This window comes from Apodemus sylvaticus, chromosome 18 (assembly GCF_947179515.1).
Source record: "Apodemus sylvaticus chromosome 18, mApoSyl1.1, whole genome shotgun sequence".
NCBI lineage: Eukaryota > Metazoa > Chordata > Mammalia > Rodentia > Muridae > Apodemus > Apodemus sylvaticus.
The window spans coordinates 70,558,178-70,693,245 of record NC_067489.1 but is presented as its reverse complement, the minus strand read 5'-3'; the positions used below and the strand labels follow the sequence as shown (position 1 = coordinate 70,693,245).

The window sequence follows — 135,068 nt, the reverse complement described above, 5'->3', positions numbered from 1 at the left end:
CACTGAGCCACCTCTCCAGCCCCCGCCCCTCCTCCTGGTTTTGAGCCTATCTGTTGTAACCTCATGGAACCCTCTAAAGGCAAACGCGAGAGCAGCTCACTGGGTCAGGCCAGAGGATGTCGAGGAGTGGCTGACAGACAACCCTAGGCTTCATCCCACTTGCTGAGGGAAAGATAAACAAACAACCAGGAAGGGGAGGGAGCAGCCACGCGGGACACAGGATGGGCAGAGAAGAAAAGTCACTCAGAGAAGAGCGCAAGGGGGCGCAGCTGGGACCTCCTCCTACTTCTGCAGCCACACTCATGACACCTTTGTGGCCACCCTGGAGCTTTGCACGTCACCCAGGTGGCCCAGGTGGCCTGTCCCGGAGCAGCATCTCAGGTTTCAAGGCTCCTGCCTCCCCCCCACTCTGTGTACAGGGGCGTGGGCTAGCCCAGGTACCCATGAGGGCTAACGAACTTTGCTGGGATTCACCCAGTCCTGCTGTGGGGGTGCAAGTTGCCCATCATGGGGTGCTCCTTCCCTGGGTATCTCGGATCCTTACATCACAAATCCTTGGTCCCCATCTCAGAGCTGCATTCTGGGGTGACAGTTACTCTCTAATCTTAGACCTGAAGCCAGCAGGTCCATTGACACATTTCTTTTGTTTATTAGTGATAGCGTAGACAGACCCTGCTGTACCTCAACCATCCATGTGCTGGGGCAGGGCCTTGGGCACCGGCTCCTCCGGCAACACCACCTGCACCCCGCCCCAGGGCAGAGATGGTGCCCATCCTGCTCAGGGTCCCCTCTTCGTATTTACTGATTGTTATTTTGCTTTATTTTTAGCAGGGCAGGAGCTCAGAGTCTCTACCCCTCCCGCCGAGCCGCAGTCCTCGTGTGGGAGTCTCACTTCATCACTTAGAAGGGCCCTGGGCAGTGATGCCAAGGGAGTCTCCTGGGTCAGAGGATCCAACATTGTGTGTCGGGCCTTCAGCTTGGTGAAAACAGCTGTCCTGCTTGGGACAGCTCAGGGTGGAGCTCCAGTTCCACAGCCAGCAGCCAAAGAAAATAACAATAAATAGAAGGGCTAGGAGATGGATCCATGGGTAGAGTACTTCCTGGTGAGAAGGCCAGGCTGACTCCAGGCCAGGCTTCAAGCTCAAGTTCAGGAGACTAGGCCTAGATCTGTTTCCAAGAACTGGCCAATTCCAGGCAAGTCCAGGCCTCAGAAGCCGCCCCGCCACCTGGCCTGAGGCAAGGACAATGGGTCAGCAGCAGTGTCCAGACCTCCCCAGGACGTCTCCATCTCTCACACCCCAGGAATGGAATGGCCATAGAGATGGACCCAGCCGATTAACACAGAGGTCACCTACCCCGGAATTCCCTAAATGTGCTTTAAATCAGGCCTGCAAGTTAACTTGGGTGTCTGTTCTGCTAGTGGGAGACCCCAGCAAGCCGGACTTCTGCAGAATAAAACATTCTTTCTGTTTACATACTATTTGAGTCCTGGGTATCATTCTTTGGCAGATCATGGCGAATTATACTGGGCAAGTATGAGAATCTGAATTTGTATCTCAAGAAGACACATTAAACCATGCAACATGCTAGGCATGGTGGTGCACACCTGCAATCCCAGCATTTGGTAGGATCTCTGGAAGTTCGAGACCAGCCTGGTCTACAGAGAGTGTTGCAGGCCACCTAGGGCTGCACAGAGAAATACCATCCCACTCCCAAAATGATAACGATTTAAAAAAAAAAAAAGCAAGCAATGGGTTTGGTGGCCTACAGTGGCCATGCCAGCACTGGAGAAGCCTGGTCAGGGTCTAATGCGAGTGCAAGGTCAGCTAGCTTCACCTGCCACACGAGCCCGTCTCAAAAAAATTCCAGCGATTTGTTTTCCCCTCCTATCGCCGGGGAACGACAGACCTTCCGATCGCGTTCATTTGATTCTATTTGAGTAAAGACAAAGAGACCCATAAGGGCGAGAAGGAAAGGCTGGGAGCACAAAGTGGGCACTAGGCGAGTTTCCCCAGCCCCGCGCGATTCCCATGCATTAGCCAGCTTCGCCCACAGTGTGGCGCCCGACCAGATCCAGGAGCGCACCTCTACGCAGGCGCCCTTTCCCAACATACACCCGGAGTGGGCGTGGCTTGTGCTGCGGCCTTTTGCGTCGCTCAGGTACCGCACTTTACGACCGCCCCTCAATCCCACGGTGGGAATACGGCTCGGCCTGCCTTCTTGTTCCCTAGGTACCGCCCTAGCCCGTTCCGATTGGATGAGTGACCGTTGAGCCACTCGCTGATTGGTCATAGTTTCTGCCATTCTTTTTCAGGCTCGGGCGCGCGGTGTGCCGCCGGTGGGAGCGCGAGTGGCTGTGCAGCGGCGGAAGTTATCTCTGCAGGGAAGATGGTGAGGGCCGCGAGGCGTAGGGGCGCGCTCAGGGTCTTCGGGTTGCTGAGAGATGGGGGAAACTGAGGCCGGAGGTCACCGGTGTCTCTCCAGGGTCCCCGCCCGTCGCCGTTGGGGATTTATCTCTTGAATGGACGCGGGTTTTGCGGCCGGAAGAGGGACTATGATCGCTTCCGGGATTTGTTACCGTCATTGATAGGATGCTGCGTTTCCGGAAAGTGGGCGGGCCTAATGGCTCACGTGGGCGTCCTTGCCGCTCGATGCTTATCTCGAGGCCGACCTTAGCTGCCCACGCCTTTGGTTGAAAATCCAGCGCAGAGAGAGGGACGTTTCTCTCCCTGGGACGCACAGCACGTCCTGCTCGGGAGGAAGGGAAGGTTTTTTGTTGTTTTTTGCTTTTGTTTTGTTTTTCCGAGACAGGGTTTCTCTGTATAGCCCTGGCTGTCCTGGAACTCACTCTGCAGACCAGGCTGGCCTCGAACTTAAGAAATCCCCCTGCCTCTGCCTCCCAAGTGCTGGGATTACAGGCGTGCGCCACCACCGCCCGGCCCCATCCCCTCAGTTCTTGATGGCACGAGGTTTGTTTCAGGCTTTCTGGTCTGAACTGATGCAATCCAGGCCAGCGCCGGTCTCATGAGCCTCCTGCCTCAGTCACTGGAGTGTGGAAAGCACGCGTGATGGCCTCCACGTTTGTGTCAGCACGGCAGGCAGGGTCTCATGTAGCCCAGGCTGGCTCTTAACTCCCTTTGTATTCACGCATCACTGTGAACTCCTGAGTGATCCTGGGGTTTGTGGTGCTGGAACTCAGGGCCTAACACACACTGGGTAAGCACTCCTGCTGGGCTACCTGAGCCCCATCTGTTCCCACCCCACAGCACACGCCCAGCCCCTGAGCCTTCCTGAAGGGATGGCCAGGTGCGCCCAGGACTGGACGTCCACCCCGTGCAGGGACACACAGACACACCCGTATCTGCGGTCAGGCTGGCACAGGAGTGTCGCAGCTGAACATCCTGAGCTCTCTGAGCCCTAGCCTTGCGTCTCCTGCCGTCTCATCTACACTGGGTCCCGGAGTCCGGACGGTGGCTGAGAAGGAATTGCCTTTCCTGAAACTGCCTCCTCCGGGGGGAGGTGCTGGGACCGGAGGCCAGCACGGTGGCTATAACACCTGCAGGTGCTCTGGGAAAAGCCACGTCTACCCCGCCCTAAAGCCTGTGGCTCTCCAGCCCGGTTCACTCTGAGCTTTTTTCCCCTTCATTTCGGGAGGCCTTTCCAGCTGGGCGGATTCCGTCTTCATTCCTGTGTCCCACTGCATACACAGCCCTGGGGGTGGCAGCCTGTCCCTACACACTTACCTGTGGCACTGGACAGGATGCACCTGTGCTGGGTGTCCCCACCCCTGCGTGCTCAGCCAGTGTTTACTGCCCCTCCCTGCCACAGCAGAGCACACACCCACACTGACCTTCTGTCTAGCCGGGGAGACTGGTGCTAATCACCCCGTAATTAGAGAGCGGCCTTTGCTGCGGTGGGTGGGAACGGGCTGGCAGCCCAAGGTGTCCATTAGGGGCCTAGCCACGGGAGGCGACATGCTCAGCAGGATTGGGAAAAGAGTCTGGGGAAGGGCATCCTGGGTGGTGGCTGTGGCCCCGAGGAGGGACAAGGTTCCGCATAGGCTGGACCTCACCGCGGCTGCCTCACGGCTAGCTCCAGGCTGTGCGCGGCCAGAGCAGTTCCGGAAGAGCTGTGCGTGCATTGCCTGTGTTCTTGTTTAGTGCTGCCCCGAGCCCTAGCTGTGCCTTGTATTGGGGGTTTGACTGTCCTGTTTGTTCCTTTGTTGAGCCGGTCTCAGGTAGCCCAGGCTGGCCTCAGGCCATCAGCAAGGGTGACAACCATGGCTCCAGCTCCCTGGAGCTTAGCCACAGGCTGCCTTGCTGTGGCTTTTTTCGCTGTTTATTTGAGGATCAGGCTGCACACCGGTGTCACTGGTCACCAAGGCCACTGTTCCGCCCACCAGCCATCTCACAAAAGCCACCCTCTGCCTCCTACCCTTCCAGGAAGCCTCTGAAGGAAGTGGGCTCGAGCCTCACTTCCTGCTCCACTCCCCCACCCCCACCCCCACCCCCACCCCCAGCTGTTCTTGGGAAGGGCCTTGTGCCGCAGGCTCCACCAACCCTCTCATGACCCAAAGTCACCATGCTGGGCATGATGGTCCTAAGGATCTGGGGCCCTTGTTGTTGTTGTTTCTTCTGTTTTTAAAATGATTTCTTTTTATTTTAAGCTCATTGGTGTTTTGACTGCATGCATGTCTCTGTGAGTGGAGACCTGGGACTGCAGTTATCGACATGTGTAAGCCACCGTGTGGGTGCTGGGGATTGAACCCAGGTCCTCCAGAAGAGCAGTCGGTGTTCCCAGCTGCTGAGATGTGTCTCCAGCCCCTTGTGGTGGTGTTTGTTTGTTTCACTGTGTAACCCAGCTGGCCTAGAACTTACAGAAATCCACCTGCCTCTGCTTCTCAGTGCAGGGATTGAATGTGTGCACGTTGTGCCTGGCTGTATTTTGATTTTTGTGTGAATTTTGGAGACAGGTCTAATGTAGTCCAGGCTGACCTCAAACTGTAGCTGAAAATATCTAAAACTCCTATCCCCCTGCCTCAGCCTCCCTGGAACTGGGGTGACGGGTGTGCCACAGCACACCTGGCTTATGTTGGTCTTTATGGTGCTGGCACTGGGAGGCAGTGTCATCAGCCCTTCGCCTGGGGCCCAAGTCTGGGTTGCACCAGGACAGAGTATGAAGCAGGTCGTGTGCAGCCCTGGGCTTTCAGAAGGCTCCGGCCAGCCTAGGCTCACGACAGGGTTCTCCCTCAGAAAGGCTGCCAGGTTGCTACCTCCAACAGAGGACCTTGCCCCCTTCTGTGGTTCTAGGCGACAGGATTGTGGAGAAGTGACCCAAATGGTCCAGGAAGTTCGGGTGGCTGACACCTGTAGGGTGGGTGCTGCGAGGTCGCCGTGGCCTGAACACAGGCGTGTGCATTGGGGGTGGCCGTGCCCGTGTGGCTGTCCCTGAGTGGGGGACCACACCTCACAGTGACGTTTGCTTGCAGCTTCCCTTGTCGCTGCTGAAGACGGCGCAGAATCACCCCATGGTAAGCAGGCCGCTCCGGCCCCTCCCTTCACCCCCCACCCCCCAGTCCTGTGCAGTTCCTGACAGAAGGCCGGCAAGATGGCTCAGTGGGAAAGGTGCTTGCTGCCAAGCCGAAGGACCTAAGTTCAGTCCCCAGGACTGACCCACGTGATGACAGAGGGGTCTTGACTTCCCTGATGCGGTCACTGCCCTCTGTGCACACAGACAGAATGGCAGATACAATACAAAGTAAAACGCCCACAAAACAGTCTTTTAAAAGACGTGTCAGGAAGAGGCTGGCACAGTGCAGCTCATACTGCTGGTCCTGCCCGGAGAGTCCCCGCACAGACCCGGTCCCCTGGCATCCCAGCTACCTGGGAGGCCGCAACAGGAGGATTGCCACTGGTTGAACTGTTTTTTTGAAAAGGAGCAGCAGTGTGGCCGAGTAGCCAAATTGTGGTCCTGCATGCTACAGGCCTGGGTCCCCCCTGACATGCCAGGGAAGGAGCACTGCCCGTGTGACGTGTGGTGTGTCCATACACTCCACACAGCCAGAGCCCAGCTTCGGCCTCATTCCCTCGGCGTCCACCCCAGCCCTGGCCGCCTGCACAGTGCCCTCTGTCCTCTGTCCTCTGCATTTTGAGAGAGGGACACGTGGCTTGTCTGTGTCACTCAGTGGCTTTGAGAGTCATTCTTTTCCTGGCTGTGTAATATTCCTTCTGTAGGTGACCAGACTGGGCTTGCCCATTGTCTCCTCACTATCCCCCTGCCTCAGCCACCAGAGTCCTGGAACCACAGGTGTGTGCCACCATGCCCAGCTAGTGTTCCATACACTGGGTGGGGAACTGGGCCGTGCCGTGCCGCTCATCACAGCATCACTATGAATGATGGCTGGCCCTTAAGGGTCGAATCGCTGTGCAGAAAGCTGTAGTTTGGGGCGACAAGCCAGGTGTGCTTGAGCTCGGCTGGGGTCTTCCACAGCTGGTGGAGCTGAAGAACGGAGAGACGTACAACGGGCACCTGGTGAGCTGCGACAACTGGATGAACATCAACCTTCGAGAGGTGATCTGCACGTCACGGGTGAGTGAGTGCTCACGCAGGGAGGGTGCGCCGCTGGCCTGGCTGGCCTGTGCCCGCCTGTGACCCTTGTCCTCTCCACAGGATGGCGACAAGTTCTGGAGGATGCCCGAGTGCTACATCCGCGGCAGCACCATCAAGTACCTGCGCATCCCCGATGAGATCATCGACATGGTGCGGGAGGAGGCCGCCAAGGGCCGCGGACGGGGAGGCCCGCAGCAGCAGAAGCAGCAGAAAGGCCGAGGCATGGGCGGCGTTGGCCGAGGTGGGGTCCCCATGGTGATGAGGTGGGGGGGACACCCAGGCACGCGCCCTTCTGCACCCTGTGCAGTCTCCGTGTAGGACATGGTGGTGTGGACTCCTGGAGGTGTGGACCCTTTCCCCAGGCGGAGTCTAACCTGCAGTCTCCACAGGCCCCTTGCACAGGGCACAGGACAGACCTGCCCCTGCCCAGGAAGCCTGGTGTCTAGCTCTGCTTCTTCTGCCCTGTACAGGTGTGTTTGGCGGCCGGGGCCGGGGTGGCATCCCAGGCGCAGGCCGTGGCCAGCCCGAGAAGAAGCCAGGACGGCAGGCGGGCAAGCAGTGAGCCGGCCCAGCCCGGCCCAGGCCCGTGGGCGAGGCCTCCGGACTCCTTTGCGCTAAGCCGCACTTGGCATCTGGTCCGGTGAAGTCCCTGGCTGGCACTCACTTGGTTCTGGAAGGTTCCGAGTCTGCATTGCCTGTGGAGCCTTGGAAGCCCTCTGAAGGCTGCTTCAGGTTCGTGGAGCTTCACGGCGGAGCTGCAGGCTCAAGCGCAGGGCAGCTTGCCTGTCCTTTCCCAGCTGCACCCCTTACGTTTTCTGTTGAAAAATAAAGGCAAACACTATGGCAGGAGCCAGCCACCCTCTGCCACCGCCAACCAATGTGCCCTCCCTGAACCCTGGGCTTGGCCGTGTGCCCTGCCAGGAGAGGTGAGCAGGTCCCAGTTAGCAGGCAGACGGGCAGAGCCAGCGCTTTAGGCCAGCCGGGGCTACAGAGCGCTTCAAAACTGTGGAGACTGGGGCGGGAGGGGGGTCAGGGCCAAGGCTGGCAGACCGACCGCTTTAGCAGCAGAGCAGCTCTGGGCTATACAACTCCAGAGCGGCGTGCCGCCACAAGGAGAGAGACCCAGGGAAAGCACAGCACGGGGTGTGTGTGTGTGTGTGTGTGCATACCTGGTGCCCATGAGGACCAGAAGCTGATGTTGGAAATGAAGTCACAGCCGCTGTGATGCTTGGGGCGGAGCCCGGGGCTTCCCGCTGCGTGAAGGTCTTCCGAGTGGGCTCTCTTCGTGGTTTCCACACTGCTCAGGAGCCTGCGCACACAGTGTGGCTAACCGACATCTCAGCATAGGCATGGTGCACGGCAGCAGAGGCGGGGGCCAGCCAGGGCTACCCCAGACAGAGAAACCCTGTCTCCAAAGACAAAGTACAAGCCAATTGGTTGTGAGGGTCAGTGCTGTCCTGTGTCCCCTCAGCTGAGCCTGTGCCAAGCTGTAGGTGGCGCTGGCATTTTGGCCTGGTCTTGATGGCATCACCACAGGGCCCATATCTGGGTCCTGTGTGGCACCTGCCCCAACAATGTATAAAGGGGACACGTTACAGCAGGCTGGCCACCATGTTGAGGTCTACCCTGGGGTAATGGCTGCGACAGCTATAGGCACTCCAGCTCCAGTCCATGGGCCCCATGCTGTCCTCCCTGTGAGTCGGCCTGGTATGGCACCTGCTGAAAGGTTGCTATAAGCTATCCAGACTATCAGTTATAAGACCCGTCTCAAAACGCCAAACAAAGCAAATTCTAGGGTTTGGATTATTCTTGTTCCTTTTTTTCCTCCTGAGACAGGGTTTCTCTGTGTACCCCTGGCTGTCCTGGAACTCACTCTGTAGACCAGGCTAGCCTCGAACTCAGAGATCCTCCTGGCTCTGCCTCCCAAGTGCTGGGATTAAAGTGTGCTACCATTGCCTGGCTTGTTCCTTTTTTGAGACAGTGTCTCACTATGTAGCCTTAGCTGGCCTGGAATGCATTCACTCTGTAGACCAAGAACTCAGAGGTCCTCCTGCCTCTGCACCGGAAGTGCTCAGACGAAGGCCTGAGCCGCTATGCCGGGCTGCAATCTATGGTTTCAATGGCAGCAGCTCCCTGGTCCTATCCCTGAGAACCCTCCAGGTTCCCTGCGTCTGTTTCTTGTCCCTGGGGGTCAGTCTGTGCAACAGTCCTCCCTGTCCCAGTGCTCCACCCCGTGGTCCTCCAGCTTCCTGCCAGCTCAGCCCTGGTCCCCAGTGCTCCTTCCATGCCTGTCTCGCCACTCTCCGGCAGCACAGGACAAAGAGCAGCTCTGCTTCCTGGGTCATGCACCCTGGCTTAGGTGCATTGGCTTCTAGAAGCTTCTGAGCTCAGTGAGGTTCTGTGTTCTTCCCAGTGAGTTCCAGGAACCCAGCCTTAGCCCCTCACAGAAGAGAGGAAGCCAGAAGCCAGACCCAGTTCCTGAAGGCTGCGTTCCAGATCCTAAGCCAGGCCCTCAGGGCTGCGATCCACACCCATCACCTGATCTCTGCTGCTGTCCTGTGGGTGGTTCTGTGACTCACACAGGGCCAGGGACTGCAGAGGGGCCACCTTCCATCATGGGTGTCTTCCCACGGTATTTATATCCCAGTTACCCTCCTGACTCCTTGCACGCACTTGGTAACATACAGCACAAGGGGCATGGAGTGCCTGGCCACTCACCTTGTGGTCCCCAGAACATCTTACAGTGATTGTCCAAATGTGGGAGGACTGGCACCTAGCCAACAGCGGAGCCTGCGCCCTGCAGCCCTGCCTTCCCCTGGGGGGCCTGCCACAGAGAGCCCAAATACACCGCAGAAAGAAAGGGCCAGGGAGGCCGGGCCGTGGTGGCGCACGCCTGTAATCCCAGCACTCTAGGAGGCAGAAGCAGGCAGATTTCTGAGTTTGAGGCCAGCCTGGTCTACAAAGTGAGTTCCAGGACAGGCTACACAGAGAAACCCTGTCTCGAAAAAAAAAAAAGGGGGGGGGCCCGGGAGGAGGCCACCTGAAGAAGCAGCCATGGGAGAGGTCACATGACATTCAGGACACGCTGAGTCTGATCTCCAGAACCGTCTGGAGACGGGATTGCAAATTGTCCTCTGTCCCTCCGGTGCCAGGAAGTGTCCTAGAGCACTAGTGCACGGAGCCCTGGGTCTGACCCTGAGCACTCTGACTTGGGGTGTATTGCAGGGCCAGCCACCTAGTTCCAGGCAGTGTTCCAGGCAGATGCAAAGGCCCTGTGGCCAGCAGACGAGAACTGGAGGAGTGCACCCTGGGTAAACAGATGAGGTGATGGGGCTCAGGCAGGAGCAGGGGACTCCTTCCCATAGCAAGGACAGCCTCACTAGGGCCTGTTAGTGTGCCTGAGGATGGGAGCAGGGGCGGGGCGGGGCGGGGCTCATGGCTCAAACCTGCTGGGGGCTCCTCCTCGGCCACCTTTCCTCCATCAGGTACGGAGGCCTGAACCCAGGCTCCGTCCTGCCCACGCTCCAGGCTGGCTCACTTCCCCTCTGTACCTCAGGTGGAGAAAGGGGGGCTCCTGGGACCCGCCTGTCCCTAGTGCTCTGCCCAGGCTCCTGCCGCTCCCACAGGAGGCACCCTGCTCACTGCTTGCTGGATACTTCAATGCTGCATCTTGTTGTTGTTGTTGTTGTTATTGTTTTTTAAAAGATTTTCTGATTATATGTATATGAGGGCCCTGTCACTGTCTTCAGACACCAGAAGACGGCATCTGATCCCGTTACAGATGGTTGAGCTAACATGTGGGTGCTGGGATTTGAACTCAGAACCTCTGGAAGAGCAGTCGGTGCTGTTAACCGCTGAGCCATCGCTCCAGCCCCTAATGTCACATCTTGAGTGGCACATCCCTTTAATCCCAGCATGGGAAGCAGAGCCAAGCTAGAATCTACACAGTGAGATCCTGTCTCAAGACACAGCATGCATGCACAGTGGGCAACAGAACTTGGTGTGGCGGCAACCTCTGGCCTCAGCTTTAAGAGCCCACAGGAGCCAGGCCGTGGCCGGAGCCGGGCAGCGAGGCCCTGGGTCTCCGTCAGAGCCTTCCTTCTGCGGGCTCCTCGGCCTGTGCAGAGCTTGCTGGGCTTCTCAGTGATAAACTTGGGGGAAAAAAATCCTCCCCTGGGCAGGGGTGTGGCTCCCTCAGCCTGCATGGAGGGCTGGGGTTTCCTCCCTAGCATCACACAGCAAAACAAGGCACTTCAGCCGAGCAATGGGCCAGATGATCTTGGCAGCATTAATTAGGTAAGGCGCCTGGGCTACTTCAACTCACTGTGCCTCAGTTTCCTCTCAGTTCCAGCACTTCGGTACATGCTCAGCAAATGCTGGCCTGATCACCCAAAGGCCAGTGTGGTATGCAGTAAGTGATTAATACATGCACACTGGGCAGGCGGTGGTGGCGCACGCCTGTGATCCCAGCACTCTGGGAGGCAGAGGCAGGCGGATTTCTGAGTTGCAGGCCAGCCTGGTCTACAGAGTGAGTTCCAGGACAGCCGGGGCTACACAGGGAAACGATGGTCACTAGGTCAGCCTGCTCTGCAGCGGGTGCTAAGTGTGTGCCGTGAATGAGCCCTCAGTCAGCCTCGTGCACAGCATGGGCGGAGGAAGCGTGTGCCGCGGCCGGCATCGCGGTGGCCACTTTGGCATGGGAGGGCGGCGGGCGCCTAAGAGATGCGGGAGTGCACGGCAGGTGGTCGCCCCGGGCCAGCCGCGGGGAGTGAGCGAGGCGCTCAGGAGACGCGCACAGCCGGCTGAGGGTGGCGGCTCTGGAGCCTTCGTGCTGGCCACACCCACACGTCGCCTTTGCCGAGCCGTGGGAGTCGGTGACCCCGACTGGCTGAGCCTCCCTTGCAGGGGCAGCAGCAGCCTCCGCAAAGCTCCTCCCTCCCGCCTGGCCGCACAGCCACCCGGCGGTGACTCACGCCCTCCGCCGTCCCATCGCGCTCCTCCTGGATCCAGGCTCCGAAGCAGGCACCCAGCCGCCCTCGGGAGGGGCCGTGGACATACTTCAGAGCTTCGTTCAGCGCCTAAAAATACCCGCGTCCTGCATCCTCTCCACCGCGCCCTCCCGGCCCGCAGCAGCCCTCTGAGGCGAGCCGTTCCCGGTCGCTCCTGGTGGCACTCAGCCCCTCCATGTGCCCGTCCCCCGTCCCAATCCCCAGTGGCCCTGTCTGCCCCACAGGCTAAGCCACAGATCTTTCTGGAGGCCCAAGAAGCCCCAAGGGAAGGGACAGGATAGGGGTGGGAATAAGCTGGCGGGTGACAAGGACAGCAAGGAGGCCCAGAGGACTTGGCGCACGCGCTCAGGCCGGGCTCCTCTGGCAGCCAGAGCAGCACGTGCAAAGGCCCCGGGGCTGGCACAGACGCCTGGGCGCTGGCCTCAGCTGCCACTCAGCAGGTGTCCCGTTGGGTTATGCAGTGCGGGGCCCGCCCCACCTGCTTCCCCTGAGGGAGGGTGAGTCACACCAGACAGTGCAGTTTAGGGAACCGTCCTCCCTGACCCCAGCTTCTTAGCAAGCATAGGGTTTGTTTCATCTAGTTTTGAATTTATTGGGTGAGTTTTATTCTTTGATATGCCTTATTTCTGTGTAATTAATGTCTCTGTGTGCGCATGTGCATGCTGAAGTCACGGGGCAGTCTCTCGGTTATTCCTCAAGAGGCGTCCACTTTGGTCTTTCTTCTCTTGTTTTTTTGTTTTGTTTGTTTTTCAAGACAGGGTTTCCAAGACAATGTAGCCCTGGCTGTCCTGAAAGACCAGGACAACCTGTAGACCAGGCTGGCCTTGAATTCAGAGGGCCTTCTGCCTCTCTAATGCTGGGATTAAAGGCACCGCCACCTGGCCACTTTGGGGTTTCAAAAGTTATTTTAATTTCTTTGAATATACTGTGTGTGTGTGTGGGGGGGGGCAGAGTAGAAGTTGGAGTTCCTCCCTCCACCGTGTGGGGACCGAGGCCTAAGCTCAGGCTCTCTGCTCATTGCTCTCCTCTGCTCATTGCTCTGCTCTGCTCACTGCTCTGCTCACTGCTCTGCTCTGCTCACTGCTCTGCTCTGCTCTGCTTCTGCTCTGCTTCTGCTTCTGCTCACTGCTCTGCTCATTGCTCTGCTCTGCTCACTGCTCTGCTCTGCTCTGCTTCTGCTCTGCTCTGCTCACTGCTCTGCTCTGCTCTGCTCTACTCTGCTCTACTCTGCTCACTGCTCTGCTCTGCTTCTGCTCACTGCTCTGCTCATTGCTCTGCTCTGCTCACTGCTCTGCTCTGCTCTGCTTCTGCTCTGCTCTGCTCACTGCTCTGCTCTGCTCTGCTCTACTCTGCTCTGCTCTGCTCTACTCTGCTCTACTCTGCTCACTGCTCTGCTCTGCTCACTGCTCTGCTCTGCTCTGCTCTACTCTGCTCTACTCTGCTCACTGCTCTGCTCTGCTTCTGCTCACTGCTCTGCTCTGCTTCTGCTCACTGCTCTGCTCTACTCTGCTCACTGCTCTGCTCTGCTCACTGCTCTGCTCACTGCTCTGCTTCTGCTCTGCTCTACTCTGCTCACTGCTCTGCTCTGCTCTGCTCACTGCTCTGCTCTGCTCACTGCTCTGCTCTGCTCTGCTCACTGCTCTGCTCTGCTTCTGCTCACTGCTCTGCTCTGCTTCTGCTCACTGCTCTGCTCTGCTCACTGCTCTGCTGTGCTCATTGCTCTGCTCTACTCTGCTCACTGCTCTGCTCTGCTTCTGCTCTGCTCTGCTCACTGCTCTGCTCACTGCTCTGCTCACTGCTCTGCTCACTGCTCTGCTCTGCTCTGCTCTGCTCACTGCTCTGCTCTGCTTCTGCTCTGCTCTGCTCACTGCTCTGCTCACTGCTCTGCTCACTGCTCTGCTCTGCTCTGCTCTGCTCACTGCTCTGCTCTGCTTCTGCTCTGCTTCTGCTCACTGCTCTGCTCTCTCTGCTCTGCTCACTGCTCTGCTCTGCTCACTGCTCTGCTCCTGCTTCTGCTTCTGCTCTGCTTCTTCTGCTCTGCTCTGCTCACTGCTCTGCTCTGCTCACTGCTCTGCTTCTGCTCACTGCTCTGCTCTGTTCTGCTTCTGCTCTGCTCACTGCTCTGCTCCTGCTCACTGCTCTGCTCACTGCTCTGCTCTGCTCACTGCTCTGCTTCTGCTCACTGCTCTGCTCTCTCTGCTCTGCTCTGGCTGCAATCGCCTGTAGCTGCTGAGCTCTCTCACCTGCCCAGCTTTTCTTTGCTCTACAGTTTCCAGAAAGCTCCAGGATCTGTCTGTCTGTCTGCCCCTCCCAGCTCTGGGGTGACCCAGAACTTATGGATCAATTTTAGGACCTCATGTCCCGGGCTTCCAGGTTAAGACGGGGTTGCTCTGTAGACCAGACTGACCTAAAAGTCAGAGAGATAGCCCTGCCTCCACCACCCGAGGGCCGGGACTAACAGGTGCTCACCACCCATCTCCTTTCTGTGTGTATTGTCTGTCGTGTCTCGGGACAGTGTCACTGTGTACCCCAGGGTGCTTGGCATCAGCTTGCCAGCTGCCATCACCTACGACTGAAAAAGATAAAAACAAACAAACAAACAAACAAGAATTTGGAGGCCCAGAGGCCAGCTGAAGAAAAAAAAGGGTCCTTGCAGCAATTGGAAGTGCAAAGGCCCTGGGGCAGAAATCAGTAGATGGTGGAGAAGGGTGTTGGCGACAGCTGATATGGCTGGGGCAACTTGAAGTGTGGGAGTAGAGGGCGGCAGGGGACTAGGACAAGAAAATGAGGAACAGGTGGGGTCTTAGCCAGCGAAGGGATGAGTCTGAGTGGCCAGGAGGTCACCCAGCACAGCCCCTCACCATGACTGTGACTACGTTCGTGCACAGGACATAATTGCAAATGTGGAATGAAGGGTGTCTTAGTCAGGGTTTCTATTCCTGCACAAACATCATGACCAAGAAGCAAGTTGGGGAGGAAAGGGTTTATTGAGCTTACACTTCCACGTTGCAGTTCATCACTAAAGGAAGTCAGGACTGGAACTCAAGCAGGTCAGGAAGCAGGAGCTGATGCAGAGGCCATGGGGGATGTTTCTTACTGGCTTGCTTGCTGCTTTCTTGTACAAGCCAAGAATACCAGCCCAGGGATGGCCCCACCCACAAGGGGCCCTCCCCACTTGATCACTAATTGAGAAAATGCCCCACAGCTGGATCTCATGGAGGCACTTCCCCAGCTGAAGCTCCTTTCTCTGTGATAACTCCAGCCTGTGTCAGGTTGACACACAAAACCAGCCAGCACAAAGGGCTTGACATACAGGGCAGATGAGAGAACATGGCGGGTGGGTCAGGGGGCGGGTGGGTCGGGGCGGTCAGAGGTCAGGCAGATGGTTGTGTGTGTGCGTCCTATTGACTCCAGTCAAGGTCATTAGAAGCCAAACCACATCTGACACCTTCCTGCTATGACAGGTCAGTGACGCAGCCACAGTGGAGGATGCGGCCGTGTGCTCTCCCCACCCCCATGCTGCGAAGGATGCTGAGTGCTGGCTGTGCAGAGGCGGGCGGGCAGCCGGGACCAGATGCCACTACCTGCCTCTGCCTGTGAGTCAGCATCACCATGGCAACCGGCTCTGCCGGAAGCTTCCTGGGCTCAGCACCGTCACTGCAGCCCAGCCACCGTCATAGCTGCCTCCCTGACAGGGGGCACGGATATTTTTAGCAGATTTCAGGCATCACTGGAGACAGGAAGTCTAACATCTGAACAGTGCCCACCTCAGGTCCTCAGGCTCCTGGGACAGGCGGCATATCCCATGGGGTGGGCACGCCTGCAAACCAAGAGTTTGCACTCAAAGCCTAGGCCTTTCCTCATGGAGAAACTGAGGCAAGGAGAAACGTTTGGGATAATCAGTCGCATACCCTGCTGGTGAGGCTCTGAGGCCTGAAGGATTGCCCCTCCCCCATGCTCCCCACCCCTCCAGGTCCCTCATTGAAATCTGTCCCAGTCCTCAGATTCTGACCCAGGACCCGTGCTCAGGGAATATCTTCCTTTGAGCCTTCTGGCACTATCTATCCACCAATGTCATGGACTCTAGGAGGTAACCTTCCTGAGCTCTGAGCCCCTTTCTGCTCCGATTTTTATTGTTTGTTTTGTTTTGTTTCCTAGACAGGGTTTCTTTTTGTAGCCCAGGTTGGCCTTGAACTTACTCTGTAGACCAGGCTGAACTCAGAGCCGCCTGGCTCTGCCATCCAGGTGCTGTGATTTTTAGGCTATTGGTATTACTGCCCATCCCAAGGCTATCTCTGCTCCCAGGATGTGAGGCTACTAGTACTAGCTGATCCTCACCTGGTGTGTCCGACTTGCCTTTGTTCTCTGGAAGCTTCTGATCACTCAGCCAGGGGTGCCGAGGCCAGGAGAGGTAGAATGCTGGGGGCCCCGGCCCCCACCCCTCTCTGCTGGCCTGTCGATGACTATATCAACTGTGGGTTTATCTCCAGTTAGGCTGGCTGACCAGGCCCACCTCTCAAGGCCAGGATGCCCAGCGCTTCATCGACACTGCCCGTCTCACCTTGAGGGGAAGCAACTTGCAGAGTGCACTGGGAACCTTGGAGCGAGGGGTCTCTGGGTATGAGTCCTGTCTTGACAGGAATGAGGGGATTTCTGGCAGAAGGGGGCTCAGGGTCTCGTATTTTTCTGTATCCCTAAAATATCCTTCCAAGCTTCCTCGCCAGTGAGGGCCTGAGGCTCCTGCTTGAGACCTTGCTGGTGGCTGTCGTGAGACTTACACGTTAGTCCACCTGCCCCTTTCACTACGGCATCCAGACACCCCAACATGCCTCAAGGCCCCATCTCCAAAGAAGACAGCCCTGAACTCCAGGGGCTCATCTGACCACCACTGTTAGGGGGTACCAGAGGAGCATCCCGGGGAGCCCCAAACTCACAAAGCTCAGAACCAAGCAGTGAGTGGTCCTGTGGGAGCCGGTCTGGCTCTGGCTGCCGACATCAACACTGTGGTATGGACAGAAGCCACTTCGCTCTTACAGCCAGCAATGGGCAGTCTGTGAACTGCACTGGGGCGATGTCATGGCTACCAGGACGACGGCTCAGGACACCAGATTAGCATTAGATGTGATTCTAGCTGAAAAAGATGGAGTCTGTGTCACGCTGGAGACTGCACACACCACACACAGCACAGCACCAGACAGAACTGTTTCTGGGCGCCGGGGGCTCAGAGCACCCGTTGATGAGGTGGCACAGGTGCACAGCCTAACAAAGAATGACCTGCACGGCAAGGAGGAGCCCTCCCACCGCTTAGTCACAGCTTGAGCCCTGACTCGGTTTACCCACTAGTGACCCAGTCTAGAGCCTTCCAGAAGCAGCACGTACCATGCAGACTGTGAATGAGACAGGTGTGAGGACTCCAGTCTCCCCTCAGGGAGGACGGGCATGGTGTGTGTGCGTGTGTGTGTGTGTGTGTGTGTGTGCCTGTGCCTGGCTAGCCTGAACTTCCTCAAGTTCTTCCTCTGCAATCCTGACTCAGTAGCCACCGTCTCGTGGACCCTTTCCTTATCTTCCTTCTGTGCCCACGCTCAGCCTCTGGCTCACCAGCTCCTGGTCACTCTGAACACTTATGCGCAGAAGTCTAGCTCACCTCATCAAAACCTGACCCCATCTCAGCAGGGTGACCTGTGACCCTGACCTTCTTTGATTTAAATTATTTTAATGTGTGTGTGTGTGTGTCTGTGTGTGACTTGTCTGTGTGTACGTGTGCACTGTATGAGTGCCTGGTGCCCATGGAGGCGGAAAAGGGCGTCAGATTCCCCAGAACTGGATTACAAACCACTAAACCGCCATGTGGGAGCTGGAATGGAAAGGGAACCTTCTGTGGAAGTGAATGTCTGTGAGAAAGGTAGCCTGTGCTCAAAACCACTAAGGCGCCTCGAATGCCAGCACTTGGGAGGCAGAGGCAGAAGGATCTCTGAATTAGCCGCCAGCCTGGTCTACAGAGTGAGTTCCAGGACAGCCAGGGCTACACAGAGAAACCCTGCCTTGACAAAAACAAACAAAATGCTAAGCTGTCTCTCCAACACCACCCCCCATCTTGGTCAGATATGTGGATGGGTGTGTGGGAGTGTGCAGGGCCCACTTGCCCGAGATGCTCGGCCCGTGTGGTTTTCTGCTCTTGCAGGTTGTCTTTAAAGCTGGGCATGTCCTGCAGGAGCAGGAGGAGCTGCAAAGTTCAGGCCCACACAGGTCCATCCTGCTGTCAGTCAGTCATTACCGTCCCTTGTTAATCCCTGTCCCACAGTCAATCTGTCTGCCTGCATCACTGAAAGGCCAGTGGCAGCAAATGCCCACAGGCAAAGTGACCAGCCTGTGATGGCCAAGAGGCATGGACTAGATGGTGCCATGACCCTAACGTTTGGGTCAGGACCCCACTGTGACCCCAGGGCTACCCTCATGTCTGCATGGGAAGCAGGCTTGGATAGGCTGCAGGGCGGGCATCGCTGGCCTGGCGTCAGGTTGAAGGAATCAGCATCTCAGGCCCGCAGCCTGCTTTCCCTCTGGACCAAGTGGCCTCTGTCCTTGGGATAGGTAGAAACCAAGAAACTTGACCCTCCTGGCAGATGTGTCCCCTTCCGTTTACGGCCTGCAGTCAGCTTCCCATCGGCCTTGGCTTTAGGGCCCCTACTATTGGGTCCACCCCAGGGAGGCCAGGGGCAGGCACTGCCTTCAGTTCGAATCCTAGGCCCCTCCCGAGGACACTCCACAGCAGCCGCTCCCTGAGGCGCTAGAGTTTCACTCTTCTTGGACTGCAGTGAGTCTTGAATTTGACTCCCTAAAGCCGGTGGCTCATCCACAGGGGTCACAAGAGGTCATGAGAGCCACAGGGCAGAGAGGGATGCACAGTCTGTGTGGGAAGGACCTCACGGCCACCTAAAGGGCATCTTAGACATGGTACGAAAGGGACAAACCTACTTACCCAGGACTTGTCCCTGAGAGGGGACCCAGGTATTGACGCATCACAGAATTCTCTGCCCTGGCATAGACCATGATGCTTCCATCTGGCAGTGGCCCCGTGGGGCCTGCTGGACTCTGCTACACAGTCTCCCACAGTGGCCAAAGCACCATCACCCTCAGGGGCCTTGTAGGGTCCCAGTGCTGGACTCAGCAGGCTCACCCTGCTGTGTCTGCTGCTAACCTCTGACCTCAGTGGCCTCCCTGGCAGCAAGCATGAGGCCCCTCTGACCTCATCTCTGAGTTAAGTAGCCCTTCTGACAAGGTCCGTGTCCTGGCCCAGCCAGGCGCCTCCCTGGCAGCATCCTAGCCCTCCCCCGAGCCACAGCTGCAGGTCTCCGTAGTGTATTTCTCAGTCTCTGCCTCAGTTGGTTGCCTCCAGGCCTTGGTTGGCGAGTGGCGCGGATGAAGCCTTCTTTAGACACCGGTGTGAATGCTAGTGAAGCCTTCGGACGTGTGTGGCTTGGGACAGACGTCTCCCTGGGCCTGGCTGATGGAGCTGAGTTAACCATCATGCTTCCAGGGAGCGAAGGTTTGAGGCCTTCCATGGCCCTCCTGGAAACCGCCTGAGTCTGCGGGACCTTTCTCCAATCGTCCTCTCCGAGGCCAGGTATAGCCCCAGTACGCAGAAGACAGAGGCAGGTGGAGCCCTGTGGGTCAAAGCCAGGCCACACAGTGAGCAAAAACAAACAAAAATAAACAAAATAAAACAAAAAACCCCAAGCAGTCATCGCTAGGGTTCCAGCAAGGGTCCTCAGGGGAACAAGTTCTGGGCATCTGTTGCCCTGCCTGGCAGTGCCCCTCGGCCGTCACAACCAGCCTGAGTCATTCCTGACATCCTTCAGTGTCCTGCCACTAAGAGAGACTGGGACAGTCAGGCCATGCTGGCAGGCCAGGCACAGCCTGAGGTTCTCTGCACTGAGGTGTGACTGTGTGTAGGGGACCTGCATCTGGCCTCCATCCCCACAGCGGCACAGGGACCAGGCTTCCCACAGCGACCTGTGTAAGGCACCCAGGCTCGTGAAGGGAAGGCATCCGACGCCAAGGGAGGCCTGTGGGCAGCCCTGGCACAGTTCCTGCTGTGCAGGGAACACAGCGGGGAATCTCCTCCCCATCCCAGACAGAGGAGGCTCCATGGGTCTGTGTTTTGATGGGGGTGTCACCAGGGCCACCACGATCTCATAGACAGGATCGCATCTTGCCACTGGTGCATGTAGAGGCTCTGTCTTGGCTTCCCAGGACTCTAAAGACTCTTGTTTTGTTTTGCTTTGTTTTGTAGACGGGGTTTCTCTGTGTAGCCCCGGCTGTCCTGGAACTCACTCTGTAGGCTGGCCTCGAACTCAGAAATCTGCCTGCCTCTGCCTCCCAAGTGCTGGGATTAAAGGCGTGCACCATCATGCCTGGCTTCTTTTAATTTTATTACTTTTGATTATGTGTGTATGTGTGCCGGTGTGGATATGCACTTGCGTGAAGTGCCGGCAGAAGCCAGAGACCTTGAATCCCCTGGACCAGGAGTTAGAAGGTTGTGACCCACGGTGTGGGTGCTTTGTAGGGAACCTGGGTCCCCAGCCAGAGCAGCGGGTGCTTTCACGGCGAGCCGGCTCTGGAGCCCCCATGTTCTGTATTCTCCAGCAATAGGAAGGCAGGAAGTAGAACTCACCCTGCTGGTCCTGAAAGGCTGCAAGGAAAGCGATCAGAGGAGGTTCCTCTGGTCCTCCCCACACAGGGAGCACGGCCACATTTACCAGGCTGTGCACAGTGGACCTGATCGCTGCTGGGGTCCTCAGCAGGCCAGACAGAGAGGGGCGCCTCGAACCTTGAATTCTGGAAGGGCTGGGAAGGGGGGAGCTGGACCCTGAGGCAGGGGCTTCAGCTGCGCAAGGTCCCAGAAGCAGCCCCGCGGTTTACAAAGGATTGGCTGCTTTGAGGAAAGGCGGGAAAGGAGGACAAAGAACGGGTGCAGGGAGGAGGGGTAGGCGGGAGGGAGGAGGGTGGAAGAGGGAGAAAGGTCTGAAGCGGGGAGGAGGAGGGGCTGACTGCGCTGCGGGGTCAGGAGTTCAGAAGCGGGATCTGTAAGGATCTGGGCGGACCGGGGTCCCTGCACCCCTCGCCCGCCGCCGTTACAGCTCTTCTCCTCATACCCAGTTTCTCCGCCCCTCCCCCAGCGCTGGGTTCAATTAGTAGCAAAGGGGGGCGAAGTGGTTGCAGTGGAGGCAGGAGGCTGCCGCTTAGTGTAGCCTCGGCCCCTTCCCCCTTTCCAGCTGCGCTGTACACCCGCCCACTCCTAGGCAACTGTGCAGCAAGGGAAACTGAGGCACAGGCCACACAGCTGGGGTGGATCTGAGTTAGGACATATCGATGCTCTGAACACACCAAAAAAAAAAAAAATCCCCAAATAAACCTTAAGATGGTTCCTAGCAGCCATAGTCAGGGACTAGGAGCCTGGGGAGGGGACAGGATGGGGTCCTGTGCCTCGGTTCCCATGGACCACACCCCACCGCTGCTGGCACCCTCCCTCTGAAGGTGCCTAGTAGCCTCCGGGCCACCTGTTCTGCCTTGAGACTGCTACATTGGTTCATAAATCTCTGGGGTCCCCGTTTGCTCAGTCCCGAGTCTTCCTGTCTGTCTCTCCCTGTCGTTTTGTTTTCTGTGTTTTGAGACAGCGTTTCAGTGTGTGGTCTAGTGTGGCCTGTGGGCATCCTCCTCCCCTCAGCTCCCACAGCTCTGGGCTGTAAGGTGCGAGGTGTGCAGTGACTTGATCTCCAACCTTCCTCAGCCCTCCCGCCAACGCCAACGTACTCCCCAGCCAGAGCAGCTCGGGTCTGTCATGGTGGGGATCTTCTCTGAGGGACCCCAGAGCTGGGTTCTACAAATCCCTGCCTCCCAGGTCTTCAAAAACATGAGGTCTGTCTGCATGGCTACCTCAGTTTCCCCCACTTACTGCCCCCTCTGGAAAGCCTTTCAATGCTATTTATTCACAGAGCACAGGAAGTCTGTCAGCAGGGCTGTGGGTGGGGACAGTCCTGAGGCCTCCCGGGGAAGGCCGAACTTCCTTTTCTGCAGTGGGGTCCTTGGCTGCAAGCCCTGTGACCCCGAGGTGGGTTCCCGCTTCTACTGGGGCTTATGTCAGACGGAGGTACCCTTCCTTCCAGGGAGTCCAGCATCGCCCTGGAGACTGAGACTCAGTAAGTTTGTCCTGAGTGCTGGGTCCCACACCTGCCGGGACAAGGCCCAGCTATGTGTGCCTCGGGGTTTCACTGTCTTAAATCCCACCGCATGAGAGGTCTCAGCCCATGACAGAGCTCTGGAGGGAGCAGCCTATGTCTGGTTCATGGTGTTCTAGTTCCATTTATGTCGATAGAAGCTGCCTCCCAGCCTCTAACCCACAGGGTACTTTGAAGCAAAACCAGAAAAGGGTTGAGCTTTTAAAAGTGAGAGCCAGGGGGCCGGAGGGATGGCTGAGTGCTTAAGATCACTGACTACACCGGGCATGGTGGCGCACGACTTTAATCCCAGCACTCTGGGAGGCAGAGGCAGGCGGATTTCTGAGTTCGAGGCCAGCCTGGTCTACAGAGTGAGTTCCAGGATAGCCAGGGCTACACAGAGAAACCCTGTCTCGAAAAAACCAAATCCAAACAAACAAACAAACAAACAAACAAAAAAGACCACTGACTACCCTTCCAGAGGTCCTGAGTTCAATTCCCAGCAACCACATGGTGGCTCACAACCATCTGTAATGGGGTCTGATGCCCTCTTCTGGGGCGTCTGAAGACAGTGACAGTGTACTTACATATAATACATATATCTTTAAAAAAAATGAGAGCCAGGGATGGTGGCGCACGCCTTTAATCCCAGAACTCTGGGGACAGAGGCAGGGACATCTCTGAGTTCGAGGCCAGCCTGGTCTACAGAGAGAGTTCCAGGACAGCCAGGGCCACACAGAGAGACCTTGTCTTTAAAAAAAAAAAACCTTAGGACAGAAAATTAGCTTATGATAAAACACCTAATTTATTCATTCTTTTATTCTTGTTTGCTTTGTCTTTTGAGACAGGGGCTCATGTAGCTCAGGCTACCTTCAAACTATCTAGCCGAGGCTGCTCTCATGACCCCTGATGACAGGTGTGCCCCATACTTGGCTTAGGAAGTCCTTCAGAAAGTCCTTCAGGAAGACTGCTGCTCCCTTCTGGCTGGTGAGGTCTTTCTTGAGTTCAGTCCCCAGGACCCACATGACAGAAGGCAGAACCAACAGGCTGTCACAGGCTGCCCTCTGACCCCCAGGAGAGGGCTGTGGCTTGCACGTGCGCGTGTGTGCGTACACACACACACACACACACACACACACACACACCAAACAGAGGGATAAATGGCATGTTTAAGATCCTGTCTTTAAGATGGCTTAACACCCCCCCCCCAAGTATATGCTCAGTAAAGCCTGTGAGAGGGTAGGAGGGGTCAAGCAAAAAACATTAAAACAATCCACAATCACTTGGGCAGGGTTGGGCACACAGCAGGTGCATTTAATGCACGCTTGAGGTGGGTTGATTGGTATAGGAAGGTTTTCTCCCGTGGAGAGCCAGCCCTTCATGGTAACTCTTGACTGTCAACTAGACATCAACAAACATCCCGGAGACAGTGGGCCGGTGGGGAAGCTGAGGGTGCGCTTCGTTTCCTCATTTTAAAAGGGTTTTATGAGGCTGGAGGGAGCTGGCAGCAACCCCGAAAACAGGACATGGGGCCGGTCGGAGAAGCTGCGCAAACACCTGCGGTCGGGCGGGTGCGGCCGGCGCCGGCGGAAGCGGCGGAGGGCTCGGAGGCTGGCTTTCCCGGTAACCCGACCCTCAGGAATGTGGCCGCCCCACGGGCTCTGCCACCTGGGGACGGTACCCACAAGCTCTGCCCCCACAGTCCAGGGGCAGTCCCCTCTCTGCCACAGACCGGCTTGTGAAGGCGATCATGGTTTCTGCCTGATCAAGGAAATACTGAAAACGCAAACTAGAAAAGGCAAATTGATCTTCGTCCTGTGGAAGGGTTCCCGAGAGCCTGGGGATTCGAACCCAGGCCCACGAGATTTCAGATTCAAAGTGAAAGGGTGCAGTCTCCAGCCTGGGCCTCGGCGCCCTGTACAAGTCACTTCCGCAGACACTGCCCAGGGCAGACAGAAGCGAAAACAGCCTCCTGAGCGGGCGCTGTCACTGCCCCTGACAGGACACACAGCCCTGCCTCCAGCCCACCCACCGCCCCTTCATTCCTCCACGCCTTAGTGCAGTTGTTTCGTAGGAGTTTTCCCCAGAGGCTAAGGGCACCCCAAGACTAGCAGGTTGTTTATCCAAATAAGACTAAACAGTGACGGATGGGGTGTGGAGATGCTCTGCGGGTAAAGGCGCTTGCTGCCAGGCTGAGAGGCTGACTTGAGTTCGCAGGACCCACAAGATGGGAGAGAACAAACTCTGAAAGCTGTGCTCCCTCACGTGCCTCTCAGCAAACCCTTTCCCTACAGAGATGCAATTAAAAAGAAAAAAAAATCAGTCCAGACTGAGTGCTCATACCTTTAATCCCAGCACTTGCGAGTCAGAGGCAGGAGGATCTTTGAGTTCGAAGTTAACCTGATCTAGAGTGAGTTCCAGGACAGCAAAGCAACAACAACAACAAAAAAATTCAGGTCTTACTATTTCTTTACATTCTGCCACTACAGAATGCTCGCCCTGACTGATAGGGAAACTGAGTCAACAGAGGTAAAACTCAATTTGGTGTGTATGCTTGCCTAGAGAAAGGTCCCCAGCCAGCTCAAATCACCGCCTCCCGAGCGCCAGACCATCCCCCACCCGCCAAGGCCAAGACCCAAGGACAGGGCGGAGCCTCACGCTCTCGCCAGCTCCGTACCGGCCCCGGGGAGGGGCGGACCTGGCGCCCGGGGCTGGCTGGCGGCCGGCCAGCGCTAGCTGGCTCAGTCCTCTCGGGGGCCCAGGCTGGGATCTAGCCCGAGAATGGGGCCCTCGGAGGCTTCGATGACCTCGGCAAAGGCCCTCCAATGGGGGACACAGGTCGGAGAGGGGTCACGGAGGATGAGACTCCTCTCTGGTCCTCTAAGGGGTTGTGTTGAGTGTGCTGGGACCTGTGGCTCCGCCTCTTCTCCCGCCTTTCCCAGCAAGCAGAAAGCCCTGCATCGGGCCTGGCGCGCCCTGTACTAATTAAGAGGGTAATTACCAGCCGGAATCCTATCTGAAGGCTCCTCTCTGGGACCCACCTCAGGCCCGAGCAGAGTCTAGAGAGGGAATGCGTGCTGCCCAGCTGCCCAGGCCTGGAACCCTGGTTCTGTCCTGGGGAGACAGAAGGTGGAAGGCAGAAGAATCACGTCTGAAGTCTAGCCTGAGCTACAGAAAAATTCTGTCTCAAAACAATAAAGGCAAAAACAAAACAAAGAACTCACAAGGTCACCCCGGAACTTCCACGCATCACCAGTCCCAGGTCAACTTGGGTTACGACGTTTGCATGATGACCTTTAACTCACGCACTTAACAGGTCCTTATCTGTAGATTCCCAGCCAACCCCAGCTGTAAAGTGAGCTCCTGGCTCAAAACACAAAATAAAACTCAACAAACCCAAGACTCAAATCCCATGCTAAGATGAGGTGAGTGGGCTGTCTTTCAGTCTGAGGCAGTGAAATTGCCCTACGTTCTTGGTCAGCTACGGCACAGGGTGTTCTAATCATTGAAATCAAATACAGAGTCTTCGAAGCAGGGCACAAAGGCATCCATCAGTCACCCAGAAGCCTGCGGTGAGATTGCAGGGAGCTCAGTGTGGGCTACAGAATGAGATTGTTTCAAAAGGTCCCAATCCAGGGCTTGGGGTTGGCTCAGAAAGTAAAGACGCCAGCACCCAAGCCCCACGGCCTGAATGCCACACCGGGGAGAACTGACTTCCCGATCTCGCCGACCTTCCCAGACACAAGCGCGCGCGTACACGCACACGCACACGCGCGCACACACACACACACACGATATACAAGCACAGGTACCTACACAGACCTAAGCACAAGATACACACACAACCACAAAGACAAACACACTGACATGTAAAATAAAATCCGGGATCAGTAGGCCGAGGGTAAGTGGCTCAGGCCTGTTATTGCCACCCTTGGGAAGATAAAACAGGAGTACTGAAGTTAAGTTCGTGACTAGCGGAGTCTAGAGGATGGGGTCCTGTCTTAAAATAACCCAAAACAAAGATAAAAAAAATTTTTTTTCCCCATAGAGATCAAGGGAAAAAACCCACAACAACTGGCAGCTACCCTGGCCGCCGCGGTTGGACCCCGCAGATCCCATCCTCAGTTTCCCCAAGGAAAAGGCAGGAGGTCAGCTTTTGGGCATCTGACTCCACCCGGTGAAACTGACAGGGTACTGAGTAGTTCTGGGGACTCTCCAAGGGACCCTCCTCTGCCTCCCCCTCCATGCCCACACCTGCCAGCTTTCAGTCAGAGAAACCCGGGTTGGCGCCCAGCCCCCGAGGGGCGTGCCCTTTGAGGGCGTGACGCGGGGCGTGGCTTCGCAGAGGGCCTGGGTTTATGAGGCCCGGCACTTCACGCCACAGAAGTGCCAGGGACGAGGGAGAGACAGACACACAGATGAGATCCAGCCTGAGAGAAACAGAGAGGCAAGACAGAGAGAAGTAAAGGGGCGGGGAGAGAGAGGGAGGAGAGGAAAGAAACAGCAGGGCAGGGACAGAGACTGCCGGGCAATCCAAGCTGGGCGTGGTGACCCGGCCAAACCGCGTTCAGCCCCACCCCCATGACGTCAGCCCACAATGCCCCGCGTTGTTGTGCTGTGTAGCGAGCGTCGCTCTTGGCAACAGCAGCCGCAGCAGCCACCAGGCGAGGGCGTCCCGCTCCCGCCCCTTTATGCAAATCTACGACGTCACCTCGCACCAATGGCGAGCGGGGGCGGTGAGCTCATCGTGGGGGCCGAGGCTATAAGAGTGCGCGCGGGCGGCGCGGGGCACAGCGGCCGGCATCGGAGCCGGTCTGTACGGGCAGCCGACTGGGGGGCATACGGGGCCCCCCAGGGAGGCCGCGGCCACTCCCCCCGCCCCGGGGCCGAGCGCGGCGGGGGAGGTGGGGATGGAAACGCCCTTCTATGGCGAGGAGGCGCTGAGCGGCCTGGCTGCGGGTGCGTCGAGCGTCTCTAGTGCTGCTGGGGCCCCCGGCGGTGGTGGCTTCGCGCCCCCGGGCCGCGCTTTCCCCGGGGCGCCCCCGACGAGCAGCATGCTGAAGAAAGACGCGCTGACGCTCAGCCTGGCGGAGCAGGGAGCGGCGGGATTGAAGCCAGGGTCGGCCACTGCACCTTCTGCGTTGCGCCCCGACGGTGCCCCCGACGGGCTGCTGGCTTCGCCGGATCTTGGGCTGCTCAAACTCGCGTCTCCAGAGCTGGAGAGGCTGATCATCCAGTCCAACGGGCTGGTGACCACTACCCCGACCACTACGCAGTTCCTCTACCCGAAGGTGGCGGCCAGCGAGGAGCAGGAGTTCGCCGAGGGCTTCGTTAAGGCGCTGGAGGACCTGCACAAGCAGAGCCAGCTGGGTGCGGCCACCGCGGCCACCTCAGGGGCTCCCGCGCCCCCCGCGCCCGCCGACCTGGCGGCCACCCCCGGGGCCACGGAGACCCCGGTCTACGCCAACCTGAGCAGTTTCGCGGGTGGCGCCGGGCCCCCTGGGGGCGCGGCCACCGTGGCCTTCGCCGCGGAACCAGTGCCCTTCCCGCCGCCCCCGGGCGCGCTGGGGCCGCCGCCACCTCCACATCCACCGCGCCTGGCCGCGCTCAAGGACGAGCCGCAGACCGTGCCGGACGTGCCGAGCTTCGGCGACAGCCCTCCGCTGTCGCCCATCGACATGGACACGCAGGAACGCATCAAGGCGGAGCGCAAGAGGCTGCGCAACCGCATCGCCGCCTCCAAATGCCGCAAGCGCAAGCTGGAGCGTATCTCGCGCCTGGAGGAGAAAGTCAAGACCCTCAAAAGCCAGAACACCGAGCTGGCGTCCACCGCCAGCCTGCTGCGCGAGCAGGTGGCCCAGCTCAAACAGAAAGTCCTCAGCCACGTCAACAGTGGCTGCCAGCTGCTGCCCCAGCACCAGGTCCCGGCGTACTGAGCCCGAGCGCGGGGCGCATGCGCGGACTAGCTGCGGTGGGGGGGCGCCCCGGACTCTTTGAGACTCGGTGCCCCCGGACTCGACAAGCCGGACCCCCCTTTACTCTGAATGGGGACCCCGAGCGCATGACCCCCGCCCTCGCGCCGCCTCTGTACTCCCCAGTCCTGCGCGTGGCTGCCCCTTTGTACCTCCAAGGAGGGGCTCTAAGGGGCGCGCAGCCTCACGCTCTGCCTTTCCTTTTTTTTTTTTTTTTTTTTTTTTGCCTTTTGGAAGAGAGAACGGGAGTGTCCGATTCTGCCCTATTTATGTTTCTACTCGGGAACAAACGTTGGTTGCGTGTTGCGTGTGTGTTTCCTTGTGTTGGTTTTTTAAAGAAACGGGAAGAAGAAAAAAAAAAACTCCCCTCCCCCTCACCCCCCCCCCCCCCGCCGCTCTCTCTCTCCTCCTCCCGACACCATCCCCTCTCTTTTTGTTTGGTTTTGTTTTGCTACGAGTCCACATTCCTGTTCCGTAATCCTTGGTTCGCCGGTTTTGTGTTTTCAGTAAAGTCTTCGTTACGCCAGCTTGGCTGTCCGCCTCCTTCTTCCCCCGCCGGGGCTGAGGGTGGGCGGGGCTAGCCCGCTCCCATCCCCCCCCTCCTCCTCTAACCTCTTTCCTCCCCCTCCCCCCAGCGAGGCGGGAGCGCGGCGTGGGCGCGGGCCGTGCCTGCACATCTGCTGCGCAGCGAGCGCCACCTAGGTGCAGGCTGTGGGCCCAGGTCCAGGTGGCACCGGGACTAGCCTATTCAACTTGGCTGGTACATCCTTTGGGAAGAAGAGTGGCTACAGGGGAAGGGGCAGAAGTGAGCTCCCACCAGCTTATGTAACTCTTGGAGCCTCGGTTCTCTGGGATTCCTCCGTACAGAATAGAGCCTGGCTTGCAGTCCTGCTCAGTAGATTTTATTCGCCTTTGTGGGTTTCAGTGGGTGCCTCAGACCCACAGCCTTGTCTGCAAGTCTGCGAAATGGGAGCCTAGAATCCTGTAGGTGCGCTTAAATATCTCCCCGACACGCCCCCTTCTCGCGCACCTGCTGTCCTATTTTGAGGAAGCAATGTTCAGCAAAGTAAGGCAATTGTCTTGAGTCACACAGCATCTTTAGTTAGTTTATTTCTGGGGTTTGCTGGCTTACTACCGGCACTCCAGAGACTCGCAGAGACGCCCTGCCTCTGCTTCCTGAGTGCTGGGTTAAAGGCCCGCGCCATCACACCTGCCTGTTGCATCTCCATTTGCAGTGCTCAGGGCTTGCAGCAGATCAATCACGGCCACGCAGCTCAGCCCTGTGGGAACACTGGACCCTAGGTCTCCACACCCCTTGTTAGATACAGTTTCCTGTCAGCTGTGGCTGCTGCTGTTGAGACCCTGGGTTTTGGGGTCTTGGGGCTCAAGGTCACTTGGTAAGTCCCAGTGGGTGGCAGGTGTCCCTAGACAGCCCTGTGAGCTGCTGGGTACCTGTCTGCCCACCCTGAACGGAACTGTTTTGTGGGTCCAGCTTGGTGATTCTGGCATCAGCCCAACATTTGGGAGGCTGAGGCAGGAGGCTCCTCAGTCCTGGACCAGCCTGGGCTACAGACTGTCTAGTAAGAAAGCTAGTAAGGAAAAGGCTTGGACATAGGTGTCCTGGGTGCTGGGATGACAATCTAGTTCACACAGCGAGGATGGCGCCCAGGGCTGACCCTGAGTGGGCACTGTCCTGAGCGTCAGACACTTGGGCCTCTGCAACAACTGTGGAAGCTACACTCTTCCTCTGTGGGCTATGTCTTGTGTGCTATGAAATGGGGATGTCCTGGTCTTTGTTCCCTCTTCCCTATCCCTCTCAGACGGCCAAGATTACTGACCCCTATTTCACAGCGGTGTCCCAGAGAGGGCTGGAGCCCTGTTCCACAGGCTGTCAGCAGCACAGTAGAAATCTGAACTCTGATCTCTCCTTTGGCCCTTGGAGTGCTGGGTACCATGTACACTGGTGTCTGCACTGCTATGCTTTGTAGTGTTGGATGGAATCTGGGTCTTCATAAAGATTTGTGTTGTTTGAGATGATGTTTCACTGTATAGCCCAGGCTGGACCTGAACTCAGTTTTGTCTACCTCTGGGATTAAAGGCATGTGCCAGCACACCGGCCCAATGATGTTTTGTTGATGTTGGGTGTGTTTCCAGTCAGCTGATCAGAACCAGGCTGGGCGCTGCAAGCCTGTGACTTAAGCACTTGCAGTGAAGAGGCAGAGAGTCAGTAGTTTCAGTCCAGCCTGGAGTATATAGGGAGCCTATCTCAGAACACCACGGACTCTGACAGAGCATATCACGTGCCCGGGGTGCCCGGGCTGAGTTCTGTTCCACAGCATGAAAGGCTGGCTCTGCAATTCGAGTATATTTCTTTCCCTGAGCCTCCTCTGACACATAGGCTAAGACCACCATTTCCAGACTCCCAAGGAAGTGTCATAGGCTCACCAGAAGTGCTCACAACAGCTAAGGGACAGGAAAGAGGCAGAGAAAACCACAGGGTTGTGTGGTCTGCTCTTTACATAGAGGCCTTGTTCTAGTAGCCCCTGGGCCAGGCGAAGTGGCTCTGGCTTGAGCCTGCTGTGCATAGGCCAAGGTGCGTGTCAGCCTTGGCTGGGGCATCTGTGACTCACGCTGGGTATGATTCCAGCCTGAGGAGGTGGCCCAGAACATCGGCTTCGCTCCATTTACCCCCTCCTAGGGCCGTGGCTCACAGGGCATGACCATTTTTTTTCTTTTTTCTATACAGGGTCTCCATATGTAGCCCAGGCTAGCCTGGAACTCACCAACATCCATAAACTCCTGGGTGCTTGACTGTCGCAGGCCACGTGAGTCTTGGCACGTGTCTTTTCATGCCCCACCAGGGGAGGTCTCCAGGATGTCTGGGAGGCTCAGCAGCTACCCAGGGGAGACCTCCCTCCAGACACGATAAGGGGGAGGGCCGTCTTTATGCTCAGAGCCCTAATTTTCTCTCCATGTTGGACCATCAGGACAGCTCAGATCCCCTTGTCCTGTCAGGGGCCCCAGTTCCAAGTTCTAGAACCTTTTCCCTACACACTGCTGGGGATTGGTTGGAACTCAGCTGGAGTCATAAAGACATTTGGGTGCCCCGGTCCCAAGGCTGGCTATCAGGGCTGGTGGCTTCAGCTCTGGGGATAGGTGAGTGGGTTGGTGGGGGTACCACACTCTGTCACCCAGCTCTTGCCAAGAATGTCTGCGTCCTCTGGGCTGCGGTAGGTGGCTAGGCCCTTAGAGATAGTATTTGGGGCCCCCCACCAGCCCTATCCCTTGGGCACCAACCCTGTGAGCCTGTTTTCCTTGCCCAACACTAAGGTAGGGCGGGCTTGCTCTGTGACTAAGAGGGTTTCGGAGATCTGCTCACAGCCGGCCCTAGACAACTGCCCTGGTCCTCTCCTTTTCCCGGTCCACTACCCTGTTTTTCCTCCTCTGCACTCTCAACTTTCTCTGCGTCACCTGGTGGCTTTTCTTCCCTTTTTTAAACAGGGCCTCATGTAGCCCAGGCTAGCCTTGAACTCACTGTGTAGGTGGGGTGCCCATGACTTCCTGATCCCTCTGCTTCTACCTCCTGTGTGCTGGGCTGACAGGTGTTTACCACCACTCCATCCAAGCTTTGTAGCCTAAGCTGTCCTGGAACTCACAGCAATCCTCCTGCCTCAGATACCAACTTGCCTGATTTAATGGGGTGCTAGAGATGGAACCCATAACCCGCATACACTCGTCAATCCCTGCAACAGGAGCTGCAGCCTCGTCCACATGCTCAGTTTCTGCGTCCCAGTTCCCAGTGTCTGAGCCCCGCTTCCCTGTGACATGCGCGTCATGATATGATGACACTCACTGATTGTGAGCCCGCTGACAGGTCCTCCCAGTGTGCTCACAGGTGTCCCCGTACACATGAATGTTCTGGGATTTGGATGAAGAGGATAGTTTGGGTTGTGGAGGTCACAGAATGGGGACTCACTCACTGACCCCATGCTGGCTCAGTGTTGAAGCCAGGGGTGTCTTGAGGGCCTGGGGGACACGGTGACTGCTCCAGGACTGAGGACACCCCTGGGACCTGTCCTGAAGGAGAGGGCTGGTGGTCACCTTTGTTGACTAGAGTCAGCGAGCTAGGTTCTGCTGTAGACCCAGTAGTGACCGTGGACAGGTAACCGCACTTCTGGGACTCGATTTCTCTTCTTTCTTTCTTTCTTTCTTTCTTTCTTTCTTTCTTTCTTTCTTTCTTTCTTTCTTTCTTTCTTTCTTTCTTTCTTTCTTTCTTTCTTTCTTCCTTCCTTCCTTCCTTCCTTCCTTCCTTCCTTCTTTCTTTCTTTTTATTTTTTTGTGTTTTTTTTTTTCTTTTTCATGGCAGGCTTTCTCTGTGTAGCCCTGGCTGTCCTGGAACTCACTCTGTAGACCAGGCTGGCCTCGAACTCAGAAATCCACCTACCTCTGCCTCCCAAGTGCTGGGATTACAGGCGTGCGCCACCACCACCCGGTTTCTTCTTTCATTTTCATTAGACAGGGTGCCACTACTGTAGACCAGGTCAGCCTGGAATTCACAGAAATCCACCCGCCTCTGCTTCCTTATCACATGCCTGGCACCGTATTGTTTTTTGAGACAGGGTCTCACTGGCCAATGGCTTATGAGTCATCCAGTCAGAGTGAGTAACCGGTCCCAGGGACCTCTCCTCTACCTTCGCTTATACGCAGGAGGTTTCTCGTTGTTGTTGTTGTTGAAGACAGGGTCTCAATATATATCCCTGGCTGTCTTGGAAGTTGCTATGTAAGCTCAGACTCACAGAGACCTGCCTGTCTCCACACACACATTTCTGTGTGTTCTCAGGCTAGTATGGCCGACATGACACTGTAGCTCTGCCTGTTTCCCAATGATGCATGTGGGGCTTGAGAGAGGGCTCGGAGCCATTCTTATAAGGTCTTGAGTGGTTTCCACACCCGCAGGCTCACAGCATTCTGTAATCACAGCTGCAGGGACCACCCTCAGTCCTCTGGGGCACCTGCATGCTCTCAGCAGTATCCGCATCAGTGTCTCTGGGGTGTGATGAATTCCATGCCCTAAAGCAACCGGGAAGGGAAGGGTCTGTCAGACTTACACTTCCACACCCATTGATGGACATCAGGACAGGAGCTCACACAGGGCAGGAGCTGGAGGCAGGAGCTGATGCAGAGGCCACGGAGGCCATGGAAAGTGCTGCCTAGGGCTGCCTCCCCCAGCTTGCTTGGCCTGCCTTTTCTTCTCTTCTTTTCTTTTTTCTTTTCTTTTCTCTTTTCTTTTCTTTTTTTCTTTCTTTCTTTCTTTCCTTCCTTCCTCCCTCCCTCCCTTCTTCCCTCCTTTCTTTCTTTTTCTTTCTCTCTTTCTTTCTCTCTCTCTCTTCCTTCCTTCCTCCCTTCCTTCCTTCCTTCCTTTCTTTCTTTCTTTCTTTCTTTCTTTCTTTCTTTCTTTCTTTCTTTCTTTCCTTTTTTCTTTCTTTCTTTCTTTCTTTCTTTCTTTCTTTCTTTCTTTCTTTCTTTCTTTCTTTCTTTCTTTCTTTCTTTCTTTCAGCAAGGTCTCTGTGTGTTGCCCTAAGTGTGTACCCTGGAACTAATCCTTACAGCCCGGTCATAGGAAGGCATTTTCTCAACTGAGGTTCCCTATTCTCTGATGGCTAGTTTATGTTCAGTTGACATAAAACTAGCCAGTAGAGATGTATAAATAACACTAAAAATAATGTTTAATGAAATCAAATAATAAAACAGGCTGGAGAGATGGCTCAGCGATTAAGGGCACTGACTGCTTTTCCAGAGGTTCGGTTCCCAGCACCCGCATGGGGGTCACCACCAGGTCCTCTGGCTTCCACAGGCCCTGCACCACACCCAGTGCATAGACATATACACACAGGGAAAATATTCACATATATGAAATGAATTGTAAAAGCTAAAGCAACAACCAAGGCCGCGTGACAGGGTGTAGGTGACTCAGCCGCCATGGGTGGTCAGGAAGACCAGCTCGGATGCCAGCACTCACAAAGTGACCTGAGGGACCGTACACGCCTGTAACCGTAGCACGCACTCGCATCACATACATGTACGCATACAGATATACGTGTAAGACAAGATTTTTTAAAAAAGTACAGCCAGACATGATGGTTCACACTTTTAATCCCAGCGCTAGGGAGACAGAGGCAGGTGGATCTTGGTGTCTTTCAGGCCAGCCTGGTTTACGGAGAGACACACTGTCTAAGAAAAAAAATTAAACCAGTCCAATTCTGATTCTGGATTAGTCTGTCTTTTTAGTACTGCCAGTTCTCCTTATGTGTTTGGTAGCTGTGTTATTAGGTTCAGATGCGTTTATTGTTGCTTTGTCCGAGTGTGTCTTCTGTGGGTACGAGGCAGAAGCCCCTCAGACTGGACCATAGCTGTGGTAGCCCTTTACCTACAGTTCTTGACGCTACTCATTTACCCCAGCACAGCCAGATCTTTGTGTTTAAAGTGAGTATCTGGTAGTAAAATTAAATCGGGATCCCCTTTGTCAGGCATCATGTCTCTGGGTAGATAGGATCTCATTCCGTAGACCAGGCTTGCCTTGAACTCGCAGAGATCCACCTGCCTCTGCCTCTGCCTCCTGAGTGCTGGGATTAAGTGGGTGCTACCAGGACTGGTCTAGATTTTGTTTTTGTTTTGTTTTAACAATTTGTTAAAAATTGTTATACGTATGGGAGCATGCATATTTACCACCATGTGTGTCTGCACACCATGAGTGCGCCTGTACAGGCCAGATAGGGTGGCAGATCTGCTGAGACTGGAGTTAGGGACTGTTGTGACTTGTGTGGGTGCCGGGAACTAAACCCAGATCCTTCACAAGAGCTACAAGTGCTGTTAACCACGGAGCCACTCCAGCCCTGGCCTACCCTTTCTGGATTGACACGCGTTGGCTTGTGTGCAGGGTGTGTGCACCGGGCATCCGTGCAGAGGCAGAAGGTACCAGTCTTTTCTCTGCTCTCCTGGGCTGGGCTCGGAGGAGAGCTTGTGCTGTCAGCCTTGGCCGCAGTCACTCCTCACGCTGAGCCTTCTTCAGCTCCCTACTTCTTGCTGGATAGTGCTGAGTAGGTGTGTCCTGGGTGTGTGCCATCTGGGTCTCACCTTTCCAGACAGTAAAGACATCGTCTGTGCTGCAATTTCAAGAGTCCCCGGGACCTCCAAGTCCCTGTCATGTACACATGAGGTCCCGGTACTAAGTGCCAAGCACCACTGAAGTCTCCTCAGGCCCTTCCCGTGGGGTGTCCTCTGCCGAGCGCCCGCCATCCCCCCATCCTGACCCCGACAGGCTTCTCTGCTTTATCCCCCTCTGTTCTCCCCTGGCCTTGTCCACAGCCCCACCCACTCCTGTTGGTATTTCTAACAGAACCAGCCCAGAGCGCTGCTGTGTACATTTCTTGGAATGAAGAACTGAAGACAGCCTCCCCGTACAGGCTGGCTTCCAAGATTACACCTTCTTCTGCTCCTTTGCCAACTCTATGACCCTCCAAGGTAAGAAGATGGCTGGGCCTGCCTTGTGCCTCTGCCACACACACATGTCACTCCCAGTGGTCTGAGGGCCACTGGGTAGAGGGGTCCCTGCTGTCTGCACCCATGGGTATCTCTGGATTGTGTGCTCTTCCCTCTCCACCGCACAGTGACGCATCTGTTCACAGTGTGTGCACCGCCACACACCTCATTCTCACCCGTCAACGCTCTCACCCGCTTACCGCCTCTCTGCCCCTCGCCAACCCTTCTCTCACCCCTCTGTGTATATCCAACTAGCCACCCATCCACTGTCTCCTTACTTATCTCCACCCACCCGCCCATCTATCCATCTGTCCACCCCCCCACCCACCAAACCTCACCCTCTCCCTCCCCCTCCCCCCAGACTTTTTTTGCCTGTCTCAGGAATGGCAACGATGCAGCCGGCAGCTCAGCTCCAGTTCCAGAACCTCATGTCACCGAGTGGGCCATGCCTTTCTCAGCCTAACCTCATTCACCAAGAGAAAGTGGCCAAGCTATGTCCTCAGATCCAGAATGATTCCTATCCGTCCAAGGAGCTAGTAGTGTTACCGTCACGGGAAGTGCCTCGTCTGCGGGCAGTGGTGGAGAGCCAGGCCTTCAAGAACATCCTGGTGGACGAGATGGACATGATGGTGTCTCGGGCAGCCACTGTCATCCAAGCCAACTGGAAGGGCTACAGGCTACGGCAGAAACTCATCTCCCAAATGACAGCGGCCAAGGCCATCCAGGAGGCCTGGCGACGCTTTAGCACGCGCCGGCTGATGCACTCCAACAGGCTGACGGCTAAGAAAGCCAGGCAGGACGAAGAAGAGGACATCCCTTACCACCAGCCGCAGCAGGTGCGCTTCCACGCCCCAGAGGACCAGCCACCAGTCATGGTGACCAAAGAGACCCAGTTCCCGTCCTGTGACAACCTGGTCCCCTCACAAGCCACAGCAGGCCCCTGTGCCAGCAGAGTCCCCAGAGGTGGCCTCCAGTCACAGTCTTTGATCGACAGTTTCACAGGTCCCAAGTATCAACCCTGCATGTTGACCAAGTCTTTTCAGAGCTCTTATCTCTCGAGGCACTTGGAGGGGGACAGTGTGAAGATCAGACATGTGGCTTCTAAGACCATCAAAATGGGGACCCTAGAGCCAGCAGCAATAGGGAGATATGGCCAGGCCATTCATGGGTCCCTGAAGACCCAGACCCAGGCCCAAACAGAAACAGATGTCCCCAAGGCCCCACTGTATATGTATCCAGTCAACAAGACCCCTACCAAGGTGTGTCCAATGGCGGCTGCTGCCCCTAAGTCCCCAGCCACAGTGTCCACAGCACCAAAGAGTGCACCACAGACACGCCCCGCATCCCCAGCGACAATCATGAAGATACAAGCAGCAACCAGCCCGACGCCCCCGATGACCAGGCCCCCAGTTCCTGTGAGACCCAACTCTTCTCTCTCTAACACTGCACAGCAGATGCAGGTGCGTTCCGTGGTGGTCCCTGGGGCCAGGGTACAGTCCCCGGGGCCTGCTGTGGCCTCTACAATCAAGGCCTTACCACGCTTTGGAACTCCTGTCACTAAGGCTCCACTGCAAACTGGCCCTGGGTTCACAGTGACAAAGACCTCACTCCAGATGCGACCAATGACCAGAAACCAAGCTCAGACATTCACAGTGTCAACTTCACCCAAAACCTCCCAGCCCAGCCCCACGATCAAGTCTTCACCCCAGACGCGCCTGGCTGCTATGATAACCAAGACCCCGGCTCAGTTACGCTCCGTAGCTGCTGTGCTCAGGACCCTGTGTGGCGGCACAACTGAGGTGACGGCCTCAAGTCCCAAGGGGTCATCTCAAAGTCCAGTGGTTGCTGGCAACACTCCATCCCAGCTCCACCTAAATAGTGCGAAGGCTAAGGTCACCGCGAGCAGCAAGCAGGCCACCGCAGTCGGCACGGTAGTCTCTCAGTCACACTTGGCTGAGGCGAAGGGCAGGTGCGGGCCCCAGGGAAATCTAGACACCATAGTTCCTAAGCCTCCAGCCAAGTCTCCATTGGAAGTAGAAAAGATGAAGTCTTGTCCCACAAGGGCCCCCAAGAAGGAAGCGGCTTTCAAAGCTAACACAACCACTGCAACCAGGGCCCTGTCTTGGACAAAAATGATGGAAGATGAGAACAAGAGCCTGACTCAGATGGAGCAGAGGGCGGAGGTTGTAAAGGTTCACTCCAGGGTGTACATGCCTGAAGAGATGACCGTGAGCCTGACCGAGGCTCAGATGGCTATGCCCCTGACCAAGGCCTCCTCCCAAACCCAGCCATCCCCCTGCCACGCCCGAATCCCACCGGTCCCGCCCTTCTGTAAAGCTATGTTCCAGTCTTGCACGCCCTCTGGGCTGGCCCCAGTCCTACCTGAAGGACGGCGCCCACCTGTAGGTCTCTCTGCCTCCCTGAACTCCTCGCCTCTGACCGCACACCTGATGTCGCTCACAGCCCAGCTCCAACCTTCTGGGGAACAGGCCAGATCTGTGTCTCGAGATCATCTGACCGCGTCATGTCCAGCCTCGGCCTCCTCGGGATTGACCTCAGTCCCTCCTGAGGTATACCCAAACACATATTCACCCGCCTCTGCTCCCCAATACCACATGGCCTCTCTCTTGGCAAAAAGCTCATCTCAGCTGCGTCCACCTGCTGAGCACACCAAGACCACGAACATTAAAACCACCAAGGTTGCGTGCCAGGTCTGTCCATCCTCTAAGCTCAGCAAGGCCCCGTCCCTTGCCCACCTCATCACGTGTCTGGCTAAGGTTCCATCCCAGGCCCAACTGACCACCGACCAAACAGCCAAGTGCCTCTGGGCTGCCCAACCTTCCACTGACCTCAGTAGCAAGACCCAGTCGCAGACATTCCTGAGCAGTTCCAAGGCGTCTGTCCAGTTGTGGCAACATTTGGGGACACTCAGCACTGCACCTCGTGCCAAGTCAGACGACAGGAGCATGGCCCAGCCCCACCTCCACAGCCATGCTTCAAGCAAGACCATGCAGAGCCCACGCTCAGTCGCCACAGACACCCAAGGCATGCTGGTACCTCTGATGACTCCCAGCGGACACTCTGTGTGCAATGCAGAATCCTGGGGTGACAGTGGACGGGCACGGACCCCGCCTCCATCCCCTATGCCCAGCCAGGCAGGGTCCTGCCAGGACGACCTGGCAGCTTCCATTGCATCCCTATGCGCAGACCTGGTGGCCATGCTGGGCTCCCCTGAGGACCTGCGGGCACTCCTGGTCAAGACACTTTCTCAGGGGGAAGTAAGGACAGCGTTGAGCCAGGCCCTATCCCGGGAGGTCCTGGGGCCATCTGTGGTCAAGGCCCTGCCTCAAGGCATGCTGGGAATGGCACTGATGAAGGCACTGTCGTGGGGTGAACTGGGTATCTCCCTGTCCCGGGCCCTGTCCCGTGGTGAGCTGCGTCCAGAACTCAACAAGGCCACACAGGGCAAGCTGGCCGAGGTCCTGTGTAAGGCCTTGACAGAAGATGAGAGGGCCACACTCAGCCAGGCGCTGTGCCAGGGTGAGCTAGGTGCTGTCTTCACTCAGTCCTTGGCCCAGATGGCCCAGAGGACAGGTGCCTTCCTCCCTAAGGCCACCTCAAAAACAGTGGGGAGTCGGATGACCACGGCGCCTGCCCCAGTGGAGGTGACTTGCAGCGGGAGTCTGTCGGTGGCGTGGGGACCTGCGCTGGGTCCTGTAGGAGCACGGTGTAGCAAGGTCAGGCCACCATGGGAGGGCTTGTCCTGGGAACAGCCTGATGGGATCCTGTGGGAGAAAAGGGTTGGGGTCACACTGGAAGGGTCACCCTGCTCGCCACAGTCCCTCATCGGCTCTTTTTCTGGAGGGATGGTCGCCAGCACTTACCACTGTCCCCTACTCAAAATACCCACGCTGTCAGGGGAGGCAGGTTCGGCCCTTTATTCTGGTCTGTACCTGAGGTTGTTAGATCTTGACTCCATGGCATGTGGTGAGGGTCCCCATGTCCCCAAGCGACCTTCCCAGCCACCGCCTCCTGGCCCGTGGCAGCCGCTTGTTGCCAACGGTATAGGCCCAAGCAGTAACCAGCCGTCGGTGACCAGTAATAGCCCAGCTCCAACCTCCCGCCAGCCGTCTGTGGCCAGCAGGGTACCCTACCCAGGGTCGTCATATCGAGAGGGTAATGTGGTGGCCAGCAAGCACTCGGGTCGCATGGGTGATGGGAAGTCCCCCATGTCCCCGTGGCCCTCTACCACTTGTCATGGCAATGTGTGTCAGTGTCCAACCCTGGGGATGCACAAGAAGTCCCCCTGTGGCTATTGCTCTTCCCTAGTCAGGAGTCAGAGCTCATTGCCCAAGGAGACTTGTAGGCAGGTCCTACTGTCGGGTCACAGACGAGTAACGCCGCCACCAGGTAATAAGGACATGGCCACCGTGGTCAGGAATGTAGCAGAAGAAGAGTGTAGTGACCAACCATCACCGATGTTCCTAAATCCTAAGTCACAAAAAATCTCCAGCAGGTCCACCCCCAAACAGGAGAAGCACTCTGAAGTGTCCTTGACCCCAGTCTATTCCCAGGGCCAGGCTACACACAAGTCCCTTCTGGATGAGTTACTGGCCAAGATCCCACAGCACCCACAGATCGTGTTAGCCAAGAGCTATCCCAGGATCCGCTGCCAGGACAGCTGTAACTCCCAGAGCTCCCTGCAGAGCAGCCCCTCAGCTAGCGCCTCCCTTCCATCTAGCTTGCCGCCTTCAGAAGCTCTGGAATGTAGCAGGGACAGTGATATGCAAGACTTCCAGCCAAAATTGAAGGAGCTCAAAGACGCGAGATATAGGCTTCAGGGGCAGCTGGAAAGAACATGTCCAGCTGGTCTTCAGTCCACGCTCCCCAAGTTCCAACAGCCCGCTTCAGGGCTTGGGCCTCTCCCCTCTAGCACCAGCCTGGCCTCCAATCTCCACTGGGACTCAGATAGTGGATCTGACTATAGTACTGGGGACCTGACCGAGGGGCTATCCCAGGACACAACTGCACCCTGGCTTAGGAAGAGTCAGGCTCAGGCCAGGGACCGGAAGCCAAATGAGGTCACTTGCCTGGATCCTGTCCAACCCAAAGACAAATTGGCTCATGGGGGGGTCCCAAGCCCTGCCCAGGCACGCAAGACCAGTGAGGGATCTCAACACCAAATCCAACCATTAGAGACCAGGCGGCTGAATCCAAGTTCCCCTCAGCCGGCACGGTCCAGTGCTGTGTCCCCAAGCCTGGCTCAGCCATCCACGGGCACTGGGGTGGCCCCAAGCCTGGCCCACCCATCTGCAGCCTCTAGGGTGTCCCCAACTTTAGCCCAGCCATCCATGGACACTGGGGTATTCCCAGGCCTGACAGAACCACTGATATATTATGGGTCACCTACAAATTTTAGTCAGCCATTTATGTACACTGGAGGCTCATCAATGTATACCCAGAAGCATATGGCCTCCAGTGTATCCTCAAACTTTATGCAGACATCTGCTGCTGGTGTGGTGACCTTAAACAACCAGCCAGTGAGCATCGGGGCACCTTCAAGCGTGTCCCAGCCATCTGCCACTACCCATGGAACCCCAAGGCCCACTCAGTCACCTCTGAGTAGCTGGCCACCGCATGGCGTCTCCTCCATGCCCACACAGGGTTCAGGGCCTCCAGACCCAGTCCAGGCATCTGTAGCCACCGGGGTGTTCCCAAGCTGTTTCCAGCCATTTCCGTCCTACGGCATGCCTTCGCATTTTGCTCAACCTTATATGGCCACGGTTGTAGCCCCAAACTATGTGCAACCATGCATGCCCCACAGCCTGTCTCCAAGCCTAGCACAGGCTTTTGTGGTCAGTGTTAGGTCCCCAACCCTGGCCCATGTTTCTGTGAACAACAGGGCATCTCCAAACCACAATCAGCCAATTGCAGCCAGCACTGTGGTCCCTGGAGTACTCAAGGTGCCTCTGTCCAACAGGGATGGTCTGAACTCCCCATTTCTGGCTCCCAGAATGTACCCTGATCTCTCTAATGCACCCGCGGCTACCTTAGGATCCCTGAGCCTGCTGCCTCCTACCGTGGTGTGTGGTGTTGGTCGTGGGGTCAACAAGCCGTCTTTTGGCCCACAGCAGCACACACAGCGGGACAGCAGTATAACCCAAAGCCAGCCCTCCATGTCCAACCGAGGGGGGCTGCAGCCATGGGTGAAGAGCACCCCAGGCCAGCCATCTCTGGGAGTCTGCAGCAGTCCAGGTGGGACACTCCCGATAGGTACCAGGAGCCGGTCCATCCCTCAGGATTCCACAGTTTACTCTGAGCGGACCCAGGCCAGCAAGGGGCCCCCAAGTTCCGTGGCTCAGCCCATACATGGCCCTGGCCAGCCCTCCGTGGCTCTGGCAGAGGACAGTGGCCTGGGTGTAGGGGCCAATGTTCCATGCCAGGCCTTGTTCAGGGGCATAGCCCCAGGGATGCCCCAGGGACCTCTGACCACTGGACTGTTCTTAAGTGTGTGTCAGGGGGCCAACCCACCCCCCATGGCTGCCTGGGCCTCACCAGCAGATGTCCACTGGACTCAAAATCAGGCTGCTATGGCCACAGGTTTGGGCCAGAGTCCATGCCCAGCTGCGATGCCCAGGATGCAGGTCCCCTCTGAGCTCTTCCCAGACCAGCTGGGTAGCAGCATCCGTCAGCCCTGTGCCACTCTCCCGATTACATTAGACCCCCAGCTGTTCTCCATGGCCCCCATGGTCCCACCCAGTTATCAATATGTAGGTATGATCATTACAGACGCAGCAGGTGCAGTGGGCGGGGCTTTGCCCCCGGGTTCTGTAGATGGAAAGGCGACCTTAGCACCGGTCACCAAGCCTGTGGTTGAAAGCAAGACTCCCAACCGTCCTCAAGTGACTCTGATGAGGGGTGCAGGCAAGAGTGTCTCCCCTGAATCCGCAGCAGATGGCGTGGCCCAGAAAGGCCCCCCGAAGTCCATGGTGGATGGCTTGGTACGGAGTATCCCCCCTGAGTCTGTGGCAGATGGTGTGGCCCAGAATGTCCCCCCAGCGCCCATGGTGAAAGGTGTGACCCAGAAAGTTCCCCCAGAGTCCACAGTAGGTGTCAGGACCCAGAACCTATTGACAGAATCGGTGATTAGTGGTGAGGGTCAGAGCCCACCCAGAGATGCTGGGGCCATCGGTGTGGTCCTCAACCTCCCTCCATGCCCTGTGGTTAGCAGCAAGACCCCTAGTCACCCTCAAGAGATTGATGGCGGGAGGGAGAGGCTGAGTGGTACTGTAGAGCCCCCACCCAGCCCCCAAAGTCCAATCTCCCGCCCAAGTTTTGTGGCTAACAGGATAAGTAGCATAGCCCCACTGGGGTCCATGCTGGTAGGAATCTGTCCACGTCCCTTTCAGGCAACACAGTATAGGGAGGCCTCCCAGGTCCCCTTCCTGGCACAATCTGTAACCAGCCTGGCAAATCCTCACTTACCAGCAACACAGAAACTAGCTGAAGACCCACACCAGGCACCCACAGTCTTGTCAAGTGCCCCACAGATTAGCCAAGACCCTGGGCTAACCAAGGTTGTAGGTGTCAATGACCCGGCCCTGCCAAAGCCAGGACAAATGGCTGACACGGTGTCCTCCACAGTGGCACCTAGCACAGACTCTGTCAAACCTGAGGGCACTGAGACTGAGTCACAACTGAGGGCATCACGGACAGGCCTTGGTGCCACAGGAAGGGATAAGCCTCTGGCAGCTGAGAATGTTCGTGAAGACCCAGTGTTCTCAAAGGCCCTGCTGAACAAGGAGGCTCCCAGACAGACCAACAGTGCAACCCCTGACCCTAAACAGGCCCCAAGTTTAGGTAAGCACCCCATAGCCGGTAGCATCATCGCTCAGCCCTTAGCCTCAGAAAACAACAGTGATCCCCCTAGCCTCAGCCCTGCCCCCAGGGTCCCGAGCTCGCAGGAGGCCGCTGTGGACAATTCAAGCCAGCCGCTGGCTCTTAATGCCTCAGTGATACCGCAGCTGAGGACAGGCAGAGCTGGTCCGGCTGAGCTGCCTCTAGGGTCAGAGGGGGTCAAGCCTGGGGACCCCGGGGCTGTCCAGAGCTCAGAGGGGAAAGATTCAGCATCCCAACCTAAAAACGGGGCGTTAAGTGCCTCTCAGATCAGAGAACCTCAGGGCCACATCAAGAGTGAGCACCAAGAGTTCCTCGCTGCTAAGAAGTCCTACCAGTTCAATCAAGGCAGCTTTGTCTCTAAACTTCTAGAAGGTTCCATGCACAGATTACTCCCTTTCAGTCATCTACTCAAGCCAGCACCTCGGGTTTCATCAGACAGTCCCAAAGAGCCCCCAGGGACGTCCACGGTGGTCATCACACCCATCCTCCACAGGGGCGCTGAGAGGAGGCAGAAGGCATCCTCAGGAGTCCGGAGGGTGTGTCTGATCTATGAGTCATCATCAAATGGCCCCCAGAGACCCCTCCTTGATGAGGCTGCCCAGGACAGCAGACCGGCTGGCCCACCAGGAGCAGTGCTAAACCCCACCTCTCACCTTGACCAGAAGCCCCGTCCTGTCACAGGCCCCAGAGTTAGCTATGATAGGGATTCCCTGGTCCCAGCCAAGCCCCATGACCAAAATGTTGAGAACATCAACAGTCCTGCCACTGGCTATGATGGTTCACGAATCTCCACTGCACTTCACAGTCAAAAACATCAACAGGTCACAGTCCCTAAAACTAGTTTTAAAGAGGGCTCTCGAAAAGTCTCCACCATGCTCTATGGCCACAGACTTCAACATATCGCGGTGCCTGAAACAAGCCTCGCTGGGAGTTCCCGGGGCCCCAGAACCACACCCCAAAGTCACAGACCCCATCTTGTTACACACCCTAAAACTGGCCATAATACGATATCCCCACCCCCCACTGTACCCCAGGGCCCTGTGGATGCCGGCCTGGCTGCTGGCCAGTCATGGAATTCCAAAGTCCCCAACGTATCGGTCAGAGCCACCGCACATTCTGGGGCACCCCAAGGCGTGTGGCATCCCAGCAGGGGCCACAAGCCATGGGACCCCTCTGGTGCAGAGGCAGCGCTGGACCGCAAGCCTTCAGCTGAACTGCTGATGTCAGTACAGGCCATGGAGAAAGTTGTCATCCAGGCCGTCGTCACCATCCAAGCGTGCGCTCGTGGCTACCTGGTGCGCCGCACTGTGAAAGTGTGGCATCAATGGGCCACCATCATCCAAGCTACGTGGCGTGGTTACCGTGTACGACGGAATCTGGAAAGGCTGTTCAGGGCTACCACCGTCATCCAGGCCGCCTGGCGTGGCTTCTGCATCCGCCGGGCCCGGGCCCGCCAGGTCCTGCTCCCTACTGGCTGGCCGGAGCGCAGGGGCAGAGCCCAGGGAAACTTGGACTGCAGAAACACCTCAGAGCACCGCTGCTTCCTATCCTGTCAGCCGGATGTCTGCAGCGTCTGCCAATCCCTGGGTCCCCCAGTAGAGAGTCCGCCCAGCGTCGTGATGCTTGTGGGATCCCAGCCACGTACTTGCCACGTGTGTGGCCACACCCTGTCCACGCGCGTGGTGCAGGGCTTTGGCCAGGGCATCTCGGGCCAGTCTCTCTCTCGATGGGCCTCGGCATCCCAGCAGAACACCCTTAGCCGGCAGCACAGAGCATGCACCATCATCCAGGCGGCCTGGAAGGGCTACAGGACCCGCCGGCAGCTCAGCCAGCAGCAGTCTGCAGCCAAGATGGTTCAGGCCATGTGGAGGGGCCATTACACTCGAAGCTGCCTCACCACGGATGCACTCTTGGGGACAGGAGGCCCGTGGAGCATCTCCAGGGACACTTCACGCCGTAACTCAAGGGCTTACTCTATGCACTGGCCTGGCGTCTAGGTCCCTCCCCGGCTGTGGGCAAGAGACACCATCATGACCATGTGGCCCCATGAGTCTTGTGAATAAAGCACGTTACAGCCTGACTCTGGTCATGTGTCTTGAGTTGAGGGAGGGTCAAGTGCTCCCAAGAATTCCTCTAGAATTCTGCCTCCCAAGTGCTGAGATTAAAGGCATGCGCCATCACCGCCTGGCTAATTTTTGTTTTTGAGATAAGGTCTCACTGTGTAACCCAGGCTGACCAAAACCAAAACTGCTGGTGATTCTCCTGCCTCAGCCACCCATGCTGAGATGACAGGTGTGTGCCTGTCACAGATTAATTTATACATACACACACACACACATATACATATACATGTACATATACATATATGTCGTGTGTGTGTGTATGTGTGTGTGTGTGTGTGTGTGTGTGTGTGTGTAATTCTAGATCTTGCCAGTAGCAAGGAGTGCCAGGCTCCCCGGCCCATGTGGTATCTATAGCTAAGGTTGGGGGAACCCTAATTATTTTCCAGGGCCACAGGTCCCTAGCATGGAATCCTGTGTGTCACATGGCTAATGACTTCTAAATGTCAAATCTGGGGCCAGTGAGATGACACAGTTGGTAAAGATGTTTGCTAGTAAGCCTGTGTGTGTGATCACTGGGATTCACATGATGGGGAAGGACTGATTCACCTGACCTCCCTGAACACACACACACACACATACACACACACACACACACACACACACACACATATACATGTACATATATGTCGTGTGTGTGTGTGTGTGTGTGTGTGTATGTGTGTGTGTATAAATTAACCTGTGACAGGCACACACCTGTCATCTCGGCATGGGTGGCTGAGGCAGGAGAATCATCAGCAGTTTTGGTTTTGGTCAGCCTGGGTTACACAGTGAGACCTTATCTCAAAAACAAAAATTAGCCGGGCGGTGGTGGCGCAAGCCTTTAATCCCAGCACTTGGGAGGCAGAGGCAGGTGGATTTCTGAGTTCGAGGCCAGCCTGGTCTACAGAGTGAGTTCCAGGACAGCGAGGGCTGCACAGAGAAACCCTGTCTCGGAAAAACGAAAAGAGAAAAAAAGAAAACAAAACAAAAACAAAAACAACCCCCCCCAAACAAACAAAGATTAACAACAAACCGTGAGACCCAATCTGGCAGGGACCAGCCGGCTTGGCGAGAGCGCCTCCTTTCGAAAGCGCTGGAAGGTTCTGGCTGCATCCCGGTGCAGTGAGGCACCCGAGGAGGCATCCCCACCTAGGTGAGCCGGAGGGAGAGGCAGGGGGGCATCCCCAAGTCCCACCTAGAGGAGCCTGGCGGCCCGAGGGACACGGGTATTCAAGTCAGGTTTGGGGCAGCCATAGAGGGGTGTCCCCGGGTGTCTGGGACAGGGGCCACCGTTATTGTCCCGAGGCAATGTTGGAAGCCTCAGGAGCACAGTGCCGAGGGGGCGCTGGGGTGCCGCGGGGGAACCCCGAGCCCGCGCAGCCCGCTATCCCGCGGTCCGCCGGCAGGGGCCGCGCGCGAGCCAGGCGCTGCCACCCGGGGCGCGCACCTGCCGCCGGCGCGGACCGCAGGAATGGCGGGCTCCCGGCTGCTGGCCCTGGCGCTGGCTCTGCTGCTGCTCGCGAGACCCGCCGACCCCTCCGTCGTCCTTGCTTACACAGGTAGGCTGGTGGAGGGAAAGGGAGTGGCTCCGGGGGACCGCGGGACCGGGGTTCAAAGCCTTCCCTCCCCTTCCCTCCCAGATCCCGTAGGGTGGGTACCAATCCCTTAGGGTCATCCGGGTGACGCAGAAGCCGGTGGCTTCAGGGACACTTCAGGGACTTGTGGCACAGTCCCACTCCACCCAGAGAGTGGTGAGGACCTACTCCCCGCTCACGCCGTGCGGAAGGCCAGGGATCCGGGCTCACTCTGTTCATTCGCTGTCCCTGGTCCCTTTAGGAGGTCGTGGTGCGGGACTTCATCTCCAGCTACTTCTTTAGACGGTTGATTTATTGTAGAGGACGGTTTTATTCCGAAAGTCCCACAGTCATCCCTGGAAGCCCAGGCAGGCTCCAGCCTGCGTACGACCCTGTTAGGGACAAGTGACACAGCCACACCTTCCCGCTCCCATCTCAGAGACCGAGGGAAAGTCCAACGCCTGGCACATTGCTGAAACACCTCGACTTTCCTTTTCTTTTCTTTTTGTGGTGTTTTTCGAGACAGGGTTTCTCTGTGTAGCCCTGGCTGTCCTGGAATTTGCTCTGTAGACCAGGCTGGCCTCGAACTCAGAGATTAGCTTGCCTCTGCCTCCCGTGTGCAGGACTGAAGGCCAGGCTCGATTCTCCTTCCTGTTTAACTTTTCCAGGAAATTATGAAGACCTACTTGGTGCTAGGTACTTAGTAGGACTGGAGATTGCCACCACCTCCTGTTTCATCACTTAAAACCCTAATTAACTGCTGGCTAACAAAGTCCTGGCTCGACTTGGGGTCCACTCTGGCATCCGAGTCAACGTGGACTCGCATCCTCAGATTCCTTTGCACAGGGCCTGGAGACCGGGGTGTGGGAGGCTTGTTCAGCACCCCTTCCCGCACCTAAGTGTTACTTCCTCATATCTGCTGTGTGGGGCGAGGCGTGGGCTGGCAGCAGCCGATGCCCTGTGCCCTGCACACCTGGGTGGAGTCACCTGGATCTGGAAGGAAGTCGAGGTAGGAGGAAGAGCAGGAACGGTTTCCACAGCCTCTGAACATCTCCGGGATGGGGGAGGGAAGGCCAGCCAGAGAGAGGATGGCGAGCCTCAGAGACCTGAATCCTGGAGTTGGCAAAGGTGGGCGTGCCTCGGCGGCAGAGGGTGTGGCAAGCATTCGAGGGCAGAGTTCAAGTCCTAGTTCAGGTCAGGGCTTCCCGGTTCCCAGGGTTCTAGAAAGTTCTGGACGGGGAGGTGGTGCCTGCACCCGAGGGAGGGGCAGAGTTGAGTAACGTCCCACCCTTCCGGAAAGCGGAAGTCACAGGTAGTCAGTGACTGAGTTGTAAGAGGTGGCGCTCCGAGCCCAGCTCCGTGGAGTCAGACAGGGTTGCATCGGGCGGGCCGGGCCACTGGCCGGCTGGACTGAGAGTTCGTGTTCAGCCACGGGTAAGACTGCAAGGCCTTGGCTGACCAGGGGCCGAGATGGACTCCTGAGCGCCGCTCCAGCCAGGCAAGCTTCAGACACACATCCGCATCTTGGTTTTTTTGTTTTTTGTTTTGTTTTTCTTTCAGGTGTTGCATTTACACTATTCTGGGAGGCAATATGTTCAGAAACAAACCATGACCCCTCCCCAAGTCTAGATGCAACCTCTGACCCCGCCTCCCCAAATCCAGATGCAACCTCTGACCCCGCCTCCCCAAGTCCAGATGCAACCTCTGACCCCGCCTCCCCAAGTCCCGAGGCAACTCCTGAGTCTACCTCAAGTCTGGAAACCATATCCCCGCTAGACCCCACAGCCTCTCTCCCCACCTCTGGGCTCCCCAGTTCCCAGCCGACCACCATGTCCCAGTCCACGAACTTGGCTCCACAAGGCTCGCCCACTGCGTCCAGCTCCGGCCAGGGTGAGTGTGAAGACTGGCTGAAACCTGGCAGCAGTTCTGGAACCAGTCAGCAGGTGGCGACACAGACCAGGAAGTGTGGGTTGGCCCGCCACGCCTTACTGCGTCTGCAGCCTTAGTAGCTTACTAGTGTGAGCTGGCTCCTGAGGACATGGTCACCTGCAGGAAAACAGGTTCCACTGTCTAGCTGTCGCTGTGTGTGGTGGCCCAGTGCTGTGTTCCTAACGCTGTGAGCAGGAGGCAGGAGGATGGCCTCAAGTTTGCGACCAACCCAGGCCACATTTCTTTTAAAAGAAAACCAAGAGGATGGGAGGGAAAAGAAAATAAAAAAGGAAACCAAGCAGGGAGATGGTGGTTCAGCGCTCGGGCAGAGGCAGGAGGATCTCTGTGAGTTCCTGGACAGCCTGCCAGCCTGGTCTGCACTGTGAGTTCTAGGACAGTCAGGGCCAGAAACCCTGTCTCAAAAAATTAAACAGAAGAGGGGGAACAGGAGGAGGACGAAGAGGAGGAGGGTAAGAAGAAGAGGAAGAGGGCAAGGAGAGAAAAAGGAAGAAAGAAAAGAGAATGAAAAACCTGCATGAAATATATACTTGTTTATAAACAATAAAGGCCCTGGAGTGTCTTAGGGGTGGAGCCCCTGCCTAGAATCCTCCAGTGAGGGGCTGAGGGCGTAGTTCTGGGGTGGAGCCCTGCCTAGAATCCTCCAGTGAGGGCTGGGGGCGTGGCTCAGGGAAGGAGCCCCTGCCTAGAATCCTCCAGTGAGGGGTTGGGGGCGTGGTTCAGGGGTGGAGCCCCTGCCTAGAATCCTCCCGTGAGGGGTTGGGGGCGTGGTTCAGGGGTGGAGCCCTGCCTAGAATCCTCCAGTGAGGGCTGGGGGCGTGGCTCAGGGGTGGAGCCCTGCCTAGAATTCCTCAGTGAGGGCTGGGGGCGTGGCTCAGGGAAGGAGCCCTGCCTAGAATCCCCCAGTGAGGGCTGGGGGCGTGGCTCAGGGGTGGAGCCCTGCCTAGAATCCCCCAGTGAGGGCTGGGGGCGTGGCTCAGGGGTGGAGCCCTGCTTAGAATCCCCCAGTGAGGGCTGGGGGCGTGGCTCAGGGGTGGAGCCCTGCCTAGAATCCCCCAGTGAGGGGCTGGGGCGTGGCTGTGGCCAGGGCTGACCCCTTCCTCTTCCCAGATGCAGGCAACCTCTGGATCCCCACATCACACAGGAACCCCGGTGTGGTGATCGTTGTGTGTCTGCTTCTGTCTGTCTTCCTCATTGGCTCTGTGCTCATCGCCGTGAGACATTCCAATCGAGAGGCCCCACCTTTTCATAATCTGGATACGGTATCTATGGTGAGATGGGTACAGGCAGGGCTGGGGCTTCTGACTTCCTAGTAGACATCCCCCTGCAGTAAAGCCCTGTGGTGCCTAATGCTAATCCATGCGTGTTCCTCTTCTAGGGCAGTGTGAACCAGAGGCTACCATTTGCTGACCGCCTACAGTAGTGACTCTCAGAGGCCTAGAGATGTGGTGGGGGCGACACCTGGGAAAAGCAGTGTCTGGAAACCTGGGGCTAAGCGGCCAGGAGGACGGCTGGCGCCACGGAGTTTCAGGCAGTCTGCCCGCACAGCTGGTACCCAGTCGGAAATTAATGCAGGTGATGGACCACACTTGTCATCCCTGCACTTGGGACGCGGAGACAGGAGGATCATGTGTTCAAGTCCACCCTGAGCTACATATGGGGTTTGAGATCAGCCTGGGCTATATGAGACTCTGTCTTTAGGAAAAAAAAATTGGGGTGGGGGAAGAACTGGAGAGATGGTTCAATGGCTGCTTTTTTAGAGGACCAGGGCTCTGTCTCCAGCACCCACATGTAACCTCATCACCATCAGTAATTTCAGTCCCACGGGATCCGGTGGCGTCATTTGGCTTCTGCAGTCACCAGACTCACAGGTGATACACAGTCACACATGCATAATGCAAAACACATTAAAAAAATAAAACTAAATAAACATAAAGTAACTAAATAAAGTCCTTACAATCCTTCAGAGCTGCTTCCTGAGTCACGGGTTGAGCCCCTCTTTGCCTTAATCCAGAGTCACACTGTTGACCCTGTGTCTGCTTTCCGGAGGGGTGACAATCAGAGGGTGTCATTTCAGGGTCAGAGGGCAGGGCTGCTGCCCTCACCCGCCAGGACTTGGGTGACCCAGTGTCCTGGCAGGACAGAGGCCACTCTCTAAGGACCGGGATGATCTAACCTGGTGGGAGGCAGCCTGGGAAAGCCCACACTGCCGGGCTTGGTGACGCACACCCACACAGTGGGAGCAGAGGCCCGACGGCAGGAGAGGATGGGCTCGGTTCCCGTTGAAGACATCGAGGCCTAACTGACTGTGAAGGGAAGAGGGGCTTCCCTCTGCCGGAAGCAGCTCAGTTTTCCCACAAGCTTCAAAACCTTGGGGACAGGAGGTACCAAGTGGACTGTACAGGGGTCAGGGGATGAAGGAGGGGCTGCCTCTGCTCTCCACACCCTGTTCTCCTCCCCTCCCTCAGTGGCTGAGGCTCAGGCTGGGGACCCTCCAGATAGCCCACCTTTCCACAATGCTACTGGTGTCTCCAGCAGAGGATGAGACAGGACCCGCTCTTCAGTGCGGGTGTGTGTGTGTGTGGGGGGGGGGCTCTCCCTAGCTGCTGTGATGTTTGACAACAGGTAGAAGTGACCTCCACCCCCACGGCAGGTCACGCTTTGGTGACCACGGGAGTAGGTGGTGAGAGGTCTCCTGGCCGGCCTGCGGGGGAGGGGTGTACTGTGAAACATTAACTTGCTTCACAGCCACAGACTGGAATGGCTTCAAGGTCCTCAGGGCCCAGGCCACGCTCCGTCTTCCCGTCCCAGCTCGCCGGCTTTCTCGGTTCTGATTGCAGCGCTAACTTGTGGGTAAAGTTTGCCTAGAGAAGGTCGCCAACTGCCTGGGCCAGCACAGCACAGTGGGCTAGCTTTCCTAGAGCCCTGCGGTACCTTGATTAGAACGCTTTAAATCCTAAGGCAATGCCTCAGTCTCGGGCGATTTCTGTCCTCTGTCAGGTGTAAACACATTAACAATTAAACCTTCTGCCTGGCCACTCACCCCTCCCCTCCCCTCTCCTCCCCTCCCCCCACCTGCTCCGCCCTGTTTTGGGCACACACACCTCCCTGCCCTTGTGATCACCCTGCACTTGCCCCCTCCTCCAATCCTGAGGGTGCCTCCTGGCTCAGGTCGGGTCTAGTACTCAGAGGACCCAGCTGGGACAGGACCGTCTGTCCTCTGGTCCCGGGGAGGTGACAGAGCACACTCACTGCACGGGTCTTCACAAGAGCAGCTTGAAGTAAGTACCACGTCTGTGTCAGTGTGAGACAGTCCTACCTCTGGGGAAACTCGGGTCTCAAAACCCCACAAAGTGCAGGGGTCCGTCTGGGAGCTTAATGGCCTTCCCAGGTGACCCGGACCCAGGGTTCTAGGAGCTCGGGCAGGGTCTGGGTACCCACAGCAGCCTCGCCGGGCAGCTGTGACTTCGCTGCTTTACTGGTGTGGCTCTCGGCTCTGGGGTGCGGGGTGGCTCAGCAAGTGACTGGAACCCCGTCTCACTGATCCCTCTGTCATCTCAGAAGCCTGCACCATGAGGCGGAGTGGCACATCCCTGTCCTTCCTGTTGACTGAGGTGAGTAGTCAGGAGCTGCGACCTGAGGCCCCTGCTCTGGAAAGGCCAGGGATGCCCCGCACGAGCTCACAGGGCGGGCTTAGGAACAGCGAGGCTCCCCTGGCCCAGGGCCTGAATGCAGGACAGCTTTCATTCATTACAAAAAGTGATTTTAAAGACTTATTTACTTATGTATTTATTTATTTATTTAATATGAGTATACTGTTGCTGTCTTCAGACACACCAGAAAAAGGACATTGAGTCCCAGTACAGATGGTTGCCAAGAGTTGAACTCAGGACCTCTGGAAGAGCAGCCAGTGCTCTTAACCGCTGAGCCCTCTCTCCAGCCCTAAAAATGTTTTATTATTATTATTTTGTTTTTTCGAGACAGGGTTTCTTTGTGTTGCCCTGCCTGTCCTGGATCGCACTCTGTAGACCAGGCTGGCCTCGAATTCAGAAATCCTCCCAGAGTGCTGGGATTACAGGTGTGCATCACCGTGCCCGGCATGTTTTTATTATTTTGTGTACTGGGTTTCTGCCTGAATGGTTTGTCTGTGTACCACATAGGTCAGGGCCTACTCAGGCCAGGAGAGGGCGATCAATGCCCTGAACCGGGAGTCACAGAACCCTGCTTTCCCGCTGCCTCTGCACACGGGAAACCACGGCGCTGTCTCTCCAGGCCCTCTGCCCTCATTCATTTCAGATTTATGGTTCCTCGGTGTGTGTCTCTGTCTCAGTCTCTCTCTCTCTCTCTCTCTCTCTGTGTGTGTGTGTGTGTGAGAGAGAGAGAGAGAGAGAGAGAGAGAGAGAGAGAGAGAGAGAGAGAGAGAAACTTTTCTTACAGTGAAACAGGGTCTCATGTAATCCAGGCTGGCCTCAAACTTTGAATGCAGCCAAATATAACCTTAGCCTCCTGATGCCTACAGCCCCACCTCCTGAGTTCTGGGACCCAAAGCTGAGGCTCTTGCCTGTTCTGTGTGCTGCTGGGGGGCGGGGCCCAGGGCTCTGCTGGGGAAGGAGCACGAGCAGCTGTGAGGTGCTTGGGATGTGTGCCCAGGCTGGACGGCAGCTGAGAGGAGGGGAGCACAAGGCTCTCTGTGGAGCTGGCAGCTCTAGCGAGGGAGACTGACGGACAGGCTGACTGACGGACAGGCTGACTGACGGACAGGCTGACTGACGGACAGGCTGACTGACGGACAGGCTGACTGATGGACAGGATGATTGATGGACAGGATGACTGACGGACAGGCTGACTGACGGACAGGCTGACTGACGGACAGGCTGACTGATGGACAGGCTGACTGACGGACAGGCTGAGCAGCTGCTGGACACACAGCCTTTGAAATGAGTGAAATTACCTATTTACTTTTGAGATGGACTCTCACTGTGCAGCCATGGCTGGCCTGGAACTTGCTGTATAGATCAGGCAGAATCACTGAGAATTAGTCTTATGCTGTCACGCCCAGCCCTTTTTTTTTTTTTAATGTATTTATTATATGTGAGTACACTGTAGCTGTCTTCAGACACTCCAGAAGAGGGCGTCAGATCTCATTAGGGATGGTTGTGAGCCACCATGCGTTTGCTGGGATTTGAACTCAGGACCTCTGGAAGAGCAGTCAGTGCTCTTAACCGCTGAGCCATCTCTCCAGCCCCATGCCCAACCCTTTTAAAAATATTAATTTATTTAGTTATCGTGTGGTGATGGTGAGGTGCCTTGGTGCGACAATTTGTGGGAGTCAGCTCTCTCCTTTCACTGTGTGGGACCTAGACATGGGAGTCAGGTCGTGAGGCTCAGGGCCAAACACCTTCACCCACTGAGCCATCTCTGTAGACGTTTCCTGCGTTCTAATGTAATGTTTAAATTATATTTTACTTGTTTACTTCGTGTCTGTGCATCAGTGCAGATGTCAGACAACAACGTGCAGGTCGCTCCTGTCCTGAGAATAACAGGGGATGAGCTCAAGTCTCCAGGATTGGGGGCAAGCTCCTGCATCTGCTAAGCCATCTCACAGGCCCATATTTTCTAAACTAAAATATTCTTAAAATAAAGCTGAGTGCTGGTGGCAAATGCCTTGAATCCCAGCACTCAGGAGGCAGAGGCAGGCAGATGTCTAAGAATCTGAGGCCAGCCTGGTCTACAGAGTGAGTTCCAGGACAACCAAGGCTACACAGAGAAACCCTGCTTGAAAAACAAAACAAAATAAAATAAAATAAAATAAAATAATATTCCAAGAATAAAATACTGAAAAGTGAGTCTGGCTCCAGGCATTCCCCTGGCCCCATGCCCAGGCCCTCTGCGGAGCCGGAAGGACGCGAGTCCCACAGCAGTCAATTAAGCCTGCGTCAGAGGGTAGGTAGGTTCCTCAGGTTTAGCCGCTCTCTGTTCTCGCCCTCTTCCACTGTCGGATATGCGCGGGTCCTGAGGCTATGGTCTCGGGCCTCAGTTTCCCCACTTACTCTTCTGATGCTGGAGATAGACCTTTAAGAACCGGGCCGCCTTCCTGGCACTGAGAAGGCTGGTGATTGTGCAGCCCGCGGCGGTCAGCACTGGACAGCTCCCCGTTCCCTTCCAGTCGAGGCCCAGAGGCAGCTGGGGTGTGGCTCCTGGCTCCCAGGGCCCTGTGTTCAAATCTCAGCACCTCGTAGCCATGAGTGAGGGACACGTTGTAGTCCCAGCACCGCAAACGATGGAGACAAAAAAAAAAAAAAAGTCCCTTAGCGAGCGACGTGATGTTTCAGGGTGGGGCAGTGTGACGGAGGTGGGGTGGGGGAGGGACACTGGCTGGAAGGACAGTTGTCCCCTGACGTCGGCTTGTGGACTGGAGCCTGTATATGCTCCCACACAAATAAACTGACTCTAAAAAAATGCAGCAAAGCCATAACAGCCAGGCACACACCCCGGTCCCACACGCGGGAACAGAGGCCCCGACCGTGGGGAAAGCAGGCTGGTGAGAGATCTGTGACGCTCAGGGTTCGGGGACGTGCGTGACTTCCTTCTGTCTCCCCAGCGAGTCCGGGAGCCCGTGGACCCCGGAGCGGCCCCTGTGAGCGGGGGTGTGATCCGGAGACGGTTCTCGGGGACCCTGCTCCTGCCTCCGCTGTCCAGCCGCCTGGGGTCCTCTGGGGAGGCGGAGCCTGCTGCCCACGTGGTTTTCACCATCGGAACACGCGGGACAGAGAGAAGCCGTGGCTCGGCGCAGAGCAGGTGAGGACGGGGCGGACGTACCTGCCGGGAGCCGCCGGAGTCTCCGCACCCCGTTCCGGAAAGCAGGTGGTGGGGACACTGCTGGGCCAGCCGGTCACCCTGTCTTGAGAAGAGTCAGCCTCATTCAGGCTGACTACAGAAGTCACACAGGGTGTGACAGAATCACGCGCCTAGCAGGTGGGACAGCACCTACCAGAGCTGTTTGGCTGCAAGGCCTAGGGGGCAAGGCATCATGGGGCACAACGGGTGGGATATTTTAGGGCAACACTTCGACCATATTAGCATTTGTTTTTTTGTTTTTTTTTTTAATTCTCCAAGCCCGATGGCGGCTGCTCAGTTCTGTGTTCTCCCTACTTACAAGACTGAGGCAGGAAAACGGTGAGCTCCAGTTTGGCCTACAGAGCAAACAGTCTTTAAAAAAGAAAGCTCTGGGCCGGCAAGATAGCTCAGTGGGTACAAGTGCTTGCCACCAAGCCTGACAATCCGAGTTCAGTCCCCAGGACCCACAAGGTGGAAAGAGAACGAATTCTCATAAGTTCCCTTCCTCATATGAACTGGCACCTGTGCCCTGCCCATAATAAATACATTAATAAATGTTATTTCTTTACTTAAAAATTAAAAACTCCATCTTTTTTTTTTTTTTTTTTTTTTTTGGATTTGGTTTTTTCGAGACAGGGTTTCTCTGTGTAGCCCAGGCTGTCCTGGAACTCACTCTGTAGACCAGGCTGGCCTCGAACTCAGAAATCCGCCTGCCTCTGCCTCCTAGAGTGCTGGGATTACAGGTGTGCACCACCACTGCCCGGCTAAAAACTCCATCTTAGGGTTTTTATTCACTATTTTTTTTTTCGAGACAGGGTTTCTCTGTGTAGCCCTGGCTGTCCTGGAACTCACTCTGGAGACAAGGGTGGCCTCAATTAGTTCGGGTTTTTATTGCTATGACAAAACATCATAACCAAAAATGAGTTGGGAGAAAAGAATTTATCTGGCTTAGATTTCCACTCTGCTGCTCAGCACTGAAGGAAGTCAGGACAGGAGCTCACACCGGGCAGGACCTGAGGCAGAGCCGATGCGGAGGCCATGGAGGGGTGGGTGCTGCCCACTGGTTTGCTCCCCGTGGCCTGCTCAGTCTGCTTTCTTATAGGGCCCAGGCCACCAGCCCAGGGATGGCCCCACCCGCAATGGCTGTGCGTCCCCCATCAATCACTAACTGAGAAAATGCCCACAGAGGTGCCTACAGCCCAGCCTCATGGAGGCTTTCGCTTGAGGTTCCCTTATTTCGAATAACTGTAGTTTGTGAGTCCAGTTGACACGGGACTAGCTCGGACAGACCACTACAGGGCTGGGGCTGGAGTTCTGTGGATAAAGTGCTTGTTTAACATGTGTGAAGCCCTGGGTTTGTCCCCAGCACCATAAAAGCAGGTGTGCTGACACTTGGGGGCTGGGAGGGGTAGGGGGTCAAGAGTTCAAGGCCAGCCTCGCTTCAGGGGCTGTGGGCTGGAAGTGATGGTCAAGTCAAAGTGGAAACAGACCAGGGAGGAGGCTCAGCAGAGTCGGGAGGTCACTGGTGTGTGAACCAGCCTATCATGGTGGACACCAGTGTGAGTGGAAGTGTCAGGGTGATTTTGTGGTTCTGTAGGTCACAGGTAGTGACTGATCTTTGCAGAGGGACCATGCTTACACCAACCCCCAAAGCTAGAAGGGAGGGGTCTGGGACTGACAAAGTGACAATTGAAACCTTCAAGAAAGTGGGGTGGTGGTGTGTGCCTGTAATCCCAGCACTGGGGAAGCAGAGACAGGAGGATGGCTGCAAGTCTGAGGCCAATGAGTTCTATGCAATGAGTTCCAGGCCAGCCTGACTTACAAGGTGAGACCCTATGTTAGTCACTGTTCTGTTGCTGTGGTGAGACACCATAACTACGGCAGTGTATAAAAGAACACCGTTAACATGGTGTTTAAGGTCCAGACGGTGAGACCATCAATGGTGGGGAGCATGGCAGCAGGCAGCAGGCAGCAGGCAGCAGGCAGCAGGCAGCAGCAGGCAGCAGGCAGCAGGCAGCAGGCAGCAGGCAGCAGGCAGGCAGCAGGCAGCAGGCAGCAGGCAGGCAGCAGGCAGCAGGCAGCAGGCAGCAGGCAGCAGGCAGGCAAGCAGCAGGCAGGCAGGCAGGCAGGCAGGCAGCAGGCAGCAGCAGGCAGCAGCAGGCAGCAGGCAGGCAGCAGGCAGCAGGCAGCAGGCAGGCAGGCAGCAGGCAGCAGGCAGCAGGCAGCAGGCAGCAGCAGGCAGCAGGCAGGTAGCAGGCAGCAGGCAGGCAGGCAGGCAGCAGCAGGCAGCAGGCAGCAGCAGGCAGCAGCAGGCAGCAGGTAGGCAGCAGGCAGGCAGCAGGCAGCAGGCAGCAGGCAGGCAGGCAGCAGGCAGGCAGCAGGCAGCAGGCAGCAGGCAGGCAGGCAGCAGGCAGCAGGCAGCAGGCAGCAGGCAGGCAGGCAGGCAGCAGGCAGCAGGCAGCAGGCAGCAGGCAGCAGGCAGCAGGCAGCAGGCAGGCATGTCACTGGAGCAGCAGCTGTCCAGAGATATTTGATCCTCAGGCAGGAGGCAGAGAGGTGGAGAGACTGGACCTGTGGCCTGAGCTTTTGAGACTTCAAAGCCACCACAGTGGCTCATCTTCTACGTGGTGACATGTCCTAATTGCCATGCACCTAATCAACCAAGCAGTTGCTTCAACTGGGGACCAAGCACTTGATCAAGAATATGAGCCTATGGGTGCCGTTCTCATCCAAACCACCACAGACCCTGTCTCAAAACCAAGAGGGGAGGAGGCAGGAGCGGAAAGGTTCTCCTTTCCTCACGTGGGTTCCAGGGACCAAACTCAGGTTATCAGGCTTGGCGGCAAGTGCTAGCACCAAGTAAGCATCATGTCTGCAGCTGGGAGACCGGGACAGTGCTGGGGACAGCTCCCATGCCTCCTAACAGCTCCTTCCCGGCACAGCGCCCTCAGGGGACTTTCCCCACGCTCCAGGCAAGGCACTGTCGTAGCCATCTCCTCCCTCCCAGGCCCAGCCCGAGGATGCTGTCCACACACTTAGCTTCTACTAATTACGCCAGAAAGTGTCCTCACAGCTCTCTTACACTCACGGAAATCCCCGGAGACCGGGAGGGTGCCGAGTGGGAACCGGCCGGCTTGCGGACGCTGTCCACACACAGCGCTCCTACTAATCAAGCAGGAAAGTGTCCTCCCAGCTATCCGACACTCACAGGAAATCCCCCCAAGACTAGGAGGTGTGCTGAGTGGGACCTCGAGTTTTCTAGAACTGGGACAAGCTGGAGGTTTGAACAGGAATTGTGGTTGCGGGTGGAGCCCTGGGGTGTTTGGGGGGTGCAATGATATCATGCGCCGTGGGAGGGTCTGAGCATCCAGGAGGCTGTAGAGACGGGCGGGGGCGGGGCTGTCTGCAGCGTCCTGCTGGCTGCCCTGAGCTCACAGGCAAGGAGGGCCTTTAGCTCTTTAAGCACATGGGGTGGGGACATCCTGAGGCCTCAGCACTGCGAAGATGCTCATGAGAAGCGACTGACTGTTTTCCTTCTGTCCCCAGCTCTTGAGATTCCTGGCCTGTGACTTTGTTTGCACATGTCGAGGCCAGTGATGCTCTCGATTTCTTCGTCTTTCTAGAACCCTTCTTCTGACCCGCTGGGGCTGGGTCTCCCGGCCTGTCTCTCTGGGTCTACCTGCCTCGTGCCTTCAGGGTCCAGACCCTGAATCTAGGCTTCTTGTTCAGGTCCCGGGAGCGTCGGTGCCTGGTGGGCGTTGCCTCAGGTCTTGCGATATTGTCGCCTGCCTGGCTTCTGCACTACGGAGAGGGCGGCTCAGTGGCCTGAGAACTCTTCCCCCACCCTGTCTGTGCACAGGGGCCACCACTGGCTCTCTTTCCTTTTCCTTATCGGGGGCAGCTCATGGAGACTCCGCTTGTCGGCCGCGCAGGGGTCCCCCGACCCCCGAAGCACCTGTGGGGGCAGCCACGGCGCCCCATCCGCATCCAGCGGCGCTTCCACTCGGACCCGGAGCACCCGGATCCGCCCGCGCCGGTAAAATCCCGGCGCTCGTGGCCCAGCTCCCTTCCCCGCCGGTAGGTGATGGGGCGGGGCCTGCTGAGAAGGCGGGGCCTGTTTGAAGAAATGACCTGTAATGAGAGGGGACACTTACACAAATGCTAAGGGTCACCATTTTTAGAGGCTTGCAGAAAGTGGGCGGACCTTGAAGGAAATGGATGAGGCCTGACTGGAGAGGGTGTGGTCTGTGGTGGGTGGGACAGGTGTCACCTGGTGACACCTGGTGAAGGAGGGACACATTGAGGGTGGAAAGGCCCTTAAGATGACAGAGTGAGTAGGGGAGCCTGGACGTGGTGAGGCCCGGCATAACTGGGCGCGGCCTGCAGGGGGCAGTGGTCCCATGGAAAAGGGTACATGGATTGGATGCACAGGCATCCCGATCTCTGGGGAGTTGTGATGGGCGGGGCCTGAGGTTTGTGGGCGGAGCTAGTGATGAGCAGCGCGCATTGGGCAGTGGGCGTGGCCTGGAGGCGATGGTCTGGTGGACTGTGGGGGCTGGGTCGTCTTGTTGGGGGCAGGGACTGTCATAGGCTGGATTGAGCTGGGACCCTTGGTGCTGGGATGGAGGGTGCAGAAGGGTCAGGGTTACCCCTGAGGACGGCGTGGGGAGCCTTTTGTATTAGGAGTGCACTTTAGAGATAGAGCTGTGTCTAGGCGAAGGTAGTGGTGGCAGTGGATTGTTTCTTGTGGATCTGAGTGACTTGGGGCTCCAGGTGTGTGTGTCATCTTCAGGCAACGGTCTGCACTGCCTCAACCACAGGCTGGGAGGCCCCGTGACAGTCTCCAGTCATCTGTGTCTCTGTGGTCCCCACTGCTCGTGTCACAAGCAGTCTGTAGGTGTGAGGTTCCTTTTGGGTGGCCAAGGATGAGTCGGCAGCTGGGCGGGGCTGTCCTTGCCTGTCCTCTGCTGGGCTTCAGTGGGGAGGGCTGCTCTAGAACGTTCCGCGGTGTCTTGGAGGCCTTGCAGATCCTTCCTGGCATCTAGGTGCGCCTTGGACTGCAGGACAGGGCCCAGAGCCCTGGTGCTGCAGAACAGTTTCCCGTGGCCTGCTGTTGGCCCGGCGTGAGGGGCAGAACACAGGTCAGTTCTTGCACTTGGAGAAGAGTGGTGGTGGCTTAAGTCTTTGATCTCAACACTCAGGAGGCAGAGGCCCGGGAATCTCTGGAGGCCAATCGAGTCTACATTCAGAGTCCCAGGGCAACCTGGTCTACACAGAGAGACCTTGTGTTAGAAAAGGAGGGAGAGGAGGGTGAGGACGTGGCCTTAACATCTTCACAGCCTATTTTGACAAGCGGACAACCTCTCCTCTGGCCCACCGCCCAGCAGAGGTTGTGGAAGAGAAAGGTTATTAGGAGACAAGGGAAGGGGACCCGGGGCAAGCTCAGACTTTGCTGTCAGGACACCAGCAGTTCAGTCCCTCAGCAAACACTGAATATGAACCAGCAGCTGCCGTTTAATCCTGAAGAAATCGCAAGGCTCGCCAACCAGCCAGGGGCCTAGGAAGTAGCAAGAAGCTGCGGGAGCCTCGGGAGTTCTTTGGTGAGTTTCTCTTTGGCGTCACCACTAGCGGAGCTCAGTAACGCAATGTAAGGTGGACCAATACACGAGTGTCTGCAGCAAAGAATGGCGAGGCACAGCACAGCAAACCACTGCTCGAGCTCTCACTGCCTGTGGGGTCGTGTCTGTCTTCCTCCACCTCATGTCCCGTCACTGCTACAGCAAAACGTACTTTCACCCGTGTGCCCCGGCGAAACATCATTTGACATAACTGACTTCCTACTTCGAGAGGGCCTGGAGAGATGTGCCCTTTCCAGGAGTGAAAGACAACCTGATACCCGGCCCCACACATCTAATTAAAAAGCATTAAGAATCAATCGTAAAGACGAAAGGAGGAGAACTGAAAGTGTGGCCGCGGTGATTGGAGAATCGCTCACCTACCCACCGTGCGGAAGCCCTCAGTTACTTCAGTTACACAGCTCCTCCCAGCACGTTGGGGCAGAGGTAGGAGGATCGGGTGTTCGAGTAATCTGCAGCAGCACAGCAGGCGTTAGGCTAGCCTGGGCTACCTGAAACCATCTAAGAAGGAAAAAGAAAGGTGTGGGCTCTTGGCCTCTGCTTCTAGGACTGTGGGAGGGATAGGGGCTGAAGAGACCCCACTGCAGCCAGGCGGTGGCCTAGCCTGGTGTGTGCCTAGGTAGGAGAGGGTGTGCCCAGTTGTGGCTCTGTCCCTAGGGTCAGGCAAAGTCCTCAGGAGATGGAGGAGGCCTTGGGTGGGTCTGAGGAGAAGTTGAGGTTTAGCCTAGGGGACCCAGACCCTGTCACTTCCCTCTTGTAGCTCGGTCCTGCCCTTGGGCACCCACCATCACAGTCTACCTCTAGCACCAGGAAAGCCTCAGGCACAGATGAGTCCCTCAGCCCAGATGACCAGGCCTGCCATCCAGTGACCTGGCAGTGTCCACTCCACCCTTTCTAGTGACTCACAGACTTTCTAATTTCAAGAAAGAACAAACACGTTTCCTTTGGGCCTGTCTGGTGAGGGGAGGGGAGACCCCGGGTGGTTCGGGAGTGGACTGTGCTTCACTTGGTCATGTGGGGGAGGGGCTCAGTGCAGGGAAGAGTGGGGCAGGGGGAGTGGGGCAGGGGAGTGGGGTGGGGGATGTTCTGGCCCCAAGTGTGAGCCTCCTCTAATCTGGCAGTAGATGGCTTGGGTGTAGGAAGGCCAAAATATCTTGTTCAGAAAGTATTTATAAAGCACCTACTGTTTACCAGGTGTGGATTAGGAACCTACAGAGAGGGTCTAGCAGATTGTCTGGTGGGCAGGCTCTGGGAGGTTCAGGGCGAGAGTCAGGCAGGTACAACTGGAAGCTGGGAGCACTGTCTGGGGCAGCAGGAGAGAGCTAGGCTGAGTGGGCAGACGAATGTGATCAGCAGGAAGAACAGGCTACAAAGTCTCAGACTTTTTTTGTTGTTTTTTTTTGTTGTTGTTTTTTTGTTTTTTCAAGACAGGGTTTCTCTGTATAGCCGTGGCTGTCCTGGAACTCACTCTGTAGATCAGGCTGGCCTCGAACTCAGAAATCCGCCTGCCTCTGCCTCCCAGAGTGCTGGGATTACAGGTGTGCACCACCACCACCACTGCCTGGCTAAAGTCTCAGCCTTAAGGGTGCAGCTGTAAAGTGGAAGAGAAGGCTCAGTGCGTCTCAAGCATTGATCAGCACTGGGTGGCTGCCAGGTGCTGAGAGAGCATCTGACGCAAGGCAGACCTGAGAGCACCAGCTCTCAGAGGCTGGCTGCAGAGTTGTGAATTCTGAGGGGCAGGGGGAGAGCCATGGGGCCAGAGGAGGGGCCACTCTGCTCTCTGGGGCTCCTGGGAAGGGACTTGGACAATCATTTCTCTTTCCAGGAGTTCAGCAAAATAGAACAGCGTTCAGTTTCCTTGTCTCCAGCCTGATTAAGCCAGCTCAGTCAACAGGGTCTCAAGCAAGGGAGTGAGGACTGAAAATAAAAAGTTAGGCTGGAGAGATGGCTCAGCAGTTAAGAGCACTGACTGCTCTTCCAGAGGTCCTGAGTTCAAATCCCAGCAACCACATGGTGGCTCACAACCATCTGTGATGGGATCTGATGCTGTCTTCTGGAGTGTCTGAAGACAGCAACAGTACTTACATATAATAAATAAATAAATAAATCTTTTAAAAAAGTGAAAAAGTTAGACAAAATTATAACATGATTGCAACCCATACTGAGGCGGAAGCAGCTTTAGTTCTCTCCAGCCTGCTTTTATATCATTCTAGGCACAGCCAAAAGACAGGGTCGGTTCTTAGATCAAAGACAAAGAAGAATGTAATCAAGTAATAAAATGAAGTAGTAAACACGGAGATCACACAAGAGAGTAACCAAGCAAAGGGGTAAAAAAGAGATCACACAAGGGAGCACGTCAGCGAAGGGATCACAAAGGGGAGCACGTCAGCGAAGTAGGAAGCGAAGCCCCATGGTCACTGTCTATGACATTCTTATCTGAGCCGACTTCCTTGTCTGAGCCCAGTGACAAATGTCAAATTCCTAGAAGCAGCACTAAAAGTTCTCAACATCTCTCCCTTTATTTCATAAACAAGACCATGCCTGTCTTAGGTGATTCTGACAAGAATGCCTTCCTTACCCGTCTTGGAATTTACATTTTCAAAAACAATGTAATTCTGTCTTAGGTCAGTAAGACACTGTACAGAAAAGCCCCTGTCGTTGGCTGCCAGCCTGTTAGATTAATAACTTTATCTGGGGATCCATTTTAGTTTCAAGCCATGTATTTGGCCACTAACATGTTGATGTTGTTAAAGGCAAGCTTTAGCACAGTGGGCAGGAATAAAAGTATTTCCAAGGACAAGGAGGGCCAACATGATCAAGCTATGTAAGTCAGTCTTGAAGCCTGACAAGATGGAGACACTGACGTCAGCCCTGGGCCGCGATGGTGAAGACACAGGGAACGCCATGCAGTCCTGGGATGAGTCAACGGTGAGCTTTGTATTTCTTGACTTCATGATCTCCTTATGCAAAGTTAAACAATCCACAGCGGTGTTAGCATTATGCCAAAACCCTGCAAGCGTCTTTGAAATTTCCATTGGTATTCAGCATGACACTCAAGATAACTTATTCTTAAACTCTGAACCTCCTCTCCAATAGTTTGAATAGTATCAATAAGAGCATCAGTTTGTTGTTATAGATGTCTATCTGAATCTTCTCAACTACTCAGAGCATTACTAATATTTTTTGCTAAATGATTAACAAAAGTAGCTGTCTTAACTTCTTGTATCAAAGCAATTGCAGAAGCTTTGCTGGTAGCTATTGATGTAATCAAAGCTGCTATACCAGCAATAATGAAGCCCACTACTCTTGCTTCTGCTTTTTAAAGTCTGACTCACTTCTTCCAGTATTGCAAGTCTTTTTCAGAATACCTAGGTCCTGTAGTACAAGTAATCATACTTGTTGATAGACCAACATAACAGACACGCCAGACTTCAACACACTGGCACAGTTAGCAAGTGTTAAATAGCATAGAAGAAACAACATTTTAACATGAGCAATTAATAAAAGATTCCAATTTTAAGGAAACACAGAAATACTCCCATAGTATGTTCTTTACAAAGCAAACAGAAATCCCATCAATAAATGCATTGAAAGCCACAGTCTTAGTATAAGTTGGCTCCTCTGTCCAGGGAGATCCAAGCACGAGACTCTCTGGTCTGGATCACACGGCTCGATGTATCGGCGACAGGTCAGGAGCACAGGCCCAGTACAGCGTCCTGTCACCATGGTCAGGGCACTCAGCAAGTTCACAGGTCAGCATTATTCTTTGTCCCAGCATCAGCATGTCACACCGAGCACTGTGGCAGCTAGCACGCTCCGTCAGCATCCTGCAGAAAACACAGATGTGCCCTCTTCCCCATATTAATACCTGATCGGGATCATGCCATAGGCCAGTGGATCCTTCCGGTTCACCTGGCCATAATTATGCCTAGTTGTAGGGTGACATAGACACTCAGCACAGTTCCTTGGCATCTAAATTTTTAAAGATTTAAGTAAATTTGTGGTATATGGGGACATAATTCCCCCTTTCTTATTTTATGGAGATATTGTTTAAAGTTCCATGGGCCCATTCTACAAGACCTTTTATAATTACCTTGTAATTTTTTTTTTTTTCGAGATAGGGTTTCTCTGTGTGGCTCTGGCTATCCTAGAATTTACTCTGTAGACCAGACTGGCCTTGAACTCAGAAATTCTCCTGCCTCTGCCTCCCAAGTGCTGGGATTAAAGGCATGCGCCACCACCGCCCAGCAGGTAGATCAATGGAATAGAATTGAAGACCCAGAAATGAACCCACACACCTACGGTCACTTGATCGTTGACAAAGGAGCTAAAGCCATACAGTGGGGGAAAAATCAGCATTTTCAACAAATGGTGCTGGCTCAACTGGTGGTCAGCATGCAGAAGAATTCAAATTGATCCATTCTTATTTCCTTGTATGAAACTCAAGTCCAAGCGGATCAAGGACCTCCACATAAAACCAGATACAGTGAATCTAACAGAAAAGAAAGTGGGGAAGAGCCTCGAGCACATGGACACAGGGGAAAATTTCCTGAACAGAACACCAATAGCTTATGCTCTAAGATCAACAATAGACAAATGGGACCTCATAAAATCACAAAGCGTCTGTAAGGCAAAGGTCACTGTCAATAGGACAAAATGACAATCAAAAGATTGGGAAAAGATCGTTACTAATCCAATGTCTGATAGAGAGCTAATATCCAGTATATACAAAGAACTCAAGAAGTTAGATTCAAGAAAACCAAATAACCCTATTAAAAATGGGGTACATCTGGGCAGTGATGGCACACGCCTTTAATCTCAGTATTTGGGAGGCAGAGGCAGGCAGATTTCTGAGTTTGAGGCCAGCCTGGTCTACAGAGTGAGTTCCAGGACAGCCAGGGCTAATCAGAGAAACCTTGTCTTGAAAAAACAAAACAAAACAGAACAAAACAAAAACTGGGGCACAACGTTTCAAACTTTCCCTGACCAGTGGGACAAAGACGAACCTCACTAGTCAGTCATTCACAACAAGCTTGCCTGGTCCTCCAGGGTCCCCAGGGTCCCTAGGCTCTCCTGGATTGTTCCTGAGGGTATGCATCTCAGATGGTAGCTATTACCACAAAGGGAGAACGTGTAGCTCTGGCAGATTATCCTGATGCTGAGGAAGTTGATGATGAGGACTGTAGTGGCTGTTCCTGGTTGTCAACTTGACTATATCTGGTATGAACTACGATCCAGAATTGGAAGGCTCACCTGTGATCCTGATCTTGAAGCTGGGAGATATAAATTTCTGACCTTGATCTTGAGGTATAGTGGCTATGAATCCCAAGAGACATAGACAAGGAGACCCCTGAGTTCAAGGTCATCTGGGACAAAGCAAGTGGTCTAGGCAAGGTGGCACATGCCTTTGATCTGGGCCACACCCTCTGCTGGAGACCTACATAGGGACATTGGAAGAAGGAAGATTCTCTCTCCTTCACTTGCTTACCCTGTGGGACTGAGCAACTGCTAGATCCTTGGACTTCCATCCACAGCTGCTGCTGACCATTGCTGGGGAGTTGGACTACAGACTGTAAGTCATCGACAAATTCCCTTACTGTATAGAGACTGCCCATACGTCCTGTGACTCTAGAGAACCCTGACTAATGCAAGGAGGAAGACAAGGAAGACACACTACCAGTGTCTAAGAAAGCAAAACTGAGTCCTAGTAATAGCTATGGCCTGTTGACAAAACTGGTTCTTTCCCCCTTCCCCCTACAAAATCCACATCAAAGCGCGGTGGTCTCCTGTGAATGACTAACACAGATCAGCACCGGGCTTCCGCTCATCAAGTGCCAGTTCACCGGAACAGGAGGAGAGGGATGCTGTGCCGTTAGGGGAGACATAGCCTGTGAGCTCTCCAGCCTGACTACACATACGCTCAGGGAAGGAAACGGAAATAAAAAGCCAGCAGCGGGGCAGCAGCCAACACGTTCCAGGGCGCAGACGGCCACGCTGGTGAGTCGGGCCCCAGGTCCGTGAAGCCTCTGGAGGAGAACCGAGCGATCTTTTTGGAAGTCCAGAAGAAGGTATTCCTTCAAGCAAGCCTAATAGGATGGCATCCAATATTCTGGAGCAAATGAAGAACCCCAAAACACGCAAATCCTCCAGGAGGCAAAGGAATCAATCAACTGTGCAAACTCGACAATGGACAATGCTGAGTCCACGTGGTGAGAGGACCAGTGACACATTTGGGTCCCCAATCACTGCCACTGCGCCCAAACGAGCCCAAGGATCATGTTTGGCTGCGTGAAGTCGAAGATTCTAAGTCCGACCTGAAAGCTGCTACAAACTCCACATCCAGGGGAGAGCAGGATGAGAAAGGAAACTCAAGGAGGCAGAACAGGCAGATCCGGCCACACCTATAGCTGAGTCATGAACCCAGGCTGGGGCTGCGACCTGACACCCACAACCAAGTCCTGAACCCACCAGGAGGCAAATCCAGCATCTCCTTCTATTGAGAGACCCCTGCTCTGCCTGTAACTTGATCAGAGATAGAGTATTGAATGCTAGTGTTTCCTTTAACTCAGAGGAGTTGGGGTGGGAGAGGGTTTGTCATGCGTGTGGGGTTGACTGCTCATAGGCCTTGTTGTCGCTGCAAGAGCTGCACAGAGGACTGTGCCTTCTAGACTGCCAAGATATGCACTGGGGACATATTGGGATGTTCTGGTCCCTCCTCTCTAACTGCTGTCTGTGAAACATCTGTAAAGTTGTGGGGAAGGCAGAAGAGCTGGGGCGTTACCAGAAGGATGGCGGGGTCTCTCTCGTCCTTGTGTCAGCAGTCTGCTGGCTGTTGGGCATCTAAGTATAGTTTGGTTGAAAAAGAACCCAAACTGCTCTCTCTGTGGGGTGGAGGATTCACACATAAACAGAAACTCTTAAAGACAAAGTGATGTCTACATTAAGCCTTTCAGGACATGCCTATCACTAACTGCGTCCACCTCTGAGATACCTCAGAACCCTAATGTCTCCTCTCCTCACCCCATTATGTCACCCTATAGTAGTGAAACATGATTGCTGTTTTGGAAATCAAGCCGTTATTCTCAGTCCTGTCCTGGGTGGAAGTTTCTTTTTTCATACACCGATCTTCTGAGTTGTCCCATACCTGCGCCATGGCCAGGTCTGAGGTAGCAGCCTGTCTTCCTCTACGGCAGGCTTGGTCCCTGAGGCGCCAGACTTGCATGTGACTTGTTCCTTCGGTTTCTCTTATCAGCCTTAAGTACAGGCCTTGGTTCCACACCTGCGAGGGGTTCTCCCTACACATAAGGTCTCTGGCCTCTGCAGGGCCACGTGTGTCCAGGTATCGGTGGATTCCTGGTCTCCTGTCTTGCTCTGCTCCTGTAGTCTGGAGAAAAACCTGCTGAGGGGCCTTGCATTGCGTTGGCTTCTTCACCAATGTATGGAAAGGTGTTTTTAGTGTCCGCTTCTTATCAATACCTATGCGTTGCCTCAACACTTAGAACCGTGGTACTCTGTACACCAAAGCACAAGAGCTGCCCATGCTGTCTTTAGAAGGCTTCAGACTTCCTGGCCTTGCTGATAAACAGTGCTCCTTAGGCCGGGATACGAAGTGTTTTGGTAGTAAGATCGCAACTGTCGTTTGACAGCAGAGGTACCGGGATCCACATTCCTGTCAGTTCACCTGTCAGCCAGATGGTCCTCCCATTCAACCCTTGAGCGGTTCCTTGTTTCCCCTCTGGTGTGCATCTGTGAAAACGGCTTCAAAGTGGTTGTACAGGTTGGTTTTGTGTGTCAACTTGACACAAGCTGGTGTTATCACAGAGAAAGGAGCTTCAGGTGAGGAAGTGCCTCCATGAGATCCAGCTGTGGGGCATTTGCTCCCCTTGTGGGTGGTACCATCCCTGGGCTGGTGGTCCTGGGTTCTATAAGAGAGCAGGCTGAGCAAGCCATGGGGAGCAAGCCAGTAAGAAACATCCCCCCCCCCCCCCGCCATGGCCTCCACATCAGCTCCTGCTTCCTGACCTGCTTGAGTTCCAGTCCTGACTTTTTAGTGATTGTTAGTGATGTAAACTGACTGTTTAGTGATGAACAGCAGTGTGGAAGTGTAAGCTCAATAAACCCTTTCCTCCCCAACTTGCTTCTTGGTCATGATGTTTGTGCAGGAATAGAAACCCTGACTAAGACAGTGGTGCTGCTTTGGCTTTTAGTGCCTACAGAGAGCTTCATAGCAGGTGCCAGAAAAATGCCCTCAGTACATTTTTGGAAAAGTGGCAATTCTGTGGTCACACGCACACCAACCCACAAGTGCCTGCAGGAGCCACCTGCCCAGCTCTGCTTCCTGCCTGCTCTGTTGAGGGTGTGATCATGGCTTTGTCAACCAAAGAGTTTCCCTCTTCAGCTGTCCTGGATCCTGAAGCCAAGTAACATGTCTTACATATCTGTAATTCAGTAACATGTCTTACATATCTGTAATTCAGTAACATGTCTTACGTATCTGTAATTCTGTAACAACTCAAATGGTTTGTGGATCAGTCATTATAAGGATGTCGTTTGGAATTCAGAGCATTTTTTTTTTCTCCATTTAAGAGAATGTCGGGCTGGAGAGATATCTTAGTGGTTAAGAGCACTGACTGCTCTTCCGAAGGTCCTGTGTTCAATTCCCAGCAACTATATGGTGGCTCACAACCATCCATAATGAGATCCAACGCCCTCTTCTGGTGTCTAAAGGCAGCTAGTTACAGTGTACTTACATATAATAATAAATAAATAAATCTTTTTTTTTTTTAAAAAGAAAATGTCGCTGGGTGGTGGTGGTGCACGCCTGTAATCTGGGAGGCAGAGGCAGGCAAATTTCTGAGTTCGAGGCCAGCCTGGTCTACAGAGTGAGTTCCAGGACAGCCAGGGCTACACAGAGATACCCTGTCTCGAAAAACAAACAAAAAAAAAAGAAAAGAAAGAAAAAAAGAAAGAAAGTAAGTGACAGACACGGACAGATAATAGACAGAGAGGGAAAAGAACTTGATGTGCCAAAGGGACCCAGAAGGAGAACTACGCACTCCTCCCGGGAACCTCCTCCTGCCCGTGGGCGAGCTCCGGAACAGCCTGCGTTCACCTGTGTTCCTCCTTTGCCAACGCATCCCAGGCAGAGGGGACAGAGCTTTCCTGAGACCCATTCTCTCTCTCACGCAAACTGTCTCTAAACAGGATCCAGAGACCCACAGCATCCCTGAGAATTCTCTTCACTCCCCTAGACTCTCTAAACACACAGACAAAATACACTCTGCTATTACCGTGTCCCTTTTTACAACGTTTACTCACCACTGGACACATCCATCGCTTTCCTTTACCTTTCATTTTCCTGTGTGAGTGCTCCTCTCTCAGCAGTGCTCCTCTCTCAGCAGTGCTCCTCTCTCAGCAGTGCTCCTCTCTCAGCAGTGCTCCTCTCTCAGCAGTGCTCCTCTCTCGGCAGTGCTCCTCACTGCACCCCCTTACCTGAGCCCCACGCTGAGGCTGAGGCCGTCTGACCAAGGCAGCTCAGTCAGCCAACAGGGTCTCAAGCGAGGGAGTGAGGATTGAAAAAGAAAAAGTTAGACAAAATTATAACATGAGTGCAACCCATTCTGAGGCTGAAGCAGCTTTAGTCCTCTCCAGCCTGCTTTTATATCATTCTAGGCACATCCAAAAGACAGGGTCGGTTCTTAGATCAAAGACAAAGAAGAATGTAATCAAGTAATAAAATGAAGTAGTAAACACGGAGATCACACAAGAGAGTAATCAAGCAAAGGGGTAAAAAAGACATCACACAAGGGAGCACGTCAGCGAAGGGATCACACAAGGGAGCACGTCAGCGAAGGGATCACACAAGGGATCACATAAGGGAGCACGTCAGCGAAGGGATCACACAAGGGATCACATAAGGGAGCATGTCAGCGAAGGGATCACACAAGGGATCACATAAGGGAGCATGTCAGCGAAGGGATCACACAAGGGATCACATAAGGGAGCACGTCAGTGAAGGGATCACACAGGGATCACACAAGGGAGCACGTCAGCGAAGGGATCACACAGGGATCACACAAGGGAGCACGTCAGCGAAGGGATCACACAAGGGATCACATAAGGGAGCATGTCAGCGAAGGGATCACACAAGGGATCACATAAGGGAGCATGTCAGCGAAGGGATCACATAAGGGAGCACGCCAGTGAAGGGATCACATAAGGGAGCACGTCAGCTAAGTAGGAAGTGAAGTCCCATGCACTGTCTCTGACATTCTTATCTGAGCCGACGTCCTTGTCCAGGCCCAGTGACAAATGCCAAGTTCCTAGAAGCGGCACCAAAAGCTCTCTCTCTCTCCACATGGGCCTTCTGATAACAGGAGAAAAGTGCTCTCCTGGGGGAAACGGAACTCAAAAGGAAAGAAACAAGGCAGCGGAGGAGTCTCGAGGGCACCAGAGACTTCTGGGTTCTCCCTGAAGTCACACAGCAATGTAGGGATGGCGACGACAGGGCTGTCTGCAGCACCCCCTTCCAGTGGACTGTCACCTAGCAGTAGGGTAGCCCTTGAAGCTCACAGGGCCAGGCTTTGAATGTCCAGTCCAGCCTGTGGCCATCTCCCTACATTAAAAGCACACAAAGGGTGTGGGAGCCATAATGAAATACGAATTTGTGAGTGAAACTGTTGTAGGACAGCCGCTGATAGACTGTTAATGCTCGGCTGGACTGCAGAAGGGTGGATAACTAGTTAATAAATTAAATGCAAAATGCCCACACAGTGGGGCTCCCTGCCCTGGGGTCCTGTGAACTTACTCCACCATTCCTAGCTGTGTGACCTCAGGCAAGTGGCCCGACCTCTCTGTTCCTATCAGCATGCTGTCTTCACTTTTCTGTTTTCTATGATTTTTGAGGGTGGAACTGATTCCCTCTGGGACCCGGTTTGTCTTTGGGGACCTGGGTATAGTGATCTTCTCTCAGGCCTGGAGTGATGTCAAGAGTTCTCGGACCCCTGGCTGGCGGCCTCTGCTCCTCCCCCCACCCCCTGGGAATAGATATAATTAGCCCAGCCTAGCAGCCACAGATGGTATTTTCATTTTGGGCTCGGAGGTTTTTTTCCCATCAGGTGTTCAGGGCTTCTTGGACAGGCTGCACCTCCCCCACACCGGGTTGTGGGCGGAGTGGGTGTGACCCCCTGAACCTCAGTGTTCTCGTCTGAGCAATGGATGTATCTCAGTTCTAGCTATACCTCCATCGCTCAGGTGCCCACCAAAACCCTACTCCAAAGCCATCCCAGGATGTGGGGAATCCTGGGAGTCACTTTTTCAGGGCGGGCTGGAGGTGTGCGTGTGCGTGTGTGTGTGTGTGTGTGTGTGTGTGTGTGTGTGTCCGTCCTTTCTGTACAGCCTCAGCCTGGCCACTGCATAGTCCATGTCTTTCCTTTGTCTGTGACCTGCATGAGCCTCAGTTTCCCCTTTTGTCCAATGCGATTGTGTATCCTAGCATTCCAGCGGGGCACCTGGTGTCGATCTGGTGACGTCTGGCGCTGCCCGGGCGGAAAGCTCCGCGGGCGGATGTTTGTGTGGGAGACACAGCCTTGCCAGTGAAATGGTCCAGATGCAGGGCCTGGGGAACGTCAGAGCGATGGGGTCACCCGGGGACCCACGGGCTGGAGCTGTGCCGCCGTGCTCCAGGGAATTCCTGTGATCTCTCAGTGCCTCAGTTTCCCCCACAGGAAAACAGCTACAGGGCTTGTCATTCCGGAGACGTCCTCACCCTGGAACGAATCTGAGTTACTGGGGGTGCAGTGCCTTGTACCGCGAGGATCTTTCTATGACGGAATATCCTTCTCCGGTCTCCAACGTGACTCTTTGAGTCTCATTCTGAAGTCTGAGGTGCCCTTGAATTCGTGGTAATTCTCCTGCATCAGCCTCCCTAGATGGAATGGCAGATGTGCTTGACCACACCTCATCTCGCTCTGACGCAGTTCCCAGCCCAGACACCCAAACCAACCCTGAAGGCAGAGCTTGGCGCCCACCTGTTTGTTGGGAGGCTGAAGCAGGAGTCGCAGGACTCCTCAGTCAGGCAGGGTACAGGGCGAGTTCGAAGCCAACTCGGGCAACTGAGGCCCGGTCCTTTAAAAAAACAAAAGTGAAAACTAGAAGTTAGTGACTAGAGTCGCGGGTTTGCTGAGCCTCAGTGTCCCTGCGGTTTCCCCCAGGATGGGAGCCGCAGAGCGATGGGCGGAGCCTGGTCCTCTCGCTCCGCCCCTGAGCATCTGAAAAGGTTGGGCTTCCGAGTCCGGGCTCAGTCGGGCCATGCAGGGCCCCGCGGAGCTCGGCTCCCCCCGGGAGTCCCTGCGCGGCTCCCCCGGGCTCTTCAGGAAGCTGATGGTGAATCAGAGCATCCGCCTGCAGCGCCGCTTCACGGTGGCCCATCCGCTGTGGTGAGGGGATCAGGGTCAGAGACAGGGATTCGGGGTGACCGCAGGAGCAGCCACAGCCTCGCTAGGGTCAGGCGCCGTCTGTCGCACGCCGAGGGGACCTGGCCGCTGTTCTCACGGTCCCTGCAGCTGTGCCGGCCTGCGCGGCTCCTTCTGACCCAGCCGACCTAGTGGGGCGCGGGGAGGGAGTGGGGGGCTCCCTCCGATGTCCCACCCTCGTCGGTGCGGGGCTGCGGGGTCAGGCGAGGGCTTCGGAAGCAGGGGTGGAGTTCCCAGGTTCCAGTCCAGGTTCAAACCCTACCCTGCGCTCCGGAGCTGTGGCCTCATAGGCTGTAGTTGACGCAGAGTCAAGGCGGAGACTTGGTGGGCGCTCAGTGACCTGCCCCGTGCGGTCATTTTGCAGGAACTGCGTGCTCCGAGATGGCCGTGCGCTCATCCAGGTCACACAGCCATCGGTGACCATTAGTGACAGCCATTAGTGACAGCTAGGGCCCGGGTGATCAGGACCACAGCCCTCAGCCAAGAGCCTCCCCTCTCCAGGGTCTTGAAGGGAGTGTGACTCCAAAAGAGAGCCTGAGGGAGGCGAGCAGGAAATGAAAGCGGGTCTGAGGTTCCTCCGCAGCTCGGTGCCTCAGTTTACCCGTGTGGCTTAGGCGCCGTTTCCACAGCCACGACAGGGACCTCGCTGTTCACGTCATGGAACCGCAGCCTGACCCGCCAACCCCGGCTAAGTTTAGAGCAGAAAGAAAAGCAGCCTTTCAGGGCCCAGGGAATCGCCAGCGCGCCCGTAACCCTGCGCGCCCGAGGGCGGCTTAGAACCCAGCACCGAGAAGTTGCCCCTGCCTCAGGCCTCTCCAGTTGTCCGCAGGTGGGAGGGGGAAAGGCACCACCACCTGAGGTCCTTGGGATGGCGAGTTTGGGGAGCCCCTGGGCCTGGGGACAGCAAAGGCAGAGGAAGCCCGCTCCACGTGACGTCATGAAGTGTCTGTACCACGCCCTCCAAAACCCGAGGGACGCGGGCAAAGGGCGAGCGCAGCTGAGCTCGCCCAGGTGGGGCGGGACGGGGTCGACAATGCTCGAACCCATTCGCACTCGCCCAGTCCTTGCCGGAAACAGCCGAGTCGAGCCGCGCTTACCGGTGAGAACCGGGATGGAATGACCTCTAGAGGCCAGCGGGTGATCACGTGACCCGGGCCGTGCCTCCCAGGGTCGCCACCGTCCCAGCGCCCAGTTCCTGCCATGTTTTTATTTATTTTTTAGAAATGTATTTATCATTGTGTGGGTGTTTTGTCTGAATATGTGGGCGCCACGTGCCTGGTGCCACGGAAGCCGGAAGAGGGCGTCAGGTCCCGAGTACTGAGTCACAGTTGCGGGCCGTTACATGGGAAGTGAACCCCAGCGCTACAGCCCCCCAAACCTTTGTGACCTTTAACCCCAGGGAGAGGAGTGTAGACCCGTTCCTGCAGGGTCAGACGCATAGCTGAACCTGGAAGAGTTGCAGAAGAGGGCGTGGTCGATGGGTTGGGGCGGTGCCGTAAGGGGCGGGGCTTTGCGTTTGGGGCGGGGCTGATTGGCCCAAGGCATTGGTAGGTTCGATCCTGCGGGGCAGGCGGAGGATGCGACCGACTTACAGACAGAAGGATCCTGCCCAGAGGGTGTTTTTCTGTTCTTGCCTCCAGCTTTGACCTGGAAAATGGGCTCCCGAGCGACAAGGGTCCCCTGGACGCTCAGTCCCGGCCGAGTGTCGGCCGCACCCTCCAGTCCCCCGTCCATCACGGCCAGCGGCGCGAGTCCTTCCTGTACCGCTCGGACAGCGACCATGAGCCTTCACCCAAGGCTGTGTCCCGGACCTCGTCGGCGGCCAGCGACCTGTGAGGCCCCTTCCTCCCATTAGTGAGGTTTTGGAGTTGAAGTAGGAGTTTCCCAGGGAGTTCCTTTGTGAATATCCCGCGTGTAGCAAACACCAGTGGTTTGTGCGTACTTGGCCTGAGGCCAAGTTGGGGACAGAGTGACATTGACTTGGGAACATTAAGACACATTAGTAGCAACTGAACAAATAGTTTTATTTGAGCTCCCTAGTAGCTGTGATGAAAAGAGAAACAATTATTTCTGTCCTGACTCTGCTAAGACCCTTTCTGTCCGTAGGACTCAGTTTCCCCATTTTAAATAGGGATATCGTAGGTTATTGGTGGGAGAGGCCGGAAGGCCTGGGTAGGAGTCCTGAGGAGAGTCTGCTGAAGCCGGCAGATGCTCTCAGTGATGGCCTTGTCCTGCAGACATGGAGAAGACATGATTGTCACGCCCTTCGCCCAGGTGGGTGTCCCCCTCCGCCCTCCGGCCGCGGACGCACAGAGGGCGCGAGCTTCCTCCTGAGCACCGCTCTCACCACAGGTCCTGGCCGGTCTCAGGACGGTCCGTAGCAACGTGGCTGCCCTTGCACATGGCCCGGGCAGTGACACCAGGTATGGGCAGCTGCAGGGAGGGCTGGGTCTGACGGCCTGGGTGTTTGGGGTGTGTGTGGGAGGTGAGGCCCTGTCTGGGGGAACCTGGTGAAGTGAGCCCCTCTGACGTCCCTGTTTACAGACAGGTGCTCTTGGGGACCCCTCCGCACAGCAGCCAACAGGCTGCCCCAGCAGGTATCAGCTCACCCTCACCCCCGCAGCTGTGGAAGTCCTCCCATCCTGCCCTTGAACTGTGACTCACTGTAAACAGGCTCCACCCCACACCCACATTTGCACTCAGAGCTCCCCCCTACCCCGCCCACATTACAGACCAGAGAGGGTTGTGGGCATGTCTGGCGTGACACAGCCACGCGAAGGAGACTGTGGAGCTGTGGCCCTGGGCTCTGGGGGTTGAGGTGCGGAGATGAGGGCGGCACGGGTTCCCAACGGGGTTTCCCGCCCTAACCCACCCGGCTCCCAGAGGACTCTGGGCTGCAGCTGGTGCAGGAGACCCTGGAGGAGCTGGACTGGTGTCTGGAGCAGCTGGAGACACTGCAGACTCGTCGCTCGGTGGGCGAGATGGCCTCCAACAAGGTGAGGACACAGCGCCCCTGCTCGCCGTCCTCCCTGCTCGCCGTCCTCCCTGCCCGCTGCCCTCCTGCTCACCCTCCTCCCGGGCCCACAGTTCAAGCGCATGCTCAACCGCGAGTTGACCCACCTGTCGGAAACCAGCCGCTCAGGAAACCAGGTGTCGGAGTACATTTCTCAGACTTTCCTGGGTGAGCTGCCTGACAGCCTTCGGAGGTCGGAGGAGGTGTCTCTGGCAGATGCCATCGCGGCCTTCTGTGGAGGAGGACTAGCAAGGTCTCACTCAGCCAGCACAGTTGGCCAGGGCTGGAGGAGAGGGATGGCAGGGACACTTTCGGGAGGAGAGGACATGACAGGTAGGATTTTGAAGCTCGAGTAGGAGTGTGCCAATGACACCAATGGGAACACGTGCGACCCCAGACACAGCAAAGCCTACAGATGCTCACGACAGGAGGGGACCCCAGTGATAAAAGGGATTCCTGGGCCTGGGGTCCTGAGTCTGACCTGCTCGGTGGGCTGAGGTCTGAGCCCCCTGCCCCCTGTAGACCAGCAGGCTGAGGTGGAGCTGCCCAAGCCGACCACGGAGGACGTCCCACGTCCCATGTCCCAGATCACTGGGCTGTGTAGGTCGTCCCACACCAGCCTTCCCACAGCTGCCATCCCACGCTTTGGGGTCCAGACAGACCAGGAGGAGCAGCTGGCTAAGGTGGGTCTCTCCAGAGCCACGAGCCTCAGTTTCCTAACCTGTACACGGGGCTCAAGGGACAAATGTGGCACCGCGGTCCCCCATAGGAGCTTGAAGACACCAACAAATGGGGACTGGATGTGTTCAAAGTGGCCGAGCTGAGTGGGGACCGGGCTCTCACGGCCGTCACATTCAGCGTCCTCCAGGTACCTCTCCCCTGCCTTGGCTTCGGACTGCCCTGTGCCAGCCTTGGAAAGACCCAGAGCGAATGGCGGGGCCCTGAGCCGTACTGGTAGGTAGGGTAGAAACGGGGACAAGGGCAGAAGGAACTCGGGATTGCAGCAGCACCAAGACATCCTGCAGAAGGGGCATTGGAGGCAGTAGAGAGGAGGAGTGGGGTGAGGTGAATTGGAACCCCAAAGCCAAGGCCCTGAGCCAGGTCTGTGATGCACCAGGAACGTGACCTGCTCAAGACCTTCCAGATCCCGGCGGACACGCTGCTAAGGTACCTGGTGACGCTAGAGGGGCACTACCACTCCGACGTGGCGTACCACAACAGCATTCATGCTGCCGACGTGCTGCAGTCCGCGCACGTGCTGCTGGGCACCCCGGCGCTGGAGGTACCACGCCCAGCCTAGGACACGGGTGGGCAGGGCAGAGCGGTCCTCCTCCGCCCTGACGCCCAGGCTCTATCCAGGCCGTGTTCACGGACCTAGAAGTCTTGGCAGCTATTTTTGCATGTGCTATACACGACGTAGACCACCCGGGGGTCTCCAACCAGTTTCTCATCAACACCAGTAAGTGAGGTGACCGTAGCCGGAGCTGCCCAGCATGTCCCGCCTGCGGCATGGATGGCTTTCTGCTGGAAGGCCTTCACTGCGTACGCAGAAGTTGGCCAGTGCTGTTCCTCTTCAACAATGCTTGGGTGGATTGGATCTCGAGGCCCCGGTTGTCCCCACAGACTCGGAGCTGGCACTGATGTACAACGACTCATCGGTGCTGGAGAACCATCACCTCGCGGTAGGCTTCAAGCTCCTGCAGGGGGAAAACTGCGACATCTTCCGGAACCTCAGCACCAAGCAGAGACTGAGTCTGCGCAGGATGGTCATCGACATGGTGACGTCACGGCCCGGGGCAGTGACGCCCTGCGCGGCTTAGGGTTCCCATGCAGGCTGCCGGCAACAGACACGGGGTTTCCAGTGGCCCGCTTGATTTTATCCCAGTCAGTGGGTTGTCGGGGGTTCAGGGTCGCATAGTTCAACACTTTATTGGGTGCTTCTTGTGTGCTGGCTACCGCTGTGTCCTTCGGGTGTTCCTTTCTTCTTTACATGTTCGAAATTCATCCCCCTGCCTCCACTTCCGTGCTGACAGGTGGGCAGCTTCAGTTGACAATTGTGCCGCCCAGCGTTTCCATCCTCCCTCTCACAGGTGGGGATACTGAGGCACAGAAGGCCTCAGAGGTGCAACATCTTTAGCTTCGTGTCCTCTCAGGTGCTGGCCACAGACATGTCTAAGCACATGACGCTTCTGGCCGACCTCAAGACCATGGTGGAGACGAAGAAAGTGACGAGCCTTGGCGTGCTGCTCTTGGACAACTACTCTGACCGCATCCAGGTTCGCGACGCGGGGGCCACAGCCTCGGTTTCCCCCTTTAGCTTCCTGAGAATCTCACTCTGTAGCTCCGACTGCTCGAGTAGTCAGCATTCTCCTGCCTCGGGTGGGAGGTGGTGAGATGGGGTGCGGCTCGGCCGTCTGAGCCCCCATCCCCCACAGGTCCTCCAGAGCCTGGTGCACTGCGCTGACCTCAGCAACCCCGCCAAGCCGTTACCCCTCTACCGCCAGTGGACGGAGCGCATCATGGCCGAGTTCTTCCAGCAGGGCGACCGGGAGCGCGAGTCAGGCCTGGACATCAGCCCCATGTGCGACAAGCACACAGCCTCCGTGGAGAAATCCCAGGTGCGGGGAGGGAGCTGTGCCCCACTGCAGGGCGGTGGCTTTCTTGAGATGGGACAGGGGTGTCTCTGTGCAGCCCTGGCTGTCCTGGAACTCCCTCTGTAGACCACTCTTGTCTCTGTCTCAAGAGATCCACCTGCCTCTGCCTGGCAAGTGCTGGGGTCAAAGGCGGTCACCACCATCCAACTAGGGCGGAGTTTTTGATTTGTTGTTTTGAAAACATCTCTTTTTGTCACCCTGGCTGGCCGAGAACTCACTGGCTCGAGATCAGCCTGCCTCAGTTTCCTGCATGTTGTGCTAGGATGGGCTTTTTCAAGAGGATTTTGAAGGATGACTAGGAGTTGGCAAATGATCGTTCCAGGCTGAGCGCACCATGCAGCCAACCGTGAGCTGGGGCTGGTTCTGGGTTCCACTGGGACTCACTTGCCCGTCTGTGGTCACCCTAAGGTGGGATTCATTGACTACATCGCTCAGCCTTTGTGGGAAACGTGGGCTGATCTCGTGCACCCCGATGCTCAGGAGCTGCTGGAGACCTTGGAAGACAACAGAGCGTGGTACGAGAGCAGGGCTCCCCGCAGCCCTCCGCACGCCAGCGGCCCGGACAGGTTCAAGTTTGAGCTGACCCTGGAGGAGGCAGAAGAGGAGGAGGGGGAGGATGAAGGCAGTGCACAGCCCTGAACAGAGAGACCTCAGAGTCACCCCATACTTCCCTCCTGTCCTCCATGGCCAGCCCAGGGTCTGCCTTGTCCCACAAGAGTTGGGCTAGCCTAGTGCGGACCATGGAGTCGTGGTCGGACATTTGGGCACCTGTGGGCGCTGATGGCTTTTCTCGGCAGTCACAGAGGACAGCCGAGATTTACACAGAGCCAAGCCTTGGGGTCCACTTGAAAGCCTGAGGCTGGGGCCGACTCTGACCACAGGCGTGGCTGCAATAGCACCAGGGCCTGGTCAGTGCCCGTTCACACATCTCAGAAGTTGGATTCAGCTTCAGTCTGCGTGTAGGCTGCAGCCCATGCAGGACTCTGTGTTATGGTTTAGTTGGTTTCTTTTTGGTGCTAAAGATGGAACCCTGGATTCCCACGGGCTCTGTGACCCGAGCCCCAACGTTGCCCTTCAATGTCCTGCCTTTACCAGTCTGGTCAGTCAGAAGCCTTTACTGAGTCCCTCAGGGGGAAAATCCCTTTCATAAAATGCAGGCAGGGACCGCCTCCCACAGAGGTCTGGGGTCTGCGGACACCATTGGCTGTTCGAGACTCTTCTTACTTACGGGGAGGTCGGTGACCTCTGAGAAGACCCCTGCAGGCCTCAGTCGTCCCACGAGCTGCTCAGACACCCGAGGCTTCTCAAACCAGAGTGCCAGCCGGCACGCCTCTGCTCACCACAGGCATTCCCCGGACTCAGGAGGTGGACACAGCTGGTCCAGGCTGGGCAGCCTGACCAGAAATAAAAAGAGCAGGACTGGGCTGGGGCGATGGCTCAGCGGTTAAGAGCACCAGTTGCTCTTCCAGAGGTCCTGAGTTCAAGTCCCAGCAACCACATGGTGGCTCACAACCATCTGTAATGGGGTCTGATGCCCTCTTCTGGTGTGTCAATGGTGTACTCATACACACAAAATAAACAAATCTGAGAGAGAGAGAGAGAGAGAGAGAGAGAGAGAGAGAGAGAGAGAGAGAGAGAGAGATGGAGTCATCTAAGGGGTGGAGCTTCTGTCTAGAATCCCCCCTCTGGTAACAGAGCTTTAACTTGTAGGAAGTCCTGAGTTTCATTTCTATCACTGCAAAAATAGAATAAACCTGCTCATTCACTCGTGGGCCAACTGACTCTCAACTTGACCCTCGATGCTTTTACGGAGCGGACCCTGGGTCCTGGCGCCCCCTGGCGGTAAGACTGATCCCCTGTTTGTTTTCCAAACAGGGACTTTTGACTTTCTGAGGCCGGGTCTCACGGTCTCACATCCTAACGTCAAGCTTGTTGGCCGCAGAGGTGACACTAACATCATTTCTTGTCTCCACTTTCCGAGTGCTTGGCCGGGGTGACAGGCATGCGTCATAGGGTCCCTTTTCCCTCTGGGCCTGTAACCCTGCACTGGACCAAGGCCTCTGAGGAACCAGAAGGGCAGGCGACTTCCTCTGTAAATATTATGACTCCGGCTGTTCATCCCCTGAGGCACGGAAGGCCATGTGGGGTCACACACGGGAACATTCCCTTCTTCCTTCCAGATGTTTTAAGAGGCGACCCTTAGAGATTTCTTGTTAAACAATGTAATATGTGTTCACTGTGGGAGAATTTGGAAGTCACACAAACTTATAAAGAAAATAAGCTATTGGGCCAGTGAGAGGGCTCAGCAAGCCAAGGGGCTTGCTGCCAAGCCTGATGATGCGAGTTCCATGCTGAGGACTTGTGGTGGAAGGAAAGAATTGATCACCTAGGTTGTCTCTGACACGCCCCTCTTTCTAACACAAATAAATGGGTATAACTTAGAAAGACGTGACAAACAGTTTCCCTCTGTTCCTATTCTTCTTGGAGACAGCTGTGTTGTCCTTACTGGGTAGCCTCGAACTCAGAGATCCCCGAGTGCTCTGTGATTAAAGGTTCTGTCATCAGCAGTTTTCCCGCACACGTTTATAGTATGAGACAGTCTCGCTTTGTGAACACAAGATGATGATGAACTGATAATCCTCCTGCCTCAGCCTTCCAAGGGCTCCAATGGAACCTTGCCACCTACTGAGATACAAGCACAGTTCCCGTGGAGCCCTTGCTCGGTGGTGGAGGCGTCTGGGTTCCTCCCCTGGCCTTATCCCTTGGGTGCCCCAGGCTCACACCTACCTGGTCCAGGTCCCCACCGTGGCCTCCGCGTGGGCCGGGAGCCCGCTGAGTAACAAACTGGTGGTCACCTTGTGTGTCTGCACGAAGCTCATGGGAGCAGAAAATGAGCTTCCCCAGAGGCCCCGGACTGGGCGGAGCTGCAGCTCCTCGCGGGGGCGGAGCATCCAGGCGACAGGTTATTCTGGTCGTCGGCGCCTCCGCAGCTGGCGGGGCCGTCTATAAACGGAGCTAGGCCACGTTCCCAGTTCTGCTTCCTGTGGGAATGGAGGCGTTGGGGACCTGCCCAGCCGCACGGAGAGCGAGACCAGGACAGACCCCAGATTCCCACCTTGGCAAGCGGATTTGCAGGAATGAGTCGTGTGGCCTGAACGGCTGCATTTCTGTGCCCAGATTCCTGAGACATGGGGTCGCCTGGGTCCCAGTGTCCATATCGTAAAGGGCGTGGGGTAGCTACCCTTGAACCTTCTCTGCGTTCTTGGTCTTTTATTACAATTTTGGAAGACTTATGGGTCAGGATACTTCTGAGTCCTAAGTGCACAAGGAAGCAAAGTGTTCTCTGGGGACTCGTCCCTGTCTCTGCACAGAACCGGATTTTCTCCTTTATTTCTTTTCGACAGGGTTTTATGTGGATCAAGCTGGCTTCAATGCCTTTTCCTCCTCCCATTCTCTTCCCAATGCAGGACAGGGACCTGGATCTGCCCAGGCCTTTGTGCTGCAATGCAGGCTCCCCGCCAAACAGAATTATCCTTGGCCCATTAAAATACAGTCCTTGCTTTCTTTTTGATTTTTATTATTTATTTTGTTTATTTTGTTTTGTTTTTTAAGACAAAGTTTCTCTTCATAGTCCTGCAACTCACGCTGTAGACCAGGCTTCGAACTCGCAGAGATCTGTCCCCATCTCCCTTCCGAATGCTGGGATTAAAAACTCTGTCTTTTTTTTAATGGGTTTTTTGAGCCCTAAAATGTAAGCAAGATGTATGCCTGCCATCCCAACATGTGGGAGGTGCAGGCGGAAGGGTCAAGAGTTCAAGATTAGCTTCTGCTACTTGGCAAGTTTGAGGCCAGCTTGCTACATGAGACCATTTCTCAAAACAAAACCTAAACTTCCTGAGTGCTGCACATCTCAAAAGCAAGGACTTCTACCCGCAAGTTTCCAGCCAGAACTGGGTCCTGGCCTCAGCCTCTCCGCCCTTCAAATTCCTAGTAGTCACCATTGGGCCGCTGAAGACGTAGGAATCGCTGATTCGATATCCGGTCCCTCGCTCGAGCGCATCAGCCAACGAGAACTTCGAGCCTACCTAGAGCCCCGCCCTCCCGTGGTTTACTAGGCCCCGCCCCCCGCCCCGCACGGGCCAGTGGGGTCCCACGCCTGTCGATGCAGTCCCTCCCCTAACGTCATAGCTTCGTTTGCATAGAAAGCCCCGCCCCTGGCTTTGCAGGACGTCAGCGAGGACTGCAGGGGCCTGAGCCTCCGCCGCCGCCTGCAGCCCCCGCATCCTCTTCTGGGGCCCGGTCGCCAGCGCAGTCGCCGCGGTCTCCGTCGCCAGCGTTGTCTCAGCTTAGAGAGGGCAAGGTGAGCGCAACCCAGGTCCACACGCTGGGGAGCCCGCGTTTCCCCCGCAGCCAGGGGATCAAGCGGGGAGCGCGACTCGAGTGTAGTGGCTATGGGTCTCGTCTCACATTTGGCATTCTGCGTCCCGCATCCCGCACCCCTCACCTCATCCTTAACCTGGCACCTGGGGCCCGGGCTCTGCGACAGAGGGGGAGGGGAAAGCCAGGCCTTGCGGGAGGCTTGTGCGTGCTCGTGCTCGTGGGGTGAACACACGTGTGCGCGCCCGCTGGGCATGTAGAGGTTCGCTCGAGTGACCTCCGGACGCGCAGCGTGCACACTTGTGAAGTGTTGTGCGTGCATGGTGCGCGTGCACGGTGTGCGTGGGTCCCAGTTCAAGTATGCGATCACGCGCGTGGAGCCATGCGCATGTGTGGTGTGGCGTCGCGGATGGCCTGTGCAGTCGTGCATGGCTGTAGGGAGCTGTGCTCACACATGGGCTTGCACACACGTACATGTCTGCTTGTTTTTCTTGTTAGCACCGCTTTTGCATGCAGAGCAGGGGTTTGGTTCTGCCTGCCCTAGATGCTTCATTGTGCTAGTGTGTGTGTGTGTGTGTGCGTGCGTGTGCGCGCACGTGAGCGAGCGCTATTTTGTGCATGTGAGCCTGCGTTCATCCAGTCTCTGTCACGTGACGCTGCTATCTCAGGGCCCCCGTTCTTCCAGGAGAAGAATAAGGATGAGAGAGATCTGGGGATCCTCCTATAGTCATGCTCCCGTGTGGGGCTCTGTGAGAAACTGATGGGAAGACAGAGGAGGTCAGTCTCCCCACGGGGTGCAGGGGAATCTGAGGTTCACAGCCTGCTTAAAACCTTGGACCTGTCAAGGTCACAGCTCCGTCCATGCTGGGGGCATCCGGCATATGACTTTGGGGTGTCATCACCTACCCTTGTGCAGTGCCCACCCTGGGTGTGGTCCTGCTGCTCCCCTCACACCCTGTGACCCATCTCCCGCAGATGGCATCGGCCACAGACGCTCGCTATGGGCAGAAGGAGTCCTCAGACCAGAACTTCGACTATATGTTCAAGATCCTGATCATTGGGAACAGCAGCGTGGGCAAAACCTCGTTCCTCTTCCGCTACGCAGACGACTCCTTCACGCCGGCCTTTGTCAGCACCGTTGGCATAGACTTCAAGGTCAAAACCATCTACCGCAACGACAAGAGGATCAAGTTGCAGATTTGGGTGTGTAGGGCTGGAGGGGAGGTGTCTTCCTGACACACACACACACCGCGGGGCTCAGGCACACAGGTGTTCTTAGTGCTCTCCCTGTGGTCCGTAATAAAAGGAAGCTGGGTAGCTGAGGATAGCCCTCAACTGGTGCGGGGATTTAAGGCCTGCATCTCTACCACCCGGTTATGAGTTTCCTGTCTTCTTAAGTCCAGTGAGTCCCCACTCACCTCCGGCATAGTGTGGCGCAGGGCATTTGGGCAGCACCCAGGATGTGTTTGTTGAGTGATTAAGTGGCTTTGGAGTGACCCATCTGGGTCACTGCCTGGTTTTCCTGACCCACTGTCCCTGGGCCTCACAGTGGTCGCCTGGACAGCTCGGAGCACATTTTCTCTCAGAGGCTGCTGTGAGGTCCCTCCTGACTTATCACTCTTTCCCCCAGGACACAGCAGGGCAGGAGCGGTACCGCACCATCACCACAGCCTATTACCGGGGTGCCATGGGCTTCATCCTGATGTATGACATTACCAACGAGGAGTCCTTCAATGCAGTGCAGGACTGGTGAGCGGCCCACACACTCAGAAAACACAAGGCTGTCAGAAGAAAGGGACAGGAAGCAACTGGGGCTGGGCTCAGGTGGCCTTGGGTTCATCCCCTGCATGTCCGAAAGACAATGAAGAGGGGCTCTGAGGGGACAAACCATGTGGCCGTTTCCAAGGCTTGGGGTTGTGGGAGGACACAGGTCACTAGCAAGCTGGACAAGGGCCTCCCACTCATCTCTGGCAGTCACCTGTCCTGTCCGCCCAGGTGACGCTAGGTCAGGTCTGTGGTCCCAGCTACTCAGGAAGCCCGGCAGGAGAGCCGCTTTAGCTCACTTGTCTGAGGTCAAGTGCGTCTCTGGCCAGGCATTTGCCTACGGTGTGAGAACCTGGATTCCAGCTGCCGTACCACAAATTAACTCCCTTGGGTGTCAACGTTCGGTGTAGCAGGACACCCGCCATCTTCCCAGTTTGGGGAGGCAAGGGGCTGGAGAGGCCCAGGATAACCTGGGCTCACGGGTAAAGTCTATCTCAGTCACCAAGAGGCAGCAGTCTCTCTTGCAGGGCTAGCTGGACACAGGGACCCAGGGGTGGGGCTGGGTCCCCTGGCTTCCTCTTCAGCCTCTGGCCACCTCCTCCGCAGGTCCACACAGATCAAGACTTACTCATGGGACAACGCCCAGGTGCTGCTGGTGGGGAACAAGTGTGACATGGAAGATGAGCGGGTGGTGTCCTCGGAGCGTGGCCGGCAGCTGGCTGACCACCTGGGTGAGTACTGAGGACTGCGGCCCTTCCCAGGCTGGACCAGGGGCTTGGACACCCGACAGCTACACCCCCAGTGTCTCCTGGCTCAGGGCTTGAGTCCAGGTGGTTCACACTTGAGGAAGTCAGGCCTTACCCAGGAGGCTTTGGCCGTGGGTCTTGACGGCCATGGAGGTGTTTGCCATGTCGGCTGTAGCCGTGGGCTACTTTCAGGGTGCTGGGTCTGCGAAGTTTTTGAACTGGAAAGAGAAACTTGGGTGGAAGAGGCCAGGCCTGGCTTCCTGGAGCCGGCACAGCTTGCCTGTGTGGGAAGGAAGGGTGGTTGGTATAGACAGAGTAGTAGCAGTGGCGCATCATCGCCCCCTAGAGGAACTGTAGCTGCCACTGCAGGCTGAGCGGCTGAAGGGGGCTATGAGCCTGGCTGGGCGGCAGGTGGACCAGATGTCCCACTAGGGTGCTCACTGTTATCCAGAGGGACGGGTGGTAATGGAAGGCTCACCCAGCCCAGTGTGGCCTCCCTGGGGGCCCTCCAGTGCCTTTCAGGGTGCGGGAGCGACCCTTGGAGAGGCCTGTGGAGCGGGGACTGCAGCGTCATTGTCAATTCTCTATTCCCCCAACGCAGGCTTTGAGTTCTTTGAGGCCAGCGCCAAGGACAACATTAATGTCAAGCAGACCTTTGAACGTCTGGTGGATGTGATCTGTGAGAAGATGTCAGAGTCCCTGGATACTGCAGACCCTGCAGTCACGGGGGCCAAGCAGGGCCCACAGCTCACGGACCAGCAGGCTCCGCCTCACCAGGATTGTGCCTGCTGAGTGGCTTCCCTTCCCTGCTGCCAGGGGCACGCCCCCTATCCTGTACCCTATTTATTCTTGTAGCTATTTATTTATTTATTGAGGGCGTGTCCTGAGCACACCCCCTCCCACCCTGTACATACGTCCACCCAGCTCTGGTGTATTGTGGTCACTGCTGCTTCCTCTCCTTTTAAGACCCTCCCATTTTGGTTTTGTAAACCATCCCATCCACAGTTGTCGGTTGTGAAGAGGGGACCAGATATCACTCTACAGCAGGCTGATAGAAGACGGCGGGTCCTGCCAACCCTGAGGCTGGGGGATCACCATATGGACCACCTGGTTGACAGACTGGCTTCCTGCTTGCCTGAGCCTTCTGCCCTGTACTTTGGGATAGATGGGGTCTAGGGGGATATAGTCACTACTTTGGGATATCCCCAAACCTGTTCTGACGTCATGAGTGTCAATGTGTCCCACACATTCCTACAAGTTATGAACACTACACACAGTCAATAAAGCGAACGGACCTGGCTGAGTCTCTGCTGGCCCGGCTCCCGCCCCCGCCCCCGCCCCCAAGGCAGTCCTTGACATTAAAGAGACAATTTAATGAAGTTCCGCACGCTGTCCAGCCTTGCATCAAGTTTTCTGACAGACCAGTCCCCACCTCAAGGCCGTGGAGCAAGCCCTTGTTTTAGTCCAGGCAGACGGAGGACTTGATAATCCCAGTGGGAAGCTGGGGGAGGGGCGGGGGCAGCACGTGCTGGCTTCTGTCCCACGTGGAACAGTCGCTGGTGGACTCAAGAGACTGCTAGTCCAGGCACGCTCGGCCTGGGTCTGGACATGGTCCAGGGCTTCTGACCTCCTTCGGAGCCTCCTGCCCACTGACCAGCTCGTGTGCTGGGCTTCAGGCTCAGTCCGCGCAGCCCGGAGTCTGAAGAGGTTCAGGGGCCTGTACGCAGCAGAGGGACGGTCACACAGGCACAGGCCGGAACCCACGCCCTCCCCAACTCCAGAGGGTTGCGCTCACCGAGTACTTCAGATAGGACAGGTATGTGTCCCAGCCCAGCGTCAGCCCATTGATATAGGTGACTCGGAAATGAGAAGGAATGAACAGAAAGTTCACCAGCTGGGCAGCTGGCCACACACACCAGTCGGCCTGCGGAAAGGTGGGGCCAGCGTGAGGGCGGGGCGGCTACCAGGGGCAGGGCTTGGACCTGGGGGTGGGGCCAAGGCCTTGTGGGTGGAGCCATGTTGACAGGTCCCACAGGGCATGCCCACCTTGTAGAAGTCCCAGAATTTGGCCCGCAGCTCCTGACAGCTCTCCTCTAATGTCTGACCCTCCAGGCTGCCAAGGCCTGGGAAGAAGACCAAGAAGTGATTGTAAAGGCTGAGGTGGCTACGAGGCAGCAGCAGGCAGCAGCAGGTCTCAGGCAGAGCGCCAGGGCAGGTCCAGAGAAATGAGGGGTTGGTGTTAGGGAACCTGAGTTACGCGTAGGAAAATGGGAGCTGTGGGAGGTCGTGATCCCCATCCCTGTGTTATCCCTACCTTTGTCAATTTGCCTTAGCCTAGACTCACCGGAGAGTCCCAGGGGCTGTCTGCATGCACTGGCCTGTGGCATGCATGCATGCATGCATGCGTAGGCTTATATAATTAATGGATGTGGGAAGACCCAAGGTCCTGGACTGCTCACGAGTGGTAACCTAGTCTGAATAAAGCAAGAGACCATGCCCTTCTCTCTGTGGCTGAGATGTCACTAGCTGTTGTAGTTCCTGCCTGACTTCCCCACACCTGTAGCTGAAAAACCCTTTCTGCCCCAGACTCCTTTTGGTCAGGGGATTTTAGAAAGTTGGGAGTGGTGGTCCACATTAATCCTAGCACTCAGGGAGGCAGAGGCAGAGGCAGACACATCTCTTTGGCTGCATGGTCAGCCTGGTCTACATAGAGATGTTGGGACTACACAGTGAGTCCCTGTCTCAAAATGGGGAGCAGGGAACTGGGCAAACTCAAGGCAGTCTGAGTACACAGATGCCTCCTAGAACAGCAAAACAAAGCCAAAAATAATGAAAGGCCCCAGTGCATGTGGTGGCGCACGCCTGTAACCCCAGTCCTCGGGAGGCTGAGGCAGGTGGACCTCTGTGTGTCTGACCATTCTGGTCTGTGGAGCAAGTTCCAGGGCAGCAAGGTCTACACAGAAAAACCCTGTCTGGGGGGTGGGGGAGAGGAATAAAAGTCCCGTCAGCACTCCCCTAAGCAAAAACCAGGCTCTTCCCATTACAACCTCTGAAGTCAAAGTCCTTCCTTACCCAGGAAGTACCAAACGCCCAGTATGGGAGATGCCACCGTCTGATCCACTAGCACCTTCTTCATCACACTCGGGAGGCTTCGCAGGCCCGACGCGGGGAGGAGGCGGTCCAACCACAGGTACCAGAAGTGTAGGAAGGGTCCCATGCTGCAGCCCACTGCGAACATGCTGGCTGCGGACAGGGAGATTCATGGCGGACCCTCCTGGCGGGGTGCAGGGAGCCAGCCCATGGGAGTGGCTGCCCGGACCCAGGGTGAGCAACAGGTCCCATCAGAGTGGGTGTCCCGTCCCAGAGCCCCATGAGGGCGGGTGCTCGCTCCAAGGCTGACCGACAGGTCTCTCTGGGGTCCGCCTCGTTCGCGGACCGGCCCCGCTCACCTGAACGCCGCGCGCTGAACCTCTGTCCAGGCCGCGCGCGCACTTCCCAGGCCTGTCGCGCGCCATCGCCCGCGGCCATGAGCACGCCGCAGCCCAGCGTGTTGGTGGCGAGCAGCGCGCGGCCCTGGAACAGCGGGCGCCCCGCAGCCAGCGCCTTGCGAGCCCAGCGCCAGCCTCCCGAAGCCATGGCCGCTGCAGACACCAGGGAGCCGCCGCCGCCGCCGCCGCCGCGAGCCGGCCACGCGCCAATCACATGCCCCGCCGAGGAACCGCCCCCTCAGAACGGGCCAATCCAAAACCACAAAGCTCCGCCTCTTGAATGAAATGACCAATCGTCCCCAAGCGTTGCGGCGAGCACGGAAGTCCTGTTTTGCTTTACCCTCCCTTTTCCTGCTCTCAGGACCAATGGGCAAGCGCACTTGAGTCTCGCTGAGCCGAGCTGGCCAATCCTATGTCCTTGTCCTGAGCCGCCCCGCCCACAACGCCGGATTGCGAGCTGCCGGACTTGACCTTGGCGTGACCTCTCCTGTGCCTGCGAGCTCAGTCAAGTTCATGGACACTGGTCTAACCTCAGCTGTTTGAGACCTGTTCTCATGTAGCGCAGGCTGGCCTTGAACTACTGCTGCCTCTATCACCGTGCCACACGTCTGCGTTTTCGAAGACTGAATAGAAGGAGTTCGTTATGCAAATTCATGTATTGATCTCTTCACCGCAACTTTGTCGCTGCAGAAACAAACATCCTTACTTCCTTTATTCTTTAACCGTACACAAGCCACCAAACCATTCTGATGCCCAGGTTCTCGAATATATTACCCGCCCTTTCCAGGAAAGTCTTACTTTTTCCTACAGTGAACCTCTTGACCCCCATCAAGTCTCTGGATTTTATAGCTACAGATTTAATCCATGAACTTCTGCTCTGCCTAAGGAACTCCTATTCATTCTTCAAAACCCAATTCTGAAATGCCTGTCTTACTTATAAAGACTGTTAAACCACACATCCCACCCTCCCAGCCCTCGTTCCTCCCCCTGGTCCGTCCTGGCTTCATTAAACTAGAGATAGAGTTGGTTCTGCATTTCCTGGTCAGGGGACTCATGGGTAACTGGTCTTTGGCATCTTAAGGTGTGATGGTCAATACTGTCAATCAGACAGGCTCTAGAGTCACCTTGAAGACAAGCCCTGGGGGCATATGAGATGGCTGGTCTAGAGCAGTGACTCTCAACCTTCCTGATGCTGCGACCCTTTAATTAATGTCATGTAGTGATGACCCCCAACCAGAAAACGTTTCGTTGTTAGGTGATTATGCTACTGTTATGAATTGTAAATATCTGAACGCCCCAAGGGGTCTGGACCCACTGGGTGAGAGCAGCTGGTCTAGACTGTGTTAGCTGACGTGAAAAGATCCCCCTGCCCCAGAATGCAGGTGGCACCGTCCTCTGTGGAAAGTTCTGCACAAATTAAAAAGTTTCAAGTGGCCATGCAGTGGTGGCACAGACCTTTAGTCCCAGCACTCAGGAGGCAGAGGCAGGAGGATCTCTGTGAGTTTGAGATTGGCTTGCTCTACAGAGCAAGTTCTAGGACAGCCAGGGCTACATGGAAAACCCTGTCTACACCCACCCCTCCCCCAGGGGTGGAGAAAGTAGGGGGGCATCAACACCTGCCTGCCTGCTTCCTGACTGTGCAGAGAATGTGACTTCAAGCTCCTGCCTGGACTCACACACACACACACACACAATATACACACACACACATACACACAAACACAAGATATACAGCACACACCCTTCCTTCCTTAAGTAGCTTTTGTACAATGAAAAAGTAACTCAGAGAGACCAGCATTTTTTGGCTTTTCAGATGAGGCATGAACTCCAGGGTTTGGGGCACTGAGTGCCGCGCAGGTGCAGAGCCCTGGGTTACAGCTCCCAAAGAGACAGAAACACAAACTCCGGGAAAAAAGGAATCACCGTAATATAGATGATTTGTTCTATGAATTTAAATTTAGCACCATTTGAAAATAAGGCGAGATCCTGGTCACTGGGAAGTTCTGAGTCTGGTTCTGTGGGACGTGCGGCAGGCAGCAGCTCCCGCGGGCTCTCAGTCTGAGCAAGCTGAGCATTTGTCTTGGGACGATGGCCTTCACTTATAGCAGACCTCCCTGGGGGAGTCGCCAACGGAGGAGCAGATGTCTGGCTTCTCCAGTCCCTGGAGGTGGATGGAAGGCTAGGAACGGGGAACCTCTGGGGAGACACAACCCCCCCCCCATGAACCCCATGATGCCTGCCCAGCTTACCTGGTACAGCTGACAGACTGTGCTCAGGAGCTGGCTGGGGTCCTTCAAAGGTTTCTGCATATCACAGGAGACATGGTTAAACACAGCTGCGTGAGGGGCGTGCGCCTGAGAGCTGACACAGGAGGATCAGACCAATCTCACTTGTACTGACCCAGGCAGGGTGGCTGATCTGTCACTCTGCTATGGGTCCTCAGAGTACAAAGACTCTTGTGTGAGGCCAGAGCTCAAAATGGGGTTATCTCTGTTGTCTTTCATTATTTTGGTTTTGGTGTCTTTTTTCTAATTAAATTATTATTTTTAGATTTGTTTATCTTATTTCATATGTAGGGATGTTTTGCCTACATATGTTTATGTAGTGCCCGTGGTGGCCACGAGAGGGCGGTAGATCCCTGGAACTTGAGTGTCCACAGGCTGCCACATGGGTGCTGGGACTCGAACCCAGGTCACCTGAAAGAACGGCCAGTGTTCTTAACCTCTAAGCCTGGAGTCACTGATGCAGCCACACTCACTGCTGGGGAACAGAGCACCATGCCCACCTCTTTACATGACTCTGGAGCTGTGAACTCGGACTGTGCTGCCCTGGCCGGCTAGAGAGTTCTTACCTCGTTGACTAGCACCCAGGGCACATACTTATGGGGTGGCTGTAGGGCATCTGTGAGCTGCGCGTTCTCGTGCATGAGCTGAGTGCCCCGTTTCCCGGTGGCACACTCCATGATGCTGTCTGGTGACACCTCTGGAGCATACACCTGCAGGCACTGTGAGGAGAGGAGGACGCATTGCTCAGTTCCCTGGATATTTCGCCATCAGCCCGCAGGCGGCCCCAGACCAGCCTCTCCCCTCTCACTGTCCGCCTGGGCGGAGGTTCCTTGAAGCTGAGCCTTTGGGTGCACTCGCTTCCCAGTAACACCGGATTAGCAGCCTCGGCCCCCAGGTATCTCCTTATCTCAGGGCCTTCTTACGCGCCGAGCCCTCTGCTGACCACACCCTACTCCTTCTTCCTTGGTGTGTCCTACCTGCTCACCCTCCCTGACTGCAGTCCCACCAGAGGGGCCGGCCTGGGAGTGTCCCACAATGCCCCGGGAAGCAGGCTCCGCCCGGCTTATCTCCTGTCACCCGAGTCGTTTGTGTCTACAGATAGTGAAGACCCCAGGCTCGGCTCCTAGACCTAAAGGTTTTCCGGTGGAGAAACTACCCGGGGAAAGTCCCGCCCAGGGCTAGGGCGTGACTCGGGGCTGGAACCCTCCAGTGAGGGCCTGGGGGCGTGGCTCGGGAATGGAGCCCATCCCCTGCCTGGATGCGGGAACTCTGGCGACACAGCCTCCCACCCTGCGGCTCACCGGTCCCAGTTTCTTCTCCATATCCTCCATCTCCTCCATGCAGACGATGGTTAGGAACGCCGCCTCCTTTTCAAGCTTATCCAGCAGACAGGCCTGGAAAGGAAGGCGAGTGTCGTCCAGGAGGGAGCGGCCAACCCCACCTCCGTCCTCCGCAGGCTGCCCCAGCTTACCTCCACCTTGTTGAGTTTACACTCCAGTTCCCCGTGCTGGCACGTGAACTCCCATGTCCCGCTGACATTTCTCTCCTGCAGGACACCGATGGACCTTGGTGAGCCCCGTGACCAGGCGTTCCAGTGCCCGGGCATCCCTCCGGCTTCGGTTGCCCCGCCCCGCCCCGCCCCGCCCCCAGCACCTGTGCGTTCCCATAGGGCACCAGGGTGATGTTGACGATTTCCATAACCATCAGCCAGGTTGGGAACAAATCTCGGACGAGGAAGTAGCGACAAGCTCCACACAGGGACTCATAATAGAGGCTGACTCTGACAAGTGGTGCAGGGGGCAACGGGCGTGGCCCGAGGAGGCACAGGTCGTGGGCCTGAAACGAAGAGAGGTGTCTGGTGAGGTGGGGCCCCGGTCACCCCCAGGCTTCCGAGCCCGGTCACCCTTGCAGAGAGCAGCCCTATGCCAAGACGCTTATAGTTCGGTCAGCCTTGTGGCACCGCGGACTAGAGGTTTCTTTGCACATGTTGAGTGATCGGTCTCCTGATGAGCCACACCCCGGGCCCTCTGAGGTTTTCTAGATTCTAGATCTTGTTCCGCAATCACAGTTTATCTGCAAAACGGAACCTGACAGACTCTCAAACAGTAGGAGCTCGTTGAATGCACAATCTTTAACTATATGCAGGAAGTGCTAAGATACGCGTATTTTTAGCCCCCGGGAGGGAGGCAGAGTCCAGTCTGGTTTACATAGTGAGTTCCAGGACAGTCAGCGCTACACTGAGACTCTGTCTCCTCCACAAACAAAACAGAAAAGCAAACCAAATCAAAGCGAGAAAAATAAAGTAAAAGAAAAATAAGATATGCATCTTCCTCAGCCTGGTCTGTTCAGAGACGCACACTCTGAAGCCAAATGCACGCTCTCTCCCCGCCCCCTCGCAATTTTGCGCACCGCAGCTGAGCTGATGCCTTTCACCCACGAAGACGCTATTCTTCCTCTCCAGGGACCCAGGGAAACTTCACCCAGACAGGAGGTGCCTGATGCGTGCGGGGACTTCCGGTCTCGGGGAGGGCGGCCCGAGTCTCAGCAAGGACCTAGACGTGCGGCACACGTTTGCTCCATGTCAGAAGCACGCTAGCCCTCTCTTCTTCGGCTGGAACGCACACCGTAAGCGACAAGAATTGCGTGAGGGTGGAGACCAGGCAGTGGCTCAACAGGTCTGGAGCAGAACGCCCCCCACACCCCGAGCGCGCGCGCCCATCCCTCAGCCCTTGACTCAGACATGTGCGGTAGGTGGCTGATGAGGCTCAGGCAAGGCGGGCAGGCAGAGCTGCGTTTTTCAGACCTGAGATGGAGAAGCGAAAGGACGCGGACACGGTGCTCAGAGTCTAGCGACTGGATTAGGGGTGACAGCTTTCCCTGGAGACTTTGGAGTTCCCCGACATGAATTCACGGAGTAAGTGCAGAGAAATCCCTATGTTGACAGACCGACGGACATCTGAACCTCGGCCACTTCCTGCGTCGCGGTCCGTCCCTACCTTGCAGGTGGCTGCGCCTTCGGAGGATGCTTGCAGCGCGGACGCAGTGGCTGCTCTGGGAACCTCGTGTGGCAATAGCAGAAGCAGAAGGGACAAGAGTGGTAGGAGCGGAGAGCAGGACATGGCTGCGGAGGGAGAAGCTGGCTGGACTGCTTGGCCAGGCCAGGAAGGCGGGAGACTTTAAGCAAGTAGAGGCCCCACCCACTAAGACCACGCCCCAGCCAGGCTCCTCCTAACTCTGGGCCTCCGTTCCTGAAGGCTCCGCCCCAGCCAGGTGCTTGCCCCAAATCACGAGGCCACAAGACTCTGTCCAGCTTCCCGTCCTCCGCGGGCAGCATGTCCGGTCACATGAGACCTTTGGATCAGGATGGAAAGGGGGACTCCAGACAGTGACCGCCCGAGGGACAGGAGGCAGAGTCCTTCCCTTGAGCTCAGCGGAGGTGAGGTTGTGACACATTCTCATCACTAATTCTTACCCCCATCACTCCAGGTCACCGCAAGCCAGCCCCGCCCAGCAATCCCCCCCCACCCCACCCCTGCCGCCTCCCCTGATTCAAAGAAAGGAGCTCAGCCAGGGCAACTCCCCAGCTCTGAGGTCCTGGCCCTGGCTCGGGCTGAGGACAACTGGGGTACTTGCTTCCAGCAAGTGCGTGTGGGCGGAGTTGTGCCTCGACTCCCTCAGCTGCGGTTTCCGGTCAGTGGAATGGGGTCCGAGTGACACAGGACTGTGGACAGAGTCACCAGGCAAGGATCATGCTGGCACTGGAGCCCCAGCATGAAAACTGGACACTGGGTGCCCGGAGCAGGGACAGGCCACAGGACAGCAGCCCCAGCAGACAAAGGGCCAGCTCCGAGCTGGTTTTCCGTGCAGGAGTCAGCAAGCTAGCGGGGGGCGGACGGCGATTTCCAGAGTTCCACAGCTGACAGGGACAGCTACAGGCTGAGGGGTTCTGTTCTACCCAAGACTTGGTATTCCAACCCCCACTCCTTCGCAAGCTGGGCAGGAACCATTCCTGAGCCACGCCCCAAGCACAGGTAACATTTTTCTTATGTCGATTTGTCTTTCCAGCAAAGAAGCTGGTGATTCGGCCTCAGCTTCCCAGGCTGTGGGACCACAAGGTGCCATTTGTCTTAGGTCGGTCACTCGCAGGGTGCAGCACAGACTGAGGCCAACCCGTAGGGTAGGGGCTCATCCAGTACTGTCCTGGCTGAGTCCAAAGGGGCTCTCGCTCTCGGATGATGCAGTGACACAGGCTGGTGGGGGAGGGGAGCACTCAGAGAAATACTCGCGGGCATAAGTCTTGGGCAGGACTGCTAAGTTTCCCAATTTTGCTAACGAGCACAGGTCTTGGGGTCTCGTCAGCGGGTGTGCAGAGGGTCAGAGCTTGTCTGCCCCTCACAACTCAGGGAGACTAGGGACGCGAGACACCCTCCTGGGTGGCTGGTGCCGCCCTTCTTCCTGATAAGGAAGCTAGGGACCACATGGGTGTCACCTGCGGGCATGCCCAGCTGGTGTCTGCCCGAGCGCCCTGGGGCTGGGGGACCAGAAGAGGGGCCGTTCATAAGTTTGAGGTTCCCTGGCAAGCCAGGGCCTGGATGTGGGGCAGGGCAGGTTACACCTGTGCTGCATGGCCACAGACAGGCCAAAGTCTGTCGTTCCCAACAGGGGTTAGGGGCTCCGGTTCCAAAGACACTCAGCCAACAGGTACAATGTTTCATATTCGTATCAATAAATGTACCGTACAAAACCCGCTGCCCATCAGCCCTGGGGTCCAGGGAGCAGGGACACACCCAGGGCCCTTGTCCCAAAGGGGAAGTGATTGCAGTCGGGAGAACAGCGCAGGGCCTGGGCGAGGGCCAGAGTCTGTATTTTGCCCGCCAGAGGGGGGAACTTCTCGGCAGCTGCGGGGTAACCCCCTGTGACTGGTTTCACTTCGACCTTCAGACGGGAAGCTGGGGTCCGCGGGGCGGGTCCCGCCCGGCCCCGAGTGCCCAGGCCTGAGTTCCTGGAAATCACCGAGCGCACTTCCTGTCTGACCCCGGGGATATGGCTTGAAAAACTCGGGGCGCCCAGGTCAGTGGCCCCGCAGCCTCTGTAAACATGGCAGGCGCAGCGGGAGGGGTGGCTTGCTGCGTGTTCGCGGGGAGGGGATCTGGAGACAGACACACGGACAAGGAGGCAGGTGGGGCGGGCGCTCAGCGTGCGGCAGGCGGCGGGCCAGGCCCGGGGGCACGCACGGGGTGTGCGAGGGTGACGGTGAGTGCGTCATTGTGCTGCACCAGCGACGCGTGCTGGTAGTGCAGCACCAGCTCCTTCAGGGACCCGTACAGGTTATAGGGCTCCGCGAAGCCGAAGCCGGTGGCCGTGCGGTAGATGACACAGTGCTTCGTGTCGCCGTCCACCCTGCGTGGACAACAGAGCTGTTCAGAGGAGAAGCAGGGCTGCCTCTCTGGGCGACCTGCTCCTGCCCCTCGTCCCTGCCAAGCTCGACACACAATGGGTACTCAATGCACGCAGTGGGTTCGCAACACAAAGGACTCAGCCTTAGCCAATAGCCCGGCACTCACACCACGGAGCATGCGTAGCAGCCCCGCTGGCTGCTCTCCCGGATGAGGAAGGTCCCATCTCGCCTGCCACTCAGCATCTCCTCCGCCTGTGTGCGGTTGATCTTGCCCACGTACCACGTGCGCTCCTCGTGATGGGGCAGGGCGTCCTCATCGTCCATCAGTGAGTACTGGCTGTGGGTACACAGGAAGGGCGCCACTACCGGGCGAGCCTCCCCTCCCCACCAATGCAACCCGTCCCCTTTGAAGCCCCGGTGCCCCACGCAGCACGCCACTCACTCCTCAGTCTCGTTCTTGATTCCCAGCCATTCGTTGATCTTCCTCTGTCGGGCACCTTTCTGGGTGAGCCACCTGACGGGAGAGGTAAGTGGTGAGCGCGTGCAAGGGAAACGGAGGTAAACCACAGTAGGTTCCAAGTGCAGTTTCTCTGGCGGCCGAAAGGGGCGCTGGAGCGTGGTGGTTTGCCCTGCCCCGCGGTGCTGCGCACGAGCGCCCCCTGGTGAGCGCGAGGGGCGCGACTCACACGAGGTACTGGTCCCTGATCTTGCGCAGCTGCATGAGGTCAGGCTTGAGGCTGTTCATGCGCTTGTCGATCTCGCGGTTGTCCGAGGCCTGCGCCCGCAGATCCTGCTCCAGCTTCGTGCGGCTTTCATGGATCTCTGCGATGCGAGACTTGAGTCGCTCGGAGTTCAGCAGGATCCTGAGGAAAAGGGCAGGGCGAACTCCTATGCACCCCGCACGCTCCATTTCCACCCATTACCAGCCTCCTCCACCACTGAGCGCCACCTCCCACCCCTCTCGCCCTGTGCCCAGCAGAGGGTGCACGGGGGGGGGGGGAGCCCACGCACCTCTGCATCTCCTTCTCATTGCCCTCCCGCCGGAAGCGCTCCAGATACTCCTTGCTGCACTTCTCCTGTGTCTGGCCCTGTTCTTCGAAGATCTTGATGGTCTCGTTGAAGGCCTCTATGGCCGTGCGTTTCATCTGAAGCTCCTGGGGATGGGGTGAGACTCAGTTACACCCACACGTCCCTAAACCCGCCACGAGGAGCGAGGGGTAATTCTGTTCTGTCTCCTTCACTGGGAACAATATTCCAATAATGCTGGCTGGCTGCACGCAGCGAACTCTGACTCAGCCTACAAATCCCACTCTACAAACGCATCCTTCCTTCATATTCACGGTTGGGAATCCACTGGGAGGAAATGGTCTGTAGTACTGCGCGCTGGGGCGGGGCACAGGCCTGGGCTACCCTTCTCGCGCATGCGCAGAGGCCAGGTACCTGGGAGGTCCGTGTGTATTCCTCATATAGCTGGTCGTATTCGCGGCTCTTGTCCTGGTACTGCTGGTGGTAGACCTTGAGCTGGGCGCCCACAGCCTCTACGCTGTCCTCCTTCACCACCTGGTCCTGGACCCCACGACACACTGCGATCAGTGCTTCCCTCCCAAACCCGGGCTCGGCCGTGACCACGCACCCCCAGCGCGGCGCAGCGCAGCTCACACCTGCTGGTACTTGGACACGGGGTAGAGAAGGCGCGTGTCCAGCTTGGCGTTGTACTGGGCCAGTGACTCGTGGCGGTAGTGGGAGATGAGCTCGACCACGGAGCAGAAGGTAAGGGGCTCCGAGAAGCCATAGTGCCCATCCCGGTGGAAGACCTTGATCAGCTTGTTGTTCCCGCCCTTCCTGTATGCAGGGGCGGGGTCAGTATCCGGGACAGCCTCCCCAACCTGAGCCTCCTGCCCCACCGCCAAGGCGCCGCCCTACCTGAGGGTGAGCGTGTATTCTCCTTGGATCTTGCTGGAAGCATCTCGGACTAGGAAGGTGCCATCAGGTGTGTCCCGGAGCCTCTCATTCACCTCTTCCCTGGAGAACAGGGGCATGGAGCCGCTGACATGGCCCGCCCGCCCCCCACGCCACGCCCCCATGCCACGCCCCCCACAGGAAGCTCATCTCTTGCAGCAGTAGACCTACCTGGAGATGTCCCCCCAGTACCACTCTGCATCCTGAAGGGAGGGAAGGCTCCCTCCATTGGCCAGAGCTGTGGGTGCCGGCTTTGCCTTAGAGGGTTTAGGTGGCAGTGCTGGGAACAGAGAACCGCACATGCATTACACACCAAGGACACACTGCGGCTGCACACTAAGTGACCGCACGCCGCTTGGAGCCTTGCCCACCACTGAGAACGGGAGTCACCTGGGGGGACGGCGTCTTGCTCCTCCACCAGCTCCTGCAGCAGCCTCTCCACCAGCAGCACAGGGAAGTCGGGGGCAGGCGCACTCCTAGGGGCGAGTGGGGGTGTCAAGGCCGGGGAGTGACAGCTGCACCGCGTGTGAGAAGCTGGGGCAGCGGGTGTGGAGCGCAACTGGCAGCGTGGGAAGACAGGTGCGGCAAAGAATGTGCACTAGGAGCTCCGAGAGGAAAACAGGAAGTAAAACCGAGCCCACGTGCGCCAGATGCACCTCCTCTGCCTGTCGCTCCCTCACTGCAGCCCCTGGGATTCCGATCCTAGCCTTCTCTTGCCCAGCAAGGCTCCGCCCCACAGTGACAGCCCTGCCCATGTGCAGCCACCCCAGCCCTGCTCCCTTTGGCTTAGAGCCATCTTTTTGCCCCATAAAGAGGCTCCCCGTGGCCCCACCTATCCTAAAGACCCCGAAGCCTTTGGTCCCGCCTGGCTCTGCCCATCCAGGAAAACTGTTTTTCCCCTTCCATCATTTCTGGGACCCAGCCCACACAGTGATGACCACGCCCACTAAGCCACACCTCACCAGGGCTCCACCCACTCACCCATCACCCTCGCCCCCTGGCGGAGGTGCACGCAGCAGCAGCGGCCCGAAGGTACTGGCCAGCGCATGGATAGCTGGAGCTGGAGAGGGCGCTCTGCGGGCCACGCGGCCCAGGTGCTGCAGCAGGAACCGCAGCGTGAGCGCCTGGTGCAGCGGCAGCGTCGGGGGTTCCAGCACCAGCCCCACGGGGCCTGCAACCTCTGCAGGCAGAGACAGCCAGTCGGGCCAGTGAGCACCCAGGTATCCACCCCTTGGTCCCTTGCCCACCCTGCTCTGCCAGGCTTTACCCCGAAGTGCCCGGTACGCCTCTGCTGCGGCCTCAGGGGTCACCACTGCTGCAGGCAACGCCAGCAGGAAGCCCTTGACAGCATCGTACAAGGCGGTGCGGTCCCAGTGCTCCACATCACTCAGGGACCAGTCTGCAGGTACAGCAAAGCGTCACAGTCCAGCCTGGGAAATGTGCCCGCCCCACCCATCACCAGGGAAAGGGAGCAGAATCCCTGACCTGTCCGTGGTACGGGCAGCTCCGGCCTGCTGTAGCATTCACCGTCCAGCTCTGGGAGAAGGGGACTCGCGTGACTGAGCAGCACAGGCCCAGCACACCTCCCCACCAGGTGTCACCCTTTCCCCTGGCCCACAGGGAGCCCCTGCCCCACAGCCAGGCTGGACCTCACCTGCTTGCTCGATGGTCTCTACCAGCTTCACCAGAATCGGGGGAGCAGGGTCAGGTGGGGAGAACTGCTCTGCCAGATCTGCCAGTACGTGGCCTGGAAGGAAGGGACAGGGTGTGAACCCTCAGCCGTCAAGACTGCGTAGCACCCAGCTTGGGAACCCAGGGCACAGGGGGCACTGGGAGTTATTTCTGAAGTTCACCACAAGGAATCTGCAAGCCCAGGGACAGTGGGGGACACGATGGATGGCAAAAGCCAAGTGCAAGGAGTGGGAGTGGACATCCAGCACTCTGGGGCTGAAGGCAGGATGGCGGCCAGTTCCAGGCCACCCTGGGTTACAGACAGCCTGTCTCCAAAAGCAAAAGAGGTGGCGGTGTGGACAACTTCGGCATGAGGCTGGAACCGGCGGAGGAGCACGCACTAGCCTCTTCACCACAAATGCCTGGCCTCTGCAAACACGGCTGCACCTACGTGGGTTCACAAGGATGCACGCGGCAGGGAGCAGAGGCCATGCAGACTTTGGCTCTATTGTGGTCGGCTGTGCAGCCCTGACCTCAGGGGTCACCATCGCTGGGCCTTACACTTCAAAGAAAATCACCAGATTGTAGTACCTTTTTGTTTTGGATTTTGAGACAGGGTCTCAGTATACAGATCATTCAAGATACTCCGGGCTCTGCCTCCTAGAGTGCTGGGTGTAAAGGCCTGGGCCACCGAGTCTAATGCTCTTGTGTTTGAATCAGAGTCCTACTATGCAGCCCTGGCGGCCTCAAACCCAAATCAGTTCTCTGGCTGAGACTGTGGGCACCGCACACCTGGCTCCCACCCTCCCCCACGCCAGCCTCGGGGCCCAGCTCCTGCCAGCGGCGTCTGGTTCCCATGCAGGGCCTTTTGTGCACAGGTGTCTGCCTGCCCCTACCATCTGGGTTGGCTCCGGCCCTCGGCAGGGATGCCCTGGCATGCAGCGGAGGCAAGCCAGGGCCTGCGGGGCCTCCCTGAGTGGAGCTGGCCTAGCTGTGTGGAAAAAAAGAAAGAGGGGGGTGGGGGAGAACGAAAGAAAGAAAGAAAGAAAGAAAGGAAGGAAGGAAGGAAGGAAGGACCCCCCCAAACTGCACCAGGAGATGGCCAGTACCCTGGTCGGGGGCAGGGACCGCAGTGCCAAATGGAGGCCCCACTCGTAAAGCCTCAGTACCTGGAGGTGTGGCCTCTGCTGGTGGGGAAACTGAGCCTGCAGAGGGCAGCCCTCAGTCCTGAAGGCTTGAGGGTGAGGCGGGGCATGTGAGATGGCTGGACCTTGGCCAGCCTGGGGAGGGAGGCGGCTGTGACTGGGGCAGCCACAGGCTCTGGCTGTGAGCCCGGATGGGCTGGGGCCCTGTAGCTCTCAGGGACAAGCCCGGGCTCTGGGGACGCCAGATGCTGCGTGGCCTGAGCCAACCCCCCAGGCCTCAGCTGTGCTGCAGATCCACCCCAAGTGAGGGGTGACGGCCATGAAACTGCGTTGGGCACTGAAGCCACAGAGAGGCGCCAGGACACTGGGATCCTACCCGGCCTTCCCAGTGCTAGGATGTCGGGCACGCACCACCATCTGGCTGCCTGACTGTCTTCCACGGGTCTGTGGGGTCCCTGCGTCCCACTGCTGCACCCCAGGGCCAGATATCCCACCTCTTCTGGGATTAGGCTCCGTAAGAACAGGGTTAGAGGTTCGCATGGAGAATGTGTCTGCAGCTTGCAGGAGGCCTCTGCCTCCTACAGAACTCGCCCCAAGTTTCTCTTCACTCCCTGCTGGCTGCTCCTGAAGCTGCCTCTGGGCCTTTGCAGGAGCTCTGCTCTGCCCGGAGCCGACGCCCTCAGCCCCTCACCACTCTTGTCACAGAGTGACACATTCTCACTTCCTGAACTCCAGGGGTGAGCTCACTGACAGCAGAATCCCCATACAACGAGTAGCCCACATTCACTGGACAGACAGAAGAGGCCGCGGAACAGACTTAAGGTCTGAGGGCGAGGGTTCCTTTTCCAAGGTGTCTGCTCACCTGACTCAGAAGGTCCATCCAAGGGCCTGGCCGGCAATGGACGGGGTCCCCGTGGGCGAGGGCCTGGTCGAGCCAGAGCCACAGGTCCTAGAAACTCCACGTATGTTCCGGGGAAGTCCCCTCGCTGTCGGGTGCGCTCATTGAAGCCAGGCATCCAGCCCACGTCGTGTGGGCAGCGCTCTCCTCCATCAGCCACACCAAGCGCCTGCAGGGCCGCCCGGCTCACCACCAGGAGGTCCCCGGGGAGCAGCTCCAGGTCCTCAGGCTGCTCCCGGCGGAACGGGTAGACAGCCCTGTACTGGAAGCCCTCAGCACCTGCCATGGTGGGGCCTGGGGGGATCTGGACAGTCAGGTGGCTCCCAGGGGCTCCAGGGGCCCCATGGGCTGGTGCGGCCTGTGTGGTAGGCTTGCAGACCTCTAACTTCCAGAAGTCACAGGCGACCTCGGGGGCCGCTCATGCCTAGCTGGCCATTACTACAAGTCATTTGTCACAGAGTCCACCACTCAGTCACCCGTGCAATGATGTTCCTGGTGTTTTCTCAAACCATTCGGCTTTCGTTCCCCATCAGATGGCCAAGCTGAGATCAGTGGGTGGGCCGTGGGTGCCCAAGCTTGCCAGCTCTTCAAGGTGAGCCTGACACCAGATGAGGAGCCCAGACCACAGACTGCTACCCTGCTCAGCTGGGGGCATCAGCCTACAGGACACAGACAAGGCAGAGTGAGCCAGGCCAGAATCCCCCAGTGACCTTGGGGATGGCCCCTGTCCTGCCGCTGGTCAGCCTCCCCGTTTGAGCCCACACGAACAGGCTTTCTTCGGGGTGCTGGGGGCCGAATGCTCTGCTGACCCACCAGGGCCGAAGGAATGGAAGTTCAGAGCTCTCTGAAGGACCCCACTCATCAGGAGGAGGAAGCCAACCACAGATGCACCCACATTCAAGGTGGGAACAAAGACAGTGACCACATGGCCAGTTAGACTCGGGGCTAACCGGGGACCCCAAGAAGAGGTGGAACACCTGAGCAGTGGACGTGGCCTAGCTAGAACTGTGGCCTGCATGGGCATCCAGGGAACAGAAGCCTTGCTTCCTGCAGGAGAGGCGCGGACAGTGCGGGGCTGGCCCCAGCTTGCCTTAGTCTGGGGCTCTCTGGTGATGCAACAGAGGGGAAGTGTCAAGAAGCGCCGTGGTCACCTTAGTGCCACAGTAGGATGGGGACAGGAGCTGGACACCACCACATCGGGTCCTAGCCTGGGTCCCCATTCCAGCCTGCAGTTCGGTCCTCTGTGCATCCTCCTGGGGGACCAAGGGTGACGGGTCCTCATATAGGGACAGGACAATGCATAGACAGACTGGTCCCTGCAAAGGCCTGATGGTGGAAGATGCCTGCCTAGGACGCACAGTGGCTTTCAGAAAGGAGCCATCAAATAGACGCTTAGCGTGCCAAGGGGAGGGTCTGGGCTTCATCCCCAGATCGCGGGGACCCGGTGCAGGTGTCCTAGAGGGACTTAGGGCTTCTCGGTCCAGGGTATCCGGCGTGACTCACTGTCCGGCCTCTTGTGGCCTGCATGTTATAGGTAGGGAAACTGAGGGTCGGAGAGGCCTCTCCTAAGAAAGCCACCCGTCCTCCCGCCCCCGTGCCGAGCACGTCTGCACACCATGGGGGAAGGGTATCACGGAACCCCCAATGCAAAAGGAGGGGCCTACGGTGCACGCATAGGCTGGGTGCTCACACAGACGAGCCCCTAGACCCTCGTGCACCCCGAAGACCCCCGGACGAAGGAAGTGGCCGGATCCGGGGTCGTGCCCCGAAGCTCTCCGCCCCGTTGCGGGCGGGGACCTCCCGGCCTTAGAGACCCCGTCTCTACCCCGCAGGCTGCACAGCCCCAGGCTCGGCTCAGCTCGGCTCGGAGCCCAGTTCTCCGCGGCTCCCTCGCTCCTCGGGTCCTCGCCACCGTCATCGACTCACCCACTCCGGCCGCCGTCGCCACCAGCACGGCCGCGGCAGCCCCGGGATCCCTGCGTCAGCCGCCGTCGCCGCGGTTCCAAGCCTTCAGGCCCGTCCCCAGGCGGAAATAGCCGAGCGCACTCGGGTCGGGAGGGCGGTCCTTTCACCGCAGACGAGGCGGGGCCCGAAGACTGAGGCACGCGGGGAGCTTCCGGAACCTGCCGAAAGTACTCCCGCGGGAATGGTAGGCTGTTGTTTGCCACGAGACAGCCGAGGCTGGCCGGAAACAGCCGAGCTCGGCCGACTCGAGAGCGTGCTAGGCCGGGAGGCGGTCGGGGGCTTACGGAAGCCCGGGAGAGGGAAAGGGTCGGAAACGCATTCGGTCCGAAGCTGAACTCCATAGGACTTGGGACTCTGAGATACCTGAGCCATTCTGGGAATAGCTGAACGTGCCACAGCACGTTTTGGGTTTTGTTTTACGAAGTCGTGAACCTGCAAGACCGCGGAGCGGGTCTGGAAGGGACGGAACGAACGCCCTCCAATACAGGTCTAGGGAGTTGACTCGGCGGCCGCCGACAGCTTCCGGAAATTGCCGAAGTACGTCCCGTCCTACTGGAGGAGAGGCAGCGGCACCGGCTGGTGGAAGGAATGGAAGGCGCGGGCGCTGCCATGGCAACCCTGGGCGTCCGGAAACAGCCGAAGTGTCTCCGGCCCAACGCGCGCGAGAATGCCGCTTATCGGAGTCCGGAAGCGAGATTGTTTCCGGAAATATCGACAGACGCTGGCCCTTGGGACCGTGGGGCGGCAGAGAGAACCAGCGAGAATGAAAACCGGAAGTAACCGAGCTTGTTCGGCTGACTCCCGAGGGCTTATTTGCTTATTTATTTTAGGTCAATGCAATGACTAGGGTAGAAAATTGGGACAGAAGGGTTGCAGCAAGAGTTCGGCCGCTAAGAGTGCTCACTGCTCTTGCACAGGATCCAGGTTCAGTAAATTACAGCCGCTTGTGACCCGACGCCCCCTCCTGGTGTCTCTGGGACTTGCAAGCAAGTGGTAAACATACACATTAAATATATAGATTTCTATATTTAAGGGAAATATTGAAAGATGGGCAGATTGAAGAATTAAATTATTTGTTGAGACAGGGTCTTACTGTGCGAAGACCATGCTGGAATTAAAAGCAAGTGCTATCACACCCAGCTTTTTGGGTTTAAGATTTATTTTTGTGAGCCGGGCGGTGGTGGTGCACACCTGTAATCCCAGCACTCTGGGAGGCAGAGGCAGGCGGATTTCTGAGTTCGAGGCCAGCCTGGTCTACAGAGTGAGTTCCAGGACAGCGAGGGCTACACAGATAAACACTGTCTTGAAAAAAAACAAAATAAAAATTGTGTTTTTCTTCCATGTATGCCTTACCTGGTGTACCTGGTGTCTGTGGAAGTTAGAAGTGACATTGGATGCCCTGGAATTTGAGTTACATATGGCTGTGAGTTGCCATATAGGTGCTGGGTCCTCTAGAAGAACAGCTAGTGCTTTTAATCGTCGATTCACCCTTTGGCTTTATTATTTTTTGAGACGGTCTTTTTATGAGCCTAGGCTGTATTTGAACTCATGATCCATCTGCTTCAGTGCTCCCCTGCCCCCAGTGTTAGGATGACTGTGTACACTGTCATGCCTGGAAACACTTCATTTTAGAGGTCAGATTTTTGCCCATTACTATCTAGTCAGGATCCCAGCCTGCTAGGTAGCTGGGATGCAGCCTGCTTGGATTAAGTGTTTAAGCAAACCCCTATACAGCCTACAAAACTCACCTTAGATGATACTGAGCCCCACCCCCGGCCACTCACACATGCACACAGCAGCAGCAGATGTCACCATGAGCTTTATTTGATGCAGCTCCAAGCTGTGTGGAGGGCTGGCTGCTCATGTACAGCCTTGGTCTCTTCCAGCAGACAGCACTGGCTGGGCGTCAGGGGAGGTCAGAGGGTCTGCGTGCCTGCAAACTCCCCTCAGAGTGTGGAGAGCTGCGTCATTGGCAGCCTACTAGATGGCTGCAGGATTGCATGGCATTATGGGGACAGCCTGGGCTCCCCCGTGGCCATGTGCACAGTAGGGCTGGGAAATCCTGTCCTGAGCCAGAACCTTACTGGGTCATTGTGGGACAAGCCCCTGGCCTTGGAAATCTCAGCTGCTTGGATCACACAAAGCCTGGGGTGGGGGGCAGGGGCGGGCGGGCGGATTCTGGTGTGCTCAGCGCACACATGTGCAAGTCACTGGGGTTAGTTCTGTAAACACAGCAGCACAGGCACAGAAGGGGACAGACTCCTCCAGAACTGCACAGCATAGGGGGCCACACTCCGTCCCCAGGGAGATCACATTGTCCCGGCCTCACCATGATGGGCTTCATGCACATGGGACTCTGTGCGCGTAGGCATTGATTTTGTGGTGCGGGGTGGGGTGGGGTGGGGTGTTGGTTGGTGGTCAGGCAGGTCCTCACTTGGGTAGACAGGTGCTTTGCCCCATCCCTGCAGTGGACCCCCTCCCCACCTTGATGGCCCTTAAGTTTGTCAGGTATTTCCTGCAAGGTGTGTGGGCTATTCTGTCTTAAACCAGAGCATTCCCCATCCTCCAAGCCCTGTGTTCCCACAGTAACCCCTAAACTGAAGCATGCAGGATCACAGGCAGAGTGCAGTAAGGACGGTCTGAGGAGAGCTACTCCCACACAGAAGTTAGTCTTCAGAGTGTAGGTCCTCCCATTTTAGGGTGCAGCTTCCAGATTCTGTCGACACTGGACAGAATCAGCGTTTGTGTGCCTTAAAGTGGGTCTTGGGTTGGGAATGGGATGGGGACACATACACACACACACACACACAACACACACACTTGGAAAGGACAGGGGACAAACTAGAAAACACAGAAGTTGTCCAAAGTGCTTCACCTTGACCCAGAGAACAGGGTCTGTAGGCTGCGCCCCAGGCCAAGGACAAGACAGACAGCCGAGTCCACCAGGGGCCCAGCCTGGCTATTGCTTATAAAAAGTAATAAATTAGTCGCAAGGGCTGGCTATGTACATGTCCCTGCCACTCCCGTCCTCCAGCCGAGACCAGGCTGATGGCTGCACCCCAGATGGGCGTGACTTGGTGAAGGTGACAGCTCCGTAAGGAAGTGCAGTCAGACAAGGTGGTCAGTCTTTCCTGCCTGGTCCTGGGCTTCCAGGCGTGGCCTCTGCACCCTGCACAGCGATCTTCGGCACTGTGCGAGGTGGCCCTGGCTCCTCATCAAAGCTCACCTCCTGCACCGCCTCCTGCTTCTTGAAGGAGTCCCGGCGCTCTGACAGATGCAGCCTCCTCATGACGACCAGTTCAGCCTCGGCGCCCCGGCCGCGCCGGCCTCCGTCCCCGTCCAGCCTCTCACAGGTGCCCAGACCCAGCTTGTCGGCGGACTGGCCCCTCCGCAGCCTAGGTGACCGCGCAGGGATGGGGATGTGCCCCGGCAGGGGCGACGGCGAGCGCGGCGGCGGCGTGGGCACTGGCGGGCAGGCCAGCGGAGACGGAGGGATGCTGCTTGTGGACTTGCGGCGACCGCTTTTGTGCCGAGGTGGTCCGAGCTTGGCAGCCAGGCCATGCAGTGAGCTGGGGCGGGTGTGGCCAGTGGCTGGAGAAGCGGGGCTGCTGGAGCTTGGGGACACACTGGGTGGGGATGCCGTGTCTGTGTGCGACAGGAATTGGTCATTGTCCCGCTCCTAGAGGTAGGGCCTGCACTGACCAAACTGGCACTGCCCTCCACTGCTGCCACCCACCCACACAGGGAGTCCCCTTGGCTGTGCTTTAGTGAACTCTTACTCATCCATCAAAGCCAGGCCTCACCGACCCCTCCTCTCAGAAACCTCTGCCTCCTCTTTGCATAGCCTGACCCTTCCCCAGAGCTGTGTCTGACCCTTACATACTTGGGACAACGAACACAAGGCCACCAGGCCTTCCCTCAGCTCTAGCACACGTCATGGCGCCTTACTGATTGTTACCATGGATGTGCATATATATTCATATTCACAGGCAGAGTTTCATAAAGCCAGGCTGAAAAGACAAGGTTGGCCTGAACTCTTGGCTTTTCTGCCTCTCTTACGTGCTGGGATGAAGGGCACTGGCTACCAGACAGCAATTCCCTCTGCCCTGTACTGGGCGGCCTGGGCTGAGAGCCCACCCACCTGTGGGGACGTCGGGGGCAGGGCTGCGGCAGGGCGTAGTGGGGCTAGGTGACAGGCTGTGAGTGGGTGACCCGGGGAGGCTCTCGCTGGAGGACAGAGAGTGCTGGAGGCCCGAGGAGAAGCTCCGGCTGGTGTGGAGCACAGAAGATGGCTTCGAGATCCTCTTAAACAGAGACTTCCGCCTGGGGACAGGCACGGTAACAGTGAGGGAGGCTGAGAAGGCTGGGGTGCCCGGGCCCTGCTCCTGGCCTCCCCGCTCACCGGTCCTGGGTCTCGCGCCGCCGGCTGCGCTTGCTCCTGCGGGCCATGCGGCCCTTGGCCACGTTCTTCCGCGCAGGCCCCACCTTGATGGAGGTGTTCTCCAGGGCTGTGGTGCGCAGGGAGACCTTGTTGCCGCTCTGCGGGAAGGGACACCGGTCACCTGAGAGCTTTCGGGGAGGGGGAAGACACCTTCCCAGCACGAACACTGGGTTCCCTCAACTCCACCATAGGGGAGGTGCAGCTGGAAAAGCTGCCAGGATGCGCAGTGGGCAGACCCTCAGGCCGGGGGTCCGGGGGTCCGGGGGTCCGGGGGTCCACGGGTCGCACCTTCAGCAGCAGCTCCACCACGTCCATGTGCACCAGGCCCAGGACCGACTCCCCGTTGATGTGTGTGATGAGGTCCCCAGCACGCAGCCCCGCCTCCTGTGCAGGGCTCCCCTCCTCCACGCTCTGCGGGCGGGCGCAGCACGGATGGTCAGTACCGCAGGCCGTACCCGCACAGGCCCATATGTACCCAAGTAAGCCACTGCATCAATTCCCCCAGCTACGGAGCAAGGCGGGGCCACTCAGGGAGGGAGAGCACCGCCCCGGGTCCCACAGCCGGGCCAAGACTCACCCAGACCACATGGTGTACCGTGTACACGTCGCTGTCACCCATGTAGACGCGAATGGCCCGCAGGCTGAAGCCGTACTTCTTGCCGGAGCTGTGGATGACGATGGGGGGCCGCAGGCTACCACACACTGGTGATGGGTCCCGGCTGGGTGAGGAGTCCCGGGAGGACGGGTTGGAGGACAGCGAGCGGGGCGACAAGGGGCTCATGAGAGGGCCCCCGCTGCCGTCGTCTGTGGAGGGTGGGACAGACACTACGTGGGTTTCGGGTCTTCTCCCACGTGACCACACGGCCCCACCCTGGCGTTCGGTCTTGCATCCGTTCTAGAAGCACCCCACCCCCCACCACAGGGAAGAGTGACACATCACCTGCCGTGATGATGAGGGACAGGGCGGATACAGAGGCTGACTTGGGCACTCGACCCCCGCTGCCACCAGGGGAGGTCCGGGACTTCTCGGGGCCGGGATCTCTTGAGCCTCCTAGGCGGCGGCCTCTGCCAGCATCCAGGGGCCGAGGAGTCGAGTGCCGGGCGCCTGTACTGTTACTTCGAAGGCGGGCATGGCTGAGGACAGCTGTGTCGGCTGAGGGGACAACTGGGGTGAGCTTGGCACCTGTCATCTCATCCCAGCCACGCCCCTGCCCCCAGCTATAAGAAGCTAGAATGAAGGTTCAGGGTGTGTAAGGCCTGTCTACTCTCAGTTTGTGATTTCTGGAGAAACTATTCCTGTTTCTACAGCCCCCCCCCACTCACCTTGAGGCCCACTTACCAGAAAGGTTACAGGGCTTGGGTGTCACTGGGGTGGTTGGGAGTGGGGGGTCAGGCTCCCCCAGGATGAAGACAGGCTTTTTGGGGTCAGCAGGTCCTGAACCTGCTCCCTCATCTTCGGAGGAGAAGGCAAATTTAGGCATCATGTCCAAACTGATGGTGTTTAGGAGAGATGGGCTGGGACCCCGGTCAGTCTGACAGGAAGATGGCTGACAGGAGGAGGCAGGTGTCCAGGACCTCAGCCTGTTGGAGGGAGGAGGCTATGTCACTCAGCCACACCTGCTTGCAGAACTATTCAGTGGAGAGGGATTTTTTTGGGGGGTTGGGGGGAGGGTTTGAGACAGGGTTTCTCTGTGTAGCCCTGGCTGTCCTGGAACTCACTCTGTAGACCAGGCTGGCCTTGAACTCAGAAATCTGCCTGCCTCTGCCTTCTGAGAGCTGGGATTACAGGAGTGCACCACCACACCCGGCTCAGGAGAGGGATTTTAATCCAGCAATTTTGACTGGAATACCAACTGCTTTAGCACGCCCCTACATTCCTTCTGGCTGGAATGCAGACCGCCCTTAGCACATAGCTTTAATCCCAAACAATGAAGGTAAAGTTAGTTCTGAGAAGGAAGCAGCTGCTGGGCAGTGGTGGTGCACACCTTTAGCCTTTAATCCCAGCCCTCTGGGAGGCTGAGGCAGGTGGATTTCTGAGTTTGAGGCCAGCCTGGTCTACAGAGTGAGTTCCAGGACAGCCAGGGCTACACAGAGAAACCCTGTCTCAAAAAACCAAAAAAAAAAAAAAAAAAAAAAAAAAGAAGAAGGAAGCACCCATGTTTGAAAGGGATGTGGCAGACAAAGTGACAACCAGAGAAAGCTTTGACAGAATAGCACATGCCCAACCCTCAGGAGAAGAGGAAAGGGAAGCTCTGTGAGGGGCAGTGCAGGGAGGAGGAGGGGGAGGAGGAGGAGGAGGAGGATGCAGTTTTCCCGGGACAGTTGGACAGAGGCAGGTGCAGGGAGAGAACAACTAGACACAGGTGAAGACAGAACGAGCCAGAGAATCGGAAGGAGCCAGAAGAAGATTAGAACAGATGGCCAGAATTAGTATGAGGCCAAGCAGGGCAATTCAGGAGAAGCAGAGAGAGAGAGAGAGAGAGAGAGAGAGAGAGAGAGAGAGAGAGAGAGAGAGAGAGAGAGAAGCCAGTTTGAGTCAGTCAGTGTGGAGAGGAGTTAGAGCCAGAACAGCCGGAGGTCAGGAAGAACTAGGCAGGGAGAGCTTGCTCAGCAGGGAGTCTCAGAGGCTGAGAGCCTTCTAGGCCTGGGTAAGATTGAAGGCAGCTGCTAGAAGCCTCCAGGACTCGGCCTAGGCTAGCAGAGGGAGGCATAAGCCTTAGACACAACAATTACATCTAGAGAATAAAAGTTACATTTATTCTTCAACCTAAAATCCCAGTTTCCAGGCTCCCACTCTCTAGCCAGCATTGTTTCTATCGAGTCTGGAGCTCGAGGAGGAAGGGAGTTTACTAGCCAAGTGCACTGGGGAGAAAAGGGCCTCGGAGCACAGCAGCCACCGTGTCAGCACGAGTGAGACTGTCAGGAACCTCCTACCCTTCACTCTTTCCTACTGGACCAGTGGGAAGCTCCTTCTAGTCAGATTGTGTAACCTGGCTCTCACCTCCTCAGCCCACCTACCGGAGGTCAGTGCTCAGCCGGCGGCCAGTGTCCCCTTCGCTGCTTTGTCCCCAGCCTTCCTCTCGGTCCTCGCTGAAGCTCCTTTCAGCAAACGTGGGGGTGGGCTGGACAGCCAGGAACTCGGAACTACTGTAAACCTGTGAGGTTGTGTTTGTTTTTTTAATGTCAGTAAGAGGGAGAATGGTGACAAAGGGCACCCACCCCAGCACCTAGGAGGCTGTGACAGGAGGCCCCGTCTCAGAACTCAAGACTGAACGAAACACACAGGCTGACAGACTCAAGAGCATGTTGCCAGCAGCCAGCCCACCTTGCTGAAGCGGTGGGAACAGGAGGAGAACTGGGGGATCTCCGTGGAGGATTCCTCGTCGTTCGTCTCCTCGTCCTCGGAGCCCAGGTGGCGGTACCGCTCAGAGCGAGCTGTGGGAGGGAAGGGGGTGGGGCAGCCAGGGACACCCAGAGGCCCAGGGCCTGGCACTCAGCTACAGGAGAACAGCCCAGCCAGATGGGAACCGGAGCCAGAACCTGCCAGGTGTCTGGGAACAGACTCCTGCACAGCAGATCCACATTTGGTGGTCCCCACCGTGTCCCCAAAGCTGTGTGTTCACGTAGGAATTCATGTTCCTATATGGAGATGTCTCAAGGCTGAGCTGCATTCCCGATTCACACAAGATAGACAGGCAAGGAGGAGCCCTGACATGCAGGTGCTGTGCCACAGGCAGGGGTCACGGGCAGGAGGCCCTGCTCTGCTTCCACAGGGTCCCCACTTACTGTCAAAGTAGCTGGTGTCGTCCTCAGCTTCAAGCTGTGGGACAAACTCGGCCTTGTGTCTCAGGAGCCCTGCCCAGTCCAGGGCCAGGAAGAAGGGGTGCTGCTTCACCTCATGGGTGCCACCTGCAAACAGGCTGCCTGAGCTCTGCACAACACACACACCCCAACTCCCCACCTCCCTTCCCACTGAATGGAGCCAGGACAGACCCAGAAATGTGGTTAAAAAAAAAAGGGGGGGGAGCACCAGAGCCAACTTCAAAGTTTAATGCATGTTAACTCCTACAGACCCTTCAAAACCCCAGTTCCAGTTCCCTCTTCCACATAGCCTGGTAAACAGGCCCCGAGTGGAGCTGTCCCATGGACCTACCAGTACCCAGCCTGTCCATTGGGCTCTGACGCAGAAGTCTGGTTATGAGATCCTGAGCGTCGGGGGGAAGGGCCTCTTCTCCCTCTGGCCACATGATCTCATCTGAAGTTGGAGGTGGGAGGAGCGTCAGGATGCCCTTTCTAGCACCTTCCTGCACACCCCACCCTGAGGTAGCACCGTGGTCAGCCCAGTCCCAGATCCTTTAAGACACACCGCTGACAACTTGTCCGAACAGCTCCTCAGGCGTGTCTCCGAAGAACGGCACGCAGCCCACCAGGAACTCATACAGGATGATGCCCATGGCCCACCAGTCCACCGGCTTCCCGTAGCCCTGGCGGAAGATCACCTCTGGTGCGATATACTCAGGAGTCCCACAGACCTACAGGATGAGGGAAGTGAGGCTGGCCTGGCCCGCATGCGTGCACTCGGGGTGGGTGGGTTCATCTTGCCCTTGGGCTGGGTCACACCTGCTTATCCACAAACTCTCGGGCATCCTTCTCGATGTGACCTTCATACAGGTTGGTGGCCATGCTCATGAGGCCGATCTTGGACAGGCCGAAGTCCGTCAGCTTGATATGGCCGAGGGAGGTGATGAGCAGGCTGTGGGGAGGCCAGGGCCCTCAGGCCGGGTGGGGGCCAGAGCCAGCCCAGCGCCAAGGTTGGCTGAAGCCCCCTGGATCTACAGTTTTTGTTTTGTTGTGAGACCTGGTCTCCCTAGGTAACCCATCAGCACGCACTGCTCTAAAACAAACCAACCAACCCTGCTTTGCCCCCATAGCCTCCCCTCCAGGCTGCCCAGCCCCACTTTTTGTTTCTGTTTTTGATTTTTGTTTTTTTGAGACAGGGTTTCTCTGTGTAGCCCTGGCTGTCCTGGAACTCACTCTGTAGACCAGGCTGGCCTCCAACTCAGAAATCCGCCTGCCTCTGCCTCCTAAGTGCTGGGATTACAGGCGTGTGCCACCACTGCCCGGCTCAGCCTGGCCTTAAACTCCTGTCTCAGTCTCCTGAGTCTAGGATGACAGGTGTGTCCACCGAGTCCTGCGATGCCCTTGGTTATGCACCTTACGTCCACTCCTCCAAAGCTCACTTTCTGTTCACACTGCTGTTGCTCCACTGCCCCACCCCCATTTTATGTCTAGGCCAATAAAGAATCACATGTCCGTGACTACTGTGTGTGTGTGCACAGAAATGAAGTGCCGAGATAAAGAGCGGTGTCAGATACACCTGCTGAGCTGAGAGCAAGCAGCGCCAGGCTCTGCTCACGCCAGCTCACGCCAGCTCTCGTCTCCACACAGCACTAAGAAACCAGGGAGTCCTCCCTCTTCAGAGCACACAGTAGGTGCATGTGTGCATGAGGACGCCATCCTGGCATTCCATACTAGCAGCACCTGCCAGACCCCTAACACCATGGCCCCGCCCAGAAGCCCAGCCCCAGCCCCAGCCGGCCACTCACTTGTCAGGTTTGAGATCTCGGTGCACAATGCCATAGTTGTGCAGGTACTCCAGTGCCAGCACCGTCTCCGCGAAGTACATACGCGCCATGTCCACGGGCAGCGGGCCCATGTTTTTCAGGAGCGTGGCGCAGTCACCCCCTACACCGGGACTTGGATCAGGCCTGGGTCCCGCCCATGCGGCTGAGGTCAGCAGGGGCGGGACTCTGTCTCCAGGCAGTGCCAACGTGCACGCTCTTTCCCTCAGCCTGGCCACTATGCCAAGCCCTCCAGGGCCCCAACACATCCCTCTCTGGACCGCCCCAGTTGTGCCCAGAGGTGGGAATGGGGGCGGGGCTCGCAGCCTAGGGGTCGCACCTTCCACATACTCCATGACCATGCAGAGGTGGCGCCGGGTCTCAAAGGAGCAGAACATGCCGACAACAAAGGGGTTCTCCGCGAAGGTCAGGATGTCGCGCTCCACAAACACCTGCTGGATCTGGTTGCGCAGAATCAGATTCTGCTTGTTGATCTTCTTGATGGCGAAGCGCTGCCGTGTGTCCCTGTGGCGCACCAGGTAGACGGCCCTGGACATACGAAGGGGGACACTGAGTAACCAGCAGTCCAGGCCCAGAGCTGCGCCCAGTAGACACCCAGGCCTCACCCATAGGCTCCATTGCTAATGAGCTTGACGGTCTCAAAGTCGCTCTCACATGGCTTCCTCCGAGACGGACCGCCCAGGCCTCGGCTCTGCAAGGGGAGAGCTCAGGGTCTGTCCACTGCAAAGCTGTCCCCAAGTCTAGGCTGCTGTCTCACTGAGGCTGCTACTTCTTCTCTGTCCAAACTTGTCAATATGTAAGTTTCTTAGTTTTTGGGGTTTGTTTTGTTTTGTTTTTAGCATAGCCTGCTTCCCAGCAAACTTCTACACATCCTTCAAAACCCACCTTTTCAGAGCCCATTACAGCCCAGCCCAGCTTCGGGATACTTCTATGATGGAGCAGTCTCACTGCGGCCACACCCCACATCACAATTATTAAGCATATATTTCAGCAAACTCATACCCTAATCAACCACCCAGGAAAGGGCAACATGGGGCAACCAGCTTGTAGCTCACCTCAGGGGACCCAGGAGCTGGGGGCTGGCCTTCGTCAGGGTCACTCAGGGGCTGGATCTCTGTCAAAGAAAGAAAGTTGTTTTGTTGTTGTTTTGTGTTTTGCTTTTGGAAAGGATTCACTGTGTAGCCCAGTAGCAAGAACGATAGAATCTTCTAGGAAAGCCATGTTCTCCAGGTGTTCTGCCCCAGGGACTGGCAGACAACAGTTAGCAGTGAGTCTCTGAGCATTACCCACGTGGCAGGGGTCACTGTCTTAAAGCGGCAGCGCGGGGTTGGGACCAGGAAACACAGGGAGCCCGGGTTCCAATGCAGATCCTCCCTAACCGGGTGCCCTCACCTTCCAGGGGGTCCTTGGCAAGGCCCAGTTGGCGGATGATGTAGCGGGGCAGATCGGTCTTCACGCCCTGGTCCTCGCGGGCCTGGCCTTCTGCGGCCTCCAGTAGATGGTAGAATTCTTCAGGGTCGAACTCCTGCGCAGGAGAGGCCGTGAGCCTGCAGCCCTGGCCTGGCTCCCTGGCCCCCAGGCCCCTAGGCCCCCCGCCTGCGGCTTACCAAGCACTCGAGCAGCCGCGCTGGCCGGGAGATGATGATGAGCAGCTTGCGGACCAGCTGCACTATGAAGCCCACCTCGGCGCTGTCTGACCGCGCGTGAGCCTGGAGGCAAGTACACCTGCCGAGACTGGCCAGCGGAGGCCACGCCCACCCGATAGGGGCCAGCCTAGGCTCCCCTGACCCCACCCCTCACAGACCCCACCCCTCGTACATCCTGCAGCAGCCTCTCCAGCTTGTCCTGCATCTCCAGGAAGTAGCGGGACGTGACCAGAGCCTCGCCCGACTTGGCCAGGCAGTCCCGTGCCAGCTCCACGATCTGGTGGTGGATGAAGCCCAGGACCCCATCGGCCAGTGCCAGGCGGTCGCTAGGGGCAAATGCTGCCAGGAAGTCCTGCAGCCGGCCCTCCATCTGCGCCGTGGCCTGCGCGGGGAGAGCAGAGGTCAGTGGACGGGGGTGGGGGGGGGGGCGCGAGTAATGACAGAAGTGGATCAGAGGACAGGACGGGCCAGGCTGGGGTCTGAGAGAAGGCGGTTCAGTCGGGGGCCGGGCTATAGTCACAGGACAGGCAGAGGGGGTGACAGGAATAGAGGATGGGACAGGGATAACTGATACAGAGGTGGGGCTGACAGCAATGACCAGAGCTGGGCGACCTCAGCAGAGGGTCTGACGCTGGTGACTGGCAGGGAGCAGAGCCTTAGTGGTGGGCAGGGTTCTGGTGAGTGACAGGGTGCAGAGCCTGGGAAGTAGACCATGCTAGCCGAGGGTGGGGCCGCAGGGTAGAGGGGTCTGCAGCATACCTTGGGGAAGCGCTCCCGGTACACCTGGTTCATCAGCACTATCTCGTTGTCAAAGGTTCCTGATGTGCGTCCAGGGCTGAAGGGGTGACAGAGTAGGGTCACACAGGAGAGCGAGGGGCACACAGGAGGCCCTTGTCAGGTGGAGAGGTCCCAGCCCAAGTCTACCTGAGGCTGCGCGAGCGTGGGCGCAGGCGCGGGGAGCGGCCTCCGTCCTCGTCCACCACACTTTCTGAGCTGCGGAAGTGTTTGGACAGGAAGCGCAGCTCGTCCGCCGTGGGTTGGAAGGGGAGCTGGTGTAGCCGTTCCCGGGAGGACGAGCTTGACTGCGACAAGGAGAAGGTCGGGTCACAGCCCAGGCCCAGCACCCGGCATCCCACAGGCGCTGCAAGCCCTCCCAGCCTAGGGTCGAGCCCCACAAACCACAGCAGGGCGTGTCCGTTCCAATCCACCCCACCCCGTTCCACCTGCCCAGGCAGCGGTCAGTACCGACACGGTGGAGCTGGGAGTGTTGGTCCCATAGCCCGAGGATGGGAGGGAAGCGAGCGACCATCTTCTGCCGTCAGCCCTGGAGGGGGACAGGGACAGATGGGAGACAGCCTGACCCTGTGCTGCTAGGGCCTCTAGCAAGCTGTGCTGGCGGATTCCCACTCTGGATCAAGGACCCTCTAGGCGGCCAGGTCCATTACCTCCAGGAAGCCCTCCCTGATAAGGTGCAGAGCAAGCCAGACCACAAACAACTCAGGGATCCACCAACGGAGCTGGCTTCACCCCGTGCCCAGGCACACACAGCCTTAGCCGCTCAATCCTTGGTGGAATTGAAGGCCCTGGGCACCGTCAGTTCTCAGTTAGTGAACTAATGCGTCTGTTAGTGAGTTACTGATGTAGTCAGGCTACAGCCTCCTCTTCCTTCCCAGAACTCTCAATTACCTGTCACCGTGGGCGAGGTGGCTGTGGAGGAGGAAGCCGCAGGAGAGACCACCACCAGACACCAGGGCAGGAAGGGGCCAAGAGAGGGACAAAAATCAATGAGGGGCAGGCAGGTGTGGCCCTGGGCGTGGCGAGTCCAGGGCAGGACACTCACCTCCGCGCGAAGGGGAAATTGATGGCGGCTGCAGCGGAGAAGTTGCGAGGACTGTCCAGGGGGCTGTTACCTGCTGAGGGGAGGTGGGAAAACTGTCACTTCAGGGTGGCATCAGGACCCAGCCACCCACCTGGATCTCCCTGCTCACCAGTCGGGACAGAGAGAGGTGACAGAGGCCTGGAGAGAGTCGGGGAGGGCGTCCCAACCACGAGGCTCTTACGGTTGCCACTGCGGCAGCTGTGGGGGGACAGCAGTGTTAGCAAACCTGAGGGACAGGGACAGACCAACCACGAGTCCCTGTGGTGGGTCCCTTTAAGGGGTTTCTGAGGCCCATTGGAAGTCACCCCTAGGCAAATATACCTTTTTTTTTTTTAATCGAGACAAGGTTTCTCTGTATAGCCCAAGGCTATCTGGCCTTGAACTCACAGAACCTGCCTCAGCTTCAAAAGGATTAAAGGCATGTGCCACCACACCCAGCCCAAATGTATCTAGTTATTCTTGAAACAGTCTCAGGCGGAGGTGGTGCACGCCTTTAATCCCAGCACTTGGGAAGCAGAGGCAGGCGGATTTCTGAGGTTCGAGGTCAGCCTGGTCTACAGAGTGAGTTCCAGGATAGCCAGGGCTACACAGAGAAACCCTGTCTCGAAAAAACAAAAAGGAAAAAGAAAAAGAAACAGTCTCATATAGCACAGGCTGGCCTTGGGCCTGATCCCCTCAGATGGCGCATGGGACACAACCCGTTTCAAAGTCCCCTTTCCATGCTCCTCACCACCGGTGAGGCAACACGCGGGAGAAAGCCCATCTGGTGTCACAGGCAGGCAGGCAGGTGACATGGACATACTGACTTCTTCCTTTCCCGCCCCTGACCCTTCATCCATCATGGCATCCATGATGCCAGCCAGGCATGCCCAGATGTCTGGTGGAGGCAGGAGATACCCAGGAGCCAACTCCACTCTCCCTCCCTGTCCCCGAAGCTGGGGACCGTCCCTAGATCCTGCCAAAGCGCTAATGCTTCCCCCTGTGGTATCACACCCTTTAACCCAAAGTCTCTGCATTGGGGGCCGGAGAGGGCTCCATACAAAGCCATGCCCCTGTTGGCCGCCTGCCCGGTCCCCCAGCCCAGGTCTCTGGCCCCTCTGCCCACCAGACTCCGAGCTTGGCAGAGTTGAAGTCACTGGGATCCTGCCCTCCTCCCCAGCTCCCTACAGTCACCCAGCAACGGCGGCTCTGACTGAAGTTAAGGAGAGCAGCCCACACAGCCTCCACCAACGCCACTCTGCAGAAGTGTCAAGGAGGGAGCGACAGGCGGGGCGCTCACAGGCGGGGCGCTCGGGAGGCAGGGAGGGTTCTGGGCGATAGAGGGGCACAGTTTGCAGGTGAGACAGGAGGCATCGCAGGCAGCAGAGGGCACAGGCAGGAGTGCGGTAGGAAGCGGGGCCTAGCCTGTCTGCTGCTGCAGGGGCCTTTGTTTTCCCCATCAGGACAGCCAGAAGATGCACAAATCAACACACCCTGTGAAGCTGACCGTGGGGGGCCACGCCCCCAGAGTCAGCTAAGCCACAGGTGTGGACACAGTACAAACCCACCAACCGCCTGCTCTCCACACGGGGAAATCGGGGCTACAGTTACCTGGAGTGGGAAGGGTTGCCCCCTAGGCTGAGGTGTGGGTGCAGAAGCGGAACCCAAAGGGCCCTGCAGGACTTCCTGTCGCCCCCCCCCCCTTGCACACGACACACACTGGCAGCCACATCCTCTCCCTGCCCGGGCTGCCCCGGAGTCCTGCACCGGTAGCCAATGAGCCAGGATGGCTCCGTTCCCTTATGCTTATAGGCAAGACCTTGAAAACAACCATATTGGGCACCTCAGAGAACCTGGCTCACCCCTCTTGAGCACACATTAAATGCCAACTGCGTACACTGTTCCTTGCTCTAAAAGACTAGTAAGCCATGTGACACACCGCGCTATCTCAACGCCCAATCGAAGCTTTGGACTGAGCACTCAGGGTCCTTGCAACCCAGATTTTGCCCAACTATGCAAACCTAAATACAGAAGAAACCCAAGCACAGAGAGGTTGAGGAACTGCCTGGGGTCACACAGCACGGTAAAAAGCTATCCTACAATTAGAACCAAGGTCGACAGTTTAGGCACCACCTCTCTTGGCCTTTGTGCCTTGCAGAGGAGGACCTAGGCCGAGGAGAAGCCAGGTATGCCTTGGCTACAGACCTGCCACCCACTCGTCAGCCTGGGCCATGAGTATTTGCATCTGCGCCAACATTTCCGCTGAGTGTCCAGGACAGACTTATTCATTCTTCCCACATTCCTCGCTTTGCAAGGCTCGGCCGAATCCCGAGTTCAAATACCGGGCGTCCACAGCTAGACCCTGCGCCCCCAGCTGCCCCTACCTTTTGGAACGCTGTAGCAGCGCACCCTTGGCTAGGCGGCTGCGGTGTCCGGGGGCCGCCACCGCGGTCCAGTAGCTGGGGTCCGACATGCTGCCGCCCTCCGCCTGCCGGGGACTCGGCCAGATCGGCCGGATTCGGCCTGAGCCCGGTGGAGCGGCCCACTAGTCGCAAGCAACAAGGAGCGCGCGCGGTAGCAAGGAGGAAGCACGGCTGGGAGCCCCGCCCAATCATGGGGTGGAGCCTGAGGGGGCGTGGCGTCGTGATGGAGGAGGAAAGGGGGCGAGGCGTTGTTACAGCGCTAGGCGGGGCGTTGCTAGGGTCCCCAACTAAGGAGCTTTTGTTGCTACAGTTCTGACGGAAGCGCTGGGATGGAGCGCGGTTAGAACCCGCTTGTCGGTACCCAGCGTTGCCAGGGCCTTGAGGGACAGCGCGAGGCGTTGCTAGGGCTCCGAGCAGCGGGGCGCGGCGTAGTGGACGTTGCTAGGGCTCTGGGACGGACTTGAGCGTTGCTAAGTCCGCTAGCAGCACAGGCAGGGCTTTGCTAGGGCTCTGAGCATAGGGGGCGGGATTACCTGGCCGTTGCTAGGGCTCTGAGTAGCGAGGGCGGGGCGTTCCTCTGGAACTCAGCAACACAGGCAGGATGTTGCTAGCGCTCAAAGCACCGGGAGAGGCACCCTGGGACGAGGGCGGGGCGTTGCTAAGGACCTCAGCTGCTCAGGCAGGGCTTTGCTAGGGTTCTGAGCTTTGGGAGGCGGGGTTACCTGGCCGTTGCTAGGGCTCTGCGTGGTGAGGGTGGGGCGTCGCTAGGGCCACATCAAGCGGGTGGGACATTGCTTTGGCCTTATCAGCAGAGGCGGGGAGTTGCTAGGGCCCGCAGCAGGGTGGGGCTTTGGCGTTACTAAAGCAGGCTGTAACCCGTCAGTCCTCTCAGTAAGAGGTGTCAACCCTGCCTGGCTCTGCTCCTTTCCTTCCAATCTGTATAATGCCTGCGATGAACGCAGCGTGCACGGCCACGAAAGCCATTACCAAAGGCGATAAGTCACCTACACTAACAAAGCAAAGGAATCCTTCTCCCCTAGGTCTTAGGTAGCCAGTGGGAGTCATTCTAACAGCACCTGGCTGTCTGGACCTTTGGACACATCAGATCAGAGCCTTGATCAGATCTGATCTTGATTAAGATCTTGATCAGATCTGAAGATATGAAGACCCCATATTTGGTACAAGAAGATAGCTGAGGAAACTGAGGCCCAGGCGCCCAGGGTTTCCCCAACCCATCCTTCTCAAGTCACCCCAAGACTTTGCCACGTTTCCTCCAGGCTCTTTGCCACATCAGGCGTCTCCTATGCTGCTGGCTGGAGCACAAACCCATATCCAGTCATTTATTCACTTGATAAACATTTATTGAACACTTACAGTTTCCCTGCCCCTGGGACATCTAGGGGTGACTTCGAGGGTGGTAATCCTTGATCTCAGATAAGGAGGCAGGTGAAGAATGTCAAAGAGTAATCTCAAGCTCAGCTGCAGAACTCTTGCCTGGCACGGAGGGCTCCACCCCAGCCCTCGCCACACTCGGAAGTGGTGACACACACCTGTTGTCACAGGACTTGAGGGGTACATCTGGGAATTTAAGGCTAGGTTGGACGCTATTTCTCTCTCAAGAAATAGGAAAGAAGGCAGGCAGGCAGGCAGGCAGGCAACATAATAACTTTGACCCTGTGAAAGAAGAGACTCAGCCGGCATGGGGACAGGGAGTCACAGAGGGGGAGGCGGTGCTCACTGAGCTGTCCACACAGCTGCAGTAAGGACTGGGGCTCACTGACAGTGCGACAGGGAGCCATGGTGACGTCAGAGCTCCCCACACGCCTGTCCTGGAAACCAAAGACAGACCATTGAGAAGCTGGCGTAGAGGACGAAGCCTCCAGTGAGGAGCTGGGGGCACACGGGAGCAAACTCTGAGAAAGGACCATGTCATGCTAAGACCTGGAGAAAATGAGAGGGCTAGAGCCCATATTCTGAGTCCCAAGGACCGGCCCCGTGTGACAAAGGATCGCGATGGACACTTGTGTCAGGTCTGAGTCCTGACTGAAGGCTCAAAGCCGCCTGACATGGCGATGGAGCCCTCCAGGAAGAGCCACCTACCACTGCTGTGCCTGGGAGCACACCTCCACCACACACCTGATACACAGGCTGTTTGCTTATCCCCAACCACAGACCACGCCCTAGCACCCCAGCTGGCCTGTCTCCTGCTCTGAAGAACTGGGCTATGCAGAGTTCTTGCCCTCTGAGCACACAGTGCTCTCTGCAGAGGGCTTCTACATGAAACCCTCTTGGGGCAGGGGTCATAAGTCACCTGCGACTGGCTCTGGAGACATTGCTTTGTCTCTCTGGGGTTGCTTAAATGGCAAAGCCTTGGGTGAGTCTTAATCTGGCCAAGCCATCCTGTCAGTTCTTCCCACAATTCCAAACGGCTGGACCACTGTCCCCAGCCCCCATACCCTGCACACCCCAGGTAAATCTACATTCCCTCTGTGCCTGGACTCCAAGGCCCTGGGCAGTTTGTGGCCTGTAGGCCCAAGTCGAGATAACCTTTGACCCTAAAGGACAACAGAGCCCCTCTACTTGCTTTCTATTCATCTATGCCAGAGCATCAAATAAGCACCTGCTGCATACTGGGCCCTGCCCTGAGCACACACTGTGAGCAGAGATTCAGGACAAGCCTTTTAGGGCCTCTCAAAGTTGTGAAGGAAATAAATACCCCATAATGGCACAGAGAGATGCTCTCTCTCACTCGGCAGGGCGCACTCGTTGCACAGACACTGCTTGCCATCCAGAGTGACGCGTGGGGACAGATGGGGAAAGGCAGGTGGGTTACACAAGATCTGGGACCATAAGGATTATGGGACACACAGGACCTCTTTTCTGATCATGTGCGGATCAGAGGAGCTCCTTCATACTGAGGTACAAACGGCTGCGAGACAAATCACATTCACTCTGTCCCAGCACGGAATGAATGTGAGGCTCCAGGCTGCGTGGCTGCAGGCAAGGTGGCTCTGCTCCCCTGTGGTGGTGACTGTGGCTGCCCGGCAGGCTGGGCTCCATTTCCTCTAGGTATAACCTGTTCGGTCACATGCAACCCCACTTCAGGGCCTCTCCCTTTCCGCTCACCTGCCCTCCCCTGGGTTGGGAACAAGGACTTAGAGACGTATCTGACCTCACATAGTCCCCTAGGATGCCCTGGGTCTTCTCCACCCACGCCCAAGGAAGTGTGGCAACAGCAGCGCCTTCCTCCAGTGGCAACCAGTTCCAGACAGACCAGCTTTCCCCAGATGTCCCAGTCACTACAAGACCGTATTCCCCTCAAAAGGTTGCCGCAGGACCTTTGCACACTCAGTCCTAGCTGCCCGGTGCTACCCTTCACCTAGCTCTGACCATGGCTCCGATAAGCTTCCCCAAGGTATCAGCATTTGAACAGAGTCGCTCATTTGCTTCACTGGTCACCTCCTGCAGACAACTGAGGACCCATGGTGGGAGATCCCCGCCATTCTTGCTCACAACTACGGACTGGTTAGGTGCCTAGTCAGCGTTTGCTGAGTGAGTGGGTGGAGGTGACCCAGTTGGAATTAGGTGTGGATTCCATAGTATGTGGTCTTCCCCATTCAAAGTCTATGGGATGTGCCCAGCACCTCATTCATACTAAGGTGTAAATGGCTCCCAGGTAAGCCAAGACTTGGCTTTCACCCTGATACCTGCCCCCAAGGTACAGAGGGTGGTGCTGACTCTCAGGAGGGTGTGGCGGCCGAACTGGCCCCCAGACTTAGGGAATCATAACAGGCCTGTCTCAGAGCCTCAGTTCCCTGAGTAGGAAATATGATCAGAGCAGAAGTGGCTATTTCCGGTCTGGTGCAGCCCATTGGGTTTGTGTGTGACCACAGGGAGAGTTTCTGGCAGGTTCCCGAGGTCACCAACCAACAGGGCCCTGGGAATCCAGCACCTGTCTCAAGAAGTCCTTGGGCTCAACTTCTGACCTGGCCTGGGACACCTGTCCAGCTCCAGCCAGCAGCTGGGTTGTTCCCGCGGGTTGCGAAGCCAAGGAGGCGGTGGGTGACACTGAGGCCTGGGGCGGCCAGGGAGTGTGAAAGGCCCGGGTGGAGGGTGCGCGTGCAGGGCGGCGCCACTCACCTCCAGTGTTGCAGGCCCAGAGATGGGCTGCACGGGCTGCACGGGCTGCCGGGGCTCAACAGGCATGGGCTCTGGCTGCTAGGCGACAGACTGCAAGACAGAGGCGAGCGGTGACCCCGCAGCGACCCGACGTGACCCCCGCGGATTCCCAGGGGTCGCACCGCGATGCTCGGGCCTCCGTACTCACTCGAGCGTCAGCGCGGGGATCAGTAATTTCTCCCTGCGGGACTTCATGGCGGCGGCGCGGGAACCGACGCTCGGTGGCACCGGGCGTGAGCAGACGCGCTGGGACTCTGGACAGAGGGACGCGCGCACCAGAGGCTGGCGGGGGCGGGGCTCGGGGCGGGGCTACGGGTCACGGGGCGGGGCCAGGAGCCGGACAGACGGTGGACCGAGGGGCAGGACGATAGGCAGTAGTGCCAAGATGCCAGGCAGGACTAAAGGATGATGGGGCGGCGCTACAAGGTTCAGGAGGGGCTATGAGGTGTGAGCGGAGTTACAAGGCGCTGAGGGTGAGGAGGCGGGCTTCTGGGGAGGTCCTGAGTAAGAAAGTAGGCGTGGATTCCGGTGTGTAGACTAGGTTATAGAATGAGAGGCGGAGCTATGGGAAGAAGGGAGGGGGTTGGGGAGGGAGGAGTCTCTGGAGAGGGCGGGGCCTAGTATACACAGCCGGATGCGGCTGAGGGGGTTGGGCCTCAAAAGTATACTATGGGCTGGGCGTTTGGAAGCAATTTGCAGGACCCCAGTCGCGCGGGTGTGAGGTTGTGGGCGGGGCTGCTGAGTGTGTGTGGACTCTAGACTGGCTCGTGGGCCTGTCTGTGGGCGGTACCACTTAAGAACTGTCGTGGAGGGCGGGGAAAGAGGCGGAGCCTAGCGGTGGGGCGGGGCTGAGCGCCCAGCTCCGGAGAGAGCGCGTGCTCGGAATAGAGACCTGCGCGCGATCCCTGGGTTCTGCCATATGGCCCTTTGACCAGTTTCCTAGACACTCAGCCGCCCAGCCATGCGCCGGAAGGGAAGGAGACTTGGGTTCTGTAGACCAGGATCTCCCACCCGAGATCGCATTGCGGTGTCCCCTCCCATCGTCGCGCCCCCACAGATCTGGTCCCTGACAGCCCGCGATCGAGTCACGTACAGCACGGGTGGCAGAGCTGGCAGCTCCCGGGCGACTCTGGCCCTGACTTTACCCTCGAGGTCGGTGCACTGTGCTCCACCTGCCCCCGATCCCTCACAACAGCGCACCCAGGACAAGGTCCGGCCCCGCCCCAGCCGTAGTGCACATGACTTTGGGGCAACTGAGACCCAGTTCTCAGAACCTGCATTTCTTCCTCAGTCCCCCTTCAACTGACAAAGCGGGTTCCACTCGTGGTCCCCCTGTCTGGAATTGTCCACACATCTGCCGCCCGTCCGGCCTCCTCCTGCCCTGCCCGCCGCTGATCCTCTCCAAAACCAAACCTCATCTCCTCCAAATGATCCGGCGCCTGTCTCTTTTCACTTAATTTCCCGTAAGCACACACTTTTCATGTTTGTGTCCGCAACCCCCCCCCCCACTAAGAACCGGGGCGCCAGAGGGGTTCAACCATCTCTTTCCCCTGTTTGTCCTGTGGGCAGGGCCTAACACTTCGTAGGTGTTCAAAAAATACCCAGCTGTCAGTCTCCAACTGGGCATGCGCAACTTTCAAAGATGGGGCGTCCGAGATTATTTGCTCTCTGGAGCGAACAGGAGGTGAACCCCTCCCCCAGTCTTTGTTTATCCATCTGTAAACCCGGGACGCACCGAACAAAATGTTCTTTGAGCTCCAGAGCTCCCCAGATGATGGCAGCATTACGGATTCTGTTGGCGGGCGCCGAAAGGAAGCGAGTCTCTGTCATGCAAGCCCATTCCAATGTACTTGGGTTAGAAGTTAATATTTCATAACCACCCCCCTCCCCAGTGCTGAGAGTCAAATCTTTTTCTACATTTATTTATTTAGTGAAAGAGGTCTGTCCCTGCACACATAACTTTTGGGGCTGCCTATGCATCCGGAGCCCACTGCGCCACCTCTCAAGCCTATGGCCCGCAAATATTTGAGCAAGTCTTCTACACTGGAGTCACGTCCCCAGATATAGGCTTTGTGTGTGTGCGTGCGTGTCTATGTGTGTGTCTGTGTGCGTGCATGTGTGTGTGCATGTGCATGCGCGTGCGTGTGCATGCGTGTGTGTGTGTGTGTGTGTGTGTGCTTGTGTGTCTGTGTGCGTGCATGTGTGTGTGCGTGTGTGTATGTGCGTGCATGTGTGTGTGCATGTGCATGCGCGTGCGTGTGCATGTGTGTGTGTGTGTGTGCTTGTGTGTCTGTGTGCATGCATGTGTATGTGCGTGCATGTGTGTGTGCATGTGCATGCGTGTGCGTGTGCGTGTGTGTGTGTGTGTGTGTGTGTGTGTGTGTGTGTGTGTCAGGATCTTATGTAGCCCAGGCTGGCTTGGAACTATCACACTACCTCAGCTTCCTGGGTGCTGCTGGGATCACTGAGATGCCAAACTCTGCTTTGGCCAAATCCCAAGATGGGAAGTGTTATTTTGTTTTGGTTTGTATTTTTTGTTTGTTTGTTTGTTTGTTATTTATTTTTTTCCGAGACAGGGTTTCTCTGTGTAGCCCTGGCTGTTCTAGAACTCACTCTGTAGACCAGGCTGGCCTCGAACTCAGAAATCTGCCTGCCTCTGCCTCCCAAGTGCTGGGATTAAGGGCATGTGCCACCACCGCCCGGCTTGGTTTGTATTTTTAAGATTTATTTATTTATATGTGTTTGAAGATTGTCGCTGTCTCCAGACACACCAGAAGAGGGCATCAGATTCCATTACAATGGTTGTAAGCCACTTTGTGGTTGTTGGGAGTTGAACTCAGGACCTCTGGAAGAGCAGCCAGTGCCTTTAACTGCTGAGCCATCTTTCCAGCCCCAGGAAGTGTTCTTGCGGGGTGCGGGGTGGGGAGAGGAAGGGAGATGGGGGAGAGGCTCAGTGGTTAAAGTGAGTTTGCTCGTGCTGAAGATCAGAGTTTGGGTTCAGAGGACCCCTGACAGCAGCCTTGCGAGGCCGAGAGACGGGGACCTCCAGAGCAGGCTGCTGAGTTCTGGGTTTGAGCTATCCTGCCCCAATGGAAGACACGAAGGGAAGAGGGAAGGCGATGCTGTGGTGTTAATCATGGAATAGATTACTCACCCACGCCCCCGTCGTGGAAGACTCAGCTCCTTCTGAAAGAAGAGACAGAGAGTAGGGTCAACCTAGGAAGTGCTCCGCCCACCGCACCCCAGCATCAGCCTCCCGACCCAGCCGAGGCCTCTGTCTGCTTACGCCCCCCACTTAGGGTCCTTGCGCCCACTGCAGCCTCTGTGAGGCTCCGTAGCTTGATCCGTGTTCTTCTGACCCTGCTGCTGGGGAGGGGGTGTGAACACATATATCACTGCGGCTAAGTGGGAAGGGGGGCTTGCTGCTAAAGCTGACCACCTGAGTTCGGTCCCCAGGACTCTCATGTTGGAATGAGGGAATGGCCAAGGGTGTGTGCTCACACACAAGATTAATGAACAAATGTAAAATAATGGAAGGAAAAGAAGAAACAAAGGCGGGCACAGTGGCTCTCGGCCCTGGCGGAGGGAGACAAGAACATTTTCATTCCGGCCTGGGCCAGGGAGGGAGCCTTGTATCAAGCAATAATAATGTACAACAAACACACACATTCTGTGCTAGTGGGACACACCTGTCACCTCAGCACCCCAATTTACTTCTCCAGATCCCCGGAGCCTATAAAGTTGTGGGTTCTGGTCCAGGGTGGGGACACTCTTAGATTTACCCTTTGAGAACTCAAAAAAGTTGGTGTGTGCCAACTCTAGCTGCCTGTCCCGTGTATAAGGAGAAAGAAGGCCCAGTCTTGGGCTCCACGTCCCTGTCCCTTCTGACCACATGGTTAGGGGACGCTCATGTTGTGTCTGTGTGCTTGCGTGTGCACACACAACCGTGTCATGGCGCACGGGACAACGTGCGTGCGTCTCTTTCAGTGTGGACCCCAGGGGAAGACAGCTGCCTCCGGGCAGGCAGCTTGACTGACTGTGCCACGTCCCAAACATGAGAGACACGCTCTCTCTATGCAGCCCAGGGCGGCCTGAAACTCATAGTGATTCTCCTGCCTCAGCTTCTCAGCTGCAGCTGACCTGCTTGCCCTGCCACCTGCTCCTTCAAGGAGCCTTTTAATTCCGAGAAAGCCGTGCCAACGGCCAGGGCTCGTTCCTTCCCGCTGCTGTGGTGCCTACTGTTCAGCCCAGCAGCAAATGAAATAGAAACGGACCGCGTTGTGTCTCAGCGACTCAGGATCGGCTGTACAGGCTTGGAAACTGAGGCACAGAGACAGCGGGAGAGTGGGGAATGGACGCTCCAGACTCCCCCAGCTCAGACACACTCATTGGGGTGGCCACTTTGGGGACGTGGACTATTTTTACAATGGTGGGTCCCAGACTACCCACATCCCTAGGCGGGTGTCTGTCATGGCAACCAGTGGCGTCATCCGTCCCCACAGCCAATCGGAGGGGAACGAAACCGCCAGGCCCTGGACCACTTGGCTGACAAAGGGGTAGAGGTGGGCCCCTGCTGTGCTCGGATTTCCCCGAGGGTCTCCCCTCAGCCTCATCCACTCATGGGGGCGGGTTTTTTACACCCGCTTCCCCGATTACCAAGCCAAAAAAGAAACAGAATTTGAACTCGAGGAGGTTTCAGCCTGGGATCCCACCATCCGGGCTGTTTTCTAGGGATCTGAAGGTCCTGCTGTGTGGCGTCTGCCAACTGGCCTAACCTCTCTGTGCCTGAGTTAACTCAAAAAAGCAGGTTCCATAAGGCCCAGTGCAGGCAACTAGACGTTTAAATTCTGTTAGTTCCCAAGATACAAAAGGACTCGAGGTGGCGGGGAGTGGGGGCTGGGGGTGGGGGTGGGGTGCCAGGCCCGGAAAGCTCCCCGGAAGTGGGCCCGCGACGTCCCCCGCGCCATCTGCTTCCGCGGCCTCCTCTACAGCTGCTCCTGTGACGACTCCTACACGGACGCCCAAGCTACTGGCTGTTATTTATTTTTCTTAGGGCTTCTCTCTGAAGCGCATCCTGTGGCCTGGAACTCCATCCTCCGGGCTCAGCTGCAGAGGGCTGCGATCACAGGGCATGGCCGTCTGGGACTATGTTGTTGTTGTTGAGGCTGAGTCTGTGTCTCTGTCTCTTCCCTCCCTCCCTAGGCCCAGCCTCACCTTGAACTCCTGACCCTCCCTGTCTTCACTTCGGAATGCTAGACTGATGGCGGCTTAGCGGAGCTGGGGGCGGAGCCCAGGCCAGCGAGGCCGGCGTGACCACCCCGTGCTCTGCCCACTGAGCCGCTGCAGCCGCCCTTTAAATGTTGTGTTTAGGGATCGCTCAGGGGTGGGTGCTGTGGCCAGGAGTCACCGCCAGCCTACAGATCACGCAGTTTGGAGGACTGGACGTCAGGACGGAGCCGCGCTCCGGGGGACGTGTGGCCCCCAGGCTCAGGAGCCCGCGGTGTACACGCTGGCACGGCAGGGCTGACTGGGACGACTCGGTGATTCCAACTGCGGCTGTGTGGGCCGGGGCTGGGGGTCCGCCCTGCAGTCTACCCTCCGAGGGCATCTGCATAATGGGAATTTGGCTTTTGTTCTTTAAACACAAACTTACTCAGAAACCCCAACAGGCCTCAGAACTTGAAGCAATCCTCCTGCCTCAGATTCCCAACTCCTGTGACGATAGGTATACACCATCGCTGTTAACAAAAGTCGAACTCCAGGGTTTCCTGGAGGAGGTGGCTAAATATACCTAGGTACGTGCGTGCGTGTGTGTGTGTGTGTGTGTGTGTATGAGCGTGCGTGTGTGTGTGTGTGTGTGTGTATGAGCATGCGTGTGTGTGTGTGTCTGTGTGTGTGTTGTGTGTGTTGTGTGAGTGTGTGTTGTGTGTGTGCGTGCGTGTATGTTGTGTGTGTGCGTGTGTGTGTGTTGTGTGTGTGTTGTGTGTGTGTGTTGTGTGTGTGCATGTTGTGTGTGTGTCTCTGTGTGTGTTGTGTCTGTTGTGTGAGTGTGTGTTGTGTGTGTGTGCTGTGTGTGTGATGTTTGTGTGTGTTGTATGTGTGTGTTGTGTGTGTGGTGTCTGTGTGTGATGTATGTGTGTGTGTTGTGTGTGTGGTGTCTGTGTGTGTTGTACATATGTGTGTATGTGTGTGTGTTGTGTGTGTATGTGTGTTGTGTGTATATATGTGTTGTGTGTGTATATGTGTTGTGTATGTGGTGTATGTGGGGTGTGTGTTGTGTGTGTATGTGTGTGTGTGTGTGTGTAGTTCTCATTCCCAAATGGACCATTCCAAAGCATGGGACAGTACTGCCCGCCTTCCAGCTGCCCTGGGCTGAAGTGGGCTGGGCTGGCCTGACCTGCACAATGACTCTGATCTCAAGTTGGTGGCAGCTGCGGCCACACAGCCTGGGGCCCCATCCCCTGGGCCAGCAGCCTGGACTCATGCTGCTCAGGAGGAGACAAGATGGTTAGGAGTTTGAGGCCAACCTTGGCTACCAGAAATGCTGCCTCCAGCATTTAGGTCTAGACCTCCTGCATCAGCCTCCAAGCACTCCGATTGGCTGTCACAGGTAGCCTGCCCTTTGATTGGCTGAGGATCTAACCTGTTAAGCATGTCAGAGATAGCTCAAAAAGCGTGCCTTGGGCAAACTTTTGTTTTGTTTTTTGGATTTGGTTTTTTTTCCCCCGAGACAGGGCTTTTCTGTGTAGCCCTGGCTGGCCTCGAACTCAGGAGATCTACTGCCTCTGCCTCTGAGTGCTGGCATTAAAAGCATGCACCACCACGGCCCTGCTTATTTTGTCTTTTCATTTACTTGTGTGTTTATTTCCTATATGTGTGTGCCCACGTGCCTCAGCGCATGTGTGCATCTCAGAGGGCAAATTGTGGAAATCAACTCTCTCCCTCTACCATGTTTCTTCCGGGGGCTTAAACTCAGGTTGTGAGACAAGGGCGATGCCTTTACCCTTGGAGCCTTCTCGCTAGTCCCCAAAACTTAGCTGCTTTTTTTTTTTTTTGGATTTGGTGTTTTCAAGACAGGGTTTCTCTGTGTAGCCCTGGCTGTCCTGGAACTCACTCTGTAGACCAGGCTGGCCTCGAACTCAGACATCTGCCTGCTTCTGCCTCCTAAGTGCTGGGATTACAGGCGTGCGCCACCACCACCCGGCTAAAATTTAGCTTTTTAAAAAGCTCCTTATCTTTTGCACCTAGCTCCAACTGAAAAAAATATTTTCCTGGATGGTTTTGTTGTTTGGGGTTTTCAAGACGAGTCTTACAGAACCTATACTGGCTTCGAACTCCTGGACCCTCCTGCCTCTGGCGCCCAAGTGCGGGGATTACAGATGCGAGCATCCGCATCTGGCTACAGGCTTTAGTTCCCCTTACAAACAACACTCAGCCATGGCCTCCGGGCCTTTGCACTTGCTGAGCCCCAACTCTGGTCCTCCCTGCTCACCCCTCCACTTCCTGCAGTCAACCTACGGGCCGCTTGAGCCTGAGAACCGCTATACTTCTCCGGGACTCAGTTTCCCCGTGTGTAGCGTGGGACCTGTCATCTGAAAATATTTACCACCCCTGTGGAACAGGTCCCACTTGTTGACGTCAGCTGCGCCCCCATTCACTCACCCGGAGGCGGTGTCTCTATTTTAAGAGGCCGAGGGCGGGCTCACATCTAACTGGGGCCCCGGCGACACCCGCCGCGCACCAGCCCCGCCCCCACTCCCGCCTTCCCGCGGGGTCTCCGCTCCGGGGCTTCGAGGAGAGGGGACCCGCCCCATTACCCCTGTCTAAACAGCTTTACTTAATCTTCACTTCCCCAAATTCCTCTGCTCTGTGCCCGCCTCCCGCGGCCGCCGCCACCCGCGCCGTTAGCTCTAAGCCCGCTGAGGTTTTGCTCACGGGATGCAGGGCGGGCGTAGCCACGAGACCCCACCCACCGCGAGGCTGCTGGACCCCCAGGTGTGCGGTCCCGGGCTCACGGCGGAGCAGGCAAACCTCTCTGAGTTTTGCAGAGGCTACAGATGGGGAAACTGAGATGCAGAGGAACCAGAGGCGTCGCCTCCAGAGTTGGACTTGCATTTTTGATCTCCCTACGCCCACTTTCTTACTTCCCAGAGGCGCAACGCTAAATCGAGAAACTGAGGCACGGAGAAGCCACCACTACCACACACCCTGCAGATCTTTCGTGGTCACATAGCTCTGTGTTGCCGCAGAGTTGGAGTCTCAGCCGGGCAGTCGCTGTGGTGGCTTCCTTAGGCGAGAGAACCGGAGACAGGGGACTAGCCGCTAGGAGCGACCCTGGCAGGCGGCTGGGTTGTGCCCGGAGTCCACCTCAGCGGCTGCACACGCTGGAGCCCCGTGCCCTGCGGCTGGTGTGGTGCGGGAACCCTGGAGTTCCTTCTCCCCGTGCCAGAGCCCAGCCTCAGTTTCCAGTTTTCCCCCTCTAACAGATCACCTCCTTTCCCCTGTAGCAAGCCGTTCTGGACAGCAGGTGAGCAGAGGGCGCAATCTGACGCTTGCCCACTTCCTCACTCCCTGCCTCAGTTTCCCAGCCCGGAAGGCTCCGTCCGCGCTCCCACCCGCACCCTGCCTCACCTGGAGCCCGCGGCGCCGCAGGAGGCTCGGCTCGTCCATCGCTGAGTGTTCCCGCGACCTGCCCCGCCCACGGCCCCACCCCAGTCCCGCGTCCCCGCCCCCGAGCACCATTGGTCCAGTCGGTCAGCTGACGCCCGGCCGGCCCCGCCCCTCCGGCCCGAGCAGAGGCGCCGAGAGGTTCTGAACCAGCTGAGGTCACACAGCAAGACGGTCGCGACGCTCAGCTCGATACCAAACTGAAGCCATTCCCCGACTCTATCTTTAAGAAAATGTTGGGTTTTTGAAATATTTTATTAATTTTTAGATTTTTTTCTGGACGGTGTCGCATGCAGCCCCCTCGTCCAGCTGCTTATGATTCTGAACTTCTGATCTTCCTGCTCCCACCTCTCAGTGCTGAAGTCACAAGTACCTGGTGCTGGGCTCGAACTGGGGCAGGACTCCATGCACGCCAGGCCAGTGTGCCGTGGTCCCTGCCTTGGTGGGCGAGGCGCCTCACATACACTAGGTCACCCTACCACTGAGACCCCTCTCCAGCCCGACTACGACTACACGGAGTTTAAAAAGCTGTGTGGAGCCAGCGTGCTGGGGCTAACCCTTCATCCCAGCGCGAGAGGAGGCGGCGGCAGATCTCCGTAAGTCATCCTTGGCTACATAGAGAATTGCAGCCTAGCCTGAGCTACATGAGATCTTATCTCAAGACAAATAAGGGGTTTCAGTACCACAACTTAACCCTAAGACACACCCCAAAGGGCCCATCCTCACCAGCAAGCTCTCTTGTGCCCAGCTCCAGCCCCTGGCAGCCCCAACTCCATATTCTCTCCTAGGATTTGACTGAGCTGACCATTTCACGTTTTTTTTTTTTCAAACTCCGCCCACCTTGCCGGGTTGTCAAGTGTGCCGTCCTTTTTATGGCTGAGTAGTATTCCCCACTGGCTTACCCACCAGTAGCATTGGCCACATCGTTTGGTAGACACTTCAGAAGAGGGCGTCAGATCTTGTTAACAGATGGGTGTGAGCCAACATGTGGTTGCTGGGAATTGATGGAACCTCTGAAAGGGCAGTCAGTGCTTTTAA

General features: G+C 56.9%; 10 protein-coding genes, 2 long non-coding RNA genes and 1 pseudogene across 23 annotated transcripts; 8 read left to right on the top strand and 5 right to left on the bottom strand.

The window, feature by feature from the left end:
- The first annotated feature begins 2,129 nt into the window (after positions 1-2,129).
- On the top strand, positions 2,130-7,458 carry Lsm4 (LSM4 homolog, U6 small nuclear RNA and mRNA degradation associated). Its single transcript, XM_052162418.1, has 6 exons — positions 2,130-2,231; positions 2,315-2,391; positions 5,489-5,530; positions 6,490-6,588; positions 6,670-6,850; positions 7,080-7,458. The coding sequence occupies exons 2-6, from the start codon at positions 2,389-2,391 to the stop codon at positions 7,169-7,171; spliced, it is 417 nt and encodes a 138-aa protein (XP_052018378.1). The 5' UTR covers positions 2,130-2,231; positions 2,315-2,388; the 3' UTR covers positions 7,172-7,458.
- A 19,142-nt stretch (positions 7,459-26,600) lies between these two features.
- Jund (JunD proto-oncogene, AP-1 transcription factor subunit) lies at positions 26,601-28,330 on the top strand. The gene has a single exon (XM_052162313.1). It carries the CDS (start codon positions 26,743-26,745, stop codon positions 27,766-27,768), a length of 1,026 nt encoding a protein of 341 aa, XP_052018273.1. The 5' UTR covers positions 26,601-26,742; the 3' UTR covers positions 27,769-28,330.
- Positions 28,331-35,724: 7,394 nt separating this feature from the next.
- On the top strand, positions 35,725-45,272 carry Iqcn (IQ motif containing N). The gene is made up of 2 exons (XM_052162715.1): positions 35,725-39,080; positions 44,277-45,272. The coding sequence occupies exons 1-2, from the start codon at positions 35,727-35,729 to the stop codon at positions 45,237-45,239; spliced, it is 4,317 nt and encodes a 1,438-aa protein (XP_052018675.1). The 5' UTR covers positions 35,725-35,726; the 3' UTR covers positions 45,240-45,272.
- Positions 45,273-46,792: 1,520 nt separating this feature from the next.
- On the top strand, positions 46,793-50,809 carry LOC127668536 (uncharacterized). Its single transcript, XM_052162164.1, has 4 exons — positions 46,793-46,903; positions 48,479-48,808; positions 49,976-50,136; positions 50,244-50,809. The coding sequence occupies exons 1-4, from the start codon at positions 46,816-46,818 to the stop codon at positions 50,286-50,288; spliced, it is 624 nt and encodes a 207-aa protein (XP_052018124.1). The 5' UTR covers positions 46,793-46,815; the 3' UTR covers positions 50,289-50,809.
- Positions 50,810-64,149: 13,340 nt separating this feature from the next.
- Positions 64,150-67,838, top strand: LOC127668518 (jupiter microtubule associated homolog 2-like; annotated as a pseudogene).
- Positions 67,839-73,634: 5,796 nt separating this feature from the next.
- Pde4c (phosphodiesterase 4C) lies at positions 73,635-81,266 on the top strand. Its single transcript, XM_052161902.1, is given in 16 exon segments — positions 73,635-73,775; positions 75,452-75,643; positions 76,049-76,085; positions 76,164-76,234; positions 76,356-76,408; positions 76,695-76,807; positions 76,899-77,157; positions 77,347-77,507; positions 77,594-77,692; positions 77,942-78,106; positions 78,184-78,283; positions 78,448-78,602; positions 78,978-79,100; positions 79,260-79,442; positions 79,887-80,097; positions 80,100-81,266. Coding segments are annotated over 16 exon segments (2,286 nt in total). The 5' UTR covers positions 73,635-73,647; the 3' UTR covers positions 80,336-81,266.
- Positions 75,815-76,209, bottom strand: LOC127668364 (uncharacterized). Its single transcript, XR_007974095.1, has 2 exons — positions 76,123-76,209; positions 75,815-76,042 (listed from the first exon to the last, which is right to left on the bottom strand). It is a non-coding gene; the product is annotated as an uncharacterized LOC127668364 (long non-coding RNA).
- A 2,479-nt stretch (positions 81,267-83,745) lies between the features above and the next one.
- On the top strand, positions 83,746-87,664 carry Rab3a (RAB3A, member RAS oncogene family). Its single transcript, XM_052162107.1, has 5 exons — positions 83,746-83,838; positions 84,831-85,058; positions 85,486-85,604; positions 86,226-86,350; positions 86,967-87,664. Exons 2-5 carry the CDS (start codon positions 84,831-84,833, stop codon positions 87,155-87,157), a joined length of 663 nt encoding a protein of 220 aa, XP_052018067.1. The 5' UTR covers positions 83,746-83,838; the 3' UTR covers positions 87,158-87,664.
- Positions 87,665-87,717: 53 nt separating this feature from the next.
- Mpv17l2 (MPV17 mitochondrial inner membrane protein like 2) lies at positions 87,718-90,806 on the bottom strand. Of its 2 annotated transcripts, XM_052162109.1 has the most exons (5): positions 89,815-90,058; positions 89,438-89,608; positions 88,412-88,488; positions 88,161-88,289; positions 87,718-88,082 (listed from the first exon to the last, which is right to left on the bottom strand). In XM_052162109.1, the coding sequence occupies exons 1-5, from the start codon at positions 89,999-90,001 to the stop codon at positions 88,044-88,046; spliced, it is 603 nt and encodes a 200-aa protein (XP_052018069.1). In that variant the 5' UTR covers positions 90,002-90,058; the 3' UTR covers positions 87,718-88,043. The 2 variants fall into 2 exon arrangements, with proteins under 2 accessions (XP_052018069.1, XP_052018068.1); XM_052162108.1 differs by lacking the exon at positions 87,718-88,082 and having other exon boundaries at positions 88,091-88,289; positions 89,815-90,806.
- A 966-nt stretch (positions 90,807-91,772) lies between these two features.
- Ifi30 (IFI30 lysosomal thiol reductase) lies at positions 91,773-95,311 on the bottom strand. The gene is made up of 7 exons (XM_052162105.1): positions 95,135-95,311; positions 93,792-93,974; positions 93,610-93,684; positions 93,440-93,532; positions 92,705-92,857; positions 92,103-92,156; positions 91,773-92,014 (listed from the first exon to the last, which is right to left on the bottom strand). The coding sequence occupies exons 1-7, from the start codon at positions 95,255-95,257 to the stop codon at positions 91,949-91,951; spliced, it is 747 nt and encodes a 248-aa protein (XP_052018065.1). The 5' UTR covers positions 95,258-95,311; the 3' UTR covers positions 91,773-91,948.
- Positions 95,312-96,835: 1,524 nt separating this feature from the next.
- Pik3r2 (phosphoinositide-3-kinase regulatory subunit 2) lies at positions 96,836-105,262 on the bottom strand. Its single transcript, XM_052162104.1, has 16 exons — positions 105,136-105,262; positions 103,174-103,868; positions 101,150-101,242; positions 100,981-101,031; positions 100,763-100,894; positions 100,477-100,675; positions 99,886-99,971; positions 99,667-99,775; positions 99,460-99,558; positions 99,198-99,378; positions 98,977-99,102; positions 98,548-98,690; positions 98,223-98,399; positions 97,979-98,050; positions 97,703-97,873; positions 96,836-97,538 (listed from the first exon to the last, which is right to left on the bottom strand). Exons 2-16 carry the CDS (start codon positions 103,493-103,495, stop codon positions 97,331-97,333), a joined length of 2,169 nt encoding a protein of 722 aa, XP_052018064.1. The 5' UTR covers positions 103,496-103,868; positions 105,136-105,262; the 3' UTR covers positions 96,836-97,330.
- On the top strand, positions 100,620-101,866 carry LOC127668458 (uncharacterized). The gene is made up of 3 exons (XR_007974109.1): positions 100,620-100,715; positions 100,817-100,900; positions 101,116-101,866. It is a non-coding gene; the product is annotated as an uncharacterized LOC127668458 (long non-coding RNA).
- Positions 105,263-106,975: 1,713 nt separating the features above from the next.
- On the bottom strand, positions 106,976-134,061 carry Mast3 (microtubule associated serine/threonine kinase 3). 11 transcript variants are annotated; one of them, XM_052162098.1, is made up of 28 exons: positions 133,995-134,061; positions 128,518-128,549; positions 118,892-118,980; positions 118,744-118,816; positions 118,590-118,610; positions 118,149-118,227; positions 117,828-117,985; positions 117,663-117,738; positions 117,076-117,285; positions 116,865-116,966; positions 116,650-116,782; positions 116,313-116,371; positions 115,863-115,948; positions 115,577-115,785; positions 115,222-115,360; positions 114,236-114,368; positions 113,982-114,147; positions 113,769-113,870; positions 113,402-113,524; positions 112,941-113,050; positions 112,634-112,770; positions 110,955-111,196; positions 110,556-110,768; positions 110,193-110,419; positions 109,904-110,026; positions 109,577-109,713; positions 109,316-109,497; positions 106,976-108,819 (listed from the first exon to the last, which is right to left on the bottom strand). In XM_052162098.1, exons 1-28 carry the CDS (start codon positions 134,031-134,033, stop codon positions 108,296-108,298), a joined length of 3,924 nt encoding a protein of 1,307 aa, XP_052018058.1. In that variant the 5' UTR covers positions 134,034-134,061; the 3' UTR covers positions 106,976-108,295. The 11 variants fall into 11 exon arrangements, with proteins under 11 accessions (XP_052018058.1, XP_052018059.1, XP_052018053.1 ...); XM_052162099.1 differs by having other exon boundaries at positions 118,744-118,813; XM_052162093.1 differs by lacking the exons at positions 128,518-128,549; positions 133,995-134,061 and adding exons at positions 125,325-125,414; positions 125,512-125,608.
- Between the last annotated feature and the right edge of the window lie 1,007 nt (positions 134,062-135,068).

Coding starts and splice junctions, on each gene's coding strand:
- LOC127668536 (XM_052162164.1), top strand. CDS start 46,816: ATGGCGGGCTCCCGGCTGCTGGCCCTGGCGCTGGCTCTGCTGCTGCTC. Junction 48,809..49,975: donor TGCGTCCAGCTCCGGCCAGG/GTGAGTGTGAAG, acceptor TCCTCTTCCCAG/ATGCAGGCAACCTCTGGATC. Junction 50,137..50,243: donor ATCTGGATACGGTATCTATG/GTGAGATGGGTA, acceptor TTCCTCTTCTAG/GGCAGTGTGAACCAGAGGCT.
- Mast3 (XM_052162093.1), bottom strand. CDS start 125,558: ATGAAGTCCCGCAGGGAGAAATTACTGATCCCCGCGCTGACGCTCGA. Junction 118,817..118,891: donor ACCTCTCTCTGTCCCGACTG/GTGAGCAGGGAG, acceptor ACCTCCCCTCAG/CAGGTAACAGCCCCCTGGAC. Junction 114,369..115,221: donor CGAGATCTCAAACCTGACAA/GTGAGTGGCCGG, acceptor GCCTCCCCACAG/CCTGCTCATCACCTCCCTCG.
- Pik3r2 (XM_052162104.1), bottom strand. CDS start 103,495: ATGGCAGGTGCTGAGGGCTTCCAGTACAGGGCTGTCTACCCGTTCCGC. Junction 101,243..103,173: donor GGATGGACCTTCTGAGTCAG/GTGAGCAGACAC, acceptor CCTTCCTTCCAG/GCCACGTACTGGCAGATCTG. Junction 101,032..101,149: donor AGAGACCATCGAGCAAGCAG/GTGAGGTCCAGC, acceptor CCCTTCTCCCAG/AGCTGGACGGTGAATGCTAC.
- Rab3a (XM_052162107.1), top strand. CDS start 84,831: ATGGCATCGGCCACAGACGCTCGCTATGGGCAGAAGGAGTCCTCAGAC. Junction 85,605..86,225: donor TTCAATGCAGTGCAGGACTG/GTGAGCGGCCCA, acceptor CCTCCTCCGCAG/GTCCACACAGATCAAGACTT. Junction 86,351..86,966: donor GCAGCTGGCTGACCACCTGG/GTGAGTACTGAG, acceptor CCCCCAACGCAG/GCTTTGAGTTCTTTGAGGCC.
- Mpv17l2 (XM_052162108.1), bottom strand. CDS start 90,001: ATGGCTTCGGGAGGCTGGCGCTGGGCTCGCAAGGCGCTGGCTGCGGGG. Junction 88,489..89,437: donor GGGCGTTTGGTACTTCCTGG/GTAAGGAAGGAC, acceptor TCTTCTTCCCAG/GCCTTGGCAGCCTGGAGGGT. Junction 88,290..88,411: donor AATTCTGGGACTTCTACAAG/GTGGGCATGCCC, acceptor ACCTTTCCGCAG/GCCGACTGGTGTGTGTGGCC.
- Iqcn (XM_052162715.1), top strand. CDS start 35,727: ATGGCAACGATGCAGCCGGCAGCTCAGCTCCAGTTCCAGAACCTCATG. Junction 39,081..44,276: donor TAGGAGCACGGTGTAGCAAG/GTCAGGCCACCA, acceptor ACTGTACCCCAG/GGCCCTGTGGATGCCGGCCT.
- Lsm4 (XM_052162418.1), top strand. Junction 6,589..6,669: donor AGGTGATCTGCACGTCACGG/GTGAGTGAGTGC, acceptor TCCTCTCCACAG/GATGGCGACAAGTTCTGGAG. Junction 6,851..7,079: donor CATGGGCGGCGTTGGCCGAG/GTGGGGTCCCCA, acceptor TGCCCTGTACAG/GTGTGTTTGGCGGCCGGGGC.
- Ifi30 (XM_052162105.1), bottom strand. CDS start 95,257: ATGTCCTGCTCTCCGCTCCTACCACTCTTGTCCCTTCTGCTTCTGCTA. Junction 93,685..93,791: donor TGCCCTATGGGAACGCACAG/GTGCTGGGGGCG, acceptor GGTGTCCTGCAG/GAGAGAAATGTCAGCGGGAC. Junction 92,015..92,102: donor CAGTCTGTCAGCTGTACCAG/GTAAGCTGGGCA, acceptor ATCCACCTCCAG/GGACTGGAGAAGCCAGACAT.
- Jund (XM_052162313.1), top strand. CDS start 26,743: ATGGAAACGCCCTTCTATGGCGAGGAGGCGCTGAGCGGCCTGGCTGCG.